General features: G+C 60.9%; 2 protein-coding genes across 2 annotated transcripts; both read left to right on the forward strand.

The window, feature by feature from the left end:
- Positions 1-17,524: 17,524 nt before the first annotated feature.
- LOC118640775 (uncharacterized protein ENSP00000471857-like) lies at positions 17,525-22,608 on the forward strand. Its single transcript, XM_036277782.1, has 3 exons — positions 17,525-18,237; positions 22,111-22,214; positions 22,571-22,608. Exons 1-3 carry the CDS (start codon positions 17,525-17,527, stop codon positions 22,606-22,608), a joined length of 855 nt encoding a protein of 284 aa, XP_036133675.1.
- An 11,140-nt stretch (positions 22,609-33,748) lies between these two features.
- On the forward strand, positions 33,749-118,480 carry NAV1 (neuron navigator 1). The gene is made up of 29 exons (XM_036277578.1): positions 33,749-34,523; positions 61,771-61,873; positions 65,178-65,525; positions 94,402-94,540; positions 94,915-95,212; positions 95,845-96,538; positions 96,997-97,440; positions 98,530-98,571; positions 99,152-99,300; positions 100,777-100,947; positions 101,779-101,831; positions 102,506-102,583; positions 105,667-105,750; positions 105,970-106,081; positions 106,497-106,618; positions 107,284-107,292; positions 109,524-109,720; positions 109,923-110,115; positions 110,194-110,362; positions 110,614-110,711; positions 110,866-110,961; positions 111,170-111,329; positions 112,078-112,313; positions 113,017-113,171; positions 113,311-113,382; positions 113,592-113,788; positions 114,260-114,378; positions 115,515-115,712; positions 117,609-118,480. The coding sequence occupies exons 1-29, from the start codon at positions 33,764-33,766 to the stop codon at positions 117,702-117,704; spliced, it is 5,592 nt and encodes a 1,863-aa protein (XP_036133471.1). The 5' UTR covers positions 33,749-33,763; the 3' UTR covers positions 117,705-118,480.
- Positions 118,481-124,408: the final 5,928 nt, after the last annotated feature.

The raw sequence follows: 124,408 nt of genomic DNA on the forward strand, positions 1-124,408 counted from the left end.
TCTGGTGTGCGCGCGGTCACAGCCCTTGTTAAATTCACTCCCTGAGTGCGAGGCGCAGGCTCTGTGTCCCGGGCCTGCCTCCCCCCCCGCCTCGGCAGCTCCCCCGGGCCCAGGACACGGTTTTCCTTGTGCTGAGCCAGGGCGGCTGGCAGCAGCGGGCACGGGCGGCCCACGCTCTCCCCGGGACGTGCATTCACGAGACCTCAGGGAACAGAAGGCCCTTCTTCCAAGGGCAGTGTGGGTCCCAGGGCCCTGCGGGAACTGAGCCTCCTCTGTGGGGAAGAATCGCCCCGTCCCCCGGAGCCTCTCCACTGGCAGAGCGTCTTACAAACATTTTGACCGCAGAGCCCCAGACACCCGAGCAGAAGAGGGGCTGTCACCCGCCCTGCCTCTCCGGGGAAACCGAGGCCACACCGTGGGAAGTGGGGCCACAGGGTGGGGTAGGCGTGGCCTTGGAGCAGCATCTCATCACCATGGGGTCACTGTTCTGCAGCCCAGCTCACGGACAGAACCCCGGTGCCCCTCAGCACCTCTCAGACGCCCCTTTAAAGGATGAATTCGCGGCCCCCCTCGAAGGCCTGGTCCTTTCCTTCAGATCCCCGCTGCCCCCTCCCAGCACACATATTGATGGTTTCGGGGGGCCACCAGGCAGGCGCCTCTCGGGCCCTCCTGTCATCTCTGTTCTCCGAGGACCCCCCCACCAGCACTTGGGAGGCCTGCTTGAGGCCCCCTGGCCCCACCCAGGGTGCAGCCTCCCTGTCCCATGGCTGCGCCAGGGGGTACCTTACACCCCCATCTCCCAGCCGCTGTCCCGTGGCCATTCCAGCCCCCAACCCCCACAGACTCACGACGCTTCCCTCGGAAAGGGCCTCTGCAACCCAGACACCGCCTGTTTTATTTAAACATTTTTTTTTTCTTTATTGATTTTAGAGAGAGAGGAAGGGAGAGGGAAAGATAGAAACATGGATGAGAGAGAACATTGGTGGGCCCCTCCCCCACTGGGGATCGGGCCCACAACCTGGGCGTGTGCCCTGACCGGGGATCGAACCAGCGACCTCTTGGTGCAGGGTCGACGCTCAACCCCTGAGCCACAGCGGCGGGCTACCCCGCCCGTTTTAATGAGGGTTTCTCTGGTGAACAGACAGAGCTCCGTGCGGAAAACAGAAAACCATCGAGTAGCCATAACCGGTCACGGTTCCTTCTAGTCTTTTCCTCTCTCTCCAGGCAAGTTTGTGTCCACACAGCCGGTGTCGTGCGCTGTGCTCTTTAGCGATGTTGTCGGAGCAGTTTCCTATCTCTGGGAGCCCCAGACGCATCGTTTCTGACGTCTCGGGTGCAAGCCTCGTGATTGGCTCCACCACCGCCCCTCGCTCGTCCCCACCCCACGCCCCCCACCGGAAGACAGGAGGTGACCAGCTGCTCCTCGCAGGCCTAGATTAGGATCTCGATGGGATGGTTGGTGTTGGAAACTGGTAACCCACCCTCCCCACGCCCTGCCCTTCCTGCCCGACATGGGGAAGCTGACCAGCACCCCACCCTGCCCGCGGGGGGCAGCTTCTGTTGGCACAGGGCCTTCTCTCTGCTGTTTGCTCTGACCGGGCTGCCCCCTGACGCGAGGGCATGGGCTGGGCAGAGGGGCGTCCACCTGCTGAGATCGAGGGGCTCACTGCCCGCTCAGGGCAGGTGAGTCACCGGCACCGGGCTCCCGAGGTCTGTCCTGTGGGCTCAGCCCCTCGTCAGTTCTACGGGCAGCATTGTCCAAGCGGACACGGCCTCCAGGTCCTGAAGTGGGGACCAGGGTCTTGGCACCCTTTGCAGGCAGCCCCAGGGCACTCGGGTAGCCTCACCTTCGAGGCATCGAAGACGTCTGCATGCTGGCATCCCGGGGGACGGTCCGGATGGCCCGGTGTCCGCCCTGAGACACTCTGTAGGAGGAGGAAGCAGCCCTGGACAAGGACACGCAGGGCGAGCGGGCACCTGGAGAGAATACCAGGGGCCAGGGCAGCAGGAACACATGTCATTTCTTTTCTTTCTTTTTTTGTGGTACGTGCCCCTAGCGGGAACTGAACCTGGGACTCCCCGGTCTGCAGGTCGACACTCAACTGCTGAACCAAACCAGCCAGGGCTCTTTTCTTTTTTTTTTTATCCTCACCTGAGGACATTTTTCCATTTTTTGTTCAGATAGAGCAGGAGGGAGAGAGAGGAAGAGAGAGAGAGAGAAACATCGATGTGAAAGGGACACATCGAGTGGCTGCCACCCGCACAACCAACCAGGGCCGGGGACAAACTGCAACCGAGGTACATGCCCTGAGTGGGAACCGAACCCAGGTCTCTCTGTACCGCAGGCCGACACTCTAACCGCTGAGCCAAACCGGCCAGGGCAGGGCTCTTTTCTTGTCTTACTGTATCTCCCCATCACCGTGTATGCCCCACCCCTCCCCCACCCCACCCGCGCCATCTTCTGATGGTGGGGGTCGTCGAAGCGTGTAGGGTCGTCCTGACGTGTGACACCCACACCGAAGGCGTTGGGAGTGATGGCGTGTCGGCAGCACCCCCACATCGCTCAGGGGGCCAAGTTCCTTGTACTGAAACTTGGAACTTTCCTCTGGTTTTAAGACAATCTCTAAAAAGTCAAGTAAAAATAAACACACGAAGGGAAGAGCTAAGAAAAGACCAGCACCAGCTCCATGGCCCGACCCGAGCCTCCGTGCACCCTGTGGGGACATCTGCAAGTTCTGGTGGATTTCCACGGCCGTGTGCTATTTTAAGCCCAGTGTGAACTCACGCAGTCTAAGTGGCTGACACAGGCATTGTTGAGGGGTATTTATATCACGAATCTCACACGTCGGGTCAGCCGCTTCCACGCACAGACCCGAGCTAAGCCGCCAAGAACTGGAGCAAAGGGGGCTGTGGCAGGAAGGGCTCGGTCCCCGAGCTTGAGCAGGGGCTTGATGGGCCCATGGGGAAGAGAGCAGACGCCCCGGGAAGGAGCAGAGGCCGGAGCTGCCCCGGCACTGCTCTCTGTGGGGGGCGCTGGAGGAGGGGTGCCCGTCAGGGGGCACAGGTCATCAGGCTCTATCAAGTCTCCAGCCCACCTGCTCACTCAGACCAGGGCTGAGTGGACAGAATTCAGGCCCTGGAGGCTCTGACCAGCTGGGTGAACTTGGACTAGTCAGCTTCTTCCCATTTGCCGTTTTTCGTGTGAACTGCAGGGAGACTCACGGGGTTCTTGTGAGAGCCGATGAGATGATCCACGAGGAAGTTTCTCGCCGTAAACTACCGCATGCGTTTTCTTTCTTTCTTTCTTTTATCCTCGCCCGAGGACATTTTTCCATTTTTTGTTCACATAGAGTGGGAGGGAGAGAGAGGAAGAGAGAGAGAGAGAAACATCGACGTGAAAGAGACACATCGAGTGGCTGCCACCCACACGACCAACCAGGGCCGGGGGACACACTGCAGCCGAGGTATACACCCCTTAGCGGGAACCGAACCCGGGCCTCTCTGGACCGCAGGCCGACGCTCTAACCGCTGAGCCCAGCCAGCCAGGGCCGCACGCACTTTCTTTATTACGATTTGTAGCTTGTTCTTCACTGTGGTGGCGGCTCCGTGGCCGTCCTGGTGGGAGCCCCTGGCCTCTCCTGTGTTCTGGTTAAGTCGGCCTGGAAACAGCCAAGGAATTGGAGCAGGTGGGCGGGGGGCCTCCCTGCAGGCTGGCAGGTGCCCATGGCCCACTTGCAAGTGTGCCCAGGACAGGCCCAGCAAACCTGGAGTCCAGGTGACTGCCAGGGCCACCCCCCAGCCCCCAGCAGATGCTCCCATGACAGCTTGAATTCTGTCCCCTTCCAGGGCTGTGGTCACAACCCCCCCCCCTTGCTTCTCAGGTCTGCAGGCCCAGCCTGTGCCAAGGACGGGTCAGTGACGGGGGGCAGGTCAGTGACGGGGACGGCGAGTCAGCCAGTGGGAAGGGGCTCCTCCGGCCAGGTGTCAGGCCCTCAGAGCTCCTGTCCACGGAGGAGCCCGGAGAGGCTGTGGATCACTTGCTTGGTGTCCCGGGTGGACACAGGCATCTCGCTCTGTCCACGACCTGGCTTGTGCTGTAGGTTCCCCCCAAGCCGACGGGCTGTGGCCTTGTGGAGGCAGTGTCGGGGCTCAGTGTCCCCCATCCGAGGGCTGTGCTGAGTGAGGCCGGCTCCCAGGAGCCCAGGAGTGGGGGTGTCACCTTGTAGCCGTCCATCCTGGTCGCCCCTCCCTGGAACCAGGCCTGACCTGTGGCCTTTTTCCCACCAACACCCTGCAGCTGCCTCTGCTCCACTGACCCTGGTCGCCCGTTGCTAAGGCAACAGCCCTCGCGCTTCCCGAGCGTCATGGAGTCTCAGTGCCCATTTCCGCTGTGTCCACGTGCACCCCACCCTGCCAGGCAGGAGGTGCCCTGGAGCTGGCCGCCCTGTCCTGCCGGGGCCTTGCTGACCCTTGATTGAAAGAGCGGAGGAGGCCCATTCAGGGAGCCGAAAAGGCCTACCGGCCAGGGCAGGCCACCACGGACAGTCGGATGCTGCCAGAGACCGTCCTGGGGAGAGCGAGGCAGAGAAGTCCCCAGCCTGCTCCCTTCCTCCCGCCCTCCACTCTGCTGTTCCTCCGGACAGCTCAGCCGGAGCTCAGCCGTCCACACAGGGCAGAGCTGGGGGCAGCAGGAGTGGGTGTGAGGGCCCAGGGCAGGCCCAGTGGCCAAGGAGCTGGGAAGCCCGAGAAGGGAGTGTGCGGCAGCGTCCAGGGAGGTGTCCCGCACCCGGGCAGCGGGGTCCCTGCTCCAGGACAAGAGCAGAACGCTGACCTCACGGAAGGTGCCAAGGGCCAGTCTGGTCAACAGCCCCAGCTTCCTGACTGAGCGGGAGACGCAGGGCAGGGCCATGTCACCTCCCAAAATCTGGACCACTGGCCCTCCTGATCTGAAACTCCTGTCCCGACTTTGGCGACTGTGCCTCGTCGTACCGCTGGGGCCTGGGGCTGGGGCCTGGGGCTGGGGCCTGGGTCAGCCTGGGCCCTGACGGTCGACCTCTGAGCTGCCTGAGCTGCACCTCTGGGGCTCAGCCCATTTGGGGGTTTCCCAGGCCCTTCCTTGCCCGCAGATTTTCTGGGCACCCCGGCCTGGCTCGCTGTGTTGGCATAACAGCCCGGAGACAGCGGGGTGGGCCCCTCCCTGGTGAGCAGCCTGTGCCCCAGCTATGTTCATTGTCCAAGCCCCCCAACAAGCGACCCTGTTTCTCGTCCACAGTGAAGACAGAAATCTCGTTATGTCTCCGTGCCTGTCATCTGCACGTCGGCTGAGGGCCTTTCTGGGGAGGCCGACTGAGGCCTGTTACCCCCTCCCTGTGCCCGGAGCCTCAGAGCCAGAGGGTGGCTGAGGAGGCCGCGGGCCGGGCGTGGCTCTGACACGCTGGGCGACCTTGGGCAGACATGACCTTTCTGCCTTTCCCCTGCTGCCAGTGAAGCCGCAGATGCAAGAAGGGCTCAGGTTGTCAGCCTCCTCGGCAACCGGACAAACCCCGTGTGTGTTCAGGGCTAACACCTCCAAGTAGCGCTGCAGAGGAAGCTGCAGATGGCTGAGCGGCCAGCGTGTTGGTGCGGGGAGGGGAGCGAGGTGTTCGGTAAGGGCCCCACCGCTGACCCGACAGCGCTGCCCCGACTGGCGCTCCCCACCCGTTCTCCTGACTCAGCCGCAGGCTTTCCCCATCAGCCGGCCCTTCTCACTGAGGACAGGAGGGGGCTGATGCCGTCCAGCCCCTCCTCCTGCTCTTCCGGAGACAGAAACTCCAAGGCTTGTCTCGGATCCTTGTCTCGCTCCCAGTACCGCGCGTTCCAGGGGAAGGGGCAGCGTGGTCGCTGTCACCCCTTCGCAGTGAATGACAGGTGTCAGGCGAGGGGTGTGCCCCGAGGCCTTTGTCCAGAGGTGAGGAGGAAGAGCAGTCCACACGGCCTGTGGGAGGCTGTGGGAGTCGGGCCCTGGGCCTGTGGGAGGCTGTGGGAGTCGGGCCCCTGTGCCAGGGCGGACTGGGAGATGAGCTTATGCAAATGTGTGCCGACGTATGCAGATGTATGCAGATGTATGCAGATGTATGCAGATGTATGCCACCCTCGCCGCTCAGCAGCCTGCTGCTGGGCTCTGGGCCGGAGAGAGAGCCACAGCCCCGCCCTGAGCCACCAGGTGTGACACCTTCTGGCCTGAGAATTCAGGCTCCCTGCTTCTCCCTCCCAAAGCACCTTCTCCCTCTCGGTGCCCCCTCTCCGGAAGTCTGGGAATGTGAGAAAGCTGAGTCACCAGGCAGGAAGGGAAGGGACGGGGCCCCAAACTGAGGAGGGGAGCCCCAGAAAGCACAGGACGGGCCCCAGCTCGGGGCCGCACTTCCTGCTCAGCCAGAGAGCACGGGTGCTGCCCTCATTGGGGACACAAGGCTCAGGGGCCATGTCAGGCTCAGCAGTGGGGGGACAGGCCGTGTGGGAGCCTCCCCTCTCGGTCCCCCCTTCTCTCCCCCAGCAGAGCCCCTGAGGGAGGAGGAAGGCCCCAGGTGCAAAAGCTGCTTTGGAAGCAAAGTCTTGGTTTTGGCCTTCAGTGTTCTGAAACCCCTGCCCTCCCCTCCCGGCCGACACCCTCCCCAGCTCCTGCAGGCTCTCCCCAGCCACCCCTTGAGGACCCCGCGGCAGCCAGACCCTGAGGTGGAGGGAAAGGCTCAGAGCCCAACCACAGGCCCGGAGTCGAGAGCACCTGGCCCATCCCCTCCTTGGATTGGTCACAAAACAGGCCCAGGTGTGGGCAGGGCCCCCGTGGACCACAGCTGCGTGGTGGTGCCGGAGCCCCCGATGTCCAGGCTGGTGTTTTGCAGGCCACAGCTGGCTCAGTGCTCCATTGAGTGGGATTCACCCGAAGGACTTCCTGGAGGAGGTGGCGTTAGGATCGTGCTCCGAATGCCGAGTCCCAGGAAGAGTGGCAGGGAGGACGCAACCCATGGCACCTGGTGGGGAATATGAAGGAGGCTTCAGCCCAGGTCCTGGGGTCCAGGTGGCAGTGTGGAGGTTTATGGCAGGACGGGGCAGAAGGTACCACAGCCAACAAGGATGAGGGGTCACCTCACCTCCCAGCTCAGAGCTCTGCCTTCAGACCAGGAGGGTGTCCGGCGAGGACCGAGGTCCCGTGGTGGCCCTCTGCGGTCACTCTCAGACCCTGCCATTCTCCCTGCTGGTCACATCCCTCTCTTCCTGGCTGGGCCTTTGTGGACGCTCTAGCATGCACAGGTCCCCAGCATCACAGGTGTTGCCACGCCCTCCCTGAGGTGGCCCCAGACCCTGAGCTATGTTGACCCACCTGGAAGGCGGGGACTTGGGTATCTGGGGCTGAGCACGGACTGTAGCTGAGGACTTGGGCACAGGGTGGGGGCAGAGGTCCCCATCACAGCTGCTGTCTCTGGCTTTCTGAGGCCCAAGGTGCCTGATGTCTTTCCCAGCCCCAGCCTGGCTCTGGCTGCAGGCCTGGTTCATCCATCAGGCCCAAGGAGCCTGTCAGCAGTTGGGGCCACTTTGGTTCTCAGGCCTCAGTCCACTCAGGCCAAGACTCTTCCCCTCCCGGGGGGGGGGTGCTGGTGTCCATAAATAAAGGCATCTGCTCTCACCCCAAGCCGGTGGACCCCAGGCCTACAGCATCTCCCCTCTTTTCTTTAGTCCGATTAATTTTCCTCCAGGTCGTCTGGCCCTGGGGCAGGGGCTGGAGGACAGATGAGCCGGGATTGCAGAACCAAACCCAAAACGCAGAGTTTATCCAGATGCCGGTGACCTTCCCCGCGGGGCCTGCTCTTCTGACGCCTCCTTCTCAGAGCAGCAACCTGAGCGGCCGTGCGCCGGGCAGGCTGCCCTGTTTGCCGGCATTTGTAAGCTTCTCGGACCGTGTCTCTGCCGGTGCTGTGTGGAGTGGGGGACAGTCCAGCCTGGGCCTGTGTGCAGCCGCCGCCCACCATGACTGGGCCTCCAGCTCCGAGAGGCTCCCGTGCTGGGGATGGGTCACCAGCAAGTGTTAGGCCTGGACTTTCCACCTTGGGGGTCAGAACAGGAAGACGTGCCTGTTCTGTCCACCACACCCCCAGCAACAGCTGAGAACCAAGGAGTCCAGTCTGCTGACGAGGTGACACCTCCCAGCCCCGCTGTGGCCCAGAAGCCTCCTGGGCTGGCGGTTCTTAGCCCCTTGCCATGGGAGTGTGACCAGCAGGCAGGGGTCACTTCTGCCTCGTTTCAGAGAACCAAGGCTGCCTCGGGGACCAGCAGAAAGGGAAGGCGGAGGTGGCTACCGGGGTGACATGGGGAAAGCCCCCCGTGGCCTCAGGGCTGGCGAGGCTGGCGGGATGTGGGTAGAGAGTGCAGAGCTCTGTGAACAGGCTCCTTTGGGGACCCCTCGGTGGCCAGAGGCAGAGCCCACTGTAGGGCCGTCCTTCAGCAAAGAAGAGCTGAGGCCTGGCCCTCGGGGCTCGGGGAGCTGAGGGTCTGGTTGCTGCGAAGGGAAGGAGGGAGGTGGTGTGACCCCTCGAGGGGGTGGGAAGTGGGTTCTCTCTGTGCACGTGGGAGGCAGGCGAGGGTGGCGGGACGGGAGCTGGAGGCTTTCAGCAGGCGGGTGGGCAGAGCCCTGGGCGGGCTGGTGGGAGGCAGTCCAGCCTGGGCCCTGGCGGGAGCTGGGAGCTGTCCAGCACGGGACCTGCTGAAACCAGCCGGGGCCTGAGGGAGGCCTCCAGGGAAAGGTGGTGGCTGTCCCCCGGCCCCTGCTCCAGGGACAGAGACCAGCTTCAAGGGGCGGCCCTGAGAAAGGGGCCGCGGAGCAGAGGGGCTTTGCACCCTCCTGCGGGGGAGGGCACGGGGTGCAGTGGGGCGGCGGGAGCAGGAAGCAGCACTGTCGGAAGCTCCAGGACCCGGGCCTGTGCACCAGCCCTTCCAGGCGACGCCTCAGTCCTGGGCCCTCAGAGCCCCGCCCAGCTCTCCTCCTCCGTCCCTGGCCCCAAACAGCACCCATCTTCACAGGGTTTCTTGCCGTCTCCACAGCCTGAGGCACCCTCTCTGAACCAATCTGTTCCGGCCCAACACTTCCCACCGTGTCTTCACCCCTCCCCTGCCCCCAAGGCACTCAGCTGTCCTGCTGGGGCTCTGTGGCTGCCTGGCCGTGGAAACCACAGGCTATCACATCACCTCCTAACGTGTCCCTGGGGGCGGCTGGTTAACGGGGGAGGAGAGGAGCCCCTGCGCCCCCGGGCTGGGGCTGAGCAGGGCCAGCAGCCTTCCAGCAGGGGGGCGGGCTTCCCTCCGCCCACTCTCCAGAAGCTCTGCCCGGCCTTCCACCTGCTTCCTGTTTCGTGGGGACGCTTCCTGGCCAGCTGTGGCTCATTTCCTCCTCTCCCTCCCCCAGGGTGCCATCTCCTGCCTGCCTTGCCCCACACCAGATCCCCACAGTCGGCACATCCGTGGCAGCAGCCAGCCAGCCAATCCAAGGCTGGGGGCCTGATGCCCACGTCCTGGGCGCTTCTCTCCACCAATCCTGCGCCCCTAGGAAACCCAAGCCGTTCCGTGAGCCCCTAACGAGGAGGGGGCCATCCGGCAGGGCCCGCTGCTCCAAGGCTTAGTCAGCGCCACTCACGTAATTGTTATAAACGCGGCTAAGGGACGGAGGAGGCGGGGAGGTGTCTGTGTCGTAAACAAGGAGAGCTATTTAGTGGTTTTTAAGTGACATAGTCCTCTCCAGGGAGAGCTTGAGAGGGAAAAAATAACACTTTATTTGGAAACAATTCTGCGGAGACACAAGCTCATTTCGACTTCACTTTCCCTGCCACTCACGACAGAGTGGCCGGCTCTCCACGGCACACTCTGGGCTCCCAGCCAGGGGCCGGTTGTTTGTCCTGGAGGGAGGGTCCAGAGCCCATCGGTGTCGCTTTCCCGGGGTGCCCCCGGAGTCTGCCGGGGCTCCGCCTGCCCCGAGTGGTCTTCTGTGACTCAGGGACTCCCCGGTGGTCCCAGTACGGCATCCCTGCGTCACCGTGATGTGTACAGAGGTGGCGGTTGGGAGTCGTCACCTGTGACAACGTGAGGTCACCGCTGCTCTTTTGCTTCCAGTGACAGACGTCCGTGTGCCCGGGACGCGGGGAAGGGGCCCCAGCCCAAAGCTGCGCAGCACACTCGGCATTTAGGACACCCCACATGTTCAGGGTTTAACCCGCTGCCACGGGATCCTCCTTGTGACCCTCTGAGGGGCAGACGAGTGTCCCCACCTTCCAGGCGAGCAGCTGAGACCTAGAGAGGTTAACAGCCGCCGAAGCTCAGGCAGCAGGCGTGTTAATCTGGGTGGAAGCTGGGTGTTTGGATGCTGGGTGCAGGGTTTTCCCACACCACCACGTGGCCTTTCCGTTCCGGTCAGAATCGTGGTTAAGACCACAACCGGCAGTTGGTCACCAGAGGCCGGCGGCAGTGACCTCGCCGTCCACCTCTCCCTGAGCTGTGTGCCTTGCTCGTCAGGCCAACACCCTTATTGCGGTGACAGCTGTTGATGCCTGATGCGATCCCCATCCTGGGATGCGAAAGCTGGGGCTCTGGGCTGTCACCGGGTGGGGTCCCACTTCAAGGAGCGGGCAGAGTGGAGACTGACGCCCACGGTGGACCGAACGCATGGCCTCTGCCACGGTGCGGGTCTCCCTGCAGGATTTCCCACCCTGGAGTTTAGGAGCCTCTCTTCGTGGGAACCCCATCCACCCTGCCACACCGTAAACACAGCTATGAAAACATATCGGAGGGCGTTTGTTTTGCTTTGTCGTTTTTACTGAGCCATCAGGGTCGGACACGTGGCGGCCCAGCCCCTGCAGGCGCCCACCTCTAGTTTTTTCCTTCACCCAGGTCCCAGCTCAGCTTCTCTCCCAGCTGGTCCCCCAGGGGTCTCTTCCCCACCTTCCCTTCTCATCCCTTCTGCTCCCTTAGACCTCGGCAGCCAATCCTGTACCTCCGGCATCTCGTTGCCAGGCAACAGGCTTCCTACCTGCCCTATTGTGTTAGCGTCTCCATGACAACAAGTGTGGCCAAAAGAAAGGGGGGAAAGTTAGGTGGTGGTAGGGGAGGGAGGGGAGACCCTGTATTTCAGGATGTACGTGCGGTTTTCCCGGCAATAACTGGCTTGTGATCGAGGTCCCCAAGGGCGTCACAAATAGCCTACAGCAAACCTCATGCGATTTCAGGTCCTGAAACTGACAGTCTGCAGGCAGAGGTGTAGGTTCTGGCTTGGGGACCTTCAGGTGAGGGCCGAGGGTGCGAGCCGTGGTGTTTTCTGTAGGTCGGTTCGGGGTGGCAGTAGATGAGGGGGTGTTTCCATAGCGGCCCGAGGGAGGTAACGGAGTGTCTTCCAGTGGGGTGTAGGTGGGGTGTACTTGAGCAGGGCCATGTCTGAATCCAGCAGTGTTTAGGGAAGGGCTAAGGTAGCTAGGATTTGCTTTATTTTTCCAAATATTCTTATTTATTTTGCATTTCTTTTTATTGGTTGATTTTGGAGAGTGAGAGAGAGAGGAAGGGGAGAGAGACATCAACTTGTTGTTCTGCTTATTCATGCACTCATTGGTTGCTTCTTGTGTGAGCCCTCTCCAGGGATCGAACCCGCCACCTTGGCGTGTTGGGACCACGCTCTGACCCTCAGGGCCTCCCATTCCATGTGACAGCAGTTCCACGATGTAGATTTCCTCACTTTTCAGACAAAGGAACCAGAGACTGGAGAGTTTAAGTAACTTTCCAAAAGCCACGTCGTTTATAAGTAGCAGAACCAGACTCTGAACAGCACCCCAGAAAACTCACAGATGGGTCACTCAGGGCGGGGTGGACTGGGCAAAGGGTGCTAACTGAATGTTGGTGGTCTCAGTGTGCAGACACTTGTGTGTCCCTGCAGGTGACCTCGGCTCTCTCTGCTGGTTGGCCAGCCCTGGTCAGACCCCCTGAGCCACCTCCAGGCGGAGGGGACCCTGTGGGGTCACAGGACGGGGACGGAGTGAGGCCCGGTGCAGGCAGGGTCAAGGCAGCTGCCGCCACCCTGGGAGAGGAGGCAGGTCTCCCGTGAACTCGCCTCTGGGTGTCTGGCAGACTCTGGGCCTTGGGGAGCAGCTCAGAGCCTCCTAGCTGCGGGGGCCTCTCTCTGAAACTGGAGTCAGTTGGGCAGGGGGGCTTCTCCCCTGCAGCCTGGCACCTGGGTGGAGAGCAGCACCCAGGCCTGGCCTCCCTGTGTGACTCCCACACAAACGTGAGCTGCCCAAGCAGGGGGGTGGGGAGGGAGGGGCCGTCCTGCTCGGAGCACTGTGCCAAGGAATGGGCCCCCCACAGGTGTAGCTTGGCTGAGGGGGGCTGGGAGAGCCAGCAGGATGGGGCTCGGGTTTGCGCTCTCCTATGCTCTGGAACGAGACCCAAGGGAACTTTCTCTCTCTCTCTCTCTCTCTCTCTCTCTCTCTCTCTCTCTCTCTCGTGCTGGAGCTGCTGACCCCACTTTGCAGATGGTGAAGCCAAGGCTGGGAGATGCAGTAACTCTGGGGGTTACTTGGCACTGGGATCCGGTCCACTGGTCTGACTCCTGGGCTGCTGTTGACAGCTGGGCCTGCCACCAACTCCCAGCTTCTGCCTCCCGCACCACCCTCTTCCCCTCCCGCATTCGGAGTCTTAGGTGAAGGTCAAGGTTAACCTGGCCGGCCTCAGGTCCACACTTCACAGCCCTGTCTCGCTGATGGGTTTGCAGTCAGACTGAGAGACCAGTCTGCTTGAAATGCCAGATCGGGGCGCTCCGGGTGGGGTACCAGGCCACACACTGCCAGGGGCAGGGTCTTCAAGCTGGAAGGCTCAAAGAGCAGTCCAAACCCACCCCTCAGAGCCCTCCGGCCCCGGCCTGGTAGCCCTGCCCTCGGGTCCAGAGCAGTGTGAGGGGCTTGTCGAGTGACCCCTCCTCCATCTGCCTGGCTGGAAAAGCCATCCAGGAGGAACACTGGAGGATTTAAGTTGAGGGAGAAAAGTAATAATAAAGTGTGAGAGAATGTAACTAACAGGTCTGCAGGGAGACCGGCCATCTGGCCGGCTGCCTGGGGTCCACTTCGGCTCCAACTTCTTTGTCTGCGAGGGGCCCCCCACCCCTGAGGCTCCACTCGGTCCTGCCCGGTCCCCATCCATCAGCCCCGGAGCCCATCTGGAATCTAAAGCTATTGCTGGAGAAGCCAGACCTCTCGTAACCCCAGCCAGGAGGAAGTAATGAGGGAAAGGAAATGAGGCAGGTGGTACCTGGACTGACCTCAGGCACCTCCCCAGGGGCTTGGGCATTGGACCCTGTGATTTAGAAACCCAGGCTCCGGTGCCTGACAGGAGGGTCCACCACAGGCCCGAGCACCCAGAGGGGTGGAGCCATGGGCCCCCGCAGAGAGCGGCCCTGTGTGACCACCCGCCCTGCCCCGGCTCCACGTCGTGGGAGGTATTTATAACCGAGGCCTGCAGCCCCCGGCGATTTGTGGGATGGCTTTAAACCATTGGTTTTCATTAGCACTAAATCATTTCTCCTGGCTAATTGACAAGGAACCACGGGGACTGGCGGAGGGCTGTTTCTATGGATCAAGTCAGTGGAAAACGGCAGTCGGTTGACACAGCCCAAGTCTTCAGCTGTGGGCCCTTCCCTGAGCTCGGAATTCATTTCTCTGTTTGTGGCCAGAGGCTGGGAGAAACAACCCCCCAGCATGCAGAGCCAGGGGGTTCAGCTTGACTCTTAGCAGGAAGGAGAGGCTGAGAGAACCCGCAGCTTCGAGAGGTGGGGTGGGAGGTCCTGAGGCAGGAGTTGGAGGACCTCTCTGTGGGGAGGTTGCATGCGATCACCCACGTCCTGGACTCTGCCTGAGTGGTCAGGGGGCTGGGCACAGTCCTCAGGGAGCAGAGGGGGGACCTGCCTTGGGAACACCAGGTCTGGGCAGAGTGGCACTTGGGGAAATGGGCCATGTTGGGCTTGGCAGGTGGTGTCTTGGCACTGGCTCGGTGACTTACTGAAGTGCCAGGAAAGTGACCTATTTGCCATCACCTGAGTTGAGCATGGCCAGTCCACCTTCCCTCTGCAAGAACAGGCTGCCGTCTGGCCAGGAGGAGGAGGGTCTGCAGTTTGAAGGCTAACAGAGTCCCTGAGGGTGTTGGCAGAGCCCTGGGCTCTGGAGGAGGACAGTGGACAGTCTTAATCCCCATTCTGAGCCAGGAGCCGGCCAGGCGGGCGCTGAGGACTGAGCCCCCACCCACCCCTGCCGGGCCCAGGCCAGTGCCCCAGCCTCCTCTGCTTCCCGCCAGTGCTCCGTGCCCTCTGCCCAAACCCACCCTGATGTGACTGGCTGCCCCTCCTGTCCTTCCTGCCAAGGGCAAGGCCCTGCTGAATGGCCCCCAGCTGGCAGCTGGAGCTCAGAACCAGGATGTACAGCCCGAGACCGTGGGGCAGGGAGACAGCTCCAGTCCCTCTACTATGCCCGCCCCCACTCCGAGAGCTTCCTTCATCTGTTCCAAGACACGGGCAGGGATTAGAGGCTGGATGAGGAGAGAAACATTCTGTCAGTGGCTATTGCAGCCCTGTCCTCAGCCCTGGGGGTCCCCCTATGATGCCCGTCTTGGGGTCTTATTGGAAGAGAAGCTGTGGGCAGGGGAAGGGCATGGATCAGGAGTCCCCTCGGGCACCACCGTTACCCAGCAGTGTGGCCCAGGACGGGTCCCAATCCCTCCCCCAGCCCCAGTGCAGCCTGGAGCCACCGTGTTGGAAGACAGTTGTGTGCACGCAGTGGGGTGCTGGGGCCCATTTCTCAAGGGAGGGCCTGTGAGCACCCAGCTGCAGAGCCTGGGAGAATGCCCCGGGGCTGGGAGGGAAGTGGGCCAAAGGGAAAGGACAACAAGGGACCAGGAGACGGTCAAGCAGACTGAGGCTAGAGGGGAGAGAGAGAGAGAGAGAGAGCGCGCGCTGTTCTGACCTTTGGGAATGAACCCCTGACCACGTGAGAAAGCAGACACAGCCCCTTCAAGGGCCACTGCAGGGGGAGCTGTCCTATCAGCACCATGCGCGCCGCCGCCCTGCCGCGGCTTCTCAAGGGCAGAAGGGCCGTGGACACCGTGGGCTGGACCTGCAGCCTGGTGAGCCCCCCATACTTGAGCAGGACCTTCGGGTACAGTGCCTGTCCTCCCTCCCCTCATCCCGCCCGGCCCCAGGCCCAGTAAGCTGGTGCTGAAGCTCTCGCCACCTTCTGAGCTCGAGTGAAGTATTTATGGGCCAAAAATACTTCCTGGCTCTGGGTTTGCAGAGAGAGCCCTGAGCCAGTAGCCGCCATGTGTCCTGATGGGGCTGCAGCCAGAATGGTCTCAGCTGAAAGGCTGGGGTGTTGGGGGTGGAAGGGAACGGGGAGGCCTGGATTCAGGCTGCAGGGTGAGCCTCAGGGCACGGGAGTCACACGCACAGGCTGGAGCCAGACTGTCTGGGTCCACGCTCGGCCCTGCCATTTAGTAGCTGGAGGGTCAGGACCCAGTTCCTCTGTCCTCTACTTGGAGCCCTCGCCTGTGAAGTAGACCGACGATAACGGCACCAGCGCCCGCCTGGGCCACGCCCGTAGAGGGCAAGCACAAGAACCATGCCTGCGTGAATCCGCGTGTGCGACGAGAAGCAAAACACGGGCAGGAGTGGGAGAGCAGACAGGTCGCAGAGCGGGAAGGCGGGTGCTGGGCCGGGGGCTGTACCCCATGGCGGGCTGAGGCTGTGCCAACTTACCTTGGAAGCCACCAGCCTCCGTGTCTGGATTTGGCTCCTTAACACGGTTTCTGCCATTTCTCGAGCACCTGCTATGCCAGGTCCCATGCCAGGCACCATGCCCGGGGTTACCTGTATACCCTTCTTCAGCCCTGACAGGACTCCGTGCCTGCTCATTGCGGATGACGCTGGGCTCAGGAAATCTCAGTAACTGGCCTAAAGCCCCATAGTGGGAAGCAGCAGAGTGGGGACTTGAACCCTGCTCTTCCTGACTCAGAAGCCTTCACTCTGTCCACTCCCCATGTTCCAGACCATCCCGCTTCCTGCCCTCCCACTCGGGGGCACGGTGTTTTCGTGTCCAGCCTTTCCTGTTGCTGCCGCAGGTTTTACATCCTCCTGCCTTGTGTTGAGGCTCTGGGAGAACCAGGTGGCTCAGGACACCTGGGCACCTGGGGGTGAGGGATACTTGGAAAAGAAGGGTCTCTGTCCTTGAGGTCACCGTGAGAACCCCACTTGCACTCTCCTTCTGTGTCAGGCTGCGTGTGTGTCCTGAGCTTGGATGTGCATTTAGCAGGTACGACATCCCCAGTCTCAGTCAGCTCTGTCACTTCCCAGCTGTGCGTGGCCCTGGGCAGCTCCCCCAACCTTCTCAGCCTTGTTCCCCTGACCTAGGAGGTGGGGATGCTAAAACCCACCTTGTAAGATTGTTGCAAGGATTAGACACAATGTCTTAATGAAAAGAGTTACTGTTACCGGGTCCAGGGCTGGGACGTGCTGGGTGTCCTCTGAGGTCTGTGCAGAGGTGTGAGCACCCGTGAGCTTTCACTCTGAAGGCAAAGCTCCCCTGCACCCCCTTTCCTGATGAACTGGCTTCAAATTCCCTATGAAATGAAAGCAATCAGCGTCAGTTCATTCGTTCATTAACGTGGCGGGGAGGGGAAGCTGAGAAACCAGAGATGGGACAGCTAACGGATCAGGGTCTGGAAGGGAAGGGGCTGGGGGTGCACAGAGGACCTGCCTGTATCTAAAGGTGGGACATGGTCTCTGAGACCAGTGGAGTGGGTGGTAGGGGTCAGCTTACCAGGTCAGGAGGTGCGTTGAGAAGGCTGAGCCAGGTGCCCAGATATTTAGTGACTGAGAGGTGGGGACAGTGGGAGGAGCCAGGAGAGGTGGCCTCCGTGAGGAGGACCAGTGGCTGGTTCAAGCCAGGTGGCAGAAGTGGGAGGGGGGGTATTTATAAGTTTATGGTTTGGGGGCATTGTGATCGGCCCCAACTTTGGGCCTGGTGGGATCTGCTGGGGTCCGGGCAGCTTCCAGATGGCGTGGCAGGTAGCAGGGACGTGCAGAGAGAAGGCTGGGGCGCAGGCTGTGGGCTCACAGGGACGTGCTGGACTCCAGGAGCCGGGGAGGCTGAGGGAGGGGCTGCGAGGCGAGAGGGAGAGTCTGCCCTGGTCAGTGGGCAGGAGCGGAGTCAGGTGCAGTGACTGGACCCCATTTGGCCAGCATGCTGCAAGTCACAAAGCACCTTCACCTGTTTGCATGTGGTCCTGCAGCCCTTTCTGGCCAGGCAAGGATTTGCCCGAGTCAGGCAGGGAACCCAGTACCCCGCCATGCCCAGCCTCGTGTTGGGGCCTCCCGCCCCAAAGTCCTCTTTACACACCTAGCTGGGGACACTGCCTAACGGTCTTCTCTCCTCTCTCTGCAGGGCTGTAGTCCACACCGCCGGCCCTGCTGACCATGAATGGGATGGCCAACGTGAACTCAGCCAGCCGCCCGCACTTCGCCTCCTCCATCCCTGTGCCTCGAGCTGCTTCCCAGACCCGGATCCACACCCCGGGTGCCTCTCCCCAGCTGCGGCCACGCCAGGCTGGCCTGGCCCTGAGCCCACAGCGAGCCGCCTCCCCGAGGCTGGGCAAGGCTGCCAGCCACCCCAGAGGCTCCTCTCCTAAGGCCTCCAGGGGAAGAGGCTCCCCGAAGCCTTCTGGGGTGGCAAGAGAGTCGCCCGAGGGTGCTGACAGCCTCTCCAGCTCCCCATGGGGCAGTCCCAGGGCAACCCCCAAAGCAGCCCCATCCAGCCGGGCTAGCCCCAGAAGAGCCAGGGAGACGCAGGGCTCCCAGGGAAGGAAGAAGGTGGCCCGGGAAGGAATTCCAGTCCGCCAGGCCCGGGGCAGGAGCCCAGCCCGAACCAGCCCTCATGGGGAAACCCAGATGCCAGGGACTCATGAAGGTCAGAAGCCTCCTAACTGCCCGGGAAAAGATCAAAGAGATAAAAACTATAGAGGTTCTGGGGTCCCCAGGTCTTCGGAGCCTGAGACTGGGGCAGCTTCGGGGCCCTCCTCTCCAGCCTGCAGCCCCGGGCAGACCAGACGCTCCTCACCAGCCCCAGGGGCCATCAGCTTCTCCTCGGTGCATCAGCAGAGCCCCCCCATCACGGCCACGGTGGCCCCGTTCCAGTACAGGTGAGCTGGGGCAGCGGGTCCCCAGGGGGCCCAGAGCACGGAGGAGGTAGGTGGGCGGGCGGCAGAGCTGTCGTGGGTTCAGACACGTAGAAAGGGAACCAATCCAAGCTCCGGTTTTTCTCTACTCTGGGGACTGCAGAGGGAACCGAGGCACCGGAGGAGGGTACTACTAAAGTGCCCTTGCCCTGTCCGGGAAGTGAGGGCACAGCATCTCGGGGTCTTATGGAGGCTCCGGCAGCTAGTTGGGTAGGTAGGTAGGTGGGTCGGTCTTGCTTGGCTCACCCGGGACCCCATGGGTTAGACGAACTGTATTGCGTGAGCCCATAATGCCTCTGTCTGTCTGTCGTCTGTCTGTCGCTCTTTCTCTCTCTCCACTTACATATTACCATATGCCTGCTTCTGTGCCTGGCATACCACGGACAGCACGTCATGCTTCCTAAATGGTCGTGGAGGGACAGCTGGAGGTGGTGCTGGCCCGGCCACTGTCATAGCCACATGGTCCACGAGCCGGTCTGTCCATCTTTCTTCAGACGAGGCGAGTCGACAGCCCAGGAAAGCAGACACTCTAGTCAACTAGGCTTTTCCAATAAAAATATAACTCTGGGCTCAAATGACCACATTACGTGAACTCAGCTTTAATGACTAAGGCTTGCACATTCTAGAAACACTCAAATGCAAATGAAGTTCTGGCCTGGCTGACCTGCCTGCTGGGTTTTCCCTGTGCTCATGGGAGGAGGAACTCTCACATTTTGGATGTGGAAAAGCTTTCCCATCACTCCCGGACCCGGACCCGGGGCCACTGAGGCAGCAGGGGGCCTGGGGGTGGGGGGTTGGCGTGACTTTGCACATGAGAAGCCAGCGGTGTGACGGCGTCTCTGGAAAGTCTGAGGCACTGCGCTGCCACAGTCATTGACACCTGGGGTCCCATCGCATTCCCCACACGTCCAGGCCTCCCCCAGGGTGTCCAGGTGCAGACACCATGTTTAATTAGGTGAACACAAAGCACCCGCAGAGAAAGCCTGGCCATTTGGGGGTCGACCCGCAGGACGATGCATCGTGAGAATGACGAAAGGAGCTGGGCAGTGTCCTTCGGAAAAGAGGCTCAGACCAGCCCTGAGAGCTGTTTCCAGGCGCCTGAAGGGTGGTCAGGTCGCGAGATGAGCTCTGTTTATTTTGTACAAGGCAGCGCCGAGGGGCGGGGCCGCAGAGCCGAGGGGCGGAGTGCAGAGTCAAGGGGTGGAGTTGCAGCGCTGAGGGGCGGGGCCTCAGAGCCGAGGGGCGGAGTCGCAGGTCTGAGGGGCGGGGCCTCAGAGCCGAGGGGCGGAGTCGCAGGTCTGAGGGGCGGGGCCTCAGCGCTGAGGGGCGGAGTCGCATCGTGGTGCTCAGAAGTGTGTTCAGAGATGAGAAGCCCAGTCGGAAGCCCTTTCCAACCAGAGAGGTTTCCACATGGGCTGTAAGGCAGCAAGACTCCCGCCGGACTCCTCGAGCAAAGGAACATCTTCCTACCTCCCAAAGCACCTCCCTGACAGCGCAGCCCACACCCTGTGTCCTCTCCCTAAGAAGCAGCCCACCTCCGTCCCTGGTGACCCTCCACGACCCTCCACAGAACGGGAGTCTCCAGGAAACAGATGCAGGGCAGACCTTCCCTCCCAGGGCTGTTTTCCAGTTAGCAAGAGGCCTTGGCTGAGTCTGACATCCTCTCCCACCTGACACCCTTCGCCCTGAATTCGGTCTTTGGAAAGCGTGTCTAGGGTTAAACGGAGATTTTCCACGCTCCCCCTACCAGGCTCCTGCTGTATTTAGAATCTGACATTTTCCAAAGGGGTCAGAACTTTCTCTGAACGTTTCAGTGCAACGTAAACAGAGCCACGCCGTGGACACTGCATTTCAAACAGAGGTGGGAGCCGGGTGTCACACCATCCCACCCCTGGACCCTGCCCTTCCAGGCCCTGGGTTCCGGTTGCAGGTAGGGTCATGGTTCAGGCAAGGGAAGATTAGGACCAGGGACAGCCCAAGGCACGGCAAGCAGGTGGACGGGAGCCCAGCACACCCTGCAGGCCTGGAGCTGCTGCCATGGACAACTCTGCCAAGGGCCAGGCTGGGCCACCCTGCGAGCTCCGTAGCCAAGGATGGACCATCTGCTCCCTGGAAGACACAGACATCTGCTTTCGTGGAAATCTGCTCCTCACCCCAGCACCTCGGCTGTGCAGAGCTCCAGCCTGGTCGACCTGACCTGCTTCTTCAGGGAGTGAGCCTGCCAGGCCCCTCCCCGGCCCCGGCCTGCCGAGGGTCTGGTGCAGGACAGCCCTGGCCAGTGACGTTCATCCCCTGCCTCTCTGACCCAGCCACCGCCCCTCGGGATACGCGCTCCTGGGACCCAGGGAGGTGCAGTGCCCCTCAGTCTGCTCTCTGGATCCTCCAGGCCTCGCGTGTGGTCCCAGGGACCTTCAGCCTCGTCCTGAGCTCTCAGCAGCCTCCCCAGCACTGTGCTGTTCCCACCTGCCGGGTGCAGTCTCCCCCGATATCTGCTCCTCCCTTTGCGGCTGCCTTTAGTCCGGTCAGTGGTGTCAGGAGCGTAGGCTTGTTGTTTTTTTCCCATCTGGTTCAGCCTTCCAACGTCCAGCAGAGGCGGCCCTGTCCACTCAGGCTGGGAAGTGAGGGAGACGTGGGGTCTGGCTGTAGGTGGGAGGTGCAGGCGCCTTCTTCAGCACCCCCGGGGTGGAGGACAGCCCCTCGGTCAGTGCCCCTCCCCGCCCTGGCCTTATAATGCAGCGGTAACCATGGCAGCAAAGGACGCCTGTCCCTAATCCTGCTTGTTGCCCACCTGCCCGGGTGAGACTGTGCCTGCTCTGTACATACGCCACATCCAGTGATGGGTTCACACCTCACCTGAGGCCGCCCAGCTACCTCCTCCCACGGAGTTCCTCCCTTACTTCAACCCCTGTCTACTCGACTGCTCCCCGGAACTCAGCCCGACTCAGACTGATCGGGGCCGCGGGGGTTGAGGTCCCACCCCACAGCGAGACCCTGGAGGGAAGAGGTCTGTTCTGTGCATTCACAGCAGGGCTGAGCCAGAGGCCTGGCTGTCTAAGTGTTGAAGAAGCAAACACTGGAGAGAGAGCAATGTCCCCAGCATCGGAGACGCACAGGGTCCCAGGCCTCGTCCCCTCCCCAGATCCAGCATCAGTGTCTCCTCCTGCCACACAGACCTCCCCACCCCCTTCCTGCCCAGCTGCCAAAGGGCCCATTTAGCTGGAGACAGAGCCGTGGGCGGGCCGCTCCCAGAGCCCAGGGTAATTGCTTGTAATAAAAGCTCCCTCAGCCTGTGTTCCTGGGAGCGGTCAGCAGGGCTCAGAAGTCTGTGCACTCGGGAGCGGGTGCCCAGAGACCCCACCCTGCCTGTGGCTACCGCTGGCCCAGCCCGACACATCCTCCTGGGAGTTGAGGGGACCCAGCTGACGTTACCCCTTCTTCCCGACCTCCCTGCCAGAACGGGGGCCAGCCCAGCCAGCCTGTTTGTCCCTGAGCTGTCATACGGAGACAGTGACTTCAGCTTGGAGGGAGTTCTTCCCATGCGGTGCACGTGGCTAGAGCCTATGCACAGCCTGGGGGCAGCCACCATGGCCTGAGACCCCAGGCCCCATGGGTGATGTGTAACTTGTTGGACTGTGCCCTCAGGGGCTCCCCCTATTCCTCAGCCCAACTTTGTCCAGAGACCGGCTGCCTCCCAGCGGGCACACATGGGCATGTGCCCGTGATGGAGGCCCAGGCCTAGGGGTCCAGGGGCCAGCAGAGGAGAACCAGGCTGTAAGGGTGTTTCCTCGGCCCTTCAAGGCTCAAGGCCGTGAGTGACCTCCGTTCTCTGTCCACCAGGTTGCAGACGGACCAGGAACCTAGCCCCCTCCCCCAGGGCAGCTGGGCCTCGGATGGCTACTCCACCCCACCTGGCGGGGCTGAGGACGACTTCTCCTGCGTGGGTAAGTGCTCTGGGAGAAGGGCCTCCTCGGGGGGTGGGAGGCCACTGCACACCTGGACGAGCAGGTGGACACATCTCTTCACTGTGTGGCGTCGACTGGGCATTACACTTCGAGCTTTGGCCAGGCTTGATCAGCTCAGAGCCGGGTCTTCCAATCCAGGAGCACTTCCAGGTCAGGGTAGGAGAGTGGCCAGTGGGTGCCGTGTTTGTCCTCGCTCAGGTTGGGGGAACCGTCGGGGAGCCACAAGCTGGAGGGTGAGAGCCGAGAGCCCGGTTCCAGGCAGAGTCCAGATTCACAGTGCAGGGCACCCAGCCTGCCGTCCAGGGCCGTCCTGCTCCCTGGACCGCCTTCAACAGGCCACTCCCGTGCCATCACCTTTCCTGTGGCGTCCTGAGTCACAGTACATCACCTGTGGGTAATGCTGTCGCCTGTTTCTGGGCCATCCCCAGGCCAGACTCCGGCCTGTGGCTCCGTCGGCATCAATGAATGAATGAATGAATGAATGAATGAATGAGTGTGCTGTAGGTTGTGTCCTCAATGGGTCGAATTCTAAACTCTTAGCAGGGCTTAGGGGTGTATGTGTTGATTTTCCTGCAACATTGACGAAATACCTCGAGGACAGCTGAGGTCCATGCTGGGGCGACGTGAGGGTCCTCACACTGCAGGGGCAGCTCTGTCCTCTGGCTTGTCAGAAAAAGGCACACTTGTCCTAGGAAAGGGACGAGCTTGCTTTAGGCAAACCCAGAATTGTCACAGCTTCAGCTCAGTGCCCTGCCCCAGTGGGCAGAGGACACAGCCTGACCCAGATGTCGCTGGGCACCGAGGCCTGTCATTCCTGACTTCACTGTCCTCTGCTGGGCAGGTGGTCGGGTGTCCCTCTCGGCCTGGAGACTTAGGGCCACTGTGACCCTGCAAACAGAGTGGGGGAGGAGGGTGACGGGCAGAGACTGGCGTCGAAACAGTAAACCACTGGTTCCCACAAGGAGTCCACACACACGCAGGGGAACCAGGGCATGGCAGGGGACAAAAGGAAACCGAACTTCACTGGCACCGAAAAGCCGTCAGAATTAGAATGTGGTAACCAGGAAACTATGTCTCTATTTTTACATCGGCAGCGTTGTTACTGTAACGGTTTCCTTATGTGCCACGTGGCCTCGTGGTCACCACCGCACCCGCTCGCATCGCAATTACTGTCCGATGTGGGGGGGCCAGGGACTCCCAGGCTTGTCCGCTGCAAGGCCCCTCGCCACCCGATCTGAAAGTGTGTGACCCCGCGGGGCAGAGTGCCAGGAGCCTGGGAGGTGGACTTCCTCGAGGCGTCTCGGGGTGCGGAGCGGGGTCACAGCGCTGACTCTGCTCTGGCCGTGGTGGTAGTGCCCGTCGTGGCCTGGGATATGCTCGCTCTCTGACCAGTGGGATGGGGGCTTCGGATCGGCCTGGGCTTCGTAGGGGAGCCTGTGCTCTCTGCCGAGCCAGAGGAAAACAGCTGAGAGAAGAGAGGAGACAGGATGGCTTCCGTTTATGCCCTGCTCCCCCTGAGCCCCCCGAAGTTCACTTAGGGCCTGGCTGACTCCTTCCTTCATTCATTCAACCCACAAACCATCGGGGAGTGTTCCACTTGCTCCAACACTGCTCGTCACTGGGGTGAAGGATGAATAAGACTGACCTGCATCCAGGGAGGTCATTATTTTGGGGTTCATCCAGTGAACCTGCCCTGGACAGCAGTCTGTCAGCTCCCAGATGGCCACCCAGTGACCACCTGTGTTGGAGCCGACCAGGCAGCACAGGGGGGCCCTGGGCTTACTCCCCACGTTGTAGGAGAGCTGGGTGCCTCGGGGTGCGTGCAGAAGCAGCATCGCTGCTGACCAGCTATGGGCATGCGGTCTCCATAGCAGCCTGTGGGTGACGGGCCAGGCCTGCTTCCTTCTGCAGCTCAGACACCTTCCCTCCTGGTCTGGGACTCGCCCGGGTCCTGTCCTCGAGCACCGCTGCTGGCCAGGGTTTGGCGACGGAGCCTGGGTGAGTGCCAGGCAAAGCCAGGGGGCCTGTCTCGCTCCCAGCCGAGGAGGGGCAACCAGCTTTCTCTGCTCTCTCCCGATAAGGTCCCGATAAGGCATCCAGGCTTCCGGGGGGACCCAGTCCTTGAGGGACCTTTCTCAGCCTTGCTCTGGTTTCCTGCATGTTGTGCCTGGAAAAGCGTCCAAGTGGCAGCGTCCCTGCCGGCAGGGAGCTTCCTGTGGTGGCCAGGCCATTGGCCTGCATGCGTCCAGGCGTGTCCCCAGCCCCTGCTCCCTGCCCCTCTGCCCGGGCACCTCCGCCTGGCCAGGCGGGCGGTGCCCAGCAGTGCAGGCTGCCACTGGACCTTAGTTGGGAGGCCCAGGGAAGCCAGGCTGGTGTGTCTGTGCCCACACGTGTGAGGCTGCGTGCAGGGGCACTGGGAGAGCCCACCGAGGTTGACACGGATCCTCAATCACGTCCACTCTGGGGCGTGTTGGAGGGGTCGCCAAGTGGACATGTATGAGGGGACTTGCCTCACCGGAACATGTTTCTGGGGAGCAGCAGAGCCTTATCCCTGCTGTGCAGCTGCAGCTGACCAGGTGGGCGCGTGGGGAGTCTGGCCTCGGCCGGGTTTCATTGTCCTGCCTGGAGCGGTCTCCATCTTTAAGCCACAGTTAAGTGGTCTGTGTCTCGTGGATTTGGGGGCGGGGGTAGAGTCTCCCTTCTGAGAAAACTAGCGACCCTGGCGTGCCCTTGGCCGGGCAGGGGCGAGGTCCGGTGGCTGCCCCTCTGCAGAGGAGCCGGTCCTGGGGCCCCGGCACAAGCGCAGTTCTCCTGGGGGGCTTCCGGCCAAACCTGAGCGCCCCGGGCTGCAGCGGGCTCAGCATCCGAGAACCAGAAGTCAGAGCTCTGAGGACATGCACGTGTCTCCCAGCACGGCCTCGTTTTCCAGGGGAGGTGAGGCCCAGAGAGGAGCTGTCACTCGCTCCAGATGGCACCGTCGGTCAGCAGGTGACAGTCGCCTTCCCACGCCCCAAGCACTGCGTGACCCAATGGCGATGACAGCTGCCACTTACTGAACACCTACTACGTGCAGGGCGGATGCGAGGGGCACCCACCAAGTCCTCTGGGGCACCGTGCACAGCCCTTTGCGGGCGGTTCTGTTCCTCTGTGACAGCCGAGGACACGGCTCGGAGAGGGTGCACGAAAGCACTCGTCTGGGGACCCAGAGCGGGGCTGCGCCAGGATGTGAGTCCAGGCTGGTCGTGCCCCTGTCCTTCCGTCTGCAGCTGGCGGCACCTTGTCACCCTGCTAACTGCTCCAGCCCAGCTCGGTCCCCCAACCTCTCCAAGTGTGGGGAAGGATACGGGTCCGTGAGCACCAGCCCTGCGGACATCTCTCAGCCCAGAGTGTCACTGGCCGCTCTGTCTTCGCAAACCTGTGTCATTTCATGCTGAGTTCCCTTCGCCGCGTTCCCTGCCCCCTGGGGACTCTCGGGCTGAGCTGAGCCGGACGTCCCAGCCATCCGTGGAGAGAGGACACGCAGACGATCGACTAGAAGGTGCAGACAGGCCTCTTTCCATGGTGGAGGGCGTGAGTCGCGTCCTCGGGGCCACCGCGGGTCAGTGCCCTGTGGCACAGGGGAGCCCGTGGGTGTCTGGGGACCCTTTCGATCAACAGAGTCGCCGTCTGGGACCACCTAGCCTTCAGGGAGCTGCGACACCCAAGATGGTCCATCCGGGACGGTTGCCCTGGAGACTTACAGGTCCTTGTCCCACCCCCGGGATAGAGGGTGACCAGTCCTCGCGCAACCTCTGAAGCAAGTCTCCCCAAGACGGTGCAGGGCAGGTGCAGAGCCTGCAGGGGACTCGTCTCCGGGCCTGCTGTCCCCCGCCAGGCCCATTCCAGGCTCTCGTCCTTTCCACGAGTGGGCAGAAACCGGAACAGTGTTCCCCAGCCCTGTGATAAGAGGATGACCCCCCCCACCCCACCCCCGGGGCTTCCCCACTCTTCCTGCCCTGCTGGCTGACCCAGGAGGAAGAGAACGTGACGCACACAAGAACCTGGAAGATCAGTGCTGAGAATCACCCGAGCCCTGATACTGGGCCACACACCTCCTTCCTGTGCGCACCTTGGGGACGGGGGCGCCCAGGCTGCGAGGGAGCCGGAGCTGGTTCAAGGGTGAGGGCAGGGGAGGGTCAGAGGAGCCCTTGGATATTCCTTCTCTCGATCCGCCACCTGCTCCGAGGGCTGGAGCGGCAGTCAGCACCCGGACAAGTCCCGGGTCCGACAGATGAAAGGACATCCAAACCGGAGCCGCGCTCAGCCCCACGGCCAGGGAGGGACAGGCCCCGGAGCTCACACAGACGGCACAGTCAGGGACATCCTTCCTGCCCCAGCACCCGGGTCGTGTGGGGGCAGGAAGCACGGGGGGTCCGCTCCTGATGATGCAACTGGGCTGCGGGAACGGGAAGTTCTCGCCCTGAAACCACCCAGCGCACCGTGGATGTTCCTGACATTTGCACAGCCGTTTTTATACGCCGAGTAATTGCCAGCGATTATTCTATTAGAACCCACTGAATGATGAATTCACAGCACGCCTCTGTCAAGTTCAACGCCTCGTTTGAAAACCTAACAGAAACTCGGAGGTGGTGTTGGGATGGTGAGCGCCGCCGAGAGCGGGGCTGTCTTGGGCTGCGCAGGCCGGTGTCCGCCCCTGGCCGGTGCGGTTCAGGTGTGCACAGGTTCTCACTTTGCAGCTGTCTGTAAGTTTTGGGCACCAAGGACTCTCTCAGAGCCGGGCGACGTTGTCTCCCCGACATAACACTTGCCTTTGACGACGGCTTTGTGGACCTTCGGAAGCCCTGCTCTGCGCGGCGATGTCGGCTCGGGGCTGGCCAGATGACAAGGCCAGGGCCTTGAGTTTCCGCCTCGGGTGTTTGGGTTCCCTGGCCCACGGCGGGGTGATCGGACTGGTTACAAACTCAGAACAGGACGCTGGGTGAGACTGTCTTTGGTTCCACTGGCATCACCGTGACTGGCTCCGTGGACGCGGACGGGTCAGGTTTGTGGTGGGCTTGCCCCACGGAGGGGCTCGCCGGCCGTCTGCACAGCTCCGTCCGACACCCAGGCCCAGCCGCGCACACGCACCCGCCTGGAGCCCCTCAGAGGCCTGCGGTCGCTGTGACAACGGCCGGGGGCTGGTCCTAGTCCCAGGGAGCTGCTCGAGGGGTGCAGAGGTCGTCTGGGGCCAAGTCAGAGACACACGCCCCATGGGAGGCCTAAGTCAGACACCCCAGCGGGACCTCGCAGCTGGGGAGCCCGAGGCCGAACGCAGGCCACTCCTCTGGGCCCAGCTCCAGCCTTGGAGTGAGCCGTCCCTCAGCCACCTCCCCTCCCTCTGGCCCTCTCAGCCCACCCTGGGCTCTGAAGGGCGGTCTATGGCAGCCTCCGAGCCCTGGCCTCCTGCTGGGGACACTGTCCTCAGGCTGGGGTCCTGTTGCCTCCTGTGACCAGAGGTGCCGTGTTTTGTCTCCGTCCCTCCCACTTCACACCACAGGCAGGCTGCTGGGGGCGGGGGAGCGTGGATCCCAGGAATGTGGGTTGTTGGTCAGAATTTCTCGGCATCTCCACCCTCCCGAAAGCTGCCCCCGAGACGTCAGGGTCAGAAGGCAGATTGAGGCCCGCAGCCCCTGGCCCCATTCCCGCAAGTGATGGTGGTGACTAGGCAGGGAGGAGGCTGGTGGGTTCTGGGAGGGCTTCCTGAGGTGTGAGCGTGCTGTTGCCTCCCTGTCGGACTCCCGTGTCCACCGGCCCATCTACCCCTGGCCGCAGTGGAGGGCGGGACAGGCAGGTGCCTGCAGCCCGAGGACACCTGGCCCACTTCGCCCCGTCTCCCAGAGGTGTGGCAGAGCACAGATGTGGCGGCGGAGGAGGAGGAGGTCGTTCCCCCGACAGCCTGGAGCGTCCCTCCAAGGGCAGAGCTGGGGAGAAGGCGTGGCCGGGACACCGCGCCAGAGCACAGCAGCTGCACCGTCTCCGGCCGCGGGTTCCCAGAGGTCACTGCTGTTTACGTTCCCCTCACATCTGCTCGCAGTCGCACACCCACTCATGTCACCTGTCGTCACTCACCACGGACCCTGGACAGCCCGCTGTGTGCAGGGCGCCTCGGCGGGTTTGGAGAAAAGCCCCGTCATCCGAGGACCATGCGGAGATGGACACAGAACGGAAGGACTAACGCGTGTTGGCCACGGATGTGAGGGAGGCAGCCAAGTGGCTGTGAAACCGGAAACGTCGGCGTCCGCGCTGCTGGTCACCGCCAGACCCGAGACGCGGAGACGAGGGAATCCTTACGGCGCTGTATTCAGGGGCGGGTCGCGTGCCCCTGATGAGAAGGAAGGTGTGGGTAAAGGGTTTGGGATTCGGGATAAAGTAGGTAAGAGGTCTGGAGTTCAGGGGAGAAGGTTAATCAGATAAAAGCGATTTTCGGAGCATCCCTTCACCTACTGCGTGCTGGACGGCGGACCTTCTCCCCTGGAGCTCAGTGGCTCAGGCCTCGGGGGCTGCGGTCCTCCTGGGGCACAGGGGTCGAATTGCTTGGGGGTGTCCTGAAGTCAGCAGGTCCAGTCACAGTGCAGTCCCTGGAATGACAGCCTCTACACGCACCGATGACCAAGCCTATTAGCCCCACAGCTAAAGCTGAAAGATGTCTAACTTCTCGAGTTCCGTCAGCTGCCCTGAGCTGTGTGCAAAGGCAGGGCAGGCGTCCTGGGGGACCCAGGGCGCAGCGGACTGACTCACCCTTTCTCAAGCACCAGCTCCTCCCAGAATCTTCCCCGTCTTCAGTGACCGCAGCTCCTACCGTAGCACCGTCCAGGCCAGAATCCTTGGGAAATTCTCAATTCCTCCTCCCCACTCCCCCACCTCTGCTCCGTCAGCAAATCCTGACGCCCTCAAAACATAGCCAGAGCCTGACCAGTCTCCATGCAGCTCCGAGTCACCTAGCATCACCTCCCACCACCGCCCCCCCAGACCCCGCCTTCCCCCAAGGTGACCTTGCAAGGTCAGCAGGGTGGGAGCAGCCCTGGCCTCCTTCCCACCGCTTCCTCTCTCCCTGCCCACAGCAGCCCTAACCCTACGCGTGGGCCCAGCCCAGACCCCCACGGACAAGCTGGGCTACACCCGCCCAGGCCCAGGGCGAGCTTGTGAAATTTCCCGGCACCCTTTTCTGGGCTCTGCATCTGCGTTCCTCAGATTGCTTCCAGTCGTTGGTCAGCAGATGTGGCCAAGTCACTCATCCCAGCCCCGTCATAGACGGGACAGGGAGTGCGGTGATGAGCCCCTCCGGGGGAGCCCAGGACTGGGGACTTGCATCATTCTAAAGCAATCTCTTTCCACCTCCCCAGTAGAAACCAGTCGGGACCTAGTCCCCTTCCTTGGGTCACCACCACCAGCCCGCCCGCCCTGCCCTTGTCACAGCTCCGGATCTAGCAACATCTCTGTGGTGGGCCCCTCAGCCTGGCCGCCCTGCGCGTGGGAAGGGCTCTGGGCTGGGCTTGGGATGGTGTGAGAGGGGAGGACCTTGTCTTTCGAGGAATCACTGGAGGAGACATTCTGCACAGGTTGGCTTCATCGAGTGCTGGGAATGGCTGTTGCCACGGCAGCAGGGCCTCCCACTGCCGCAGGGGATGGTGGGAAATTCAGGGGCCGGGAAAGGAAGGGAAATGAGCCACAGAGGGAGGTCGTATTAGGGAGGGTCCCAAAGGTGCAGGTGCCAAGGTGGCTATTTCGAGGCACGACGGCGTGGCCGCGGCATGACCCTTTGGACAGTGGCAGGGAAGGTGACCTGTGCACAGGGAAGACGGGCACTCGAGGCCCCCACTGCATCCGCTCAGGAGATGGCCATGCTTTCTGTCTCATACAGTGATGGGTGATGATCTGTGCGGAAGGGGATGTGGGGTTTGGAGGGCGCGGCGGGGCTAGTGCCTCATTCTGGAAGAGGTGGGATTTCAGGAGCTGCGCTTTGAAGGACGGGAAAGGACTTGGGGCGTGTGACGTCCCTGGAGAGGAGGCACAGAGGAATGAAGGCATGAAGAGAGGGCGCGGGGGTCAGATGACCAGGAGGAGAGGAGGGTCAGGTCCCCAGGCAGGGGCATCCGGGGGCAGGATGCACAGGTGCAAGTGGAATGTGTCTCCTACTGTCCCACAGGAGCGAACCCACAGCCGAGTCCACCCCAGGAGAGGGCGCTGGGTCATGCCCACGCGGGTCCTGCGTACGCGGCACACACCGGTGACCTGACCTTTGGGCCAGAGGGCAGCCTGCTCCTTCCTCCTTGTCTGCAAAGGGCAGATGGATTTACGTGCAGGAAAAGACCAGGTTACGACGAGCAAGAACCAGTGTCGCTGGTTCAGAGACCCACTGTCCCCAGGTCTCAGCTGCTCATTCTGGGAAAGGTTGGCCGCCCTTCCTGTTGGGTTACGTGTGTGCAGATTGGAGAACGGTCTCGCCGTGAGGATGAGGACTTTGGAAGTGGTTGTGATCTCATTTAAAGTGGGAGGGCCTGGCCTGGTTGGTGTGGCTCAGTGGTTGAGTGTCGTCCTGTGCACCAAGATGTCACCAGTTTGATTCCCCGTCAGGGCACATGCCTGGATTGTGGGCTCGATCCCCAGCGTGGGGCACGCAGGAGGCGGCCAATCCATCTACGTTGATGTTTCTTTCTCATCAGTGTTTCTGTCTCTCTCTCCCTTTCCCTTCCTCTCTTCTCTCTAAAATCAATAAAACATATATATATATATATATATTTTTTTTTTTTATCCTCACCCGAGGACATTTTTCCAACTTTTGTACAGATAGAGTGGGAGGGAGAGAGAGGAAGGGAGAGAGAGAGAAACATCGACGTGAAAGGGACACATCGAGTGGCTGCCACCCGCACGACCAACCAGGGCCGGGGACAAACTGCAACCGAAGTACATGCCCTTAGCGGGAACTGAACCCGGGTCTCTCCGGACCGCAGGCCGATGCTCTAACCGCTGAGCCAAACCGGCCAGGGCAATAAAACATATTTTTAAAAAGTGGTAGGGCCTGGTTACCCAGAGTTCAGCACGGATGATGGTGTCGAGTTCTTCCTTGAGCCAGGATCTTGTGTTCGGGTACGGGCCAGGGTACCTCAGGTGCTCACAGAGGAAGTCTCCGGGTTGGCCTCCTCCTCTGGCACTCCCTGTGCCCAGGTCATGTTGCGGCAGGTACCACTCAGTCTCTTGAACCAGATCTTTACAGCTTGTCACTTGCTATCACCAACTCTGACTCCACCTGTGAGCGTCCTAAGGGCCGGACACAGCCCCAGGGCCGTGCTGACTCCCCCCAGGACCTCTGGCAGATGCTGCTCCCGGCTCCTTCCTGCACTCCTTGGGCAGGTGTGAGTGGAGGCGCCTCCTGCTTCTGCTCTCCTGGTCTGAACCTTCCGACACCCCACCCCCACCAGCACGGCCTCTTACTCCTGCATTCCCGTGTGCAGGGTCTGCTGAGTACGGTTGGTTTGCTGCAGTCGGTGGGACAGCCAGGGCCTGCTCTCCAGTCACCAGGCCCCTCTGGTCATTCCTGCACTGAGACCCACACCTGCGTCTTACCTGTGATGAACGTGTTGATGCGCATGGCACTGCTTTTCCCTGGGACAGGATTGTCACTTCCCTGGGCCTCGCGTTGTCTTTCTTATATCCTCTGGCCCACACTGACGCCCTGCGGGCAGACTGTATCCCCAAGGCCCAGTCAAGGGTCCACGCTCTTTACCCAACACCCCTCTCTCTGCTTGAGAACTCCCTGTTCCCGATGCTGTGGGGAGCACAGCCTCTCTGCTGTGACCCCTGTAACTGCAGATGTGATGGTCTCTCGACCCGGGCCTGGGGTTATGGAAGGTGGAATCTCGGGGATACCATCAGGACCCAGAGTCGCACAGGGTACAGACCTAACTTCCGGCACCCAGGTCTCCACGTGCTGCAGCCCCCCCATGCAAGGTGCTGAGGCAGCTCTGGAGGCAGAAGCCCAGGTGCTGGTCAGGGGACACTGCAGCCCTCATGCCCGGCCGGCCGTGTGGATTAGCGCTGGGACAGTGGTGGACCAGACACACGGGCTCTGCGGGTTCGAGGCCAAGGGGAGAGAGGGCCCAAGGTCGAGGGTGGGGATGCGGCCGATGATTGGTGATCAGTGTGCCTGGCTCAGGGGGTTAGGACCGGGGCCTGCCCCTCCTTGAGGGAGCTGACTTGGGAGGCCATGGGAGGGTGGGCATTGTCCCTTACTGACGGACGGACAGCCCTGGACACGTTGCTGCCTGCTCCGTCCGCCCCCTTCCCTGGGCCCAGGTGGAGGGAGGGAGGAGGGCTAGGTCAGCAGCCCCGCAGTGGCTCTGGCAGGCAAGGCCCCCCCTGCCTCTCCCACCTCTCAGGTTAGACAGCCCTTCAGGTCCCAAGTTCCCCAGCTGTGCCGCCACCGGAGAGAACACGGAGCCCAGGGCGCAGGGGCTTGAGGTGCCGCAGTCGGTTAGAACCGGCGCCCAATCTCCTGACCCCAAGAATCAGCCGATTTCTTCAATGTGCTGATACCACTCCGCCCCCCACCCCGCCCTGTTCCCAGTCAACCCTGAGCCCTGTCTCTCCAGACCACAGTCCTCAAGAGAGCGACCTTGTGCCTCAGAGACTGAACGAGGTGGACTGAGAGTCTCCTGGGGTAACCAGAGGTTGGGGGTGGGGGTCAGGGAAGCAGCGACCTGGATTTGACTTCCCACCCCTTCCAGGTCTCAATCCCTTTTACCTGTACCCCCACATCTCCTTGGCAGATCCTTTCCATACCCTCCCCCACTCCAGGCACGGGGGAGCCACCGGTGCCCCTCGGAGAGCCTCTTCTGTCTCTGAGTCCAAAGCAGGAGAAAAGCTGGTCTCATCCGCACCCGTTATCTGCCCCCTCAACTCCCGTACCCCTACTCATCTTCATCGCCCCTGAATCTGCTGCAAATACCACCCCCTCTAAGCCAGAAATAGACACACAGCCCTCTCCCCCACCTCCTTCCCTCGCGCGCACCCCCCCCTCCCCGGTTGCGCCGCCTCCCCTCCCTCCTGCCTCACTTGGAGCCGCAGCCGCAGCCCCTGCTCCACCGGGCAGGCTGGTGGAGAAAGGCGGGGTGCTGCACTGTGCTCCCCAGGACCCCCGGGGGCGGGGAGTGGCAGGCGGGGACGGCCTTCGGGGCTTTCATTCTTCCTTTGATTGATTTTTACATTTTAATTTGTATTTCCTCGCCTGCCCCGTTTCCTCCACCCCGCCCCTCGCTCCCCGGTTCCTCGCTCTTTCCTTTCCCTGGCTCCCTTCCTTGCGTGTCTCCCCTGCGCCCTTGCTCGGCTTGCTCTCTGCCTCCGCCCTCCGCCCTCCCCCTTCCTCTCCCTTCTTCCTCGGTTTCTTCCGTCCTTTCTCTCCCCTCCCCTCCCCCGCCTGCCTCCTCCTCCCTGCGCTCCCCCGCCCCGTGCCTGCAGACGCGCGGATCGTCCATGCGCTCCTCGCGGGCAGAATGCTGGGCAGCAGCGTCAAGAGCGCGCAGCCCGAGGTGGAGCTGAGCGGCGGCGGCGGCGACGAGGGCGCGGACGAGCCCCGGGGCTCGGGGAGGAAGGCGGCGGTGGACAGCAGAGGCATGCTGCCCAAGCGCGCCAAGGCGCCCGGCGGCTGCGGCAGCAGCGGCATGGCCAAGCCCAGCGCGGCTGAGCTGAAGGTCTTCAAGTCTGGCAGCGTGGATGGCCGCGTCCCCGGCGGGCCACCCACCTCCAACCTGCGCAAGCAGAAGTCACTCACCAACCTGTCGTTCCTGACGGACTCGGAGAAAAAGCTGCAGCTCTGTGAGCCGGAGTGGAGCGACGACATGGCCCGGGCGCCCAAGGGCTTGGGCAAGGTGGGGTCCAAAGGCCGGGAGGCCCCTCTGATGTCCAAGACGCTGTCCAAGTCGGAGCATTCGCTCTTCCAGGCAAAAGGGGGCTCAGCCGGCAGCGCCAAGACCCCCCTGGCTCCGCTGGCGCCCAGCCTGGGGAAGCCCAGCCGCATCCCGCGCGGCCCCTATGCCGAGGTCAAACCGCTGAGCAAGGCTCCAGAGGCAGCCGTCAGCGACGATGGCAAGTCGGACGATGAGTTGCTCACTAGCAAGGCCAAGGCCCAGAAGAGCTCCGGGCCTGTGCCCTCTGCCAAGGGCCAGGAGGAGCGCGCCTTCCTCAAGGTGGACCCCGAGCTCGTGGTGACAGTGCTGGGAGACCTGGAGCAGCTGCTCTTCAGCCAGATGCTGGGTGAGTCCCGCCCCACCCCACCGCCCCTGCGCTCTCCTTTCTCCTAACCAGCTGCAAGGGAAGGTGTGGGGGAAGCGCCCCTCCCGGAGGGGGGCTCTGGCTCGCAGGTCTGTCGGGAGGGAGGATTGCGCCCAGATGTGCAGGGCTGGCCCACCTCCAGAAGCCCAGGCTCAAGTGTGCCTTCTTAAAAATGTCACAGCAGGAAGCTGCTCTGGCCTGCCTGAGGTGAGGCTGGACAATGGGGTGGAGGGCTGTGGAGTCTTGGAAATAGAGCCCCTCGGCTTCTTAGAATCTTAAACCCCCGAATCCTAATATGGCAAAACCTGGGGCTGGTGGAGACAGCGGTGCCGGTCTGCGCTGGGTCGGCCCCCGACAGCGATCCTGCCTTGCGAGGGGAGCCGGGGAGAGCGGGGTCCGGAGGACACGTGTGCGGGGAGCAGATGTGAGGCTGCTCCGCCCGAGCAGCGCGGAGGCCCCACTTCCTCTGTGGATCCCTGGTGGGAGCAGGAGTCGGATATCCCGGGTGTGGGGGTTCTGGCAAGGGGACCCGTCTGGGGTGGGGGGGTGGGGGAGGCGGGCAGACAGCTGTGCGCATCTGGATGCTCGTCCTGTCCCTCCATCTGACTCTGGCCCAGACCCCAATCCCCCGGGTTTTGAGAGGACGTGGAAAGGTCTGGGCTTTCACGCCCAGCCTCGGGGTTGACTGTGCAGCCCGTGCGCTTGGGCTCTGCAAGCCGAGCCGGCGGGGAGGGAGGGACAAAGCTCCCTCGGGCGGAAGAAGCCGGGAGAGCGCTCCATTGTTCTCCGAGCCTGGAGTCTGCAAAGAGCCCGAGCGCCCGGCACCGCGCCGGCTGGCCCGGGGACCCCTTGCCGGAGAGGATGGAGGGTCGGTGCGGACCGCGAGGCTGCGGCGCCTCGGGAGCCCGCACGACCGCGCTGGGGCCGCCGGAGGCCGGCGCCGGCCTGGAGCCCAGGGGGCCGCCCCGGCTCTGAGGACTTGTTGCGGTGGCTGGGATGTGGGTCCTGGGCGCCGGGGACGAGCTTCCCGGGTACCAGGCCGGTGCCGCCCCCGGGGGCTGGGAAGGGGCGTGTCCGCGCCGTATGCGGGGGCGGGGCCAGCGCTGCGTCCGAGTGACGGGCTGGCGGAGGAGGGCGGGTGGGTTGGGCGAGGGGTAGCGCTCTGGATGGAGAATGCAGCGCAGGGGCGGGTTTGCCCTGCCGCAGTCTGCCCGGCCCCGAGTCCGGTGTGGGCCCGGATGAGCCCCTGACCAGGGGCGAGGATTCGGAGCCTCTCGGAGGGGCCGCACACTGGCTTTGCAGGGACAAGTGGGGATGGGGTTGCGGGTGCAGACCTGGTGACCTCAGGAGTGGGCCCATCCTGTGCGAGTGCCGGTAGTGGGGTGAGACGGACAATAAAGGAAAAGAGATCATTCTAGGCCCGGAGGACAGCGTGGGGCAAAGGAAGGGGACCTGGGTGGAGAGGGACTGAGGAGGGGGGCCTGCTTTGGGCCTCTGTCCGAGGCGATACTTGAATTGTGGCGAGGCCTGGGGAGGAGGCACCTGGGGGCTGGGAGTGGGGGGCTGGTTGGGCGGAGAAGGAGGCACCCACCATCTGCCTGGGGGGGTGCGGAATGGGGTGTCAGAGATGCAGACTGATAAGAGGGCACGGCTCTGTTTTCAAGGTCAGGCTTCCACTGTTGGGTATGACTTAGCTAATCAGCTGTCCCCAGACCTGGACGCCCCGGCTGCCCCCAGACCTGGCTGCCTTGGATGAAGCCGTCTTAGTTGCTTCTCAAGAGGCAGTAACCAAAGAAACCCCGACAAATGGTCCCCACGACGGCTGGGGAGGGGCTGAGCTGTGGTCCCCACTCCAGCTCAGCGCTGTCACCCCTCCAAGCCTGCGGCCGGGGAGCCTCTCAGCCACCTGGGAGATGAGGAGAGAAGACCTCCTCCCACTTCCTAGGTGGGGAAGGCAGGGCCGGAAGCTTCCCAGGGCCCTAGAAGGCAGTCGGGGTGGAAGGCAGATTCTGCCGGTCTCCTGAGCCCTCCCGTCAAAGCTCCCTCTGGGACACCAGATCGAGAGGGTAGGTTCGCGGGTAAAGAGGAGCCTCACCAAGGCCACCAGCCCTGCCCTGATGACCCCGTAGAGGGGTGAACTCTCTCATTGGGGGGACAGGGCTGGGAGGTCTGGCAACTTGCAGGCCTGTCTCTGGTGGGTGGGGACAGAGAGCGGGCTGATGGAGGAAGGGCCGGTACAGCGGATCCGTCTCTTAGAGCCCACAGAGGTGTGTTCCAGGTTGTCAGGCCTGGCCCTCTGGGGACAGGAGTGCTGCCTCGATGTCTCAGGGTGGCGGCTGTGGACACAGGGCGTTAGTTTCCCACAGAGTCTCCGAATCAGTTACACTCACTCCCTGGTATCATCCCAGTCCCAAGAAGCTGCCAAGACCCAGTTTCTGAGAGAGGGGGGTGAGGCAGCCCCAAGTAAGAGTCTTTCTGGAATAAACGGAAGAGCTGAAACCTGATCACCTCCTTCTCAGAAATCAGCTGGGGCCCAGATGGTCCGGGCGGCGCCCAGCCCCTTCCCTCGCTTCAGAAGCTGCCAAAATACTAGGGTCTCACTGGAGAACCCCAGAGACTTGGAGACGGAGGGGTGACTGCCCGAGGACGCGGGCCAGTTCCGGAACCAGATGCCTTTGGACCCGGCCCACAGGCACCGCCAGGCAGTCGGCTCCCAGAGCCGGAGCGGCCACCCCGGGCCCCCGTCTGGAAGTCCTGAGCTTTGTGTCCTCTTCTGGGACTCAGTTTCCCCATTTGTGAATGGCTTTTTCTCGCGGAGAGGGACTGGGGAGGGGTGCAGAGTAGGTGGTGGAACCTTGGAGAGGCCCCAGGCAGGCGGCTCAGGGAGAGCCTGTGTCAACACCGAACCGGTACATTCCAGCCCTGGCTACTCTCCCCACCTCCTCGGCCTGGGCCAAGGCTCCCCAAGCATGTCCGTCCACTAAGGCTCCCCAAGCATGTCCATCCACTCCGCAGGCGCAGCGTAGCGTCGTTTTCCCTCGCACCCTCCAGGCAAAGGGACCAGGCTGGCTGGGGAGGCAGCCAAGGTCAGGGTGTCAAGGAGCCCGTGGTGCTGAAGGTCCTGGTCCCACTTCCTCACAAAGGTGGCAGGACCCAGGGGAGGGGTTGCCATGGCAACAGTGAGGCCTCAGAGGAGGCAGGAAGATCTCCATTTCTAAGCCAGTTGTTGATGTGGGTTGGGGGGGTGAGGGAGGGGCTTGCACTGGAGGGCCCTGGGATGCTTTGCGGAGGGGAGGGAAGACGCGGTTTTGAACACAGTGTTTTCTTTCTGTTCCGTGCCCGGGGGGTCGAGGTGGTTAGGGTCACTGATGCTCAGAGCAGATGGGAGGTGTGCAGGCTCCCCCAGCACCTCGTTAGGGGCTCCACACCTGAGCCATCCGATGCTTCCCCTGGGGTCCCCGTGGCCTAGCAGGAGAGCGGGGCTCCCTGCTCGCCCCCTGACCACAGCTGGAGGACCTCTGCAGAATTCGGACTGAAGGAAGGTGGTGGCCCGTGTGTGGACAGGAGCTGGCTGGGGGACCTGCAGCTGGGCGGGGAGGAGACCGCGTGTTCTCAGCAGCTCGGAAAGTTCTCTCTCCGCAGGGCCCCGCCCGGGTCCGGCTCCTACCTTCAGGTGGAGCCTCCTTCAGATCCCAGACCCTGTCACAGGCCTCGGGCTCTGCTGCCCCAGGAGCGCTGGTGGGCGGGCAGGTCTCAGGGCAGGTGCTCTGCCCGGGGAGACGGTGCCCGTGGCACCCGAGGGCTTTCCCGCAGCGTAAACCAGCCCATGGAGAGATGGGCGTGGGTGGTGACAGGACCAAGTCACCTGAAGTCCTGGGGTGTTTTCCCTCACATTCCCCTCGTTCTGCATACGCCCCCCTGTCTGTTACTGTGACCTTCCCCAGGCCTAGGCTGCCTGCACCAGACTTTCTCTGCTGCCTACCAGTCTCCCCTTCGGCACCTGTCCCTTTGCACACACCGGCACCTCGCGACCTTGGACCCCGGGGCTCAAGGTGAGCCAGTCCTGGTGTCCGGGCTGAGAAGCCCCAAGAGTGCACACCTGCTGCTCAGCACTCCGCCATCTCCTCTGCACCTCACGGCGAGTCTCCCTGCACAGCCGGGCAGAGAAAGTCCCTCCTCCGCGTCCAATTCACCACGCCCTCGCCCTTCCCCGAATTCCACGGAGCCACATCATGGAAATCATCGGGCTGAGCCGCCCACCTGAATCCCGCTGTGGCACCACGGCAAGTGGGTGTTCTGTTTACACACTCCCAGTGACGGAGGGCTCACTACCTTATTTTCCTCGAGAGCACTCATTATTCGAAAGCCGGTGGAGCCCATATTCTGTCTCCTGGGAGTTTCCACCTGTGGGTCCAAAACCCGCCCCTGGATCCCCGCAGACACCACCACTGCCTCTCATGGACCCACTTCCGATGTTAGAGGCCAAACCGTGTCTTTTTTCCATCCCGTGTTTTCTTTTAAAATAAATCGTTGGAAGGAGGAGGAGCCGGACCTGTTCCCCTGGTCCCTGGGCCCAGTGTTGTCCAGCTCCCCCCAGGCCCCCTCCCTCCTCACAGTGTCTGCACCCCAGCACCCGGCTGAGTCTCCTCCTGGCCCTGCCGCTGTCCGCCCTCCGCCCGGAGCACCGTGCGAGCCGCCAGCCAGGGGAAGTGCGGCCACATGTTTCTCATCGGCGCTGGCTGACCTCCCACAGCCTGTTTGCATTACCCAGATGTGTTTGATGTTGCGGAGCCCGGCCTGCCTCTCTGCACAGGAAGGGCTGGGCCCTGGGCCGGCGCAGGAGCCCACACCCCTCCCACACCTGCCCCACGCTGCTGCTTCCGGGGACTGGCCTCCCGCAGGAGGAGAGCGGGGCCTCCTGGGTTCACTCTGCCGTTTCCAGGTGCATGGGTTCCTGCAGAGATCGGGGTGCAGACGGGGCTGGGGCCCCAGGAACTGTTTCTGTCCCCCGCTGGAGGCCGAGGGAGGATCACAGCTGTGCCAGGGTGAGCCAGCGTGAGCCAGCGTGGCCCCTGCTGGGAGCCGAGTGTGGGCACAGCGGCACGAGCCTGGGGCGGCGGTGGCTCAGGGCTTTCCATCTGTCACCAGCACCTCTGCCGCTGGCTCCACGAGGGGAAGGTGGGCCCCGTGGGCGCCCCGATGCTGAAGCCCGTCCTGGTGCCGAGGGGGGGGGGTGCTCAGCTCAGTCCCTCTGAGGCTCCAGGTTCAGCCCAAGAGCTTTGCCCCGGCAGGTTCCAGGCCCTCGCTGCCAAGACCATTCCTCGGAGCTGTGTGTGGGACACACAGTTAGTTCTCCTCCGGCTCAGCTCCAGCCAAACCTCAGCGAGGCAGCCGGCCGCGGCCCGAGCCACCTCGACTCTATTTTAGAGATACAATGATACGTCTCCTGGCCACGGGCGGCGGCTGCCCCGGAGTCGTCTGAGGTCTGAGCCCTGGCTCTGGCGCTGGACTGTTTGGGTGCCGCTCCTGTGATTAGGACGTGGAAGCCACGTGCCAGGGCGGGCCCGTGTGTGCCCTGCACGCTCTCCTGCCCTTCCCGGGACCCCTGGTGCTCCCGGAGGGTATCCGGCGGGGTGTTACCGTTGCGTGTGGTCTGGCCTGGGGGCGGGATGATGTTGTGAACCCCAGGTGTTTCCAGGGAGAGCTGGACTGTCCCTGCGCTCTTCGGCTGGACAGGAAGATGGCCACTGTTAAGAGAAAGACTCAGGCACGAAAGTGGGGAGGTGTTGGATTATTGGGGTGTATGGTATGCAGACATGAACCCCAAGAGCTCAGTGAGGCCAGGAGTCAGGTGTACGGAGGAGAGTGTGTGCCATGCGGAGCAGTGAATATAAACACTGGTACCCCCGGTGGCCCCCAGCAAACAGGCACATGCTAAAGGCGTGTGTGCGTGTGTCTCTGCGTGTGTGCGTGTGTCTCTGTGTGCGTGTGTCTCTGCGTGTGTGCATGTGTCTCTGCATGTGTGCGTGTGTCTGCGTGTGTCTCTGCGTGTGTGCGTGTGTCTCTGCGTGTGTGTGTGCACAGGAACTGGACAAGTTTGAAAGAGCCACCCACATGACCATGGTGGGACTCCTTACCCCAGACAGACCTGTCAGGCAGAGTCTGCAGGGTCCTGTCTCCCTGGCTGCGGTCCCAGGAAGCACTCCGAGTGCTGATTCCTGCTTGGACTCACAGGACAGCCTCCTGGCCCTGGTGACCCGCCGGAGCTCTGCCCTCCTGGGGGTGCTGGTGGATACCCAGGGGGCCCTGGCTTCTCTGGGCAGGTCCCTGAGCTGCCCAGGGCGAGGACCCTACGCCTTTGGCCGAGGAGCTGCCTCCTAGGTGCCCAGGGGCCCGACTCCCACGGAAGAACAGCTGGGCCAGAGAGGCAACAGCCTGGTAGTGACGAGGAGCCTGGTCATCACTCGGTGGACGAGAGGCTTCGTTCTTGTCCCTCCCGTGTCCCGAGTCACCCAGGAGCCGTCCCGTCGTGGGACCTGTGGGTAAGGGAGGAGAGCGGGTGAGGGGCAGCTGCAGGGTCTGAGCTCACCCGGGACACTGCGTCTGGCAGCCTCTCGCCCTTCCTCCCAAAGGCTGTTTGACTCCGTGTCGTTCAGGGGGCTGCATGGAGGGGCTGTCCCTGCCCCCGCTGCCACCACAAGGGCCCCCCCGGGCTCCTGGGGCACCAGGGCCAGGCCTCCAGCCCCTCAGCCCACCCAGCTTTGAGCTTCAGGGCCACCGGGCCTGGCTGCAGGGTTTGGGTTCTAGCAGGAAGCACCCACCACCCCGAGACTGCAGACAGGCCAGAAGCCTCATCCTGAGGCCCTGTGCGCCACATGAAGCCGTAGTGACCAGCCGTCACCCCGAGCTCCCTGTGAGCTGAGCCCTTGTGTGTGTGACCCCATCCTCACAGTGAGGAGTCATTCAGGGGTGTACGCAGACCAGAGGGGTGGGCGGGGGCTGTCCTGCCCGTGTTGACCCTGTGTGTACTGGACTGTGGGCCTTCCACGTGGCCACGGTGGCGTGGGCCGGTTCCACGCTCTCTCGCAGCAGCGTGGTAGGTCTGGCAGGATCAGCCAGGTTTCGGGAAGGGAACTCTTTTTTTTTTTTTAATTCTCACCCGAGGATATCTTTACATTTATTTTCAGACAGAGTGGGAGGGAGAGAGAGAGAGAGAGAGAGAGAGAGAGAGAGAGAGAGAGAAACATCGACGTGAGAGAGACACATCGATCAGTTGCCACCCGCACGACTCCAACCGGGGCTGGGGCGAAACCACAACCGAGGTGCGTGCCCTTGGCCGGAATCGAACCCGGGACCCCCTGGTCTGCGGGATGACGCTCTAACCGCTGAGCCACACCGGCCAGGCGGCAGGGAACTCTCTTGACCGAGCGCCTATATCTGCTGAGCTCCTCGCTGTGTCTGCTCCCCACATCCGGTCCACCTCCCGTGTACCGCACACTGGCCCGTCTGTCCCCATCCACAGGGTGGAGCGCGATGCCCTCATCTCTGTGTCTCAGGGGGAGGGCGCTGGCCCACCCCAGGAGGGAGGACAAGCACAGAAGTCCCTGTGTCAGGACTGTTTGAGGCGACGTGTCGGGCTCCCTGGTGGTTTAGAAGTGATGGGAGACGGGCCAAAGCAGCGCTGGACTCTGGTGAACTGTGGTGGGCATCACGAAGGTCGCGGAGGTCGCCCTGTCTGTGTGGGTTTCCAGTCCGTAGCTCAGGCCGGGCCCTGCCCAGGTCAGGGTGGAATTGTCAACGTCCTCGTTCCTGGGCAGGCCTGGGGACTCAGGCCTGATCCAGAGCTTGGCCCTGGCCGGACTGTCCCTTGTCCACCCCAGGGCCCCTGTTCCAGGTCCTGCCGTTGGCCAACAGCCCCTCTGGTGGTCTTGGAATGGTCCTCCCAGGGCTGCGGCATGGGATGGGCCCGAGTGTCACGCAGCTGGAGGACATCTGGGGGCAGTGAAGCCAAGACGTCCTGGCTCCTTCCTCATCTCGGGGGGGAACAGGTGCACGGCGGGCGGGCGCTGACCCACCACTTCCCAGAAGCAGAGGCTGGGGCCTGGGCCAGGGCGTTGGGGCGAGGGCGGCCTGCTGCTGTGCCTTTGGGGTGGGATGTCCGATGGGGGATGGGAAGGAATTTGCACAGAGGAGCCAGCCTGGGGCTGGAGTCCTGCCACGTTCCCACACTGCCTGGAGATTGGGTTTCCTGCCGAAATGGTATCTCTGTGTCCCCATCTTAAAGTCCCAGCTTCTCAGCTCAAGCTGTTGGCAGCAGCTCCGGCCGTCTTAAGTCCACCCCCCCGCCCCCGACCACTCGCCTGGGGTCCCGGGAGGAAGGACACGGAATCAGTGGTCAGATGCACAGGGGAAGGGGTCAGACCCCACATCAGCGCTGCCTCTGTGATAAGTAGCCCTGAGGCCCTGGCCTCTCCGGGTTTCTGTTTTCTGACCGGTTAGCCTGTCCGACAGTAGCCACTCCTGGGGCCCTCCAGGGTGCAGTGAACCCGTGTGGGGCCCACGGAGGACAGTGCTCAGCACGGGAGCAGCACCCGTTTCCCACTGGTATCTGCCACCCTGCTGCTCGGGTTGTAGAGAAGACACACGGCCCCTGCCCCCGGGGAGCGCCCCTCTGAGGCGGGAGACACGGCCCTGCCCATCACCTCCTTCTGCTGTCCTTGGGCCCCGCCTCCCTCTCTGCCAGGTGACGCTGTGTTTGTGGGTCCTTCTCAGTGTGCTGAGCGCCTCCCCGGGTGCCCGTTCCCTCCCAAACTCGCCCACCCTGTGGACACAGGCAGCAGGCACTCAGTCTGCCTGCCCCTCTGCCTGAATATTTGCATCTGATTAAAAGGCACCAGCACCTCCCTACCCCCACTTCTCCCCTCCCCAGCGCCCACCTTCTCCCTCTGCCGGCTCAGGAAGCCCCCCTCCCCTCGGGCTCGTCCAGGCTGCGCGGATGGATCTGCATCTATGCGGCGTTGGCGTGGTGTCCTCTGCCCCTGGCCTGTGTTCGGGCCAACTCTACAGCTTCCGCTCGGGTACAATCAGTCCTCCTTGTGCCGCCAACACTCGCTCCCGCGCCTGTTGTCGAGGGCTCAGCGGCTGGTGTAGGAAGCAGCCGTCTGTGCGGGGGGCTCACGGAGGCGGCGCTGCCTGCCCCCCATCTCTGCCCCCACTCTCAGCCGGCTCCACCACGTGTAGGAAACCACCAGGCGCCGCACAACCCTAGAAAGGTGTCTCCTCTCTCCAGTCTGTCTCCGGAGGGAAGGGCCACAGGTGGACAGGTGGGCGGGTGGACAAGGAGAGGCGTGGCCTGGGGCTGTTGGACCTCCTGGGTCTTTCCTGCGGTCACACTGTTGGAGGCTCTTGACTCCGAGGCCAGAGTACCTTGCGTCCTGCCCACCCACCGACACCAAACCGCTGCGGCCAGGAGGCAGGCGCTCAGCTCTCTCCGTGTCTGTGCCGGTGCTGCTCCCCTGAGATGCGGGGTGGGGGGGCAGCAAGTGGTACTTCTGGGTTCTGACCCCTTCTGACTATGACTGGTGTCCACTTTGAGTCCCTAGACGCCTGCAGGACGGAAGGAGCTCAGGCTGTGGGCAGGTGACGCTGGCCCCTCGGGATGGGGTCTGAGGCCAGCGGGGTCGGGCACAGAAGGGGGCAGGGGCTTCAGACTCCCACCGTCTTCCCAACAGACCACCGCTCTGACCCCTTTATTCCCAGCCATGGGGCAGCTGGGGAGGACCCCTCTTCTCTTCCCTCTTCCTCTCGCCTCCTTCCCGCTCCTTGTAAGTCCAGGGACTGCAAACTGACACCCGTCCGCCGCAGCCAGACGGAGTTGGAAGGGAATCGGTCCCCACACCCACTCGTCTTCTCTCCTCCTTCCAAAAAAAAAAAAAAAAAAAGGCCGTATATTATCTCAAGCGGCTCTGTGTGTAGGGAACACAAGTTTGTGTAAAAAGACAGATGGGGTGGGGGATGGTGCGTGAGTGGCTCCTTCGTATCCAGGAGGGACCAGGAGAAAAGGAACGGAGGACTGAGGTTAGGCCTGGAGAGCTGGTCGTGAGGGCAGACGGGACCTCGCTGTCCATGCCCGTCCGGGCGTGTGACTCCGGGGTCGCTGCTGCTGGGGATGTCAGCCACCTGGGTAAGGGAGGAAGTGGGGCTTCTGCCTTCCTTGGGATGGCTGTGGATGCCAGGGTCTGGGGCTCCTGGGGGGCAGGTTTCGTTGCAAAGCCACCATGAGCCCACTTGCTTGTCAGGATTTCTCTGAATGGCACCCAGAAACAAGAGCCAGGGAGAGAAGTGAGGGCACCCAGCTCCCTCTCCATGAAGCCAGGCTCCCGGGCAAGCTCACGGGACACCTAAGAATCCAGCTCAGGGCTGGGCCCACCGAGGATGTCCCCTCGCCCCCGACGCTGGGGCAAGAGCATCGGTCAAAGGGGGTCTGAGAGATGAGGAGCAAACCCTCCATTTTGCAGATGGGGAAACTGAGGCCCAGGAGGACCGAGGAGCTTCCCCGGCGTTCTGACTTGCTGTAAAGAACGTGCAAAACAGACTGGGTCCTGGGAGCCCACAGTCTCGCAGACGCCCCAGCGGGACTGCCCCGGGGGTGCACACGGACCGGTGGAGAGGTCGTGGGGACCAGCCCCGCCGGGTGCGTGTGGGCAAACGCACAACTCTGCCCACTGGCCACCGGGCAAGTAGGACCTTTCCGAGTAGAAGGAAAAGCCTGACTCTCGTCTTTAAAAAGAACAGCGCTGCTGTTAATTTTAAACATAACACTTCCTGCAGGGTAAAGAAAAAAACATGAGCTTCACCAAACACTTTCACTGATTCTTAATGAATTTATTGTTTTCGAGTGCTGAGGTTTTATTTCAGGGCACAGTAAGAACGTGTCCCCAGTCTGGTGGCCCAGCAGGCTGGGCACGGGGGCAGGCCGGGTACGGGCGGGCTGGGCACACGGGAACGTTGGCGCAGGCGGCCGTGGGAGGCGCCCGCGGACAGATTGCGTTGCTACTGTCTTCTCTTGGCGTAGTAGCCAGTGAGTGGTGACGCGGGTGCAGGGCGGGTGGTGAGGCTGAAACACACTCGTCCATTATCCACAGACTGGATCACTGGTCCCCCAGACTGTGGCTCGGCCTCCAGCCCTCCTCCCCTTCCACTGGGAGAGCTGGGCCCTTTGCCATCAGCCACCCAGCCCTCCACCTCCTGCCTCGTGTGGGAGGGAGGACACAGCGGATGAGCCCATGGACCGGACGGCGCGCCTCGGGCCGGGGGGCAGCCATGTGCGTTGTGAGGCAGCAGGTGGACACCAGCCCTGCCTGGCACCTGGACGGGACTGTTGGTGGGGAGTTGCACAAATACTGCGCCCCTGCCTGCACATACTGAGATTGTCCAGAGGGGGGGGGGTTGTTGAGCCTGGTGGAGGTGGAGGAGGAATCTCAGGAGCTGGCCAGGCAGAGCCCAAGGGTGCAGCTTTGAGAAGACACGACCCGTGGGCGTGGCCGGCAGCCCCCAGCACCCGCCACAGGCCGGGCCTCCATCCTCCTTTGCTTGGTTTCCTGTGAGCCTTGCTTGACAGATAAGGTGCAAGGACCTTCAGCTGTGGACACAGAGCCCAGTTACGTCGCCATGGTAACCCTCTGGCTGATAGGGACTTCGGTTGCTATGGAAACTTGTCTAAAACCAAAAAAGTATTTTTGGGGAGGGGTTTCGGCAGAGAAAGGGTGGTGGGGACCATCTGTGGCTGCGTCACACAGCCCGGGATTCTGCCTGTTTCCTGCTCTGGCCCTTGGAGAGGGTGGGGGCTTCTCTGGGGCCTAACCCCAGGCTCCAGATGGCCTTAGGGTCTCAGAGCAAAACACTGCTCTCGTCTCTCGGTGAACGTCTGGCGGCATCTCTCGGCGCCTGAGCTGCCCTGGGCACAACCGGGAAAGGAGGAGCGTTGATGTCCCTCGGCTGCCTGCCCCCAAGTCCTGGTGCCTCCCACACATGCAGTCTCCCTCTGACAGGGTCCTTCCTGTCCCAGGCTGGGCCAGCTGCCTGGATACCACCCACGGTGGAGAGACACAGTCCCCACTTCTCAAGGACGCAGAACACCACTGTGCGCCCTGGCCCGGGCTCTCCGAGGCCTGCCCTTGCACTCCGGAGCTCGGACGCCACCTCCCGCCCTCCGTCCCCTTTTCTGCAGGGGCCCAGTTCTGCCCGAGGTCGCTTCTCGTGGTATATGGCTCCCCATCCCCCTCCGAGCCTTCTGGGCTTGGAGTTCCTCTTGGGGCTGTGCCCCCTGGAACCACCTCTAAAACTAGATATTGGGAGAGGGACCTCCAGAGAGCAGAGGAAGGAGGCCCCTGGCCCCTAAGTTGTTGCTCACACTTAGTGTCCCCTGATCAGTGTGGGACCTCAGTTCCTCCCACATACGAGGAGGTGATTCAGCCCCTCTTCCGAGATGAGTCCTCACTAGTGTCCCGGGGCCCCCGCCAGCCAGACCAGCCAGTGAGGAGTGACAGGCAGGTGCGTGAGGTCCCCGGACGGTCGGACGGTCGGAAGGGCCCCGCTCTGCAGTGGCTGCCGCCTCCTCTGCCACTGGGGGGCAACTCGGTCCAGGAGAATTCGCCTCTGTCCTGAAAGCTGGTCTCGGGGACCCTCTCTCTTTCTCTCTCCGCCCAGGACTTTCAGAGGCTCTCTGGGCAGCTCCTGTCCATCCTCAGGCCGGAACCTCGGGGAGGCCGAGCCGGGCACACATGATGGGAAGTGTGGGGGCAGCCGAAATGCAAGGACGTGGTTTCACCTGAGCAGTTGAGGCTGGGGTCCCCGGGGCCTTCCCCCAGGCCCTACCACCCTTCCCGAAGGTGAGCCCGACCTCAGGGGCTGAGGCCCAAACCCTCTCTGGCCCCCGCGAGCCTTCCCTGCTCCCCTCCAGCCAAGCGTTTTTATCCTGAAGTAATTAGGTAATTCACGATCACGTCATGACTGTTCCTGGCTCTCTGCGCTTTTCAAATTGGAATGCAAATGCAATAGGTTCAAATGTCAGCCCGCAGGCTCCGGCCTTCAGGAAATATACTGTTTTGATTGTCTTTACATCGACTTCATTGTAATTCTGGGCCCGCCCGCTGGAGAGGAGGGGCCTTCCATGTCGGGGGTGGGGGTGGGGGGTCCTCTCCCAGCCCCCAGGCCTTCGGGCAGGAGGCTTAGGGGGGCCTGGAGAACAGGCAGGGGCAGCTGTGCTGTGTTCCCTATAGGCTTCCTCAGGACCCAGGCCCACAGCGAACCGGGGCCTTTGCCAAGGCTGGGGAACCCCTGCCCAGGGCCCCCTCCTCTCTACAGCGCCCTGTCCTCCCTCCCCTGTGACCGGCTGCTTGCTGGGGGACTCTTGTCCTCTTCATTTCTCGTTCTGTTCCCAGATCCCATCCCAGGGACCACGTGACATGTAGTGGTCAGATCTCAGGCTCCGACGTCCCCCGTGTTTGGTGACCTGGAGAACTACAAAGAGGGCTGGTCAGGTGTTCTGCGGAATGCCCTTCAGTAGGGCTGTCCGATGTCCACCTCGGGGTGACGGGCCGGGTAGGTTGGGGGCTGGAGACCACAGGTGAAGTGTCATTCTCGGGAACGGTGTGCGCACCAGCAGCGTGACTTGTCATCGTGGCTGATGACCTTGGCCACCTGGCTGAAGTTCCTCAGGTCTCCCCGCTGCCAAGTGGCTCCCCCTCTTCCCATCGCGGGCTCTTGAGAAGGAAGTCAAGTCCGGGAGTGAGGTCGACTTCGATCCTTCAGTGAGGCCGCGAATGCTCCCATCCGCTCCTTCCTCCAGTCCGTCCACACGCAGACACATTCACTCGTATGCGTGAGACTCGGATTCTGCATTGTGCTGTGTTCTCTTCGCATCTCTGCTCTTGGGGCCCAATGCGATGCCCCAGCCTCACCTGGCACATTCCCAGGCCCCGCCCGAGAGTCAGCCACTTCTCCACGACGCCCTTGCCCTTTGATTGGAGGATGGTGTTGGAGACCCAGATCTGCGAGCTGGGTGTCCTTGTCACCAGGGGGCTGTCACCGCTGTGAGACCTCCCAGTGGACAGAGCTAGGAGACAGATCTGTGTGTGCCCAGGTATCTCATTCTAGTCAAGATCAGTGACATCATAGCCCTGGCTGGTTTGGCTCAGTGGTTAGAGCGTCGGCCAGCAGACCAAAGAGTCCAGGGTTCGGTTCCAGTCAAGGGCATGTACCTTAGCTGCGGTTCAGTCCCCGGCCCTGGTTGGGGTGGTGCGGGAGGCAGCCAGTGGATGTGTCTCTCTCACATCAGTGTCTCTCTTTCTCTCTCTCTCTCACTCTATCTCAAGATAAATGTATCCTCGGGTGAGGATTTAAAATAAATAAATACCTGGCTGGTTTTGCTCAGGGGTTGAGCGTCGTCCTGTGGACTGAGGGGTCCTGGTTCCATTCCCGGTCAGGGCACATGCCCGGGCTGCAGGGTCGATCCCCAGCAGGGGGCGTGCAGGAGGCAGCTGATGGATGTTCCTCTCTCACATCGATGTTTCTCTCTCTCTTCCTCTCTCTCTAAAATAATCAATAAAAACCTATTTAAATGAACAAACAAGGACATCGACATCATGAGTTGGCGATCACACCTTCTGCTCGAATCCACCACTGTGTTCTCACCTCCCTTCCTTACGTGGTTTCTTAGACCCCGTGTCTTCTGTGTCACACTCTCCGAGCCTGGACCAGAACCACCGCAGGAAACACGCAAATGTCTGTTCAGTTTGAGTTTGGAGAAGCCCAGGCCTGCCCCCCCCGACAGGTGCGCGGCATCTCGAGACCTGTGCGCCTCTTCCCCGGGGCCGTGAGGCTGCTTGGTTTCCCCGGTGACGCTCCGTGGGGAACGGACTGTGATCCTCACCATGGTGTCCGTTACCGTGTTTGGGTGTTTCTGCTCATTTCCTCCTGTATCTGGCTCCCTGAACACCGGATACTTCCTGGTGTGGGGCCAGACTGTCTGGGACCCAGTGGCAGGTTTTCGGTGACAGCCCTGACCGTCTCCCTTGGCTTCCTTCCCTTGTGGTGACAATCAGAGCATGTGTCTCTAAAGGCTCACGGAGCCTTGGTTGGTTTTGCTCAGTGGTTAGAGCGTTGACCTGTGGTCCAGAGAGACCTGGGTTCAGTTCTCACTAAGGGCACGTACCTCGGTTGCAGTTTGTCCCCAGCCTTGGTTGGGTCGTGTGGGTGGCGGCCACTCAATGTGTCCCTTTCACATTGATGTTTCTCTCTCTCTCTCTCTTCCTCTCTCACCCTCCCACTCTATCTGAACAAAAAATGGAAAAATGTCCTCGAGTGAGGAGGATTAAAAAAGCCCATGGAGAAGGAAGTGGTTTACGGTCACTTTAGAAGTGAGGGCAGGTCCAGGTGGCAGGCAGAGCCCGGGCCCTTGGCCCTTCACACCCACCCGTGTCCCTCCTTCCGGGTGTCCTGAGCTGGAATCACGGTGGGACCTGACATACGTGGGGGAGCCCTGGGCCGTGTGTCTCTAAGGCCACTGTGAACTAAACCAACCTGGACTTCTGGCTTTCCTCAGCCGGTCAGTCCCTGGAAAGGGTGCAAGACGTTCCCCAAGTGTGCTCGGCTCACGGATTTACTCCACGCTCACCGGAGCCAGAGAAGAGGGGGGAAGGACTGCCCTGTCCCCCTGTCCCCCGTAAGCAAAGTCCTGGCTGGTCTCTAGCACCCCTCCCCCGCACCTTCCCCTCTTCCCAGGCAGCCGGAGTGCGGCCCCTCACTGCTCCGTGTCCAGAGCAGCCTTCCCCCGAGTCCCCATGAAAACCCTCGTCCCCGCGGTCAAGGTTTTGGAAAGTAGTCTGATTAACCCGTAGGGTGAGGCGCGTCCAAACTTCAGAGGTTGGCCAGCCCGTTCGCACGCGTGGGCTGCAGGCCCCGGCTCCAGGCCGGACGCCCTTCCATTCTCTGTGCTTGGGACTTTGTCATCAGTGTCCCCGGTCTGCCAAGCACACCTCTTTACGCTGAACTAAAAATCTGGTGATTTCATTGCAAGGTGCGTTTTCTTGGCTCTGCCCCTCTCCCCCCATCCATTTGCCTCTTTTAAGCTCCGGTAGGTAGGTAGGCAGGCAGGCAGGTAGGTAGGTAGGCAGGCAGGTAGGTAGGTAGGTAGGCAGGCATGTAGGTAGGCAGGCAGGCAGGCAGGTAGGTAGGTAGGTAGGTAGGTAGGTAGGCAGGCAGGTAGGTAGGTAGGCATGTAGGCAGGCAGGTAGGTAGGTAGGTAGGCAGGCAGGTAGGTAGGTAGGCAGGCAGGTAGGTAGGTAGGTAGGCAGGCAGGTAGGTAGGTAGGCATGTAGGCAGGCAGGTAGGTAGGTAGGTAGGCAGGCAGGTAGGTAGGTAGGTAGGTAGGCATGTAGGCAGGCAGGTAGGTAGGTAGGTAGGTAGGCAGGCAGGTAGGTAGGTAGGTAGGTGCAGGCAGGCAGGTAGGCAGGCAGGCAGGCAGGCTTTGCTCTGGCTACTTAGCTCTCCTTTGTCCTAAGGAGCCCTTAATGGGCTTCCGGGCGGCAGCCTCTCCTTTTCATCTGGAGAACAGCCACCTGTCCTGCAGCCTGGGCGGCAGGTTCCATCCCTCCCTCCCCACCCTGCTCCCCCTTTCTGCCCCCGCAAAAAGCTAGCTTTGTCACTCGATTAGCTACTTCCTGGTGGGAAAGGGATTCTGTGTAGCGACCCGTTAACAGAAACCTGGAGAGCTTCCTGGAGGACCCCCCCCCCGCCTTGCAGTCTCAGAGCAGCACCAGGACGGTCTTCTCGGCCGGCGCTGACCTACGGCCCTCCGTCTGAGGCTGGGGGGGGTGCCGGCAGTCTGGGTGTGGGGGCCGGGGGCCCTCTTGCAGGAGGGATGGGAACGTACGTGGCTGTGGTCTGCCCTTCCCGTGGAATCCAGGAGGCCTGTCTGGGGAACGTGCGGTGTTTGGAAGGCCCTGCTGAAGGGGGGTGTGGGGAAGGTCATGGGAGGTGACCAAAGTAGATATTAGAAATTTCCCTGAATACAAGCCTCCCACGGGGACCACGGGGACCACGGGGACCACGGAACCAAATCAGACACCTGCCTGCCACGTACTGACATCCCGCCCACTGTTCTCCGCCAGGATTCCCGTCGGCGGGCAGTTCACGCCGGGAAGAGGCTCAGATATCAGTTATCCCTGACACCCGCCCCATAGAAAATTATTCAGGGGGTTCTGAGAGCCAGCGCAATTAGTCCAATTAATCTCTAGCGATGAATTATTCTGTCCAATAACCACCTTCGGAAGCAAAGGATTCATTAGCGTCCCCAGCTGACAGCAGGGAGTCATGTGTCCTTTTAGCTCTCCCCTGCCCTGGCGTGATAGGGCGAATTGGCTGTCACTCTGATAAATGGGCGGAGGCACGGGCGGGAGGCAGGTCTCCTAGCAGCTCCCTACTCCAGGGTCAGGCGCAGGGCCATGGCTGAGGAATCGGTGGGATTGTCTTTGCGGGGCGTCCTCAGGAAAGGAATGGGGGGCAGCTGTAAATGCAGTTTCCCCTGTGGGAGAGGAAAGCCAGAGGCTTATAAACCTCTGCTACTCGACCACAGACCCCTTCCTGGCAACTTGGTCTGGACTCCGGAAAGCATCTGTACACAGCCCTCCAACACTTACTACCGTTACGTGGAGTCGCGTACCAGATGCCACCTGTTTCCCCGCCCTGGGCCGGTCCAGGGGCCCGACGGCAGGCTTGAGCGGTGGCGTCCTGCCTCAGGCCCGCCCCTCGTGGCCACAGCCCAGCTCTGTCCCTCGGCCCGTGGAGTTGCTCCGTGGTGGTGCTGTCCTCTCCTCTCCTCTCCTGACCAGCTCACTTTCTCGTCCGCTCACAAACGTGGGGCCGGTGCTCTGCCCCCTTGAGGTGTGGCTGAGTGAGGCTCGTTGGGACCTTTCAGGGGACGGACCACGGAGAGCGGAGGAGCTGCCCGCTCGCTCCAGCCCTTCCAGTCTGGGAGTCTGAGTGTTACTGTCGTTTCTCAGCGTGTAGAGTCATGGGTCCCGCAGAGCCCTGGTCGGCGGCCGCGGAGCTGGAATACGGGGAAGTGCGGTCCCCGTCTCTGGAGTGGGCTAGACAGAGAATCGGGAGAAGCTGGCGGACCCGGTGGCTGCTGGCGTTGGAGACAGCAGGTTGGGAAATGGGGGTCTCAGGGATTGTGTGACGCGTCCTGGCGGAGGTGGGCTGGAGGTGGGACGGCAGTGGGGGTACCGTCGAGTGGCAGCCTCCCTGCCCATCTGTGAGCCCGACAGGCCCATCAGGTGGGGCAGGTGTGGGGAGGGGCGGGTGGAGGTGGCGACACCTGACCACAGGCCCAGAGGCTTCTATTGAGGACCCTTTTGGGGCTCGAGGCCTGTGGAGCGAGCGGGAGGCAGACAGATGTGGAAAAGGGGCGGAGGCGCTAACGAGATACAGGGGCCGCGTGAAGTGTCTCCCAGGCTTCAGCGGGGATCCACAAACAGGACTAATGATCTCTACCTGGGGGGGCTGTGCTGTGCTATTCTCTGGGGAGCAGGGTGGCTCACTCTGTGGGTCACACCTTCCTGGGTGCTGCTGTGCGCGGGGTGCTGGGGTGCAGGGACGATGTGGGGAGATTGTGGTAGATGAGGCCCAGCACTCACTGTGGGGACCTTGAACGCCCGGCCCAGGGCTCCAGTGTCCTCGAGACCCCGAGGGCTTGTGCTGCGGAGACCACGGTGGCCCAGCTGGCGTGCCCTCAGACTCCTGGGACCGAGCGGTGGGGCCTGGCCTCTCCCAAGCCTCCTGAGCCATGGCCCAGCCTCCAGCCAGGGCTTGGCACTCCTGTGCAAATCCTCTCCCCCGTGTGTCTCCTGGTTTGGCCTCCCAGTGGGGGAAGGGACAGGCGTCCATTCAGTCAAGTCTGCTCACGGGTCTGCAGGAGCATCCTCGCCGTGGTTCCCATGGCAACCGACTGTCAGCACTGACAGCGGGGAGAGCTGCAGCCCCGAGTCGTCACGGGGCTCCCCTCGTTCTCCTGGGCACATGGGGAGCAGCTCACTGCCATGCAGACTGGGAGGCTGGCCAGGACCCCGAGGCCTGGGGACTCCCTTTGTCCGTGGAGGAGAAAGAAAGGGAGGGTTGAGGAGCAGGAGCTGGTCCCTGGCCCTTCTCCATCCCTCCCCTGAGCCTGGTGCCCCTTGGTGTCCTGCATCCATTAGAGAGAGATGACCCCAGGGGCGACAGGGCAGGGGTCACCAGCTGCCAGGGCTTCTTGCCCAGATGAACTGAGGGTCATTTGCAGGGAGAACAACCCGGACCACCAGCTCCGGCCGTGGCGGCTGCAGGGAGAGTCCAGGGACGGTGGCCTCGGCCAGGGACCCTCCGCCCGTCCCTGAGAACAGGTCTGTCCTACTGACAAATATTAGACGCTAACCAGGAGGCCCGTGAATAGCTGGGAGCCCATGTTCTGGGCTCTGTGTTGCGAGGTTGCTTTGTCATTGGGACCCGGGATGGTGCCACGCACAGGCCCAGAGAGGCGCCCTGGGCATGGGCACTGGGGTCCGAGGCCGAGAAGCTGGGCTCCCGCTTCCCCGGAGCCCAGAGCCCGAGCAGACGCAGCTCCGCCTCTGAGGCCCGGAGGAGCTCTCTCGGCCCCTGGCACACAGGAGGCGATCAGTAGTGTCCGTTTGCTCCTTGCTCCCAAAGGAAGATCAGCTGGGAGCAGTTCTGCCCAAGGGGTCCACGTATTTCAAGAGTGCGGGCTGGCCGGGCCCTGCGCTCGCTGCTCTCGGAACCCAGCCTCCTGCTCCAGCCTGGATGGGTGCAGAGCAGGACCCTGGCTCTGCTGTGTCACCAGGACAGCAGGCCCCCCACCCCCGCCCCGGGGCCCACCCCGGGGCACCTCGGCAGCTCTGTCCTCGCCAGGGCCTCCTTCCTCGCCCTCCCTGCTCATGCCCAGGTCCCCAGCCCCTGCCCCCAAGGCTGGTCCTCCCCCGAGGTGACCTTCCTGAGCCCCTTCTCTCGTGGTTCCGGGTCCAAGCTGACCTTCCCCTCGCCCCTTCTCTGTCCTTTGCGATGGGCTCAGCAGAGAGAGGCCCTGCATGGTTCTTCCAGGACCCTGACACTGGCCAGCCTGGGGACGTGGGGCGTGGGGAAGGGCTGGGTGTGTTTTCCCTGAATGTAGATGGGGCTTTATGGCTTGGCAGACCTGGGAGTCCCCCGTGGGGAGGTGTTTTCGTGGGAATTTGGCTGCATCCACGTGGTGACTAACCCCAAGCGCCCTGCTGGTGGAGCACGGCCTGGGACTCTGTGGGCTGAACGCCGGCCCCGTCGGCCTGGCTGCCTCCACGCGCCTTCCGGTCTCACTGTGATAGGGGTCTCAGGCTCTGTAGAGCGACCCTGCCCCTCACCCGCACCCACCATGGCCCATGGTTGGGGTCCATGCTGCTCACCCCCCTCCTCTCAGGGGTGTGGGAATGGAGGAGCCTGAGCCCAGAAAGGCTGAGCAGACGATGCCGGGACGGCTATGCAGGGGTCTCGGCTCCCCGCCTGCTCCAGCCCCTTCCAGAGGCCTGGAGACCCCACGGCCCCTCCAGAGGGAGGCCCGCTCCGGAGCAGGAAGAGGGGTGGGAGCCCCCATCTCACACCTGTGCTGCCCTTGCAGGAGGAGGGGAGCGGGCTGACGCTCTGCGCTGGCTGCGGCCGGTTCCCAGGCCCCTGCCTTGGACTTGGACGCTGCACTTGGACAGGGATGAGGAGTCTGAGGGATCTGATTAGGCCGCAGAGCACAGCCGTTGGGCTTGGCAGGCAGGCCGCCGGACCTGCCTGCCAGACGCTCCGGGAAGGTTCTTCCGAGGCCAGAGAGGTGCGGGCTCCAGAGCGGGGACAAGCCCTGCGGGGAGAAGGGCCCCAAGGAAGCTCTGGCAGGAGCGGTGGCGGCCAGCGAGGCCTGGCCTGGCTGGAGGCCGCGCTCGGAGGGAGAGGCCGGCCCTGGCCAGGAGCCCGCTCCTCGTCTGTCTCCTGGCAATGCCCGTCTCCTTGACTCCGCGGGGGACAGGCCTCTTCCTGTGGCCTGGAAGGAGCGTGATCCAGCGTGTCTGTCAGGAAGGGCCTCCTGGTGTCCGGCTATGTGGTCTTGGTTGTCACTTGTAATTTATTTTGGGAAAAGCATAGACTCGAGAGTCAGACTTGGACTCAGCTCCCTTCTGTGGAGCTCACACAAGCTGTGTGACCTGAGGAAGTTAACTGGCCTCTCTGAGCCCAACATCTACAAAGTGGGGGTGAGTGGGCTCAGGGCCATTATGTTGAAGGACAGGGTGGACATCAGTGTTGAGCTCATGCCCAGCCCAGGACGCAGTGAGCAATTATTGTTTCCTTTTCCCTTCCTGCCTCAGAGAACACTACCTGCTTTTCATCCCCAAGTCTCACTGTAGTGTTTCTCTGCTTTCTTGATGGGAAGTCTTCCTCACAGCTAACCTCGAGACTTCTTGCTTCAGTTTGTGCCCAAGCCCTGCAGGGGACCCTTGGCCTTTGTCCAAGCCTGATCCTGGTGGGTAGTGGGGCATCTTGGAGGTCGGGAGATGTATTGGTGGCAGACGGGCTGAGCCTGAGGGTCCCTCATGCTGGGCAGCAGCAGAGAGTCAAGGGGACCAGTGACATCAAAGTCTTTTCCGGAAATGGGAACCTCCAGGAGACAGCCAGCGGGGGAAGAAGGCAGGGCTGAGGTTCAGGAGTAGATGCTCTTTGGGGAAGCGGGAGGTCTGAGCAGCTCTTTAGACAGAGGGACCTCACCCATTCCCTGCCCCAGCTTCCTGCCTTGGGACCCGTCCTGCAGCTGACCTCCAGTTCCTCCGTCCCCAGCCCGGCTCTGAGCTCAGCGGGCTCTGCCATCTCCACCAGGTCACTGCCGCTCACGGGGTCCTGGGAAAGGAAGTGATGTCAGGGCTTTAGGAGCAGGCCTGGGCTGGGGGCCTGCACAGGGCGTCGGAGTGGGCAGTGCGGGTGCAGGGCCCGACAAAGGTGCCCAAGGCCAGAGCCTGGCCTTGCTGTTGCTGTGGGTGCTCCTCTGCCCGGACCTTAGGCTCTGGCCTCAGGGTGAGGGCCCCAGGAACCTCAGGATGGGCCTACGGTACACAGAAGGCAAACCCTTCTAGAAAGAGCGGGTGACTTCTCCATGCCCACTGGGCTCTAGCAGGGCCGCCAGTGACCTCTCAGAGGGGCTGCTCCCTGTCCCCAGAAGTGGGGAGGCTCCCCAGGGTGGGTGCTGCCAATCTGCTGTTCTCCAAGGATGGGGTACAGCTTAAGGGCAGGCTGGGGCGATGCCAGCCTGAGGAGCGCGGCCCCGGGGTGAAGGAGCTGTGCTGACAGAGCAGAAGGAAAAGGACCCTTTGGGCAGCTGCTCCCAAGCCTGACCACTGCCAGCCCTGTGGCCTTGGCAGCTGAGGTCCAGCAGCACCCCCTTGTGGCCATTCTCGGCAGCCAGCCCCAGAGACCCTGGTGGGAGCTAGACGGGGCTGGCATCCTCTGAGAGCAGGGCACAGGGGCTCCTCGTCTCCGAAGCCTGAAGAGGGGTGTGGTCTGTCCCCTGGGTCTGTGACCAAGAGTAGACACGGTCTGAAGGCTCGGGACACAGCCCAGCAGCCTGACCTCAGGAAATCCAGCCCCGGTTTTGTGAGGAATACCCTACTCCGGGGTGTGCAGCGCTGTATCAGTGTTTCTTAAATTGACCTCGTGTCGTATCACCCACACTGAGGGCTTGCAGCGGTGCAGACTCCTGGGCCCGTCCACCTGCAGGAGCATGATCCGTGGGTGACACCTGGCACCTGCATTTCAATGCGCTCTGGGAGAGAAAACAGATGCTCCAGGGACGCTGGAGCCAATTACAAAGCTAAAGAACCAGACTGTCAGAGTTAGTGAGGGGCCTTGGGTGTCCCTACCCCAACTCCTTTATTTCACAGATAGGGGAACCGAGGCCCAGTGAGGGGAAGTACTCTACACAAGGCCCCACAGCTCATTGGCATGTGCCCTTGGGAAGACCCAGCTAGAGCTTCCTGTCTACCCCGAGCTGCTTTCATTCCCGATGCTCTGTGCCTCACTTCCTCTTAGCACAGTGCCCATTGGAAACACACGACTCAAAGTCTCACTGCAATGTATACAAATGTAGCATACACAGTGTATACAGTGATGCAGTGTATGTGATACAAGGTATGCAGTGATACAATGTATGTTATGCCTACAGCGACACAATGTATGTAATTCAAGGCATGTGGTGATACAATGCATACTGTGTATACAATGTACATAAATGTCAAATCCTTATGTTGTACCCCTGAAAAAAGAGAAAAGAAAAAAAGTCAAAACCAAATGACCAGGAAAGAATCCTGCCTGGCAATTCCGGGCCAGGGGTGACTGCACGACCCTCTCGCTGGCCACAGGTTCGCTTCCATCGCCGTGTCGTCCTGTCCTTGCCCCCACGAATAGTAGCAGGGCCACCGGACACTCGGCTCCTGTTCGGTTCACTTGCCGGGCAGGAGGGTTGAGGATTCCCGGACAGCGATGGAGACCTGGGAGCTCGTCTGGGGAACAGGAGCTCTCAACAAGAGGAGCCCTTTGTCACGCTGCAGGGTTCTGTGACAACCGCCCTGACAATATTGTGACGTACGTGGGGGTATGAGTAAAACGATAGGATTAGCAACAGAGTAAATGGTCCCCCGCCAACGTGCTCCCTGGAGGTGGGGTGTCTCTTGCATGGAGGCCCACCAGCCTTCTTTCTAGGGCCTCTGATGTCATCAGGCAGGGAGGAAGGGGGTGGGCAGAGGGGGGGGGGATTGTGGGAGTGGTCGCCGTGCTCTGCAGGAGCGGGGAGGCAGGGACATTTGGGGGGGCCGGTCACCCAGCTGAGACAGAGTACTCTGGGAATACGAGCCCTGGCCAGGAGACACCACCCCATTCACAGCCTGGGTGATCCGCTGTCTCCCCCAGGTACAAAGTGAGAAAGTAGGTGATTCTTTCGAGCTCTGAAATGCCACACTTGAAAGTGTCCGTCTTTGACTCCCTTCTGGACCCCTGTTGGTCCCCCAGCCGGGCTGTCGGGCGAACGCAGCCCCCCACGGCCTCCGCCCTGGGCGGACCCGCTCATGTGGGTTCTGAAATGTGGGTGGAAGTAGTCAAGAGTTCAACAGGCAGTTATTGAAGGTGCTTGAATTGTCAGCTAGTAATTAAAGTTGTGTAAAACTTGGGGAAATCTGTCTGTTGGGTGATGGGTCCACTCAAGTCCCTCCTCTGTCCTGTATGTCCCTGAACTGTCGGGGTTCCAGCCCTCCAGTGGAGGCTGGAGGAGGCCCCTGAGGCCCCGAGTGTGCTGACACCCAGGAATGTTGGGCACAGCCCACCAGACCCACCCTGAGAGGAGCCTTAGAGAAGCAGGGTGGAATGCCTACGGTGACCACCAGGGGGCACTGCTGGGCACAGGGTGCTGCGGATGGAGCCACAGGGGCCCTCCAGGCCACCCCACAGCAAATCAGCCCCAACCTGGTCCTCTGCACGCACCCCCAAACCTGCACCTGGAGGAGGCTTCCGTTAACGTCTCTCTGTGGCCTGTCGCTCAGTGACCGGGTTGGACTGAGACCCGCCCAAGGACTCCATAGCTCTATTTTTTGGCAAGTCTATGGGACTTTGGGGCAATCCTGCCCCGCTCTGCTGACATGGACATGAGGCAGGGACTGGGCATCTTGGAAGGAAGCCAGGTGGGGACGAGGGCACAGCGCTCAGCTCAGTGAGAAGTGAAAAGTGTCTATTTTTCTGTCACGACCCCACGGTGACCAGGAGACACAGAGTGACCCTCCCAAGGCTGACCTCTGGGAGTTAGTATTTTTCCCCTTTACAAACAAAAGCAAACAGCCTGGCCAGTGTGGCTCAGTGGTTGAGCGTCGACCCTGCACCAAGAGGTCACCAGTTTGATTCCTGGTCAGGGCACATGCCCAGGTTGTGGGCCCAGTCCCCAGTGGGGGGCGTGCAGGAGGCGGCCAGTCGATGTTCTCTCTCATCAATGTTTCTATCTCTCTCCCTCTCTCCTCTTCTCTCTCTAAAATCAGTAAAGAGGGGAAAAAAAAAAAAAGCAGACATCCTAACGGAACATGTATCCATCTATGCTGTGTGTGTGTGTGTATTGTGGTAGCACCCATCTGTTCTTGAAATGCTCATTGAGCACCTACTGTGGGACGTCATTGACGCTGCGGTGCAGAGACTCCCTGGGATACATCGGAAGGAGTGGGCGCATCTCCCCAGACGGACGTGGCTCTGCCTGGTGTTACGTGCAGGGCGAGTAGCCTGTTGACTTCATCTCTCTGAGTCTTAGTTTTCTCATCTGTAAAATGGGACAAGGGCACAGCTGTCCCATAAGCACTGTAAGGATTCGTCTCTGTGATGCGTGCAAAGGGTTGGCACACTCAGTCTCGGGGTGGTTCCTGGTCACCTACTTGTTGGGACCGCACACCCCCTGGAGCAGTCTCCTCTGTCCAGGCTTTTCCCTTGCCCCTGCCAAACCCATAGAAAGCATTGCCCTGGCCCAGAATCCCATATCTTGGCACCATGCTCTTGGTCCTTACATAGGCATTGTAGAAATACATACATAAGCTTTCTGATCATGTCTGTGTTCCCTGCCAAGCCATCAGTCAAAGCCAGGGAGCAGCTCACAGGGTGACATGTGCCAGGATAAATAGGCATGGCAGCCACAGAGGTGACGTCAGGCTGGCAACTGAGCTCAGGACCCTGGCACGGAGGCCTGCCATTTGTCCCTCCTTCTAGCCACCAGCATGGAGGCCTGGGTCCGTGGTGCTGATCACGAGAGATGCCACCAGCCTCCTGCAGCTCCCCGGGGGGGAAGGGGGGCTGGGCTGGGTGTAGCTGGTTCTCAGGAATAGTGCTGCCTGGCTTTCCGCCCACCCTGCCTGCCTCCCACGGCCGAGCAGCCGCCTGCCAGTGGCCTGAGCTTTGGGGGAAATGCCTCCTCTTGGAGGGATTCAGAAATGTTCCCTTTGGTGGCCGAGGAACCTCCCACGTTCCTGCTGAGTCTGGGGCTGGGGGCACCAGCGGGCAGTTGGGTCTTCAGGAGAGGATTGCGGAGGGTCTGGAGATGGGGAGTCCGAGTGCCTGGGTCTGCTCTTGCCGGGGTCCCTGACTCTCTCCGTGAACTGTCTCAAGGAGGCTTTGGATTTTGTTCAGCGGCCACGGGTCCCAAAGTCAAAGCCAAGCATGTGCCAGGGGCAGGTCCTGTGGGATTCGTGTCCTTGGGGCCTGCTGTGGTCCCGAGCACCACGTGCCTGAACAGACTTGGGAGCAAGGAGAACGTCCTTGTTCCTTCATGCCAGGTAGCGCTCAGCCTTCGGCATGTTGTTTTCACCCCAGAAAGGAGACAGGTCAGTGTCTGTTTGCTCTCACAGGTGCTCATCTGACCCAGCTAATAACACCCTACCTGCAAGCCAAGGCTGGGCCAGGGGACCCGGTCATTGGGGACTCAGGGTGGGGCTGCAGCCACACACCCTCCTCCAGCAGGATGGTGCCACGTGCCAGGGGTCTGCACTGCCCAGAGCTCAGTTCATGCTCCAGAAAATGACTGTGCAGCCCCTCCTCTCCCTCCCCACCGGCCACCTCCCTTTTAGGGGCTCTGTCTGACCTAGCTGCCGGGGGCTCCAGAGTGTGGTGTGCCCCAGGCAACTCGTACCAGCTCCCCAGGGGCAGCTGATACCATCTCTTTACGACTCTGTGGTCCCCGTGTTAGCCTCTTGAAAGCAGCCGCGGCAGTATTTACACCACAGAAATTGGCAAACACCCCACATCGGTGTCCCTGCCGCTCAGAGCCTGGCTGTGAGCGTTTCCCAGCGTGTCACTGGAAGCGGGGTTCCGGCTGACCTCCACCATGGGAGACCTGGCTTGGGACCGCTGCTGTGACGGTCACTGGGGGGTCTGGGAGGCGCCCACACACAGCAGGCCCCCAGCCTGAAGCCCCTACCCAAGGCTGAGGCTGCAGGATGGTCAAGGGCAGGCGTCCAGGGGTTCAGAATCCCTGAGAGGCAGGGGACCAGCCTGCCCTGGGACTGGTCCTTGGGGAGGTGGTCCATCTCTGCTTCCCTGATGCCCCAGGCTCCCAGCGGGGAGTCCTCCTCACACACCCAACGTCCTTTCTCCCTCCCAGACCCAGAGTCCCAGAGGAAGAGGACGGTGCAGAATGTCCTGGACCTTCGACAGAACCTGGAAGAAACCATGTCCAGCCTGCGAGGTTCCCAGGTGACTCACAGGTAGGCTGCAGCGGGTCCCCCTCCAGGGTGCTGGAGGCAGGGCCCCAGGGTTGCTCCAGACTTCCACTCCTCAGCCTCCCCGCCTTCTGTCACATGGTGTCGCTGAAGGCTTCCCTCTTCCCTCTCTGAAGTGCCCCTCATTCCAGGATTCTGGGGTGGGGCCCCCAACACCAGGGTCTTTTCACTCTGTGCTTAGGTTCCTTCTTGTCTCTTCTGCTCGAAGCTCCGTGGGGCCCACACAGTGTCACGGAGACCCCGAGCCATGTGGTGTGCCCCTCCTCCCACCCCAGGGCATCACCCTCCCCCACCACCCCTCCCCCTGCAGGGCATCCTGGCCACAGCCTCTGTGACTCAGAATTTCCCCCACTGGCTCCTCGGCTGCCCAGATGAGCTCATGCTGTAGCTCCAAGGGGGACAGAGGGCCGGGCTGCACTCAGGGGTAGGGAGAGCAAGCAGCAGCCAGGGTTGGGAAATCATGGGGGTGTGACACAGGAAGGCCAGAGAGGGACAGCAGCCTCTCCAGCTGGACTGGAAGTGGGTTCCTCCCCATCTCCTGGGGCTGGAAAGCGAGAACAGAGTTGGGACACAGGGCAATGGGAAAAGGACTCTCTTACCCCAAGTGTGTGGCCAAGTGAAATTCAGAGTAAATTTACATACCTCCAGTGACAGGGAACTCATTACTTCTGAACCATCCCAGCCATGGCGAGATCTCCATGACTCTGAATTAGAACTACAATCTGTAGCTTTGCCCACCAGCTCTAGTTCTCATCAAGATCACCGTCCCCTCCTCCACACTCCTCCCCGTAGTCACACCCACCCTCCCTCCTCGGCCCCTCGCTTCCAGACAGCCACAGTGTCCTCCGCGGCACAGCGGAGCCCCTCTGCTCCGGGCCACCTCTGCTCCGACGGCAGAGCCCTGGATACTGGAAAGGATGTGGTCAAGGAGGACTAAGGAAAAAGTGGATGGTGGGGCTCCCGGAGCCCTGGGACCCAGGCCCCCTCCATCTGCCTCTACTCTGCACCCCGAGTGGGACAGGCATCGGGCTCAGCTTGGCTCATATTTTAGAGACCCGGTGGATGAAACTGTGAACATCCTCCCTCCCCATCCAGGGAAGTTGCCGGGATGTCGCTCAGCACCAGTTGCTGCCACCCTTTGCCAGGGAAGGCAGAAAGCACCTAGTTGTCAAGAGGGTCACACCCTGGGTGACTCACCCCCAGGGACAGGGCAGAGACAGCCTCCTGGGGCCACTGATTTTGAGCCCCCCAGTTGCGCAGAGCAGCCTGACCCCAGGCAGGCACTGTTTGGTGGGGGTCGGGGAGAGGGAGGCCAAAAGCCTTCTGCATACAGCTGACTGGGGCGCATCTCAGGCCTCGGGCTTCTGTCTCCCTTCACGGGAAGGGGAACCAAGAGCCCTGGTGCTGGTTTCTGTTTACTAGGGACCCGGGGCCCTTCTGCCCCCAGCACAGGTTCCTGTTGCTCCGGCCCCACATGGATAGCGGAGACATTGACTTCCCGAATTCTCACTGTCTTTAATGTCTTCTTATTGATTTTTTTAGAGAGAGAAGCAGGGAGAGAGAGAAACATCGATGAGAGAGAAACACTGATTGGCTGCCTCCTGCACGCCCCTACTGGGGATGGAGCCCACAACCCCTGACCAGGAACTGGACCAGGACCTCTCAGTCCATGGGATGATGCTCAGTCCGCTGGGCCACACAGGCGGGCAAGTCCCTGAATTTTCTTACTTCTTTTACTTTCTGAAGTGCCTTCCACCTTCAGCCCCTCCCTCTGCCCTGGGAGTGGACAGGACAGACAGTCCCTGGGTGGACAGGACAGACACAGCCCCCGGGTGCAGAGGGCGCGGCCCCCGTGTCTCACAGGCTGATGAGGACGCGTCTGCGTCAGGCTCAGCACCCACGCAGGCTGCCTGCGGGCACAGTGCTGGGCCCCACTTGCAGAGCACACAGGCTCCTGCCGGAGGGGCCCATAGCCAGCAGGCTTCCGGCGGGGTCATCCTCACCCCGGAGCTCACAGGCTGATGCGGAACTTGGTTCCTTCCCGAAACCTCCGCTCTGCCCTGCTTCCTCGTGCCCCAGCGAGGGAAGCAAGCGTCTGGGTCGGGGGGCTGGACAGGGGAGGAAATGAAACTCTCACTCTCTCTGCTCCAACCCACTGCTCCCCCCACAAGATGTGCTCCCCCCACGGGGGCAGGAGGGAGGCCTGGGTGCAGGACTGGAGCCGGGAACAGTGTCTTCTCCCCACCGGCTCAGGTGTTTGGGGGGCGCTCAGTGTAAGCGCCGGACAGGAGCAGACAGGCACAGACCTGCGGGATCCGGGCTCAGCACAGCCTGCTCTGCCTGTTTTATTACCGGGTGTAGCCTGCTGCAGACAGCGGTTCCCCTGGGCCTCTCGTCCCCCGTCCCCTGCACTCGGCCGAGCCTGCCCTGAGGACGGGGCCCTGGCCTTCCTCCCACTGCTGTGTGCTCTCTGCTGCCCAGTGAAGCTGCTCTCTGCTGCGGCTCCTCCTCTGCGGCCCCGGCCCCCGAGCTCTGTGTGCGCCTCTGTGCCTGCCGCAGACTCTGCCGCCTCAGTTCGGAGTGAGCTAGCCCTCTGCTCATCACTGGAATGGAGCAGAGTGACGGGCCTCGTGGGCTCCGGTGGCCCGTCCCGCCCCCACCAGGGGGTCTCTCCGGCCCCGTCCGCGTGTCGAGCACATCTGTCTACCAGGCTCTGTCACACGTGTGATCCTGAGCTCCGAGAAGTGGCGGCTAAGCTGTTGTCCCCACTTGGCAGATGAGGAAGGGGAGGTTTAGGTTCAGTTACGTTCCTTGGCTCACTCAGGAGCGAACGGTAGTCAGCTCACAGTCCAGTCTGCGCTGTTCGTGGTGTGTCAGACTGCCTTCCTCGCTCCAAAGTCGTTTCCTTTGACAGCCTGAGATGGCAGATGACGGGTCACACGCATCCTGGGGGGCCTCCTGGAGGAGGTGGCCTTGGGCAGGTGGGGAGGCTCTGGGGAGCAGTCTGGGAGCCTCCTGGAGGAGGTGGCCTTGGGCAGGTGGGAGGGTCTGGGGAGCAGTCTGGGAGCCTCCTGGAGGAGGTGGCCTTGGGCAGGTGGGGAGGCTCTGGGGAGCAGTCTGGGAGCCTCCTGGAGGAGGTGGCCTTGGGCAGGTGGGAGGGTCTGGGGAGCAGTCTGGGAGCCTCCTGGAGGAGGTGGCCTTGGGCAGGTGGGAGGGTCTGAGGATCAGTCTGAGGGCAGGTCGTGAGGCAGCTGTGCCCGGAGTAACCACAGCCCTCTGTTCTGCCCAGCTCCCTGGAGATGACCTGCTACGACAGTGATGACGCCAACCCTCGGAGCATGTCCAGCCTCTCCAACCGCTCGTCTCCCCTGTCCTGGCGCTATGGCCAGGCCAGCCCGCGGCTGCAGGCAGGGGATGCCCCCTCGGTGGGCGGGGGCTGCCGCTCGGAGGGGCCGCCCGCCTGGTGCATGCACGGGGAGCGCACCCTGTACGCGCACACCATGCCCATGCGGAGCCCCAGCAAGCTCAGCCACATCTCTCGCCTGGACGGCGACGACTCGGACCTGAAGTCCGGCTACATGAGCGACAGCGACCTCATGGGCAAGACCATGACAGAGGACGACGACATCACCACCGGGTGAGGGCGGACCCTGCTCGGCTGGGGCGGGTGGGGGGCACAGAGAGGCCTATGGGACGGGGCCCCAAAGCAGGAGCTGCTGCCTGCTGCACCCTGACAAGGGCCTCGAGTTCCGGCTGTGACCACGCGTCCTTCTAGACGTGGGTGTGTGGGCGGAGCCAACGTCGCGTGGCGGGCTGGTGCTTCCTCTCATTGGCCCCCGTGGCTGTCACTCTGTGGTGTCCCCCTCCCTGGCGCTTGACCCCTGAAGGCTGGTAGGAGGGGCCCTGGGAAGCGTGTGGGTCTCAGCGCTTCTGCTAACTGCGTGGACCTTGGACGACCTCTTCTGCTTCCCAGTTTGTGAAAAGAGGGTGATAAGACCGTATCTGTCTGTCTCAAGAGGCTGCTGAGGGGAGAAAGTGGGAGTGTGGGTGAGGGGGGCAAGAAACGGGGTGGCCGTAGCAGCTGTGCCTCCAGGGCTCCCGGCCCTGTCCCCATTTTACCCTGTGGCCCCCGTGTCGGCTCCTCCCCTGCAGTCCCGTGCCCTCCTGTCCCGGCCTGCGTCTGTTACACCGTGTTCCCTGCCCTCACCCTGGGGACCCTCGTCTTCTTATCTTCCTCCCCGTCGACAGGGTGGGGTTTGTGCAGCAGCTTGGACGGGGCGAGAGCTGGGAGGGTGTGGGGAGGATGGGGGGACAGCGGGCTGGCCCAGCCCTGAGACCACAGAGCCACACGTGTGCTGGAAGCTGCCCCGGGCGCCTCAGCTGACCGTGTTTGCACTTTCCTTCCGATCGCTGGGACCCTCCGGGGGACCACACAGGTAGCGGCAGGGGCGACCTCTCCCCGGGAAAGCCTCCAGCTCCGAGACTGGAAGGAGGGAGCCGGCCCAGGCTGGCCACCCACTGCTCCCCACCCAGGGGTAAACCAGGAGGGCCTGGCGGGCTCCCGCTGCCAGGGGCCGCCCTGGAGCCAAACAGCTGACGCGGGAGTGCGGTTGTTTACTGCCTGTAAATCCCAAGGCCCGCGGCGCTGGGCCGGCCAGCCCGGAGCTGGGGCCGCAGGGAAGCCGGCCAGCCCTGCTCGCCCGAGCGCTGTGTCGGCCGGAGAAGCCAGGGCGCCACCGCCGAGAACGTTCGCGGGGAGTCACCGCCGTCCGCACGTCGGTGCTTCAAACGTGGTCATCTGGGAAAGAAACCGAACAAGTGTAGATCACCCCGATATTTCAACACCTTCCCCGAGATGCAGTCTCTTCTCTAGACCGCCCCCCAAAAACGCCCCCAGTTTTTTCTCTTCAACGATCCCCGTTTCCCCGCGTGCGCCCCTTGCCTTCCTGCAAGCTCGCGGTTGTCCGTGGTCCTCCTGGACGTCGGCACCTGGACGGACCGCGCCTGACCCCGTCCCGCCGCGGTGCTGTCCCCATCATCACCCCGCAGACCATGGTGACTTGGCTGCCAAATGTCCTGAGTGACAGCGCGGGGCATGTTCACCTCTTGGAAAGAGAAAAGGAATTCGTTTCTCTAAAAATAGGAAGGTCTGGAATTTAATCTATAGAGAAGATAAGGTTTTCAGCCGTCCGTCCCCCATCCCAGCCCCAGGTCGGAGCGGGAGGGGGCAAGGGCGCGCCCCACATGGATGCAGGCACGGGGTCTCGGGCCACGTGTGCCCAGAGGGGAAGGCCCGCCGGCCGGCCCCGTGTCCCCTCCCTGCTCTGACTTGGGTTTACCCCTAGTGTCTCCCTTTCTGTCTGTGACCCAGCTTTGCAGGGTAAGAGACCGGAGTCCTAGGCTGAGCCACCAGCCATGGCAGGACTGTGCTCCAGGGCCCACGCCAAGGGCCACAGGACGTAGACAAGCCAGAAGGCCTGTGGTGTGTGTCGGGGACAGCGGGCTCCGGGTCCGGGTCCGGGTCTCCTCGGCTGGTCCCGTGTGCGGCTGTGCGTTCCCCTCATCCGTGCCTCCCCCCACCCCCGCCTGTCCTCTTGAACTGTGCCTGGGGGCTCGGGAGCAGATGGGATCTGTTTCCTCCTTGGCTCTGAAGTGCCCTGACGTTGAAAAATGTCAAATAAAATAAACTGGAGGCTCCTGCCTCCTCCCAGGCTGGCTCTGAGCTGCCAGAGGCAGTGAGCTCGGGTCTTAAAGCGACACCGCCCAGCCTGCGGGGCCGCCTGGGCCCCTGCAGCCTGTCCCGAGAAGGAGCTCGGTTGCTGCTGTCCAGTTGGGCTGAGGTCTGACCTCCATGCCCACTCCCTCCAGCCACAGGAATGCGCTCGCACAGGCAGTAGGTCTGAACAAGGAGAGCCTCCTTCTGAATTCAGATGAGCAGGGAGACGTCTTCTTTTTCCTCTGCCTTTGTCTTTGTTTCCTGGCGGCTCTTTAGGTGGCCCACCCAGCGGGCAGCTGGACCCGTCCTGGCTGTGGCCCGTGGAATGCAAGGCTTGAGCCACAGGGTGGTGGGGGCCACACTGGGGAGGACCCGGCCTTGACGTTCAGGAGGGAAACAGTTCCTGCCCTTGGATGGCGTCTGAGCCAGGAGGGGAAGATGCCTCCTGGTCCACATGCGGCTGGGCCTCGGGTTCGAATCCTGACGGCTGGGAGTCTGTGCACGTTCGTGATCCTCTGCTCCTGTTTCCTCGGCTGAAGGTCAGAGCAGTGCCCGCTCTGCCAGGCCGACGGGAGGATGCGGCGGCTGGAAACGCCGGCGGGCACCGACGTGCTGGCTCTCGCCCGCCGGCGTTGGACAGAGGGTAGCAGGCTGCTGGGATGACCCAGTAGTTGGTCCTCACTGGGAGGCCCCCCTAAGTGGGTTGCCCAGCAAAATGACTATGTTCTGACCCAGGTAGGCCTGTCCATGCCATGCCGTGCCCGCGTGTGGCCAGAGGTGCCCAGCTGGGGTCTGGGCTGTGGGTGCAGCCATGTAGTGTGGCTGAGCTTGGTGGTATCAGGACCTCACAGTGAGCTTGGCTTCTTCCCCATCCTGACCAGGCTGCCCAGGCTGTCTGCCCCTCACTCGCACCTGTTTGTCGTCATGCATGAAGAGTGTCTTGGGCTGAGGTTTCCTGGAGACTGAGATTTGGATACAAGGGGAGGTGACTGCAGGAAACACGGGGGGGGGAGCGGGAAGTGAGTCGGGGGGAAATGGCCATTTCCTGGAAGCCAGAGGGTAAGGAAATGTGTCCCACTGAGTCCCGGGTGCCTGCAGGACAGGGACTGTGGCTGCAGAGGGGACATAGGTAGGGGCCAGAGAGGGAGGAAGGTGTGAGTCAGGGTCCTGGGTCCGGTGGGCGGAGGAGGGGCTTGAGAGAGGCCCTGGCTCTTGAAACACCCCTGGACTCTTCCAGCAGAAGGATGCTCGTGCTCCCCGGTCTGTGCCGGTCCGTCTGTGCTGCGGTGTCTGTCGGAGTCAGCAGGGTTGGTGGGAGGTCCTCCAGAGGGGCTGCTGCATGGATGCTGGTTGCCACGGCAACTGATGCAGGCTGGAGCTTCGGAGCCGCCCCTCCTCCCGTGTGTCCTAGTAACCTACAATTGAGCTGCTGGGTTTTCACGGGGCTTGATGATATGCAATTTGGTTAACGATCAGGATGGAGACGGGGTTGAGGAGGCTGTGGAGATGGGTTTGGCTTTGCCCACCTGCCTGTCTGTCCACGGTTTCTCCTCTTTCATCGTCCGCTCCTTCTTGTCCCCGCGAGCCTTACGTTCTGCGACAGGCCGGCCGGGCTCGTTCGGGGCCTGGAAATGCTGAGCAGTCTGATACCACAGGAGGGGCCCAAGTTTGGAGGCCCCACAGGCCAGGGCTCAGATCCCAGCACCGAGGCTTTAAGGAGTCTGTGCCCATTCTGGTGGTAACAGTAATGACAGACTAGGCGTGTTAGATGACACAGAATGTCGTGTCTACACACGGGGCAGGTAGTCATCACTAGGGATGGGCAGGTGCTCAGGAAAGGTTACCTTCGCTTGTCGGCGCCTGGAAAACCAAACCGGCCAGAGTCCTGGAGGCTTCGAGTGGGGCTTTCCCGCCAAACGGCCGTGCCCGCGGCCCTCTTGATTTTGCTAAACACCCTCCTGCCTCACCCGTCCCTTCGCACACGAGTGCCGCCCGACTCCGTTGTCCGGGAACCTGCGTCTGCCGTGTGTACTGTAGGGACTTGTGCTTTCTTGATCCTGGTTGCCCGACGCACACGGTTTACAAAACACCGGTGTGGCGTTATCCGATTTAATCTTAACAGCACTGTGAATTAGACGAGCAAATTGGAAGCCAGCGTAACGGGCCTGCCAGGATGCCACAGCTGAAAAGTGGCCGCTCCAGGCGGGCCCCAGGCCCCTGACTCCCACAGCCTCTTGGCTCGCGTGCAGCCGTGGGCCCCAAGCCTGGGAGCGTTCAGGGGCGGGGATCGCGTGCCTGCCGCCGGAGTCGGCATTGCCCCAGGACAGAGACGCCGACTCCTTTGGGCTTCCTCTCAACGCCAGCAGCGTCGAGTCCACGGCGGTGCTGGTGGCTGAGCAGTGAACCGTGTTAGGGACCGTCCTGGACGCCCTAAGTGACCCCTCCATTTTCCAGGATAGGATCTTGCTTTGGAGAACCACAGGCAACCACAGGGCCCAGGGCAGAAGGCGCCCTCAAGCTCCGTGGACACAGGCTCTATAGACCCTGCTCACAGGGGCCAGCTCTGGCCTCCGGGCTTTCTGATGTCTCTGGCCAAGCAGCTGACGACAACAAGCCAGCAGGTCAGGCAGCGGACTTGCCCACGGAGCTGGAGCTGCGGTGGGGTGCCTTAGGGGCCGGAGGGCTGACCTGCTCTTGCCTAGATATTGGGGCAATGATGGGACAAGCGTGGGCAGGTGCATCAAAGTCTGGTTTGAGCCCTGGCCGGTTTGGCTCAGCGGTTAGAGCATCAGCCCACGGACCACAGAGTCCCGGGTTCAGTTTCCGCCAAGGGCACGTACCTGGATTGTGGTTTGTCCCCAGCCCCAGTTGGGGTTGTGTGGGTGGCAGCCACTCGATGTGTGTCTCTCTCACGTCAGTGTCCCCCCACCCCTCCCGCTCTGTCTGAAGATAAATGTAAAAATGCCCTCGGGCAAGGATAAAAAAATAAAAACAGTCTGGTTTGAGAACCAGGCAGAAAGTGTTGGGCCCAGAGAGACCCAGAGCACGAAGCTGGTCAAGGTACAGATTGCCACGCGGTGACTGTGCAGCCAGGGCAGGGGGTGGGGGGGCTGATGTCGGGCCTGGGTCGTGGGCACAGGAGCACATTTGTGGCGGGCACTCCGAGGGGGTGGTGAGAGACAGACAGACACTGTGAGACCCATCCAAGCCTGCTGTGCGGGGCAGCTGGGTACAAAGAGGCTGTGTGTGCACTAGAGCCGCTGGCAGAAGACAGGACGCAGGGCGTGATGGCAGGGGGCGTGCAACCTCCAGACAGGCAGAGTGAGCGGCCCCTCTGCCCCTGCGCGCATCCTGGGCCCCACCCAGAGCAGGGCAGGGGCCCGCTCGCCAGCCTGCCAGTTTGCACTGAATGGGGTCTCTCTTGTCCCTTTGGGGCGTCTCCAGCCTGGGAGATGGGACAGATCTCTGACCCCGTCCCTGCTGCTTTTCCTGCGGACACGCCCTCTCCCGGCTCCGTTCCAGCCCCTCCTCACTGTCACCTTCGGTCTCGCCTTCCTCTGCTCCCATCTGGCTTCCGTCTCAGCCCCTGTGGGTTTGATGACAGGGCCAGTCCAGGGCATGGCCATGTGGACAGACTCGGGTGGTGGGGTTCCCAGGGCCGCTGACATTCTGCCGGGTGTGACTGGAAGAGGGGGGACAGAGTTTTCACCCCCTGTCACTGTCCCTGCCGGAGCCACAACCAGCCTCTGTGGGATGGCCGGGGACAGTCCGCTGCCTGTGCCTGTGGGGAGACCTCCTTGGGCGACCCCCCTTTCCTGGGTTCCTCCAGGGCGAGGAGCTCCTGGCGTGAGGCTGTAGCTCAGAGCAGGTGCCCCAGACACTGTCTCCTGTCTCCACTAGCTCCTGTAGTAGTTTCCTGTTCTTGGGGGGAAGGTCGGCAAAGTCAACAGAACATTCTGGAGTCCAACAGACCCGTGTCGGATTCTCGGTTTGCCCCTCACTGCCTGCGTGACCTCGGCAGAGTGGCTTAGTCTCCTGGTCCGTCACTGCAGTTCTCTGAAAGGAAGCACGTTAATAATGTCTTCTTCATGGTGATTACTCACAGATACAGTCAATGTTTGTAGAGGAGCCACTTGGGGAGAGACAAAGAGACATCATCCTTAAACTCCTGAGAAAGAGACGGCAAACAGGTCATAGCCCTGTGGTCCGTGCACTGCAGGAGGGAAATCAGGCGGGGCGGGGCCAGTGGCAGGGCGGGGCTCTTGGAGATGGGGAGTCCGGGAAGGCGGCTCTGCAACGGGCAGTGTGTGCAAAGGCCCTGGGGTGAGGGTGGGCCCGTGTTCAGGGCCCTGCAGGGAGGTCAGCGTGGCTGGGCAGTGTAAAGGGACAGTGGTCAGAAATGAAGTCATCAGGGGGCCGGAGGTCTTGTACTTTCCTTCTCATTGAGAGAGAAGCCGCGGGCGGGCTTCTGGGAGAGCAGTGACCGCAGCAGCACTTTTGCAAAGGGACAGACCCCTGGGAGCCGGAGGGAGCTTAGAAAGGAAACTGCTCAGCCACCAAGGAGAGAGGAGATGGCGCGAAACCAGGGAGAGGCAGGTCCAGCTGCCGAGAAGGGTCCCGTGGCTCCAAGGAGACGGTATATTGACAGTTGACAGCCTTCTCCACCTGCGAGACTGTTCCTATTTCTCTGCAGAAGTTAGAGATGCAGCTTTCGGATGGGGTGTCTGGAGCAGTGGGTGCTGAGGCTGTTCTAAAGCCACTGCTTCCAGCCTCCGGGATCTGAGCTGGGAGGTTACAGACACGTGTGTGCACAGATGTACACCCACATGTGCGCACACCCTCATGCATGCACACATGCACACAACCACATGTGCACACGCACCATGCACACAACCACATGCTCACCCACATGCACACACACACCTCCATGCACACAGCTACGTACACACATGCACATGCACACATGTGCATCCGTGCACACACACATTTCATGCATACTCACAGACACACACACACAGCCCAGGGAAGCCAGCTGAGGGTCCATCAGTCCTTGTTGGAGAGGCAGCCTCTCCCCAGTCTCCGTCCCCGTCGTCCCATCTGTGCCGTGGGCTCAGACCCACACACAGGCGCTGGGGTTTGGAGGGAGGGAGGAGGCATTGAGCTGGGACGGCCGAAACAGTAGCTCACTGTAAGGTCTGGGAGGCCGCGTCCTCTCTGCTGCCTGTCCCAGCCGTGGGGGTGGTGAGAAGGCAGGTCTCCTCGGAGGCTGTGTAAATATTTTCAGAGCAGTAACACAGCTGGATCAGACCCTTCCTCCAGCTGGCCCCCTTGCACCCCAGAGACACTGCAGCTGGGTCGGGGCCGCACTTAGGAACACTGCGTTGTGCGTCTACTGTGCCCCCACCCAAACCGTGCCTGCACAGAGGGCCAGCTCCGGCTCTGCTGCCTTCTGCCAGCTCCAGATTCAGTCCCAGGAGGGGGTTAGAGGTCCCCCCGCACAGAAACTTCTTGGGGGGCTCAGGAAGCCCAGAGCCTCGTCCCTGGGCTTAGCTTCTGCCTGAGACTTCCTCCTCTCTTTTTACAAAAACTTTTATTATCGTTGACACACAATAGTGTGTAGTTCCAGCTGCACAGCAGAGTTCCTCGGCACGTATATACCTCACAACGGACACTGCTCCCTTTATGGCCTGTCCCCCGCCCCCGGTGGGGGGTGAAGGGCTGGGGAGGAGCAGATGCCCATGTGAGGAAGAAGACTGGGGCTTTGCAGGGCTGTGCAGGAATGTCCAGGGACAGCAGAGTCCCCTGTGCATGACCCTGTCAGGCCTCATCTGCCTCCCTCCAGGCTCTGTCCATATGGAAAGCAGTGCACAGCTCGATCGGGAACAAAACATCCCCGGCTGGTGACATTCCTCTGGCCCAGACGGTCGTTTTACCCGGGATTCCCTGCTGGTTAAAGAGAATCCCTCATGGTTCCGTCCTATAAGCTGTTCCCCAGATGACCCCACCAGCCCCGCACAGCTGAGCAGGAGAAGCCCCCGGGGGACTGACTACCCGCGCCCTCTGTGGAGGGGCTGCCTGGGACGTCACCGGGACAGGGGAGCCAGTCCAGGGGCTTGGCCCAGGACGCCTCTTGGACTGAGGAGGGAGAAGGGGCTGGAGAGAACCCTCGCCCTGCTCGGATCCCCCCGTAGCTGAGCTGCTTGGGACCTGGTCTTTCGTGAATGTTAACCCCCCAACCTCTCAGCGTAAAGGGGGTAAATGTCCATGTGTGTTTGTGAACTCAACGCGTGTATAGAAAGTTGGCACTCAGAAACCGACCCCCCACCCCCAAGCCAGGGATCCAGAGGCAGTGTCCTCCTTTGTGCCCTCCAAGACGGGCGGTTCCCCGAGAGCTGCTGCCCAGGTCAGCGGCCCCGGGGAGCCGGAGGGCTGCAGCCTGCTGGGCTTGGGGAGAAAGGTTCTCCTTGGGACTCAAAGCCCCATCCATACCCCTGGGGAGCCAGAGGGCCCAGGACTGTGGAAACAGAGCCCAGAAACTGAAGGTGCTGACACAATCCGTCTCCGGGGGGCACATCACCGGAGCCGCCCAAACACCGGGAACAAGTACTGCCCTGTGGTTCGAGGTTGTCTCAGTTCAGTACTGGTTGCGGGGGTGAGGGGTGGGGGTGAGCTTTTTAAAAATATTGTTGCTGTTTTTTCTGTTGCTGAAAGAAACTGCCGATGTGACCTGTCCACCTTTTCCAACATGTGGAGAACCTGGCTGCTCGATCCCACTTTTTCTTACCCTAAGATCTCATGGTGGCTCCCTTTCCGGCCTCTGCGTGGGGTGCCCTGTGCTCTCTCTCCACGCACCCCTGACACCCAGTCCAGCCCCCAGGGCCGGAAATGCAGGGCAGCACCCTGCCCGGCGCAGGCAGACCAGTTCCCCTGGCCGCGGGCACCAGGCCTCACCTTCAGCCCCTCACAGGCCTCAGGCCCGGCGGGTGCTGGTCCCCGCACTCGTTCTGACTAATTCTCACAACCTGGGGGGCCAGACGGAGGCTGGGAGGAAGCCCCTTCAGGCATGGCCCTGGCGGCCTCGCCCCTTGCCCACCACTTACACACACCGAGACCTGGAAGTGCCCGCCCTCCGCCTGTACCCCTGCAGCCCAGGAAGAGCGCCCAAGGGGCCCCAGCTGTAGATAGGGGTTAACTGGCCGCCCTGGTTGGGAGTCGAGGTCCGGTCCCGCTGCACCCTGGCTCTCCGACCGCCTGTGGAGGATCGGGGCTCCCTGCCCCACTGTACCCCTAGCTCCCAACCTGGACCCGCTGCACCCCGGCTCCCCAGGTGGGCGGTGGCATCGGCCCGTTGCACCCCCCCCCCCGACTATCGAGGGTCAGGGGTCCCCCGCCCCGCTGTACCCGGCTCCTGGGCCCGGACTGCGACCGCGGCGGCTCTTTGTCTACCTGCCGGGGCGTTAAAGGGCCGCCGGCAGCGCGCGCAGAGGGGCCGGGGCGGAGTCGGAGCGAGGGTAGCCCGGCTCTGTGGCTTTAAGGGCCGCGGGGCGGCGGGGCGGGGAGCAGGGGGCGGGGCTCGGCCGGGCTCGGCTCTGGCCTCCGCGTGGCCCGGCTCTCACCTCGGTCGGTCCCGGGCGGCGCGGGCGCGGTGGTGCAGGCTGGGCGCCCCCCTGAATGGCCGCGAGCCGGGAAGATGCTCCACCTGCCCCCGCCCAGGGCGCGGAGGACCGCGCGCCTCCCCCACAGGTAAGCCCCGTGCGCCCGACGGACCGGCCCGGGTCGGCTTTGCAGCCCCCACCCCGGCCCCCGCCCTCTGCGCCCCCGCCCCCGCGGCTGCAGCCCCCGGCGGGTGTGGGGTGCGGCGGGTGCGGGGTGCGGCGTCTCCTCTGCCCGGAGGCCCGGCCTGGACGCGCGGCTGGGGCACTCGGGGTTGCGGCGGGTGTGCGCCGGGTCGGGGCGGGCGCGGGAAGGCGAGAGCTGGGACTCCCCAGAGACGGGGACAAAGCTAAGACAATGGCACTACTTGATGGGACTTGGATGGTCGCAGGCAGCACCGTGGGGGTGCTGGTGACCTGGGAAGCTGCGGAAGGGGGGCTGCAGCCCCTGACCCGCGCAGCGAAGGGCCCCTAACCCCGGAAGCTCTGGGCGCCTCCTGCGGGGAGAGGAGGAGGTGGGGCAGGAGGGTCAGACCTGAGTGGCCTGGGGGTGAATTTGTGACCTCAGCCGCCTGAATCCCTCTGGGAGGAGTGGAGACTGGGAAGGGATGGGAGCGGGGACTTGGGGGGGGGGCCCTGTGGGGGGCTGCACAGCAGTTCCCAAAGGTGGAGGCTTTGCCCAGAGGCTCCCCCTGATGTTAGGGGACGTGCTTGTGAGCACAGCCAGCCCCCAACTCGCAGAGGGGATTAGGGGATCCCAGCGGCCTGAGGAGCCGCTTGGGGCTTCCTGGTTTTTCTGGGAGCTTTTCCACCTCAGTGCACTCGCTCCCTCCTCTGCCTGGGTCTGACCTGGTCTGCTGGGGGGAGTCGGGTTAGGGGGTGAACGGTGCTGCGACCATTCTTACCCAAAGAGCCCAGGCGTGCACTGGTAACCTGTCCCTGCGCCCCCCGGGTTCCTTGGAGGGGGCCCAAGTCTCCCCACAGGCTTAGTGTAGGGGCAGAAGAATTGGGCAGGGCCTGGCAGGGAGAGCCCCTTGGAAGCCAGAGTCCTGGTGGCCCCAAACTATCTGTCCCTCCCCAGCGGGACAGACTGCATTGCCTCTGGAATGTGACTTGAGACCCTCTGCTAAAACGACTGGGCCGTGGGGGTGTCTTCAAGAGGAGCCAGTTCCTGGTGGGGGAGGGGCGGGGGGGGTCTTAGTTTGGGTGAGACCCTGGGCTGAGTCCTGAGTCCCTGGGCCTTGGAGAAGGTGGACAGAAGGGGCCATTCACGACCTCCCCACTTCCACAACTTACTCCTCCTCCCGTTCAGAACCTACTTCAGATCCAAACTGGGTGTGCCCAGGAAAGTTATAATCGGTTCTGCTCCGAGGCTCCACGCCCAGAGGCGAACCTCCCGTGGTTGACTCCGGCACCCTTTCCCGAGCTCATCACACCTTCCTCTCCACACAGCCTTTCCCAGGTTACTCCGTCCTTTTTCTGAATTGGTTTCTCCCTGCCCCGCTCTCTGCTCATCCCCACCCCACCCCAGGAGACCCACCCAGGCTTTATACTGTGAGCTTAGTGCCCTGTCCTGGGGCCGCAGCTTCTGCTCCTCACCTAGCTCCTTACCAGAAACCGACTTCTGGGCAGGTGTGCCCAGGTGGGGACCTGTCTGCCATGGCCCAGGGAGAGGTGCAGGTGGCTCTCCGCCTACCCAGCCTGCTGCCTGCCGGGGTGGGGCTGGGAGGGCCTGTGGTTTCCTTCCGTCCAGGCCAGACTCTCAGGATTGTTGTTAGTCAGCAGGAAGAGCGGGGATGTTGCCGAAGTGGAGGTAGCGTTGGAATTGCCGGGGTTCAGATTTAAACCACCCCGGCTCCGGTCCACAGAGGGACTGCTCGGCCCAGGCCTTTGCTCTGGGGGCAGCTCAGAGGATATTGGGGGCCCACCAGCATCAAAGGCTCAGGCTTCCCCTCAGCTCCCAAGGAGGCAGCCGGAGGTGCGAAGCGTCCGGTGAGTGGCTCAACTGCGCTCCAGCATCTCCAGGGCCACCAGCTTTGAGGAGCTGAGCTGGGATCAGCCCTGGTCCCTCCGTTTGCCCGGGAGCATAGGACTTTCCTCCCCCACCCCCACACCCAGGGTTTTTGCACAGTCTCGGGGGTCCAGAAGGGTCCGAAAGCGCCGTTCTCGCAGTTGCAAGCGTTGAAGAGACCCCTCCCTTCTCCCACGTCCTTCGGTATGTCCTTCGGCAGGAAACCTTGAGTCCCCAATTCTATCCGGGAAGGGACCCTTAGGCAGAGCCTGGGACCAGTGGAGACAAGACCTGCTCACCCCGCAGAGACCCGCAGGGCGGAGGGCCCCAGCGCTGGGCAGAAGTGCCCTGTGGAGGACCCAGTGCCAGGGCAGCAGAGCCAACAAGCTGCTGCTTGTTCGTGCTCTGGGACCAGGCGCACACCGCAGGCAAACCACACTTGGCAGCTTGACCTCCACAGAGCCCCTGCCCTCTCTGGGGGGGGCAGAGAGGAGTGTGGGAAGGAGGGTGGGGTGCAGCCCGGAGTCACCTCCCACACCATGGCACCCAGACGCTGCCCGGGCGAGTGCTGTATGGGCATTGACTCCCCACGCCGATCAGGAGGCAGTTTTATTATCATCCCATTGCCCAGATGAAGAAACCGAGGCACAGCGAGGTTAAAGCAGCGTACCTGGGACCTCAGTAGTGGGATTCGTCCTCACACCCAGATCGGTCTGACTCTAGCTCACCCCTGAACCCCGCTGTAGGGGCCACCTCTTCTCACGGGCACTAACCTAGGCCCAGGGAGTCGCGAGCGCTGGAGACGCGGACATCGCGGGCATTGGAGTTGGCGCCGGCCTGGAAGCCAGTGGGAGTGCCGGGCACTGGACACGGGGACTCGGGCTCCACTACTAGTTAGCTCTGTGGCCTCACAGAAGTTGCTCAGGCTCCAGCCTCTGTCCGGCTCCCTCTCTGTGGGCCTAGCTCCTGGCCCGTCCACCTCCCAGGGACATGGTAGTGACAGAGAGGACAGCAGGTGCTTCCACAGGTGACGTGAGGGCGCCTGTCAGTAGAGTAGACCGAACAACTTCCCAGCTTGACCTTGGTGTAGATTCTTTTTTTTTTTATCCTCACCCGAGGACATTTTTTCATTTTTTGTTCAGATAGAGCGGGAGGGAGAGAGAGGAAGAGAGAAAGAGAAACATCGATGTGAAAGGGACACATCGAGTGGCCGCCACCCGCACAACCAACCAGGGCCGGGGACAAACTGCAACCGAGGTACGTGCCCTTAGCGGGAACCGAACCCGGGTCTCTCTGGACCGCAGGCCGACGCTCTAACCGCTGAGCCAAACCAGCCAGGGCTTGGCTTAGATTCTTAATTGTCCATCTTCAGATTTCTATTGAGTCCAAATTCTATGCCGATTAGGATGGCTTATTCACATGTCCTGTTTTTGAGCACAGTTTATAGAAAAATGGAGCCTTTAGAAAAGTAATCATTTTGCCCTGGCTGGTTTGGCTCAGCGGTTAGAGCGTCGGCCTGCGGTCCAGAGAGACCCGGGTTTGGTTTCCACTAAGGGCATGTACCTTGGTTGCAGTTTGTCCCCGGCCCTGGTTGGTTGTGCCAGTGGCAACCCCTCGATGTGTCTCTTTCACGTCCATGTTTTTCTCTCTCTCTCTCTCTCCCTCCCGCTCTAGCTGAACAAATAATGAAGAAATGTCCTCGGTTGAGGATTAAAAAAATAATAATAATCATTTCTTGAAGAGAGCAAACCTCATCTGCTCAGCCTTCACTGTGTGATCACTTCACGTGGGGCAGCCTGCTGCCAGCCCCCAGAAAAGCTGCTTCCCTGCCTACGTATGTGTTTTCCCAGCTCGTTGACTATGTGTTGGAAGTTTGTCCAGTCGCGGGTTCCTAAGGCCCAGGGCCTCGTATCCAGGTGGTACACGTGGGGACTGAGTGACGGTTTTGGTGATGACGTCGAGTGGCGGACAGGACCCCGTTCTCAGCTCCTGTGACAGCACAGGTTTGGATAGAATGTGTCCTGTGCCGTGTCACTGAGGGGTCTTTGGGTCCAACCGTACGTCCTGAAATAGAGCAGCTGCCTCCCAGAAGCAGACGGTCCCGCATCAGCCAGTCTGCATTCGCCGAGTGCCCATCTGATCCCTGCAAAGACAGCTCGTCAGTCCATGACCTGGGTGACCCTCAGGGAGGGACATTGATGCCGACCTCCACCCCCGGGGCAACAGTAGCTGGAAGTCAGGAGCCAGCAGGCCAGCCCAGGTCGAGGAGCATGCGTTAGGGGTGGCGAGGGTGCGGAGATGTGGGGTGCGTATTCGGGATGGAGGCAGCTTCGGGTGAGAAGATGAGGTGGGGACAGCCCCGGGCCGGGGTGCTTGTGTGTTGGGGAGAACTGAGAGGTGGTGGGGTCGACAGGTAAAGAGCTGGAATGGGCCCTGGCTGGTTTAGCTCAGTGGTTAGCGCGTCAGTCTGCGGTCCAGAGAGACCCTGGTTCAATTCCCGCTAAGGGCACGTACCTCGGCAGTTTGTCCCCGGCCCTGGTTGGTCGTGTGGGTGGCAGCCACTCGATGTGTCCCTTTCACGTCGATGTCGCTCTCTCTCTCTCTCTCCCGCACTCTACCTGAAAAAAAATGGAAAAATGTCCTCGGTGAGGATTAAAAACAAAGAAAGAGCTGGAATGGCAGACACAGGCCATGCTGTCCCTTCCGCTGCCCCGAGGTCGCTCTGAGGGTGGCGTGTCTGAGCCCGTCGCACACGCGTGTGGGCACGTGAGGCTGTTACCGCCCAGACTGGCACGTCTTCCCCGGGGTGGTTCTAAATCCTCCCGTAGGACGGCACTGGATGGCCGGGTTCATCCTGCTGATCCGCCAACTGTGCGATTTTAAAAATAGGTTTTTAACAGCTTTAGTGCAGAGGTTGTTTTTCTGACAGTGGGCGGAACCGCGGCGCAGCAGCCCCCAAGGAACACAGATGCTGGGGATTTGTCCCTGGGTGTCGCGGGCTCCTGGAATGTGACCCCGGGCGCAGCGGCCTCGCTGGTCTGCAGCTGGCCCTGCACCGCTGTGCTGCAGGTGGGAAGCTGTGAGCCTCCCGTCTGGGGGAGTCCCTGATGCAGTGGTTACGGTGGAGCATAGTCCGTGTTCCGGACGTTTCTGCCCTTACTCCCTGTTTCCTGCGTTATGTACGTACTGCGGTCCTGTGTTTGTACTGTTTCTCCGCATGTAAGCTTCTCGCTCCTAATTTGAGGTGAGCACCCTTGTGATTCCTGGGACCTGCGTGGCGTGGCAGGCGCTCTATGAGCCTGGCGTTGCGCCGACCTTGGAGACTGACGCGTCAGCTCACCCTGAAAAGAAGTCTGAATGAGCCACGTTCATAAAGGCCACTGTTCTCCGCACTTAAGACACACGTTAGAGTTGCCACCGTGGAAGTACGGTGAGCAGAGTGTTCGTGTGATCATGTTCCTCTGTTTGCCCTTCTCCCTGCTGTCGGTTGCTGGTGGGGGGGGCAGGTGTGGACTCTCAGCAGCTTTCTGTGTGGCAGGTGGACCCGCTTCCGTCCTCGGGGGGCTCCTCGTGTCTGCCGTTCCCTCAGTGGTTTTCTTTCCCGGGGTCCGCAGCTGGAACTCCCAGCAGATGGGCATGTGTGGGTGTTTAGAAAGGGAGATGGGACCTGGGGGGGGACCTGAGCCCCTCCACCAGCTCTCCTGGCCTCAGACCCCAGCGGGGCGGTTGGTCCTCCCTCCCTCTGGGAAACACCTCAGGCCTCTGGCAGGAGGGAGGGTCCGCGGCTCACTGTGCACAGAGGGCTCATTTCTTGCTCGCTGAGGAGCTGATTCTGGGAATTTGCACAGAGCTGTTCATGGGGGAAAGCAAAGTGGTTCTGATCCCCAGAGCGTCGGAAACCCCTTGGGAAAGATCCTGCCGAGCCCGGGAGGTGGTGCCACCTGCAGGGGTCCCCCAAGGACGTGGTGGCTTCTGGGTGTGCTGTGGGTTTCACAGAACAAACAGCCTGTGCAAGCTCCTGAGCCTCTCTGTCTTCGAGACTCTGTCTAACCCCAAACAATTCTACCGGTGAAAGAATGCCATCCAAGTCCGACAGTGCTGGTCGCGGGATCTGAGCCCGAGGAGTCCCACGTACCCTGAATATTATTCCTATCAGCTTCACGTGCTCGTCCCCACCTCTGATCTTCACCCAGAGCGAGGGGTGTTTGGAGAAGCAGGAGCCGTCGGGGAGGAGCTGGGGTAGTGTCTTCAGCCTGTGGATGTCACTCTGTCCTAAACCGGTTCCGGGCCTCCGCTGCAGTGAGTGAGCCCCCCCGCGACAGGCTGTCCAGCCCTCTGCACACTGGTCCCTGGCAGGCTGCTGTCCCTGGTGCCCGCTGAGCCTCCTGAGCCCCGCAGTCCAGGAGCTGTTTGCTCCCAAACCCGTTCACGCCAGTTGAAAGCGTGTCAGTTATCGCATAAACCGAGGCAGCGTGAGTGGGGAAGAGCCGTTTCCGTAAGAACTACGTTGTTGAAGGCTCCGGGAGGCCCGCAGAGCGAGCAGTCGGGCGCCTTCCGAGCTCCGGGGGCCTGGGTCGGGGACCGTGAACCCCGGGAGGACCCGGCGCTCCGATGGCGCCGCACCAGGGGAGTCCTGTTCCAGTCTGAAGGACGGTGCTACGTGCCTCGTGGGTCAGGCGGGAAGAGTGGGAATGGAGAAGCAGAGGCTGTCGGGGGAATCCTGCTGGTCTAGTGCTTACGGCCCCGGGGTTCACGGGAGCTCAGTGAAATTTTCCATAAGGAGGACTTGGCCGTGTAATGAGTGCCTGAGCTCGGGGTGAGAGCACTTCCCCAGGAGAAAGGCCCACCTGTCTGCGTGGCGGCCGGTGTGGGGGAGGAGGTAGCTGAGATCGCGCTGTTCATGGTTTGGGGGGTCCCGAGCCGGGGCGACAGTGGGCCCTGAGCCTCTGCCTCCCTTTTGACCCACACAGCCGTTTTTACCTGTTTCATACATGGGGGGCTTTGGGTACAAAATTGGTTAAGAGGGCTTGCGGACTACTAACATCTTTCCTGTGTGTCTCCCTCCAAGTCTGTGGGGACTAAACAGGGCTCCCCGAGAAAGACCGGGGACATGTTTTTAGTGCCCAAGTCACATCTTTTATCATCCATGTTTAATTCCTTTGCAGAAATAACTGATGGATTTCATTGTTACTCACACCTAACACTTGGTTGAGGCTCAGGGGCTGTCACCTCTGAGGGGCGCCCCATTGGGCCCCTTTGGGCAGCAGAGTAGGACAGGAGGGGGGTGGAGTCCCAGGCCCCTCCTCTGTGCTGTGAAGGGTCCAAGCCCTCCGGCCCCCAAGCAGGCCCCCAAGCAGACGGAGAAATAGCGAGTTTTGTTCCTGTCTGGTGCCCAAAGGCACCTTCCCCAGAAACAAAACCAGTTTGATTTTGATCAACTTTCTCTTTTTGTTTCATCTCAGTCCTCCTTCTTTCGACTTCTTTTAGGATTGTGCCAAAGCCCCAGACTGATCATAAAGCCTCGGGACTGAGATTTCCACTCGGAGTTGCACAAGAAAAACATGTTAATCCCGAAAGTCATTTCCTAGCCAGTCACTTCCTGTGCTCCCAACATTGTTGTTTTTTCCCCTAAGACATGCGTCTTCAGGTAACAAGGACAGGTCTCCTTCTCGGCCTGGGGGAAGCGAGGCGGCGGACGGCACTTGGGGTGTCCTGCTAAGGGCTCTTGGCTTGAATCCAGCCAGGCTCGGTACGTTTTTTATGCCGAAGCGATGATGACCCCAGAAACCTAATATCGACTTTGCCACCGACCAGTTCTGTGACCCAGGGCAAAACTTCCAGCCTCTGTTTCCCCCTCTTTGGAGGAGGAGGAAGGCTGCCGGCAGCCGAGAGGCACAGGGGGCGTCTGGAGACGGTCTGGAGGGAGGGGCTCGGGTCCGAGCGGCAGGTGTGTCCGTGAGGACTCGCTCCCATAGCAATCCAGTCTTGCGGGCTGTTCCTGTTTGCAAAGCATGTAAGTACTTCAACACCCCGTCTGAGAGCCGGGCCGGCACCTGCCTCTCAGGTACACCTGGCACCTGCAGGTGAGGGTTTCAGAACCCACAGCCTTTCAGTTCCCTGTTATTTTTCCTCCATTCAGCCTGCACCCTTCAGTCGTGTCGTGCCGGGGGCACAGAGGGCTCTCACCGTGAACACCTGCACGTGTGTTTCTCCAGCGCGACCTTACCCGGCGGCCCCCGAGGGGTGCGGAATTGAGACTCCTTCTTCCCTGCGTTGTTTTGTTCGCGGCTTTGCCCTGGGTGGGAGAGGTGCTTGCTCGCCCATGCACGGAGGCTCGCCTGCGAAAACCAAGGTCTTTCACACCTCCCACGGCGCAGCGGGATGTCTCTCTGATGCCGACCTTTGACCCCAGGCACAATGTGGTATTCAGCTGTCCCCTTCTCTGCAGTGAGAACCTTCGGGGCCCTCCACAAAGAAATGTCCGCAGGAGTAAAGCCGTTCATGACCCGAGTGACTTAAGAGAAGAAGGCAGTTAATTTTGAGGTGGAGGCAAAGGCAAGAGGTGTATAAAATTCAGTGTCCGCCAAGACCAGGTCACTGGTCCCTGCCGTGGCGAGGGTGACAGCTCAACCTTCCTTAAGATCTAGAGTAGAGCCCTGGCCGGTTTGGCTCAGCGGTTAGAGCGTCGGCCTGCGGTCCGGAGAGACCCGGGTTCGGTTCCCACTAAGGGCACGTACTTTGGTTGCAGTTTGTCCCCGGCCCTGGTCGGTTGTGCGGGTGGCAGCCGCTCGATGTGTTCCTTCACGTCGATGTTTCTCTCTCTCTCTCTTCCTCGCTCTCCCACTCTACCTGAACAAAAAATGAAAAAAAAAAATGTCCTCGGGTGAGGATAAAAAAAAAGACCTAGAGTAGAGAGACGTGTACACGTCCTGTCTGGGGGGATTTCTTCTGCTGGCAGCCTGCCCGGGGGCCAGGGCACAGCTCAGGAAAGAAGAGGGAGAGTCTTGCCGGGAGAGAGCGCTGTTCAGAATGCGTGGGTCCGGAGGGCCTCCTCGGGGCACCCCTGCTAATGAGCGTTCTCGTTCTGAGGGTCCGTGCGAGGTGAGCATTCGCGGGCTGGGTGGCAAGAAGGAAAACCCCACAGACCACGTGCAGACCCCGTCGCCACCTTAGACAAAGTGCGAGGAAGGGCCGGTGATAGTGCTGCCTCTTAACATGGTTTTCCTTCTCGCTCTCGAGAAACGGAAGGAAAGACTTAGCCTTGGGAACAAGCCTTGCGTGTTTAATTGTAAGGTTGGTTGGGAGGGCGACAGAGCGGCGAGGTACCGGAGAGTCATGGTTTGCTTTACTCAGAAAACCCTTCCCGGGGACTGCGCTCGGGGCTCGTCCGGAGGGCGTCCAGGTTTCGGTGGTGTGAGCGGGCTTCTCTGCCGGTCTGGTAACTTGCAGATTCTTCCCCCATGAAGCTTTATTTTTGGAGACCGCTGTAATTGACATGTTGGGATCTATTATTAACTGCTAGTTGTACGCTGTTATTGGAAATCTTTACATTAGGAAAGAATGTATGTATGGGTTGTTTGGGAGGGGAGGCGGTTCAAATTAAAGGTTACCTTGTAGAGCATCGCAGATCTGTCTGGGGTCAGAGATTGGATTAGAAACCCACGTTCGCCCCAGCAGAGAAAGTGCCCTTGGTCGCCCGCAACTGTCTTCCCAAAGGGAGAACATTCAACTGTCTTCCCAAAGGGAGAACATTCTACGAAGCAGCTGCCTCAGGAGCAGACGATGTGTCAATACTGTTGCAAGTGTCTGTGTAGGAGCCACCTTGGTCTTTGAAGCACTGAGGCCACTCTAGGGGAGCAAACCGATGAGCTCATGTAGAAACAATGTAACATCTTTCGCAAATGGAACAAGCCCCGAGCTCTATGGAATCTCAGCTCATATAACTGGATACATGCAGAAGCTCCTGTTCGTGCATCCCACCACCCAGGGGCGACGGGAACCTTGGTGACCGATGCGCCCTCTAGGGTTGGAGGAGTGTGAGAAGGGACCTCTCAAAGGTCCCTGTTGACAGAGCGGCTGCTGTCGTCCTCAGGAGAGCTACCCCGGCGATTCCTCCGGAGGGACGGTGCTCAGCGTGAGTGCTGTTTGTGGGCTAGGACCCAAATGACAAGGTGACCTCTCGTGCGGAGAGCAGACAGTTGTACACACCGAGCTGTTCTGGGCAAACTGCATCAGAGGGCTTTGCAGAAACATGCTAGGGCCACAGGAAAGGTTGGCCTTTGGTGGGCCAATGTGTGGGATTGTGGATGGAGCTACTGAGATCCCAAGGTGACCTTCCCAACTACAAGAACCCAAGCTCAGCTATTAATACTCTGCCAAAAGCAGGCATTTTGACAGTTAGATGGCAGGCAAACGCCCAAGGGAGAGGAACCCAAAACCTTTGCGCTCCCGATGGGATGAAATTATTTTTAAAACATTTAGCCGCCTTTCCTGCAACAGACGCTGGTGGGATGTCCATTTGGAGAAAATCCTTGAATAGGACCCCGTGATTCCTTCATCCAGCAACATCTACGGTGCCAGACACTTCATCCAACCTCTCTTACCCTCTGCAAGAAAATGCTTTGCCGTCATGCGGGCCAGGGGCAGAACCCCCAGGGGCTGGGTAGAAGGAGAACATCTGTAAGTCAAGGACCACAGAACATGAAAGGCCCAAGTTTAGGGGTTGGGCAGACGGAGCGGAAAGAGTCTGTCGGTAACACTGACAACAGGAGGGATTTTGAGGGGTGACTGATGCTGAGATGCAGCTGACAAGCCAGAGAGATGGGACTAGAAGGTCCCTGTTGAATTTAGCCAGTGGGCCCTGGCCAGTTTGGCTCAGCGGTTAGAGCGTCGGTCTGCGGTCCGGAGAGACCCGGGTTTGGTTCCCGCTAAGGGCACGTACTTCGGTTGCAGTTTGTCCCCGGCCCTGGTTGGTCGTGCGGGTGGCAGCCACTCGATGTGTCCCTTCACGTCGATGTTTCTCTCTCTCTCTCCCTTCCTCTCTCTCCCTCCCACTCTATCTGTACAAAAAATGGAAAAATATCCTCGGGTGAGGATAAAAAAAAAAAAAAAAAGAATTTAGCCAGTGGGCCAGTCAAAGCCTCATTCGGTGCTGCTGTTCTGTGCCCCCTCCACCCCAGTCTCTCAGGAGGGCAGCCCTGACCGTGTACGTGATGGTTAAACGCAGGACTCTCCAGGGGAGGTCTGGGCATTCAAGTGGTTCTGGTTGTTCACTGGCTGTGGGGGTTCAGGCACGTAGCTCGACCTGTCCGAAGGCTCGCTCTCTTCCAGGTGAGAAGGAAGTCATGTCTAATTCAGGGTTGACGCGAACATTGAACGAGGTTGTCCGTGTATGTAAAAGTGCTGGGCGTGTGGACTGAAATACCGGACACATGGTAGGGAAATAGTCTTTTCACGTGATCTGGTGAGGTTGACAAAGAAAAGTAAGATGAGGCTGTTTGCATGGACCAGCACGCACCCGCCGCCTCCACTAGAAATTGATGTGAAATACGTGCCCTTTGGACAGAAGCAAGGGCTGTGGGTCCGTACAAAAGGCACACGTTGGAGCTTTTCTTAGTAAGTACCTGAGGGAACGCCGGTGTGCACAGGGCGTGAGGGAGGAGAACGGAGCAGAAGGCGCTTTGATCTGATGAGTGACAACGAGTGAGCCAGTGGTATTGAGAAACCTCGGAGCCTGAAGCATTTACCCTCCGGTGCTTTACTGGAAAAGAGGGCGTCCCCTGCTCAAGGCGCTGACCCTGACCCTTTCCCAGCTGTCCGAGTCCTGTCCTTTGCCTCTTAATTCCTCGTTGATTTAAAGCGAACGCAGAAATGCAAACACTTTGGCATGTGATCCGCTCAGGGAGAATGTGGGTGAGCTGTGGGGAGGAAGCAGGAAGCATCTCGTAAAACTTTAAATCGGATACCACCGTCTTCCTCTTCCAGAGACTGGCAGACGGGGCGGTCTGCGCTGGTCCCAAGCCGCGCTCAGCGGAAGCGCCTCCTTCCCGGAGACCTTCTCAGATACAAGCTCAGGATCCCTTGTGCCAGCTGACCCTTACCAGTGTGACGTTGTAGTTTTGGTCAAGGTGGGTTTGGGGCCAAGTTAGAGTCAGAATTATTTTCCCTGGGGTTCGACATTACAAACCTGTGGTTCCTCGGTGCTGAGGCCGAGCTAAGATGGGAACTCACTCAGCTGCGGAGATAAAGACCCGGCGGAGGGGACGGTACATCCACAGCTGTGCCCACGGCTGCCTCTGACCCTCCGCAGGGCCCATGGCAGCACCCTGAGGATGTTCCCCGTTTCTGGGGAGGGGCTCCCAGTCACGTCTTTCTGGGCTTAAACGTCCTCGTTGGGGCCTGTCTTCTCGCCCCCACCCCCGTGAGAAGAGCGGAGGGGAGATGGGGGCAGGCGGAGGGAAATCTCTGAAACCAGAGAGAAGGCAAACAAGTGGTGGCCGCTGAGTCAGCGTTCCTCACCCACAGTTGGTCCTGATTAAGGAGACTCCGGGCCCCGGCTCAGCACTCCGCTTTCCCTCTGCTCCGTCCGCCAGCCGCAGCTCGGGGCAGCCCCTCGCGCCTCCCCGGTCTCCTTGCCTCTCTGTGCCTGCCCAGCTCCCTGCAGTCACCCTGTCCCGCCTTGACACCCCAACAGAACCTATCGGTGCCGCAGATCCCGTTGCCTCCACTGCCTGGGGATCTGCCCAGGACTGGGCCTGGGACCCTCTGTCCCCACTGTGAATGCTTAGGCCTCGTAGCAAGGTGACCCGCAGAGTGGGGGCGGGCTGAAATGGGGGCCCGGCAGACGGTCTTCCCACTTTTCTGTTGCATCGCGCATCATCAGAAGTAACAGCCCTCTCCGGTGGGCCGCTGGGGCGGCATTTCGTATTCCTGGGGGCGGAGTGGCCCTGGTCTGTTAGCACTGGCTGACCCCTTTCGAGGTGCCACGGGACACTTCGGCAGACACTGCAGAAATCGTGTTACCTTAAGAAGAAAAAGAAAAAGCCACAGTGGCAGAGTGTGGTTCCAGGACTTTAGGGTGTCGAGGTCCTTTAGGGTGTTGGGGTCTCGTGTTCTTGGCTCTTAAGTCAGCTGGGTTTGACCTCCAGGAAATGTCTTCGGGTTTTGTGCTGTTAATCTTTCCGATCCGTCCCCGTTGGGTCTGAGGAGGAATTCGTCACCTAGGTGTTGCAGGTGACCCCTCCAGAATCAAGGTGACTGTGTCCTCTGGCGCTGTGTGTGGCCAGTCTGCAAGAGTTAAATCTGAAGTTTGGGGTCTCCGGCCCACAGTCACTCACAGCTTAGCCTCAGCATTTGAGAGTTGAGCAACATTAATCAGTTAGTTCTGTGGCTCCAGCTGGAGTTAGAAAGTGTCTTGAACGATTTTCTGAAACATCCTTTTTCTTACAGACCGGGCTGGGGGTGTGAGCTCACTGCCAGAGATCCGGGGGGGGGGGGGTGCACATACAGTTTCCTAATCGTACACACACCCCAATTTCGTATTGGATTCTGGTTACAGAGGCCCTTCTTCTCGGCGACCTTTGCCCCTGATGAAGACCTGGCAAACCCTTGGCTCAAAAATCTGCTCTGGCTTCCTCTCAGCCCCCTCCCCCCTTCCTGAACTGCTCCCTGTGCAGTTCACCCTTTCCCTCTGCCCGGCTCTGGGGGGCCAGAGCGGCTGGCTGTGGCCTCCGCCAAACCACAGACATGGAATAAAACAGCGCCGTCTCCCCGGGCCCGCCCGTGGCTCTCCGGGCTCTCGGAGACCACGTGTCGGGGGAGCCGGGGAGGTTTCCGACTCTGGGGGGGACGCGCTCTCCGTGGCCTGGATTCCTTTTCAAAACAGCATTCCAGACATTGCCCACTTCACTCTGACTCTTCCGTTGCCTTTTCATTTTTATTTTTATCACGTATCCTCTGTTAGCCTCCTGACCGCTCGCCGAGGGGTGGCCAGTAAACCAACGTATGTGCCCATCAACCGTGGCCCCTCTGGTGCCGTGAAGAGAAAGACGAGCCGAAGTCTAAGTCCAAACTGTAGCCGCTTCGGGCCATGGGCCCCGTTCGCTGCTGTCCAAACCGCCCTTCGTTGACCCCGGTTTCCTGCTCAGGGCGTTTTAGCAAGGAAGACAGGCGGAATAAATCCCACTGTTCGTTTACCCCGATGCATCTGAACCGATGCTTCGGCATGTGATGTGAAATTATCAATGAGATCACATTCTATTTTCATACTGCAAGGCAACTATTTCAGGAGAAGGTGAGGTTGCTGTATGGAGCGCTTACCCACTCCGTGGTAAATGATCGGAGCGTGTGGTTACTGATTCACCAGGCATCTGTGTTCCAGACAAGGAGACAGGCCCAGCGTCCGAGTCTGGCTTCTGAGAACCACATCGCGCTGGGGAAGCAGCAGGACGTGTTCCCGTGCGGTCGCAGCTAGTCCACCCTTCCACCGGCTCGCCCACACCCTTGGCCATCTCACGTCTGTGGAATGGCTGGACCCGAACCGTGGGGAGTGGACCGTGTGAGAGAAGTCTGGGCGGGCGGCCAGTCCTAGCCCAGAGCTGTGCTAGCGTTGGTGCCTTTCCCAGAGGGGAGGGGTGTGCCCTGCCCCGTGCCTGGCCACGTGTCTGCTCGGACACGACAGAGCCGTGTCCAGTCGGGCTGGCCTCCTCGCAGCCCCATTTGCACCCTGCAGAGGTGACGGGTCCTACTTCAGTGCTCAGAGTGGGCGAGAGAACAAGAAGAATCTGCTCAGCCTTCGGTGGAGGTTTAAGTAATAGCGCTAATTGATTGAAAAGAATGGTACAATGTTACACTGTCTGTCCCACCCTACAACAACAAGAAGCTGGATAAGTTACAAACTAACTTAGAAAAGAACACAGTTGATATCTAAGGATGCAGACTCGCAACTCGGTTTCAGAAAGGAGAGAGTCCTTCCTAGGAGAGCAGGGACAACATGGTGCATTCATCCCAGGGCTGCGGCAAGAGGAGAGAATGGCAGCATGTGGGCTGGCCAGGAGGAGACTCGGTCACAGGGCAGATGTGTACCCGCTTCCTCTCTGAGCATACAGCGGCGGTGAGCTGAGACCGAGAGCATGCACACCGCTGAGCAAGACACCGGTCCCCTGCAGGGTGCACAGGACAGAGACATCCGAGGGTGGGGCAGCAGGGCCGAGGAAGACCCGTCCTAGCCCAAGACCTTTCACCACGGGCATAGACAGGGCCACCAAGAGCAAAAGGGGCACCTCAGCCCCCAGAGCTGGTGGCTGGGTCGTAGGGCATGGAGGGAACTCTGCAGTCCAACTGTGGTCAGAACCCAAGTCCCACAAGAAGGACAGTCTTGATCCTGCCCTCAAAACACCTGAGACCAGCCATGAACTGACTGTAACCGAAGCAACAACAGAGCCCAGACCGAGCTCTGCCGCAGATCACAGTTGGCGCTCAGCTCTGGCAGCCGTCTGAGGAAGACCCGCGTCCTCCTCGACGAACACGAATCGTCCTTCTTGTCCTCACAGCATCTGCATGTGATGCCAAGTCAGAGGCCTCCTGAAGGTGCAGGAAAATGCCACCGAGGGGGGAAATAGTGAACAGAAGCAGACCTACAGATGCCTCCGATGTTAGAACCGCAGGACAAGTATTGCAGAGTATTTTTTATAAATACTTTTTAGGGATCTAGTAGAAACAGTGGGTTACATTCTTGAGTACATGGGGAATTTCAGCAGAAAGATGGGATTTCTGCAAAGAGATGGGAAATCCACGCCTCCAGAGGAATGAGTGAATGAACATCTCAGGAGAAGAGATTGCGTCTAAGGAAGAGAACAACCTGTTATTTTAGCGCCGCCTTGGAAATTAAAAATACGGTAGCAGAAATGAACATCCTAACGCAGGCATCGTGAGATAAAATGGAAGCTACTGCCCCCTAAGTAGAGTTTAATTATATATATATATATATATATATATATATATATATATATAGTGGACAAATAACAGAGAAAGTCAGAGACCATATCAACCTAAAAACCTATCATCTGAATAACAGACCTTCTAGAAGAGAGAACTGGAAAATGGAGAGGAGAAAATTATCAAAGAAATCATGAGAGACCCGGCCGGTGTGGCTCAGTGGTTGAGTGTTGACCCTGCACCAAGAGGTCACCAGTTCGATTTCCTGGTCAGGGCACATGCCCAAGTTGTGGGCCCGATCCCCAGTGGGGGGCATGCAGGAGGCGGCCAATTGATGTTCTTTCTCATTGATGTTTCTATCTGTCTCCCTCTCCCTTTCTCTCTCTCTGAAATCAATAAAGAAAAAAAAATTTTTTTAAGGGCCAGTATCCAACTCAGTGGGTAGACGTGGGCCCGCACCAGGCCAGTGTTAGGGATGTTTCGGAACACCAGGAAAACAAACGCTCCAGGTTTCCAGAGAGGAAGCTAACAGGTCACATGCTCAGGACAAGCATCAGAAGGGCAGCCATGCAGGCCGGACGGTGGAGCAACACCCTCAGACTGGGAAAGGGGGTTGTTGTCAGCTTAGGGGGCTACGCTCAGCCCGAATCTCACGTGCTGAAACAGTACGAAGGCATTTGACAGTAGGTCAGATCTTACACGGTGCTGCCCCAGCATCCTTTTCCGGAAACCTGCTGGGCACGGGTGTCACGGAAACGAGAGTAAACCAGCCAGCGAGGGGCAGGCTGAGGTGCCAGTGTGGGAGCCGGGGCTGAGCGGGGTGCTCCAGGGGGCACCCCGCTGGGGGACAGATGCCCAGGGAAGTTCTTGAAGCGGGAGGGCAGAACGGGGCCTCCTTCCACCGTCCGTTTATTTATACTCTTCGGTAATGTTCGGATCTTAACTGTAGCACGGATGCTTCCTCCAGGGGGGCACCCCCAGTCTCCAAACCCTTTAGTCCACTTTCCTGGGCGTCTTAGGCGTCTACCTTCTTATGGTGGGAAAAGACTCTGACCAGGGAGGAATGTCCTTGGGGCAGGGGGGCCCCAGCCTCTCTGAGAAGATGAAGTCCTTCGCCCTGTCTCAGCACCAGGCTTCCCCCAAATGCAGGGCTTCTCGTGGACTGGCCGGCAGCGCAGCCCTCTGGGGCGGGGCGGGGTGGGGTGTCCCTTAGGGTTTTCTCTGCTCCAAGACCTTGATCACCAATAATTGGTCTCCGATGGAAGCGTTGGTGCCCCAGGCTCCTCTGCCTTCGCCCTGAGAGAATTTGCTTTGAATACTCTGCCTGCAGGAGAGCTCGTCCTGCCCCCAGGAGCTGGTCCTTAAACCAGAGCTGCTCTTCCCTTCTCGGGGGCGTGACGTCCCAGCCCTGGACGAGTGGACGTACTGTGTCGTGAGTCTGGGGGAGGGAGGAGGTGGACTGTCCTTTGATCGTGACTGTGCTTCGTAGCAATCGAATCCCCGCGTTTTCTCTGCTTTTCCTCGGTGTGTTTGGATTCATCGCCACACGGCAACCGAGCCGAGGGTGCGAACCACCCACCTCCCTGTGCTCCGCACACAGATGAGAGGGTGGCCAGTGGGGACCCGGGCCGAGCACTTACGTGACGTGCACGTCTGACTTTTGTTCACGATACAAAAGTCGAAATAAATCGAAAAGAAAAAGATTTTCCAGATACCGGCTAATTCGCAGCAACCTGCCCTCAGCCTCCAGCCTCGTGCTCCTGCCACGCAGACGGACGAGCGAGCTGAGAGCCCAGACGCGGGGCTGGGGCGCGAGTCCCCGCGGGCACAGGCGTCCCGGGAGAGCAGCCTTACGAAGTCCCGCGCTCAGCCTTTGGCTCTAAAACCCGAGCGGAGCCTGAACAGCGTTGTAGGGTCCGGGGAGGGACCGAAATGGGAAAAGTCTTGGGAGCCGGGACCTTTGGAGAAAGGAGGTAGGAGACAGGGTTCGAGCTGAGAAACTTTTGAGGAGCGGACCAGGTGAGAACAGCTGGAAACGCAGCTCGATGTTCTGTGAACCCGCCGCCCACAGAAATGTAACCGAAGAATGTGCGGAGTCCCAGCAACACAGCGGGGGCTGTGCCAGGCCAGGGAGTGAGCGGACCCGGGTTTCTGTGTAAAGACAGGGATGCAGCCTGGCCGGTGTGGCTCAGCAGATGGAGCGTCGCCCATGGACTGAGAGGTCCCCGTTCGATTCCCGCTCAGGGCACGTGCCGGGGTTTCGGGCTCAGTCCCCAGTGGGGGGCGTGCAGGAGGCAGCCGATGGATGTTTCTCTCTCACATCGATGTTTGTTTTTTGTTTCTCTTTCTCTCCCTTTCTCTCTCTCTAAGAAAAAAAAAAATCAATAAAAAATGGCCCTGGCCGGTTTGGCTCAGCGGTTAGAGCGTCGGCCTGTGGTCCGGAGAGACCCGGGTTCGGTTCCCGCTAAGGGCATGTACCTGGGTTGCAGTTTGTCCCCAGCCCTGGTTGGTCGTGCAGGTGGCAGCCACTCCATGTGTTCCTTTCACGTCGATGTTTTTCTCTCTCTCTCTCTCTTCCTCTCTCTCCCTCCCACTCTATCTGTACAAAAAATGGAAAAACGTCCTCGGGTGAGGATAAAAAAAAAAAATGTATTAAAGAAACAAGACGGGATACCAACGTGTGACGATGGGCCCTTTGAGCACGGCGGGGCCCCTCGGCTTGGCCACACCTGGAGTGCAGTTCCTGAGCTGGACAAACAGGGGCGGCGAGAACAGGCAGGTCTCTGTGGTGCTAGAAAAATAAATGTCTTTTCCTAGCCCTTGTTTAAAAACTGTAGAGACGGAGAAAGGGGAGGGGAAACGCCCAGAGAGCACGTCTATGAGTGGACACTGACGTAGTGGTCGCAGGGGTGGGGGCCGTCGGCGAGGAGCAGGAGCCGGTCGCCGTGACCGGATTAATCTTCGTCTTTACCGTGCGCCTTTCTGTGGAGGACATACAGCCTCTCTGGCCAGAGCAGGCAGCCTGCGCCTTTGACGAAGGAGCATCGTCCGACGACAAGGCCGCTTGGGTCACACGTGGGGTTCCCTGCACACCCAGGCCTAACCCCCGAGCTTTCTCCTTTCGGCCATCCCTCCGTCGATAGCAAAGTCCGCGTCCCGCCTCGGCGGCTCCGGCCCTGACCCCTGTGTCCCCCTGCAGCTGGGACGAGAGCAGCTCCATCAGCAGCGGCCTCAGCGATGCCTCCGAGAACCTCAGTTCGGAGGAGCTCAACGCCAGCTCTTCACTCAACTCCCTGCCGACGACTCCCACCGCCTCCCGCCGGAGCTCCACGGTAGTGGTGCGTGCGTGTGCAGACGCCCGGCCGAGCCTGGCCAGTGCGACACTCACCCGCCGACGGCGTGGTCCCCCGACGCCCTGACCGAGCCCTTGGGAACTGGCGGGAAGACGCCTGCGGCTCCCGCGCGGTCACCTAAGCTGTTAGCTGCCCCAGTGCCCATAGCTAGTGACCAGCCAGTTCGGAGCTGTTCCAACTGGAGAAGAAAGAAATCGGGGATGTGTGGGGTGTCTTCCCTCTGACACCCTCGGGGTGGGTGGAACCCTGAGCTGACTGAAGCCTGGGAGGAGCAGGGCCACCCAGCAGCCAGGTGAGCCCCCAGCCGTCCACCTCCCGTCCCCAGTGAGTGACCGAGCCCCTCCCCGTCTTCTCCGCAGCTCCGCACGGACTCGGAAAAGCGCTCCCTGGCGGAGAGCGGGCTGAGCTGGCTCAGTGAGTCGGAGGAGAAGGCCCCCAAGAAGCTGGAATACGACAGCGGCAGCTTGAAGATGGAGTCCAGCAGCTCCAAGTGGCGGAGGGAGCGGCCCGAGAGCTGTGACGACACGTCCAAGGTCGGAGAGCTGAAGAAGCCCATCAGCCTGGGCCACCCCGGGTCCCTGAAGAAGGGCAAGACCCCGCCGGTGGCCGTCACCTCCCCCATCACTCACACGGCCCAGAGTGCCCTCAAGGTCACAGGTAAGCCGGGGTGAGGGGAGCGTCGGGGCCCTGTCCCTGTGGTCGCCGGGCCTGCCCAGCACCCTGAGCGTATCGCCAACCCCACTTAGTGGGCGGAATAAACAGCTCGAAGAGGTCGTGTGGCTGAGCCCGAGTCACACGGCTAAGGACGGGGAGGGGGAGTCGGGAGGTTATGTCGAGACCAGTTGGTTTCCCCAAGACACATCTTCACAAGGGACGTGCTAGGCATCTCAGGGGGCCCCTAGAAAACCAGAAGTCACATGTGTGCACTCCCAAAGCCCACCCGAGGCTACTCTCACCTCGTCCACATTCCCCTCGTCTGCCATCGCCGGTGGACGTGGCCGCCCTCTGGTCCATGGGCTTCCCTCCTCCTTCCTGGACCAGCTGCTAGATTTTCCTTCTCGAAAATCCTTGCAGTGGCCTTTGCCATGTTAACCAACACGGAACGTTGTAGTCTGGAAGCAGAACACAGCAATAGAATAAAAACAAACCACTCCCAGGCCACTCCCCCCCCCCCCCCCCCCCGGCAAGAAGTGTCATCAGCTGCTGGGGGACTGCTTGCCCAGGCGGGGCCCCGGGTGCTGTGCGTCGTTGGCCAATCCCCTGCTTTTACCTTTTCCGGCCTCGTGCAGGCAAACCCGAAGGCAAAGCCACGGACAAGGGCAAGCTGGCGGCGAGGAGCACCGGGCTGCAGCGGTCCTCCTCCGACGCGGGCCGCGACCGCCTGGGCGACGCGAAGAAGCCGCCCTCCGGCATCGCCCGCCCCTCCACTTCCGGGTCTTTCGGCTACAAGAAGCCGCCTCCTGCCACAGGCACGGCCACCGTCATGCAGACCGGTGGCTCCGCCACGCTCAGTAAGATCCAGAAGTCCTCGGGCATCCCCGTGAAACCGGTGAACGGACGCAAGACCAGCCTGGACGTGTCCAACGGCCCAGAGCCCGGGTTCCTGGCCCCCGGAGCCCGCTCCAACATCCAGTACCGCAGCCTGCCCCGGCCAGCCAAGTCCAGCTCCATGAGCGTGACCGGAGGGCGGGGCGGGCCGCGCCCCGTGAGCAGCAGCATCGACCCCAGCCTGCTCAGCACCAAGCAGGCAGGCCTAGCGCCCTCCAGGCTGAAGGAGCCTTCCAAGGTGGCCAGTGGCCGGGCCACGCCAGCCCCTGTCAATCAGACTGATCGGGAGAAGGAGAAGGCCAAGGCCAAGGCAGTGGCCTTGGACGCAGACAACATCTCCCTGAAGAGCATCGGCTCCCCGGAGACCACTCCGAAGAACCAGGCGAGCCACCCACCGGCCACCAAGCTGGCGGAGCTGCTGCCAGCCCCTGTCAGGTACCTGCATGGCAGCGCCCCCCACCCCGTCCGTCTGCCCCCGACCTCTCTCGGATCCTGCACTCCCTGGCCTGGGCACCGCCTGGGCCCCCAGGGTCTCCACCACGCCCTGCATGCCCGGTTCCTTCCCCCTTTCCCCCCTGATGTCCAAGGCCCCTCTGCTGGCCCAACCGTCGTGCCCACCGGCTCCTGCGCGCTGATTTCACGTTTACACGTCACACCCGTGCGTGTAGAGCTGCCTGTGTCTCCCACACGCATGTGCTTCTGTGTGGGAAGACGCAGGGTCCCCGGCCAGGGGTCGGGTGTGCTGCCCGCGTGTCATGGCATCACTGGGAGCTCAGCTCCTGGGCTCTGCAAACGGCCCGGGAGGGAGGAGGCCGGCGAGGATCTTCTGAGGTCCCATGTGCCTCCGGCTGCCCGAGCGCCATTATTCTAACACGCCCTCCCCCCACACCCAGGGCCTCAGCGAAGAGCTTTGCCAAGCCGCCCTCGCTAGCCAACCTGGACAAGGTCAACTCCAACAGCCTGGACCTGCCGTCGTCCGGCGACGCCCACGCCCCGAAGGTCCCAGACCTGCGTGCGGCCAGCCCCGCAGCCGGGGGCCCCCTCCCGTCGTGCTTCACCCCCAGTCCGGCTCCCATCCTCAATATTAATTCCGCCAGCTTTTCCCAAGGCCTGGAGCTCATGAGTGCATTCAGCGTGCCAAAGGAGCCCCGCATGTACCCCAAACTCTCAGGCCTGCACAGAAGCATGGAGTCCCTGCAGTTGCCAATGAGCCTGCCCAGTGCCTTCGCCAGCAGCGCCCCCGCGCCCACTCCGCCTGCCCCCTCGGCCATGCCCCCAGAGGAAGAGGCAGAGGAGCTGGCCTGGAGTGGAAGCCCCCGCGCCGGGCAGCTGGACAGGTAGGTGGACAGAGTCTGTGCCAGGTCCCAGCTCCTGCAGCCGGTAGTAGTGCTGTCCTAGGTCTGATCGCCATGTAGCGACTTTCAAGGTTTTTTTGTCTGCATGAAGTGATTTCATCTGCTTCACAACTCTGTGAGGTAGGTAGGGTGTTTTTAGTTTTTCAATTATCGTATCAGTAGGGAAACTGCACAGAGACACACTGAGGTCGCAGAGCTGGTTCAGCCTGTCAGCTGCAGCCTCTGCTTCCTATGACACCGTTCCTATGACATCATTCCTATGACACCGTTCCTATGACATCATTCCTATGACACCGTTCCTATGACATCATTCCTATGACACCGTTCCTATGACACCGTTCCTATGACATCATTCCTATGACACCGTTCCTATGACATCATTCCTATGACACCGTTCCTATGACACCATTCCTATGACACCGTTCCTATGACACCGTTCCTATGACACCGTTCCTATGACATCCTTCCTATGACACCGTTCCTATGACACCGTTCCTATGACATCATTCCTATGACACCGTTCCTATGACACCATTCCTATGACACCGTTCCTATGACACCGTTCCTATGACACCGTTCCTATGACACCATTCCTATGACATCCTTCCTATGACACCGTTCCTATGACACCGTTCCTATGACATCCTTCCTATGACACCGTTCCTATGACACCGTTCCTATGACACCGTTCCTATGACACCATTCCTATGACACCATTCCTATGGTATCATTCCTATGACATCCTTCCTATGACATCATTCCTATGACACCGTTCCTATGACACCGTTCCTGTGACACCATTCCTATGTCATTCCTATGACATCATGGCCTGGCTCCATCCACCATGCCGTGGCCTTGGTAGCTCCCACACCCTGCTTTCTAATCAGGGGAGCACTGAGCATTTCAGGTCGGCTTCTCAGGTTGGGGCCAAGAGGCTGTGGCCGCCTCCCCTTGCCTGTAGAGGGAAGGGAGTCTGACGTCTGAGTTCAGGGGCGCGTCCCTCAGATCTTGGGCTCCACGCTGGAGGCGCTCAGAGGCACCCATACGCTTCTCCTGTTTCCTCCTCCACAGTAACCAGCGGGATCGGAACACGCTGCCCAAGAAAGGGCTCAGGTAACCCTGACGCATGCTTTCCTGCCCTGCCCCGGGCAACCTCTCCTGAGCCCCAGCCGTGACTTGGGGGACCCTGGCGCCCTGCCCCTGCTGACTGTGCCGCCTCACCCCATCAGCCCGTGCTCTGTCCTGGAGCAGAAACAAGTTGGCACAGGGGAGTCTCGCCCTCACCTGCACCCGCCTGCAGCACTTCCCGATCCTGGCAGTACTTCCTCGCTGTAATCTTCCCCTCAAAGCCGAGGGGGGACAGGCGGCCTTGGGGGGACCCAGAGGGCCTCGTGGGACACAGCAGGGCATCCGCTGTTACCACGGCACTGGGCCGCAGGCAGGACCCCGCTGCTTGGAAGCCCACTTACGAAGCAGATGGTCTGCCTTGCCTCCAGCACTTCCCTCCCCTTGGGGGTCCTTGCCGTCGTCCTGCAGCCCCTCGTGGGGTCTGGGGAGGACACCGAGTCACCACCGCTTCAGCTCCCTCCTTGGGCATCCCCGCCTGCTCCCTCCTGGTCCTGCTTCAGAGCTCCCACCCGCCAAACCGCTGCCCCTTTCGGTGGCCCAGACTGACGGCTGCTGCCTCCCTCAGGTACCAGCTGCAGTCCCAGGAGGAGACCAAGGAGAGGCGACACTCCCACGCCATGGGGGGGCTGCCGGAGCCCGATGGCCAGTCAGAGCCTGCGTCCCCCCCTGCGCTCTCCATGTCCTTGAGTGCGAAGGGCCAGCTCACCAACGTAGGTCAGTGCCGCGGGTGCTCGCTGTGACGGGGCTGGAGCTGGGCCGCCGGCAGGCAGAGGCCAGCCCGCTGGGCGTTGAATTCCTCCCGTTTGCCTCGCTCGGTGCTGGGTGCTGGGCGGCCTCGCGGTGCCTCTGTTCGTTCATCCCACTAAGACGGCTCCAAGACCAGCCGACACGCTGACCCCGGCCTGCGCGGTGGGCCCTCGGAGCACCCGAGGGTCTGGGCGAGAGCCGAGGATGGCCGCCGACCCGTGTCCGGCACAGACCAGTGGGCTGTCAGGCTGCCGGGAGGGAGAAGGGACAACTGGTTGACTGCAAAGGATGGGGGCCTGCCTCCAAACCCAGAAAAGCCCAGGGTCCCCAACTGCTGGGTCTGGGCCGGGACCAGCCTTGCCCTGGAGGCAGCGCCGCCCTGGGCCATGTTCTGGCCACGCCCTTTCCAGGCTGAGCAAGGAGGCGGGATCCTGACTCAGGGACGGGGCGCAGAGACGCCCGGGGGAGGGCGCGGTCGGCCCAGCGGGAACCTCTTCGGGGCCCTGCCACGCTTGCGGTTTGCTCGCTGTGTCTAAATCCACCTCCTCCTCCAGCCGAGGGAAGGAAAGGCTGTTCCGTCCTCTGGGGTGACTTGGGGGGCACTTGAAGAACTAGGAAGCAGGGTCGCTTTGCCTCTTGAAGAGAACAGTTCTTGTGGAAAGGTCATCTGGTCCCTAGGACCATTAGATGGAGGACTGGGCAGCTTATTCTCTGTCTCCACTGAGGGCCAAGCGACGGATATGCGTTTACGCTGCCGGCCCAGGGCTGAGGGGCCGAGGGGCCTGGCTGGACGGTGCTCAGGCCGCACTGGGAAGGGCCAGAGGTGTGCAGTTTTGCTCTGCCTGGGTCTGTCCGGAGAGACAGCCATCCAGCTGCCCGTGCCGCGCCAAGGAACTACCCGGCGTGGTGGCGCTGTGTGGGGAGCCCTGAGGCTGTGACCCCCAGGGGCTTGGGGAGCAGGCTGCGCTGGACCTGACACTCCCCTGCTCTTCTCGCGGGAACGCCGGGCAGAGAGGCTGTGTCTTTTGCTGCGTTAGTGCCCTGGAACCTGGCGGGACCGTCAGTCCCGCCGTCCCGCCCACAGGCCCCCAGTTGAGCCCCTTCTGCAGCTGGCTCTTTGTGTCCTTCAGACCCGAGTCTTGATCTGTCCTCCTGGCCACATGTGTCACCCGCGTTCACAGGCACGTCTCCGTGATGTGGGGGTTTCGGGAGGAGCGCCAGGCGCCCAGCCTGACCATCCAGGGCAGGCAGCACAGGAAATGCCACTTTGACTGCAGACAGCAGGCCCTTGCCCACCAGGCCCCCATCTGCCCGCACCCCCCGCCGCCCCACCTCCCCTGCCTCTCCTGCCCTCTCCCTCCTGGCGCTCCGTTCCCCGGGGCCCAGAGCGCCGATGACCCTGCCTCTTCTCCTGCCCCCTCCCGCCCCCCTCTGTCCTTCCAGTGAGTCCCACCGCGGCTGCCACGCCGAGAATCACCCGCTCCAACAGCATCCCCACCCACGAGGCCGCCTTCGAGCTGTACAGCGGCTCCCAAGTGGGGAGCACCCTGTCCCTGGCCGACAGACCCAAGGGCATGATCCGGTCAGGATCCTTCCGAGACCCCACGGACGATGGTGAGACTTCACGCAGCGCGGTTCACGCTCATCCTGGCTCCGCTGGGCCCTCACCCGCCACCACTCCACCGTCTCAGACCAGCACAGGCACACGCTCCCACGACATTGAGCGGGGCCATCTCAGCTCCTCTCCCATCCCTCCGAAGGGTCTGGGGGCCCCAAAACCTTGGGGCTGGGGGGCGATGAGTGTGGACAGACTCGGCGGCCCCTCTGCGTGCTCCCAGCCGCGGCCCACCCCCAGCAGCGGCCTGCTCCCAGTGTCTCGGGTCCACGAGGTCACGCAGGGACATGACGGCAGCTCGTAGGTCCTGACAAACAGCCAGGCATTGCGATTCTCTTCTGAGAGTTCTCCGAGATCAGCCTCAGGCCAGCCGTGGTGGTCACGGTGTCGGGTTCATGGTCAGCCTGGGGGCCGGCTTCCTGGAGGCAGGACATCCCTCCATGGCTGGAGGACACACCGGAGTCCTCTCCCGGCCCCCAGCGCGCTCGCGTGTCCCTCGCTGAGAGCAGGAGGCAGTTGGCAGGCTTGTTCTCTGCAGCTCTGGTGGGAACTGCCTTCCGCGGCCCAGGCCTCCGGGTCCTGCCGGGGACGTCGCCTTCCTCCCTGGGCCCTCGGAGCCGCTGAGCCCGGCCCACCGCCCAGCCAGCGTCGGCTGGAGGGAGGCGCTCTGCTCGGCAGACCCGGCCTGCTCCGGGCCGTCGGCCCCGCTGGGCCCCATCTGCTCTTCCTGCTGCTCCAGAAGCAGTGCCAGCTCCCACCTCGGGGCTCTTCCCGGGCCTGTGCCTCGTCCCCGGGGCCCTCCGTGAGCTCCCTGTTCTTTTCTCTTACAGTCCACGGCTCAGTGCTGTCCCTGGCCTCCAGCGCGTCCTCCACGTACTCCTCAGTAAGAGCACTGACCCCTCCCCCCTGCCCCTCCCCCCCTGCACGGCGGGCCCCTGGGTGGGGGCGGGGCCCTCGGCTGGGTCCTCTGTGGCTCAGGGTCCTTCCGGCTCAGCACCCTGCTGCCCTGCTCCGCAGGCTGGAGAGCCCTTGCCCCAGAGCCTGCCGTGTGCGCGTGGCGAGGTGACGGGTGGGTTTCCAGGACTTTGGAACCCGACCATGTGCAAGTTACCACGTGTCCGCTGCCCAGGGCTCATCCCGTCTGTCCTTCTCGGTCTCATTCTGCCCTCAATTCTTGGTTCCTTCAAGTTGGGGCGGGCAGGGTTTGTTCCGATCAACCAGTGTCATTTCCCAGCCTCCCTGTCCAGAGTCTTCTTCAATCCAGGCCCTGGGGTAGGGTCCGGGCCAGTCCTGCCCGGAGCCAGGGCCCGGTGGCAGGTGCGGCCTCTTGGCACCTCTGGGCCGCGCTTCTCCGTGCTCTGCCGGCCACAGGCCTGGCTCCTCGCCCTTGGTAACCTCCTCTCTCTCTCTCCCCTCTGCGCTCCTTCTCCAGGCTGAGGAGAGGATGCAGTCTGAGGTAGGGGCTAAGCCGTCGTCCCTGCTTGCCGAGCCCCTGCACTGCACCGTCCCCCCGGCCCGCTGGGCGGCTGCCGTAAGCTCTCTCTCTTCCCTTCACAGCAGATCCGCAAGCTTCGCCGGGAACTGGAGTCGTCCCAGGAGAAGGTGGCCACCCTGACGTCCCAGTTGTCCGCCAACGTGAGTGAGACCCGGGCCGTTATTTTTCCCAGAGTTAGATGAGTTCGGCCGAGGAGGACAGTTATCTCATGAGTAGTCCCTGGGCTTTGACACAGGGATCGGAGAGGGCTTGGGGATCAGCCACCCCGCCTCTGAGTTCTGATTTTTCTAAAGAACCATCCTGTCTCCGGCCTAACCTATAGATATGGATGAGCTCACCTCCAGTGGTCTTTGAACTCCCTGGAGCAGGGGTGGGAATGTCTGGCCCGTGGGCCATATAAGGCCGGCAAAATCAATACCAGCTAACGTCGCACACCTCACTAAGTTAGCATGACCAAATATAGCCGGCTAATTTTTAAGTTGATAATTTTGTTTTTAAGATTTTTTTCTTTCTTTATTCATTTGAGAGAGAGAGAGAGAAACATCGATGAGAGAGAACATCGATGGGCCGCCTCCTGCACGCCTCCCTCTGTGGATCAGGCCCACAACCTGGGCGTGTGTCCTGACTGGGGATCGAACTGGCGACCTCTTGGTGCAGGGGTGGACGCTCAACCACTGAGCCACCCTGGCCAGGCTACATTGATCTTGTTTGTTTGTTTGTTTGTTTCTGTTTGGGTTCTTTTTTTGGTACATGCCCCTAGCGGGAACCAAACCCAGGACTCTCTGGTCTGCAGGCTGACACACTAACCGCTGAGCCAAACCAGCCGGGGTCGTTGATCATTTTTATGGCTTGTGAATGATGTTATAGACATCCAAGTGGCCCTTGGCAGAAAACGTTCCCCACCCTGCCCCAGAGGAAGAACAGGACGGCCAGTGCTTCTGCATGAGGTGGGCACAGCTTGGCCTTTGGCCGTGGACAGGAAGCACCATAGATTGTTGCAATCACAGAGCCCCCAGCACGGTTAGCACTGCCCTGGGGGGCGTCCATGTCTCTGCTCGTGCAGAACCGGCGGACACAGAACTGGGTTTAGGATTCTGTCTGGTGACCGTGGCACTGCGTAGGCCCCACCCTCCCAGTTGCCTGTCCCAGGAGGCCCCTCGGGCAGCGGCGAGAGGGTCTGAGCTCCAGGTTGGGAGCCAGCGGCCTGGTCTGTGCCCTCGACCTGCCCCACGGCCCTTTCGCTTGGACTGACCTCGTTTCTCCTTCAGACCTTGGTCTGGCTGCCCCGTGAGGTGGCAGCCGCCCCCTGGACAGGCTGCGGCCGTTCGTCCCCTGCGGCCAAGCTGCGAACAGAGAACATAAGAGTCATTTTCCCCCCAAGCTGTAAACAGCAGCTGAGCCGGATCCGCGGGGCCTTTCCAAGTGTCCGCACAAAAGTGACCGTGTCTCCAGCTTCCACGGTGGTTTCTGGCTTCCGCTCTCCCTTCCTCTCTGGGGAGCCCAGCTGTCAGGCCCGCGGTCCCCCTTGGAGCCGACAGGAGGTGCCTCACCAAGACCTCGCGTGTTTCCCGTGCTTCCCGTGGGTCCCCACAGCGGTCCCCTCGCACGCGGGCGGTTCCGTCTTCTCTGTTCTCAAGCCCTCGGTGTAGCCGTTGTATGTGGTTTGCTCCAAGCTGATATAAAACACTTTTTCCACTCGTGGGAACTTACAAAAATTGTAACGTAAACAAGAACATCTCCCTCCCGGCACCCCACCCACCGACGCGGTGGTGGGTCTGGTCCTGCCCACCCCGGGAGAGTCTGCCGGGGAGATGCTGGGGGAGAGCCGGGGAGAACATCCGCGTCTGACCAGTTACGCTGCGGGCTGTCGGCCATCTGCTAGCGAGCCTGGGCAGGGGCCAAGGAAATGAATCGGGAGGATGATTCTCCTTAGAACAGGACGTTCCCTTTGGCTTCAGACAGAGTGAACGAAACACCCAGACTGACAGGTTCTGAGTTTCCGAGGTAGAGCGGTGCCGGGGTTGCGGCCCTCGAGCAGGGGACTGGGGAAGGGCCCGCAGCTTCCTTCAGGATCCTGGCACGAGACCGAGCTTTGGTCCATGAGCTTCCCAGCTGCCAGCAGAGGGCACACCCAGACCGCCGCCCCTCCCAGTGCCCGCTTCTCTCCGGCGCCACCCCTTGGTCGGAGGTCCTGCAGACACCCTAATGGGGTTCAGGATCAGGGGGCTCAGCAGAGCCCGGAGGAAACCCGGCCAGATGTGTGAAGCGCGCCCCCCGCCGGCAGAGGCCTGCACAGAGAAGACACGAGAAGCCAGGAGCTCTTGGGTCACCGCGGGTGGATTTGCAGGGCGACCGGCCGTCTGTCCACAGACACGGCCAGGGACATGGAGAAGCAAACAACATGAAGCCAAGACGACGGGGGCTCCCCTGTGGGAGGTGAAATCAAGTGCTCGGGCTCACGGCATGCCGAGGAGGCAGAGGCTCGGTCGGACCAGAGCAGCCACAGCTGTGGTCAGACGAAAGGAGCCTCCGGGGTTTCGAGGGCAATGGGTGAAAACGAATCGACCCGCCGGGAGGAAAAATCATCAGTGACAGGAAGCGGTGACGGTGTCACTGTCAGCATCATCCCAGAGCCGGCAGAACACATCCGTCACTTCCTGCGGAGGTCAGCTGCTCACACACCCTCCACTGACGGCGACGTCTCGTCCCCAAGGTGCCCCTCCAGTCCCGGCCTCGTCACTGTCCTCCACGTCCTGGCACCGGTTCAGGCTGGGTTCCACGTGGCCACCGCCTGCCTCCTACCTGGAGGGTCCCGGGGACCCTCCCCTTCACGAAACAAGCCTGCCACTCCCTGGGCTCCCTTCCCGGCCCTGCAACGGGCCTGGAGGAGGAGGAGCAGCAGGACCCTCAGGACGGAGAGTCACCAGGCACACAGAGCCGACACAGCTCCCACCGGGACCCACGGAGCAGAGGGACAGTCCCACCCCCGGTAGTGACAGGGACCCGCTCCAGGTCTCCGGGAAACTCCATGTCATGACTCGGGAAGCTGGCCCCGCCGGGAAGTTTCTGAGTGCACGTTGCCCGCTCAGGGGGGTCCATATTTCAAGATCCCCCAGAGGTTTGTCTGCCTGGTCAGCTCTGAGACAGGTCCGCTGAGCTGCGTCCCCGTCAGGCCCCCGGCCCTGGCCTCGGGCATCTCAGGGCCCCTGTGTGTTTCTTTCAGGCCAACCTTGTGGCCGCCTTCGAGCAGAGCCTGGTGAACATGACGTCCCGCCTGCGGCACCTGGCGGAGACGGCCGAGGAGAAGGTGAGAGGCCCGGGCGGGGCAGGCTGGCCTCGCACCCCCGAGTGCCCTGAGGCCCGCTCTCCCTCTGTCACCCTGAATCCTCGAGCTACCCCTTAATGAAGATGTCCACTTCCCCGCCCTGTGTCCCTTATCTGATAGGATTCCGGTGCCCAGCCCATCACCTGGCACCTGGTAGGTGCTCCGGTCCCATCGCATGACACCGCTCCATTTCTCTCTCAGGACACTGAGTTGCTGGATTTGCGAGAAACCATAGACTTTCTGAAGAAGAAGAACTCAGAGGCCCAGGCAGTCATTCAGGGGGCCCTCAATGCCTCGGAAACTACGCCCAAAGGTAGGCGAGCCAGCCCCAGATCAGGGGGGCCGGGAGCATGAAAAGGAGGCGGCGGCAGAGTGAACCTGTGTTTCCACAGTGCGCCAGGTCCCCTTGGTGCCCATCAGGGTGATGCTCTGGACTGGCCGGTGAGGGGTGCCTGGGCCAGGGGCGGGGGTACATTGGTTTGTGCAAAACCATGTCTCCTGTGCACCCGCAGTTTCTTGGGAACAGAGATCACTTTATTACTTATTTTTCACCATTAGCATGTTTTTTTTTATGCTGAGACATCATGAATAATAAACGTTTGGTGAAAGAATGATCCCAACACCCATAACGTGGACCCAGAAGCTGGGTGGTTCCCTCTCCCCCACCCTGCCCACGCCTCACACTTTGAGTCCAGCCTGTCTCTTCCTCCCCCTCGCCCTCGCCCCAGAACTCCGGATCAAGAGGCAGAACTCCTCAGACAGCATCTCGAGCCTCAACAGCACCACCAGCCACTCCAGCGTCGGCAGCGGCAAGGATGCCGACGCCAAGAAGAAGAAGAAGAAGAGCTGGGTGGGTGAAGGTCGCGGGGAGGGGCTTGCGGAGCAAGGCCCCCTGCTCAGCACAGGGAGCGGGTCCTTGCAGAGGTGACCGAGGCGGGGTCCCTTTGCTCACTCAGCCCCGAGGTCATGTCTGCTCAAGTGAGTTCTGCTGACGCGCCCATGGTCCTTCCCCGCTTGTCCTGAGGCCGCCCCTGCAGCCACACACACCTGCCTTCCGGGGCTGTCCACGCAGGTTAGGTCCAGGGTGTGGCCAGCAGGAGGGTCACCCATCCCAGCCTCCCCGCCCTGCTCCCTCGGCGCTATGGAAAGAAGCATCACGAACAAAGACGCTCGTTCTAGATGCCCCTGGGGCCATTGCTTCCACTTTCTGGGGAGGTGTTTGTGCAGCTCCAGATTACGTCCCAAGGAACCCTTTGGTGCGCTTGGCCCAGAGAGAGCCGGGTCTTATTTTTCCCAGGTAACCCGAACCTTTTGGCTGGCCGCTCGTCCTCGGCGGCCGGCGGTAGGGAGGGGCCCCCAGGGCCGGCCCTGCGCTCTCTGCCCCGGTCCGTAGCACTGGCCCCCGACTCCTGTGCAGTGCAGACAGGTATCAGCTGTGTGAAACGAGTGATTAAGTGTTGCTTCTCTTTTCTTTCCCCTTCAAAATGCTGACTTCACATCCCCATTTTTTTCCAGGTCTATGAGGTAAGAGCTGTGGCCCCCTGTCTTCCTTCCCTTTGCCTTGCCTTCATTTCCACAGCGGCTCTGTCCCCTGGAGACAACCGGCCGCTCCTAAGACTGACAGCCACCCAGAGCTCCCGCTCACCCACTGCATGTCCGTCTACAGCTGCCCCCGCCCCCGAGTGGGAGGACTGGGCCACTGGCCAGGCCACAGCCCTGCGCTGTCCCTCCTGTCCCTCTCATCACAGCAGCAGTCAGACTCACTCCTGTCCGGAGTGTGAGCTTTCTTGGTTTTGTTCCATCGAAGCCTAGAAGCCCCCAAATGGAAGACAGTCAGTCCCTGGATAAACGCTCACTCACACTTTCCACAGGCCAGTGGGGTCCAGACTGAGATGACCCACTTAGGGGAGGGACAGGACCCAGGCCAGGGGGCCTCCGAGCCACCCTGAAGCCTTTGGCTCTGAGCGTCCTTGGGCTTTTCCAAATACGTGTCCGGGATGAGAGCGTCACCCGGGACAGGCAGGGGCCGAGCCCAGAATTTCCATCACTCACCAGACCTCTGGGACCCACTCACCCCGAATGTGGGGCGGGGTGCTATCGATGTGAAGGTCAAATGCAAGGTCTCAGCCCTCGGGGGCCTGCAGATTTGCTGGGGGGACAAAAAAAGTGATGGAGAGCTGATAAGAACCCAGCAGTGCCCACAGCCTGGTTCAGTCGGTGTGTTTAAGGACCCGTCACAGAAGGGAGGGGAGGCCACGGGGAGCCAGGCGGAGTGGGGCCGATGGAGAGGCCTATGCAGGAGGTCTCCGCGTGGACAGCAGCGGGCAGGGAGAAAGCCCGTCCAGCCCGAGCAGTGGCTGAGCAGGAGGAGCACAGACACTTGCTTGAACCAGACCCTTCAGGTCAGCGCTCCTCAAAGGGTGCTCCACCCAGGCCACCGAGATGCTCCCTGAACAGTGCCGTGGTCAGACCCGGGCCCTGCGCTTTCCAGCGCGTGTCTGCCTGGGGAGGTTTCTGCGATGCCCCTTGGGAAGGAGTGCCCTCTCCTCGGGCTCCATCCACTGTTCCCGGCGTCATTGCCATCAGAACTCCCAGCCCACGGAGGGTCCTCATGACCTGAGTGGGCTTACGCTCCGGACACACGTGGTCGCTGGGTCTCTGCACTCGGCGTGCGCATACACACATGCACAGACACCCACATGTTCATGCACGGCTTCCCCGAGGCGGTGTGTCTCGACATCACTGATTGAAATTGGGGAGCCCAAGTCCCATGCCGTCCTGAGCAAGCCAGGTCCCTGCCCCTTTGGCCTCTCTTCATCTCCACCGAGAACGGAGCTGTGCGGTAGTTTTGAGCCGTGAGCACCCACACTTCCTGGTCACTGCACACTTACCCTCCCTGCTGCCCCATTGCAGCCAGTGGGGTCCTCCTTGCCCGACCTAGGGAGACCCCAGCACACAGCACCGTCAGCCCCAGCCACCGCCAAGCGGCCCTCCTGTGCTCCGGGAGACACTCGGGGGAGTCCCCTCAGGCTGCCCTTTTCCATTTTCACTGTCCCGAAGTCCGGGTCGCTCATCTCCTGTAACATCGGCCCCTCATTCCCGCTGTCTCGCCGCCCTCCCGTCTGTGTCCCTGTGTGGTGTGCATGCTGTGGATGCATGTGTGTGGGTGCGGGACAGGACCCCGGTCTGCATCTCCGCTCACACCCCCAACCCCTGGCTCCGACACCGCCTGAAACCAACCAAATAAGCTGTGGTCACATGCCAGTGTCCCAAGTGGCAGAGAGCCCCCGTACATGGTCGCTATCCCCCTCCTGTGACGTGCTGAGCGCAGACTAAGGAAAACTTGAAACTGCAGAACCGTCTTGTCAGTGTCTAGTGAGCAGGGGCAGATTATGACTCCATGTGCCCTGGCCAGAGCTGACCCTGGGCCGCACAGCTGGGCTGTAGACTGCTGTCCCTGGACCACCGCAAGGTGTACCCCAGACCTCCGGGGGCCTCCCTGTCCCTCTCAGCTCCCCCAGGGGAGAGAAAAGGCCCTAGAAGTTCTGTAGCCAGCAGCAGCAGCAGCACACCAGAACCCTCTGCGTTGTCTCAGCCCCGATTTCTAGGCAACTCTGCCCACAGTCCACGACCAGGCACTAAAGAGGGGGGCTGGGCGCCAGCCGCAGAGGCCCTGCCTGTAGCCTGTGTCCAGACGTCCCTCCCCGTCCCCACAGGAGCCCTGACGGCTCTCGACTGCATCTGCTTCCTTCTAGCTCCGAAGTTCCTTCAACAAAGCCTTCAGCATAAAGAAGGGACCCAAGTCAGCGTCCTCGTACTCCGACATCGAGGAGATCGCCACCCCCGACTCCTCCGCCCCCTCGTCCCCCAAGCTGCCCCACGGCTCCACGGAGACGGCCTCACCCTCCATCAAGTCCTCCAACTCCTCCTCCGTGGGCATCGATGCTCCTGAGTGAGTGTTCTCCCACCCCTGGCCCCGGCCCGGCACCTCTGCGAGCCGTTGGCCAGAGCTGGCAGTCAGCCCGTGAACCCCGACACACGGTGCCCCCCAGACCTCTGCCTGGGCCGCAGAGACCAGCAGGAGGCACCGCGACCACCAGCCACACTCTCCGTTCCCTGGTAACCAGCCCTTTGTGGCGCCTGCTTCCTGGCAGGGTCTCCGCTCACCCGGCACCCCACGCGAGGCTGTTCCACGCGGGCGAGGAGGAGGAGCCGGAGAAGAAGGAGGTGTCCGAGCTGCGCTCCGAGCTGTGGGAGAAGGAGATGAAGCTGACGGACATCCGCCTGGAAGCCCTGAACTCTGCCCACCAGCTGGACCAGCTCCGGGAGACCATGCACAACATGCAGGTGGGTCCGGGCGGCGCTGTCACGGGAGGGAGGCCCGCCGGCCCCGCCCGTCTCCTACCCTGTCCGTTCTGGCCACAGCTGGAGGTGGACCTGCTCAAGGCGGAGAACGACCGGCTGAAGGTGGCCCCGGGCCCCTCGTCGGGCTCAGCTCCAGGGCAGGTCCCTGGGTCGTCTGCTCTGTCGTCCCCTCGCCGCTCACTAGGCCTGGCCCTCACCCACTCCTTCAGCCCGGGTCTCACCGACGCAGGTACTTTGGGAGAAGAGCCTGTCCGGGGAGAGCAGGGGAGGGTCCCACCCACTGTTACCCTTCCACGTGCTCGGGTGGCATCTTCCCTGGGCCGGTAGAGGCCCTGAGACACAAAGACTCTCGTCACTGTCCAGCGTGGGGTGTCCGTTCCTCCTGTGAACCTTCCAGAGCCGTGGGGGGAGGTGAGGGCTGGGAGGTGTGGGAAAGCCTGTGGGTACCCCTGAAGCCATAGGTCCTCTTGCTGCCTGCAGACCTGTCGCCCATGGACGGCATCAGCACCTGTGGCCCCAAGGAGGAGGCCACCCTCCGGGTGGTGGTGAGGATGCCCCCCCAGCACATCATCAGAGGGGTAAGGCTTCAGGAGGGCTGACGACACCCATTCTCATCCAAGAAAGCCTGGGCCCCCCAAAACCAGAGTGTTCCACTCCCGAGGATTTCTGGGGTCTTTCCTTCCTTGGCATCATCTTCCCGGAGGCTCACGTACTTCTATGTTGGCCTCACAGGACTTGAAGCAGCAGGAATTCTTCCTGGGGTGCAGCAAGGTCAGCGGAAAGGTCGACTGGAAGATGCTAGATGAAGCTGTGTTTCAGGTGTTCAAGGTAAAGGGACACGTGTTCACGCAGACACTGGGGTCCTGGGGACCTGGCTGCCTTGTGGAGCAATGCTAAGTGGGAAACCACATGCTCCTCCCTCCCCATCCACGTCTGTTCTCTCCAGTGTTTTGTTTTGTTTCTCCTTGTGCTTTTGCGTGTGTGTTTGTGACTGCTCGGTGTTCTTCGCCATCTTCTTGGTCCCCTCCTCTGGCAGGACTACATTTCTAAGATGGACCCGGCCTCGACCCTGGGGCTTAGCACCGAGTCCATCCACGGCTACAGCATCAGCCACGTGAAACGGCTGTTGGATGCCGAGCCCCCAGAGATGCCTCCTTGCCGCCGAGGTGTCAATAACATAGCGGTCTCCCTCAAAGGTCAGTCTTGCTCTCAGGGTGCAGGGGGAGGGGTGGAGGGAGGGGGTGCATGGTCAGCTGGCCCACCGCGTGTTCACCCTGCAGCCATGACAGAAGCTACAGTATGAGTCTCACTGTGCTTCAAGTCCACAGTCTGCAGCCTTGGGTGCAACTAACCCAGATGGAGAATAATTTTTTCAAATGTTACATTGTTACTGACGTGTCATATAGTTAGGCCTATGATTGCAACAGGTACAGACTTTTTCTTGCCATCATTCCCTAAATGATACAGCGGAATGTTTATATAGCATTTACATTGTATCCAGTATTCTAAGTAGCTACAGATGATCTGAAGTACACGGGAGACTGTGCATAGGTTGCTTGCAAACACTATGCTGTGTATATGAGGGACTTGAACATCCTCGGGTTTTGATATCCTTGGGGATAGGGGCTGGGAGGGTACAGGTTCCCCGCAGAGAGCGGATACTGGGGAACGACTAACGTGAAATGTAAAAGACAGGGCTCAGTCCGGACTTTTGTTCCCAGGGATATTTTTGTTAGCAAGGACATTTCTGCCAAGTCCACCCACAAACCTGTAGCTCACAGCAGGTCCCTAAAGATGCAATCCACACGGTCAGCCTCGGGGTTAGGGCGTCCTGTGGAGCCCTGGAGGAAGTGGCTCTGAGCTCTTCTGTTCAGTGGGCTCCTAGATGAAGGAAAAGCACGTGGGGCCCCGTTGAGACTCACGCTCTCTGGGGCTGGGGTTCAGGTCTGAAGGAGAAGTGCGTGGACAGCCTGGTGTTTGAGACGCTGATCCCCAAGCCCATGATGCAACATTACATCAGCCTCCTGCTCAAGCACCGGCGCCTGGTTCTCTCGGGCCCCAGCGGCACGGGCAAGACCTACCTGACCAATCGGCTGGCTGAGTACCTGGTGGAGCGCTCTGGCCGCGAGGTCACCGAGGGCATCGTCAGCACCTTCAACATGCACCAGCAGTCCTGCAAGGTGGCTGTCTCCCAGAGCCCCTCTGGCCTCAGCCTCCCCCGTCCTTGCCCAGGCCCCTTCCCTTCCCCTTCCTGGCCTCACCTCAGTCGTCATTCCCCCACCCCCCCTCATTGTACCCCCTTTTCTAGTCCTCGCTTTCCAGACTTCACCCCCCACAGGCCCCCCTTGCCTGTGAAGCTTCTTGAGCTGACCACTGTCTAATCCACACAGCCCTCGTTCCCACCCTCCCCCTCTCTTCCTTGCCTTCCCCCCACCTTTCTTTCCCGCGTCACTCACTGGCTTTGGGCTTCCTCGGGGAAGCACTCAGAATTTCGCATCACGTCTTGCGTGTCCCCTGCCGAGTCCTGACATCTCCGAGCACACCTCAACACTTGGGGATTGGCTCCACTCTTGGTTCTCCCTGGTGGGGGAGGCAAACCCCTGGGAGATGTCATGGTGCCCACCAGTGAAAATCCACTCAGCATTAGTGTGTCCCACCTTCGGGGGCCTTTGGGATCCCTGCTTAAGAGGTGGCTTTAGGGCCCTCGGAGCACTGTTTACGTCCGTGACAATGCTTCTACAGGCGGGGCAGGTGCGTGGGGTGGGAGGCGGAGGCCCCAGGGAGACCCACACCTAACATAGCGTCTGCAGGGCCTTCTTGCCACGGCCGAGCCGGGGGCCTACGGCTCCTGAGTGCTGACCCCCCTGCCTTCTGTTCCTTCAGGATCTGCAGTTGTACCTCTCCAACCTGGCCAACCAGATCGACCGCGATACAGGAACAGGGGACGTCCCCCTGGTGATCCTGCTGGACGACCTGAGTGAAGCGGGCTCCATCAGCGAGCTGGTCAACGGGGCCCTCACCTGCAAGTACCACAAATGGTGAGCTGGGCAGGGCCCACCCCATCGCGGTGGAGCGGGGCCCGGGCCGGTGCAGCCTGGGAGCTCTCGGCGGGTGCACACGGCAGACCACACGTGTTCGGACCAGTCTAAGGAAATCCTTCTCTCTTTCTCCCCACAGTCCCTACATCATAGGCACCACAAATCAGCCTGTGAAAATGACCCCCAATCATGGCCTGCACTTGAGCTTCAGGTGAGCTCTGTGGCCCTGGGAGAGCCCTCCAGAGCCATCTGGGCTGGGAAGAGGGAACCGGCACATTTGCCATGTCAGTCAGAGGGTGGAGATGGGTCCTGGGGAGAGAAGAGGGGGCGCAAAATGAAGAGGTGCACAGACTGGCAGGGGATGCGCCCTGCCAGGGGTCCCAATGCCACTCTGACCGCACCTCCCCACCCTGGCCGTAGGATGCTGACCTTCTCCAACAACGTGGAGCCAGCCAACGGCTTCCTCGTCCGCTACCTGAGGAGGAAGCTGGTGGAGTCGGACAGCGACGTCAACGCAAACAAGGAGGAGCTGCTCCGGGTGCTGGACTGGGTGCCCAAGCTGTGGTACCACCTGCACACCTTCCTGGAGAAGCACAGCACCTCAGACTTCCTCATTGGTACGGGCACCCCCCTGCCCCCAACAGCAGGGGCCCCCCCTCCCCGCTCGGCCCCTGCCGGAGCTCCCCGTCCGCCCTGGGGTCTTTGGCATCGAGGACTGAAAACCTGTGGCTTCGGACTTAGAACCTCGGAGTCACTTAGCCGGCCTTCCCAGTGCAGTTAGCACCGTGATCTCTGAGTCACGTCAACCTCCAGGACGCTAAGCTCCCTCGTGTTTTCCCCGCAGTTTATGGAACACCAGAGGGAAGTCCTCGGGGGGTTTCCAATCTTCCTCACTCCCTCACCGGACCCAGCTTGGGAGGCATTGTTCAGGAGATCACCAGCCAAGCCCGCAGCTCTGCAGTCTCGGAATCACCCCGCTTTGAATTCCCTTCCTCTTCGGCTTATCAGAGCCCTCTGCCTGGTAGAGGGCGTCAGGGGGCTGGGCCACTAGGACAGCCGGTGCTCACCTACCTCTCGCTTTTCCATAGGCCCTTGCTTCTTCCTGTCCTGTCCCATCGGCATCGAGGACTTCCGGACCTGGTTCATTGACCTGTGGAACAACTCCATCATCCCCTACCTGCAGGAAGGAGCCAAGGACGGGATCAAGGTGAGCCCTGCCCTCTGACCCTGCTCCGTCCCCACTGTCAGGCTGTCCCCTCCCAAAGCAGGGACATTGGCTTCTTCAGTGTTGGACATGGGCTACTGAGATGTCTTAGGCTCTCTTCCTAACAGGTAGACCGAGGCACTGGATGGACGGAGCCACTGAATGGGCTCTGCCTGGGGCCACGTGTCCACCGAACTCGGCCTCGTCCAGGGATCAGGGCAAATGGAGAAATAATTGCTCTCGGACTTAAGGAAAGCCCTGCTGTAGCCTACGCTCATGACTAATAAAAATGTTACCTTGGCCAGGTTATTGAACCTTCTTAACATCCTCATGTAACAAGAGGATACACTCTGCTCTGCCCCAATCACTGGGCTGTTCTGAACACAAATGAAGGTGTGGCGCAGATTTTAAGAGTCTGCATAAGAACACTGTCAACAGGAAGGTGTCACCTTTTGGTCTGTGTCACCTGTGGAGCAGGGGCCCCATGAGCACTCGGGGGCCTCGACGTTGTCATTGGGCCCATCGGCCATGTGTTGTCCATAAAAGTGGTTGTTACTCTGACAGGTCCCTCCCTGTGACTTGGTAAATTTCCAGAGATGCAGTCCATCCAACAGATGCCAGGAAATCATTATTTCATCCAATTTTGCATTATTAGTAGTTTTCAAACTTAATGGCTTTTTTAAAATATGTTTTTATTGATTTTTTAGAGAGAGAGAGAAACACCAATCGGCCACCTCCTGCACTTTCCCTACTAGGGATCGAGCCCACAACCTGGGCATGTGCCCCGACCTCCCGACCGGGACCTCTCAGTCCATGGGACGACGCTCCATCCGCTGAGCCACAACGGCCAGGTTAAAGGCGGTTTTACACAGATAACGTCTGTTTTTAACAAAGTCAGACATTTCAAAGGCACTGCTACCAAGCGGAAGAGGTTCCTACTGGAACAGGAAAAGGCGGGGTCATGAGATTCGCACGTGTCCAGTTTCACACCGGCTGCTGCGTTGCCTTCCGAGGCAGTTCACCGTGGACGCCAACTCACTTCCCTCCTCGGGAAACCCCACGAATGGACCGGCTCGGACGGCAGGACCAGCCTCCCGTCGGGGGGTCCCTCCCCTGACCCCACGTCTTCTTCTCTGCAGGCTCACGGACAGAAAGCTGCTTGGGAGGACCCAGTGGAGTGGGTCCGGGACACTCTCCCCTGGCCGTCAGCCCAGCAGGACCAGGCGAAGCTGTACCACCTGCCCCCGCCCACCGTGGGCCCGCTCAGCATCGCCTCGCCCCCCGAGGACAGGACGGTCAAAGACTGCACCCCGAGCTCTCTGGAGTCAGACCCTCTGGTGAGTGGGGCCCTCCTGGGCTGAGAGGGAGAGCATCCCAGCATTGAGGTCTTGGTGCATTCCCTGAGGGCAGGGCCTGGCGGGTGGCGGGAAGGCCAGGCCCTGCATGAGGTCAGCGAGGAGCCCTGGTGGTCAGAGCGAGCCCTGGGTAAAGATCGTGAGCCTGCGACCCGGCATGGGCAGAGCGAGACTGTGTGCCAGCAGGGGGCGCTCCCGCAGGCCCAGGGCCTCGGGCAGACCGCAGGGGGCCGCACTGCCCAGAGTTCAGCAGCGGGTCCGTCCCCTCTGCGGTGCCCTGGGGACAGCTTCAGTCCAGGTACTTCACAAACCCTGCAGGGAGCGGGCCCAGGCGAGCGGCAGGCCAGGGGCAGTGGTAGTGGTGACCCCCAGGGATTGAGCCTGGAGTCCAGGAAGCTGCCCCAAGCGCTTCCAAACAGCAGAGTGGACGGGGTGCGGACAGGCACTTGATCAGAGGAAGTGCAGGCGGCCAGCACGGACATTGGGGCCTGGATGGTTTGGCTCAGAGGTTTGGGCCTCGGCCCACAGACCAAATGGCTGATGGTTCAATTCCCGGTCAAGGGCACGTACCTGGGTTGCAGGTTTGATCCCCCGCTCTGGTCGGGGTCGTGCGGGTGGCAACCAGTTGATGTGCCTCTCTCTCTCTTCCCCCTCCCTCCCTTCCACTCTGTCTAAAAATCAATGGAAAAATATCCTGGGGTGAGGATTTAAGAAAACATAAAATGATCCCACCTTTCCAATAATGGGGGACGTGCAGATTGAGAGAGAGACAGCATGCCACAGAGGCCAGACTGTATGGAAGGAAGCAGGGGCGTCCCATGTGGTCATGGGGGTGCTCACGAGGGTGAGGCTGCTCAGTGTGGAAACTTACCACACCCGCCTGTGACCCCCAGGCTTTACCTTGAGTGGGACACTCTTTCTCCTTAGTCAGAACACATCTTTATTTCCACTGTTCAAAACAGGTGTAAAAACGCTTTTAAGTTGGAAGACTGTTGAGAATCCAGTGAAATGGGGGACATTGGACTGAACAGAGGGTCATCCAGGCTAAGATGAAATGGGGGACATTGGACTGAACAGAGGGTCATCCAGGCTAAGATGAAATGGGGGGTCACAGACCTGGTGCAGTGGCAGAAAATAAGAGGCGAAGGGAAGGAGGTGGACGCCTGCAGGGTTCGGACGGGACTGAGAAGCAGGGTCTGTGACGGTCTGGCTGGGGGTCTGTGGGAGGAGTTGTGAACCCCTGTGGCAAGCACCTGGAGAGCAGAGGCTTCCGTGTTGTCTGTCGTCGCCACGTCACAGCGTGGCACCCGTGGCCCAGACGCTCCCCTGCAGCTGCAGAGGGCTGCCTTTCACCAGCCACGTCACAGCGTGGCACCCGTGGCCGCCTTTCACCAGCCACGTCACAGTGTGGCACCCGTGGCCCAGACGCTCCCCTGCAGCTGCAGAGGGCTGCCTTTCACCAGCCACGTCACAGCGTGGCACCCGTGTAGCTGCAGAGGGCTGCCCTTCGCCAGCCACGTCTACATCCAGGCTCCGAGTCTCGTACAAACCACGCTCGGACCCACATCGAGATGCTTTTTAAAGTGTGTTTTCCTTTGTTGATTTTGGAGAGATTGGAAGAGAGAGGGAGAGAGAGATGGAAACATGGATGAGAGAGAACATCGACTGGCCGCCTCCTGCACAACCCCCACTGGGGATCGGGCCCACAACCTGGGCGTGTGTCCTGACCAGGAATTGAACCGGGACCTCTTGGTGCAGGGTCGACGCCCAACCACTGAGCCTCAGCGGCCGGGAGAGCACATCGAGATGCCCCCTGTCCTCCCCCTGCAGGCAGGGCCCGAGCCCCAGCTTTCACAACCGCTCTCTGCCCCTCTCTAGATGGCCATGCTGCTGAAACTTCAGGAGGCTGCCAATTACATCGAGTCTCCAGATCGAGAAACCATCCTGGACCCCAACCTCCAGGCGACGCTCTGAGGGTCCAGCAGCCCGTCACCCCAGATGGCAGGACGCTGGTATCGGCTCAGTTAGCGCCCCTCCCCCCCCCCAGGCTGGCTCTCCCGAGAGACCACCGAGGGAGAGGGAGGAGGCACCGGTTCTTGGTGCTGCACCTTGGAGAACTTCCTAGCAAGGACTAGTGGGGTGGTGTGTGGGGACCCGTGTCCCCAGTCTGCATTTCCTGGCCTCCTCTCACGACTTTGGGGAAGACATGATCGCTGGGTCCTTTTCCTTGACTTCTTGTCTCAGTGACAGACTCCTGGGCTTTCTGGGGAGAGTTCAGAAGACATCCAACCAGCCCGCAGCGGGTCCTCGCCGATTCTCAGGAGCGGCTCTGAGAGAGACAGTCCCCACGGGGACGCCCGGGGAGGCCGCAGCCCCCAGGACTTCTGCATACCCTCCCAACCCATCGCCACTGCCAACCACTCCCCCCACCCCCGAGATCGGGCTGGAGCCCAGGAAAAGAGAAGCATGTGGTTTAAAAAATGTTTAAATCCATCTGTAGAAGGTTTTTAAAAAATGAAAAAGTTGAAGCTGGAGCGGGGAACCAGGTGCTAGGTAGAGAGCGTCGCCCGCCCTGGGTGTCAGAGGGGACGGGACCGTTGCTGGTCTGCAAAGTCGCCAAACCACAGAAGTGAACCGCAGCCTCCAGAGAAAGACTGCGGCGCTGGCCCGTACCCTCCGATTTCACACTCATGAGCGTCAATAAACCCTGCTTCTTTTTTATTTTTGTTTTTTGTTTTGTTTCTATTTTCCCTCCCATTTGCCTATTTATTTTCCTTTCCTCTTTTTTTTTTTTTTTGTTTTTTTGTTTTTTCCATCTGCTCACGTGTCCACGAGAGGCTCAGGCCGCTTCTCCAGAGGCTGGTTTGGCTTTTCCGGGTGGGTTTTGTTTGGAGCACCTGATGCCATCTGATTGGCACCAGCGAGGCACCCTTGGGCTCACGGGAGACACAGAGAACTCGGATTTCTCTTCTGACAAAGCACATGCTCTGCCTGCACCTGTCTGGCTCCTCGTCCGACCAAAGCGCTGCCCGAGCTTCGCCGTGGACCAGGGGAACCAGGAGGCTGAGCTGCTCCTGTCGGGCCGCTCTGCACTGTTCTGATGGTAGCCACGTCGCCTGACCAAATCCAAACCCCTGGCCGGCCTCCACCGCTCGTCTGTGACAAGGCAGTGTTCACATACGAGAGACAGGACATCCCCACGAGGGTCTCTCCATCAGAACACACGGCTCTAGGATCCTCCTTCCAAGTGGGCCCATCTTTTGTCGACACTGCCCTGGAGGCCTAGTGGCCCACGTTTCTTCCTTCAGCAGCCACTTACTGAGCAATTTATACAGAAGATGAGACTTGGGCCCTCGCACCCACAGTCTGTGGGAAACGTTACCTCCGTTAAGTGTGCATCCCCTTGTCACCTGGACCTTCAGGATCACCTGGGAAATGTAGCAACAACCCAAGGAGCAGCCAGAGAGAAGCCTCGGATGAGATGCGCAGTGCACTGTGAGCGGAAGGTCCCGGATCTGGTAAGCTGGGCCTGAAGGACGAGGGAACCTGCTTCTCTCGTGTGGGGAAGTCTGTGCCCTGCTTCGGAAAGCCCCTTGGGCCCAGATCCAGGCGGAGCTGCCTGCTGAGGCTGAAGCTTCAGGTTCCTACGTAGCACAAGACCTTCTCAGAATCTATAGGCACACTGGCCTGGTCGTCACTCGGTCCCACCCAGCCCAGGGTTGGGTGCATCCGCATCCACGTCAATATTTCCATGGAGGTCCGAAAGTGGCCCAGATCGTTCTCCGAGAACCTGCAGCCGCCTGGTCGCTCCCGGCGGGGATCGGGCCCTCCGTGCTGGAGACTGTTACCATTACCGCTGTTGCTGCTACGTCCGCGAGCTGTGAAGATCCCCGACCAACTCAGCTGTAACATATGCAATTCTGTGGCGGGAAGAGGCCTTGCGTCCAAGGATGGTGCTGACATCGCTGCCTTAAGGTCCCTGCTGCGCGGGACAGGGAGGCCCCCGAGCGGGAAGTTCTCGTTCGGAAGGGAGGGAAGACCGGGTGGGCCTCCTTCGGACGGAGGCCCCTTCTGGACCCTGAGCTAGCTGCAGCCCCATGGCGGGTCTCAGACATTTAGCACCGTCTTGGTCGGTGGCTGAGTCCTTCGCTGTCTATCTCCTGGTGCTGCCCGTCCAGTGCCTTCTGCCCTGGATGTCACAGAAAAAGGAAGGGAGGGCCCCTTCCTTCGTTCAACTGCCTCAGACCCCCAGAGGGACTTCTGTCTCCCCGGTAACCATGGGGACCACCATGAGTTGTCTTTGGCTCCTCTGCAGATTGCTTCCGGAGGCCTCTCACGTTACGACTTTCCTTCTCTGTTCCTGGGATTCACCTCCCTCTTCTCAGTCGGCTGCGGCATGGAGCCCAGGTCTCCAGTGCTCGCCTCCAGAAAGGGTTCCCATCTCACCGAGGAGCCATGGTCGTGCGGCGCCCGCCTCCTCCTGGTGCTATGACCCCTTGGGATGCTCCCCCAGACTTCTCTGAAACAAAACCTGAGCTCCCTCACGACCCTCGAATAACAGCGAGAGCAGATCTGCGGCATTTCACCTCGGTCCCTGCCTCTGGGTGGAGATTGCTGGGGTCCCTCAAACAAAATATGGTCCATGACTGAGTTCTCAACCCCCAGACCCCTTCCGAAGACTGTCCGGCCTACCTAAGGCTGGAGTGTGTGCTCTCCCCCACTCTCCAGCACCCCAGCTCCTTGCCTCACCTAAGCTGGTTAGCAGGTGACACGGCTCCATCCCCGACGTCGACCTGGGACAGCCACAGTCCAGGAGGGCTCCTCAGCACAGCCCCTCTCCCTTCCGGACGAAGACCAACATGTTTTGTTCAGTGTATTTGTTTCTCAAACCCTGCCTAGGCACTAACAATAAAATACTAGGTGATTGGAGGCTAATATGGGGCCTGATGTCTGTGTGTGTGTGTGTGTGTGTGTCTCTCACAAGAGCAGTTTGTTGTGACTGTTTCCTATCTTTTGAGGCTTCATAGAATATTTTAAATAATCTGTGCTTTGTGGCAGCTCTGTGGTGCTTATCCCTATCTCTGTGCACCCTCAGACTACCGTCTTTTTCAGGAGTCTAGCCATTGGGAAGCTAGGGACTGCCAGGGAGGAAGGGTTTCTTTCCCAGGGTCCATGCAGAGACCTTACCATGAAGTCCTTACTGGCTGACATGCTTAGTCTTGAATTACCAACCTTTTGACTCATCTCTCCATACTCCCTAAGGACTTCAGACAAAGTAGTGATTTGGGGGCTTTCATTTCTTGCCTTCTTGTCCTCCTGCTGTGCGAGACCTAATCTCTTCCCTTCTAGCTCCCTGAAACAAGGGCCACACTATCCCAAGGAGTACCCCCTTTCCATGGTCCGAGGTAACTTTCCTGCAGTACTCCAAAAAGAGCTGGGAGAAAGCAGTGGTAGGTAACCCCCTCTTCTCAGGCAGCTTGTCCCCTGGAGCAGCACCATGAAACCTAGTGGATGAGTGACATCTGCCTGACCCAGTGGGACTTGGTCCCGCGAGCCAGGATGAACCTGAGAAACTAAAGACAGTTCACACGTGGAGGTGGACATGGTAATGGAATGTGGTGCACTCTGATGATGACTACTAACTAGTAGTAAATTAGTCCAACTGAAGATGCCGTAAGTGTTGCATTGGTCTTAGGGACACATGTTCCCCAAAGGCCAAAGCATGAAGATACCGCCCTTTATCGTTGAATCAACTTTATAAATACATATTCATGAGTCCTCAGTCAACCTGATCAGGGACTATGGGGCCACCCTGTGGCTCACCCCATAGCCAGGGTCCAGGTGTGCATGTCTGCTCGGCCTGGCCCGAGGAGAGAAGAGTCAACTGGAAGACGGTAGTTTCAAAGTGAGGACGCCAATCAAAAGGTGGGAGCTGCAGGGAGACCCATGCAGCTGAGCATGACCTGTGTGTACTAGACCCTCCCAGTGTCCTGGAGACCATTCTGTGACGGGAGTGCTCACGGAAGTGAGTGTTTCCCTGGTTCCTTGATCCAACAGCTCTCACTTCTTAGAGAAGTGGTCCCCAGGGTGCGGTTCCAGACCAGCAGCATCTGGACCCTTGTTGAAAATGAAATTCTCAGGCCCCCTCCCAGACCTACTGAATCCAAAACCAGGGGATGGTGCCCACACGCCCTCTGGGCAATTCCGATGCACCCTGCACCCTGAGAGTCACTGTTTTAAAGGAAAAGCCAAGTATCAGTTCCCACACTGAGCGGCTTTGGGACCCCAAATAATAAGGTCCTGGGTGACCTTCGGACTTTAACATTAATTCCAAAGTCTCATGTTTGCTTAGGTTTGTTTTTCCATTTACTTAACACAAGGACAGGTATGTGTGCTTTGCGGGGGAGGGTAATTAGGGGAATGTTTGCATCTCCTAATTGAATGCAACCTTCAGGGAGAGGTCATGAGGCTCTGAAATGTGTACCTGGCAAGCTAAGGGGAAGCAGTCGGAGGACTCATCAGATTGCTGGATGGGTTGTGTCTACTCTGAGCCGTTGTGTGAGTTACAAAGGGTACTGCCAGGCCTGAGGTCCTGGCCAGAGGCCCTCTCAGAGCAGCTGACAGGTGCAGGGCTCCAACATCCCAGGAAGGCCCCTTCTCTTGCTCTGCTTGGCTCCCAGGACAGTGCAGCACAATGAAGGGACAGTACAGGAACTAAGTCCCTGGGCTCATTCCTTTCCCTACACCAGGACTTCGATGTGAAACTTCTCAGCCGTGGCGACAGAAGAGAAAAAAAAATCCTTTAAAAAAGAAACTATTTTTCCAAACTCACAACAGACTCTAGCTGATTGGGATCATGGGGGAGAAGATGCTGTTGATACCTGGCTTTGTTTTTCAAGTTCGTTGATTTTCCCCGTGAGAGCGCCTGTGGGTAGAGGACAAAGAAACATGCTAATACTCAGCCTCTGTGCTCTGGAACCCAGCCTTTAGGAGAAGGGACTGAAGCCATTGCACTCACATCACCCTTCTGTCCCCAGAAGGTCACCTCCTGTGGACCTCTGGCTTCCTTGCCATTTCTGAGTGAGGTGTCAGGTAGGCAGACAGGGGCCTGTGCCCCCTCCAGTCTTTGCTGCTGCAGTATAGCAGCCTCCACTTCCTAGTGGCTTTTTTTTTAACGGAACAATCTAAAAATTTCAACCCGAGCTACCCCCCCCAGCACCCCACCTCCGTCCTCTGTTAGGCAGCACTGTTCACATGATGGAGTCTTTCTCATTTGCATGGTGATCCTCAGGGGGAAGGTGGCAGGGAATTTTGCAACACGTTTATTTATTGAGCAGAAAACCCCAAACCAAGCTATGTGTGTGTCTGTGTGTTTGTTTTTCCTCATTTGGCCCCCTTCTTTCATTCGGCCCCCTTTTATATCTAATGTAGAGAAAGCTGAACTGAGTCTGGAAAGCAAAGCGATGTATATAGTGCGGTAACAATCACGATGGGAGATGGGCTGTCCCCCCAATAATTCGTTTTAAAAAACAAATTGGTTGAAAATTAAATCCACCTGGGGCCAGCTTCAGAGGCCCCCAATCTGGGCCCTCTGTCCCTCGGACATGTCTCCTCCCAGCAAGACTCATCTGTTCTGGTGCCATTTGCGTTTCAATAAAGTTATCTCCTGAATTGTCCACCAGCTCTCTAGCTCCCTCTCTGTCTGGTTTCCATCTCCGCTTACCTTGTAGCCCAGTCCTTGGTCTGGAAGGTGAGGCTGCTTGTGGCCATTGCCTGACCCAGAGGTAAAAGCACCTGCCTGGGAATGTCTGGTCCCTTGGGGGGGGGGGCGTCCTGCTGGCACACTGTGGACCTAGCAGCATCTTTCACCAGAACTCGACACATCCAGCCCAGAATTCAGGGTTCTCAAGTCCTCCACCCATTCCCTAGATGTTTGGAAACGTACCACCCTCTGGACATGTCCTTGCGGTACGCGTGAAGAGCTGCTGTAATGGCGTTCAGCCTCTGGCCACCGAAAGAAGGAAAGCGAGCCCCACTGTTCCCCACTGTGCAGTTGCAGGGTCCCAGCACTGTCCCCTAGGAAATTGCTGTGGGAACACAACCCACCTTGGCAGGAGACAAATTTGTGTTCAGAGCTCTCCTACTGGAAGACTCCCCCGATGAGGTGCCTTGGCCCTCGCTGTCGTCCGCAGTGTACCCAGTGTCTTAGACTGGGCCAGGCGCTGTCAGCTGGCTCCCCCGGCCACCAGGGAGTGAGAGGCAGGGTTCCGGGGAACCTTGCTGAGAAACATCTGGCTCTCCGCGCTGGAACCCCGCACTACAACGGTACCCGCCTTCCGCCCCTCTGCCACAGTGCCGCCCTGCCCGGTTAGCAGCCCCTCTTGGTAAGCCTCCACTTGCTCCAGTGTTCAGGGGCTCTGCACCCCTGGGGCCATGCATGTCCAGCCCGGGTACATCCACAGAAACCACTCCTGTCCCTCCACCCCTCAGATGTCCAGCATTAATCTCTCCGGGGGAAGAAAAGGTTATACAGTCTCAGCTCACAGCATTCATTCTCAAGTAGTCACGTTAAATACTTAATCTGGAGGAAACACCTTCCCACGTGGGTGATCTCTCCTGGCCGGACACTTTCCAATGTCCACGTGAGCTCAAGAAAACCAAGGGGCTGGACTTTTTGA

Source organism: Molossus molossus, unplaced genomic scaffold (genome assembly GCF_014108415.1).
Source record: "Molossus molossus isolate mMolMol1 unplaced genomic scaffold, mMolMol1.p scaffold_m16_p_23, whole genome shotgun sequence".
Classification (NCBI taxonomy): domain Eukaryota; kingdom Metazoa; phylum Chordata; class Mammalia; order Chiroptera; family Molossidae; genus Molossus; species Molossus molossus.

What these genes read in the sequence shown, in the direction of transcription:
- NAV1 (XM_036277578.1), top strand. Translation starts at nt 33,764, where the DNA reads ATGCTGGGCAGCAGCGTCAAGAGCGCGCAGCCCGAGGTGGAGCTGAGC. An exon ending in GGCCTGCACTTGAGCTTCAG is followed by an intron (nt 113,383 to 113,591) that starts GTGAGCTCTGTG and finishes CCCTGGCCGTAG; the next exon opens with GATGCTGACCTTCTCCAACA. An exon ending in CACCTCAGACTTCCTCATTG is followed by an intron (nt 113,789 to 114,259) that starts GTACGGGCACCC and finishes GCTTTTCCATAG; the next exon opens with GCCCTTGCTTCTTCCTGTCC.
- LOC118640775 (XM_036277782.1), top strand. Translation starts at nt 17,525, where the DNA reads ATGGCCAACGTGAACTCAGCCAGCCGCCCGCACTTCGCCTCCTCCATC. An exon ending in GTGGCCCCGTTCCAGTACAG is followed by an intron (nt 18,238 to 22,110) that starts GTGAGCTGGGGC and finishes TCTGTCCACCAG; the next exon opens with GTTGCAGACGGACCAGGAAC. An exon ending in GGACGACTTCTCCTGCGTGG is followed by an intron (nt 22,215 to 22,570) that starts GTAAGTGCTCTG and finishes CGCCTTCAACAG; the next exon opens with GCCACTCCCGTGCCATCACC.